The 124,551-nt window shown below is 45.9% G+C and overlaps 1 protein-coding gene across 1 annotated transcript; it reads left to right on the top strand.

Annotated features, from left to right (window-relative positions):
• Positions 1–7,359: 7,359 nt before the first annotated feature.
• On the top strand, positions 7,360–105,504 carry PAN3 (poly(A) specific ribonuclease subunit PAN3). The gene is made up of 18 exons (XM_040340473.1): positions 7,360–7,826; positions 32,769–32,887; positions 34,716–34,782; positions 42,162–42,232; positions 44,520–44,670; positions 55,549–55,796; positions 64,903–65,007; positions 75,135–75,192; positions 75,979–76,140; positions 86,286–86,402; positions 87,243–87,344; positions 88,006–88,171; positions 89,375–89,462; positions 92,150–92,289; positions 92,901–93,030; positions 93,449–93,513; positions 103,684–103,822; positions 103,917–105,504. Exons 1-18 carry the CDS (start codon positions 7,580–7,582, stop codon positions 104,055–104,057), a joined length of 2,316 nt encoding a protein of 771 aa, XP_040196407.1. The 5' UTR covers positions 7,360–7,579; the 3' UTR covers positions 104,058–105,504.
• The last annotated feature ends 19,047 nt before the right edge of the window (positions 105,505–124,551 follow it).

Here is a 124,551-nt window from a genome sequence, read left to right as displayed (position 1 = left end):
CGTGCTGAAGCTTGACCACGTAGCCGATCTGCTCCGGGGTGGCACCAGCTCTTTCTGCCCATGAGGCTGCAAGCGCTCGCGTTGACTGAGCACAGATCCCTTCTGGCGGGACCACACCTGCATGCAAGTAGGCCTCCCGAATAGCTAACTTCAGGCATCTAGCCAAGGTACCCTTTGAGGCTGGGCTTCTTTTTTTGTTACCTCCAATCAAAACAAAAAATAGTCTGTACGTCTGAAGCACTTTGTTATTTCAAGGTAGCATAACAAAGCCCTTCTCACATCTAGCATGTGAAAAAAGTCTCTTTTTCCCCTGAGGGATTTGCACAAAAAGTAGGTAGCACGATATCCTGAGAGCGATTGACCGCTGAAGCTACCTTAGGCAAAAACTTTGGGTCTGTTCTAAGCACAACCCTATCTGAAAATAAAGATAAGTAAGTTTCCCTTATTGACAGGGCATGTAATTCGCTAATCCTGCGCGCTGAGGTTATGGCGACCAGGAATAAAACCTTCAAAGTAACATCTCTGGGAGATGCCTCCTTTAAGGGCTCAAAGGGCTTTCCAGCCAAAGACTTTAACACCACTGAGAGATCCCATTTCGGGAATCCCCTAACCTGGGACTGCCTAGCCCTCGAGAGGGCTCTGAAAAACCTAGTTCCCAAAGGTTCTGAGGCTACGGACCTCTCTAGGAAGACTGCCAAGGCAGATACTTGCACTTTTAAAGTGCTGACCGCCAATTCCCTATCTGCTCTGTCCTGCAAAAACTCCAAAATGGCTTTAAGGTCGTTGGGGTCCAGGGCCGAGGAGTTACACAAGGTCGTATACACCCTCCAGACCTTTGCGTAAATGGCTCTTGTTACTTTCTTCCTGCTGATTAACAGGGTAGACACTAAACGGTCCGAAAAACCTTTTTCTTTTAAGAGCCGCCTTTCAGATACCAGGCTGTAAGGGAGAGACTGGACATGTTCGGATGAAACACCGGGCCCTGCCTCAGAAGGTCTAATCTGGGAGGTAGATGCCAACATGGTCTGGCAGCCATACCTAGGACCGTCGAGAACCACGCTCTCTTGGGCCAGTATGGAGTGATCAGAATGACCGGAACCCTTTCCCTTTGAATCTTCCTCAGAACTAAGGGAATCAACTGGAACGAGGGGGAACGCGAAGCACAGGCAAAATCTCCAGGGATGCGCCAGAGCATCTATTCCTAGGGACCCGTTCAGTCTGAGTTATCTCCCGAGGCAAACAGGTCCACCTCTGGTAGACCCCACCTGTTGGAGATTTCTAGAAAAAAAAACCGGGTTCAGAGACCATTCCGACTCCCGTACTTGGTGTCTGCTCAGGAAATCTGCCACCCCGTTCAGGGATCCCTTCAGATGCAACGCTGAAAGGGATCGCAGAAAGAAAGAATCTGCAGAGGTCTGCTTCTTGTGCCCCCTTGCCTGTTTAGGTATGCTACAGCCATAGCATTGTCCGTCAACACCTGAACGTGATGGTTTAGAAGATCCGGAGCAAACCTCCTTAGAGCTAAAGCTATCGCCTTTAACTCTCTCCAGTTTGAGGACCGTTCTGACTCCCCCTTTATCCAGAACCCCTGGATAAAGTCCCTTTCCAAGTGGGCTCCCCACGCACTGGCGTCTGCAGTCAGTCTTTTCCCCACTGGAAAAGACCATTCCAGACCTTTCGAAAGAACCTGCTGGTCTTTCCACCAATAGAGGGATCTTTTTAACCGTGACGGGATCTTTACGTGAGTATCCAGGGAGCTGAGACTGTGATCCCATGACCTCAGGAGAAAGGTTTGAAGGCACCTGAAATGCAGTCTCGCCCACTGAATAGCCGGCATGGTCGAAGTCAAAACTCCCAATCCCGACATCACTTGCCTTATAGTTATAGGCTGGTTGGATTGGAGCCGCAACACGGCCTCCTGGACCCTGACCTTTTTCTCCTGGGGTAGAAAAATTCTTTGGTTTAGCGAATCCACCTGGTAACCCAAGAAACGAATCTCCTGAGCAGGCACTAGGGACGACTTCTGAAGATTCAGAATCCAGCCCAGTGACTCCAGGTGGACTCGCACTCTGGACAGGAACTCCAAAAAACGTTTCTTCGAAGGGGCAAAGAACAAAAGGTCGTCTAGGTAGGGTATGACCGCCACCCCCTGTAGACGAATCGAAGCTTAGGCCCTGTACACACGAGGGGATATCCGCTGGAAACAGTCCGCCGGACCGTTTCCAGCGGACATTCCTCCTCCGGATTTTGATCTGATGGCTTGTACACACCATCGGATCAAAATCCGCGCGGAAAACATCCGCGGTGACGTGTCGCCGCGACGATTTCTTCCTATCTGCAGTCCTGTCTAGGATACTATCCAGTTCAGGCCCAAAAAGGAGGTCCCCAGAGAAAGGAATCCCACAAAGTTTGTTCTTTGATGTCGCATCACCAGGCCAGGTCTTTAACCACAATGCCCTTCTTGCAGAATTAGCCAAGGCTACAGACCTTGCCAACATCTTAATTGCTTCCGCCGAAGCATCTGCTATATAGGCCACTGTCGAGGACAAAGTGGAGAAAATATGGGATTTTAACTGATTAGTCCAAAATTCCAGATTCCGGGCAACACATGTTGTGACCATGGCAGGTTTTAAATTGTTCATGATCGATTGCCATGACCTTTTGAGGGTTTTTTCTCTGGATCCTGACATTCTTTAACTATGGCCTCAGAAATTACTGAGTGGACCGGACAGGTTCGCCCCTTGGTCTCGCTTAGACCAGCATACATGCGGTCATGCAAACTTAAATCCCTCTTTTCCTCGTTCAGGCCTAATGTGACATAGATGGCCCTGAGTAAGCCCTCCACCTCTTCCAAGGATAACTTAAATTTTGAAGGGGATACTGCAGACTCCTCTGACCCCTCGCTGGAGGGTACATGGGAGCAACTTTCCCTGGACACCGGCTCTTCAGCTAAGGAAACCAGAGCTGGTAACGTCACCGAATCCTGAGAGGTGGAGGCCTGAGTTGTGGAAGGGGAAACTAGTGAGTCACGAAGGGTCTGGATCGTGGCAAACAGTTCTTTCTTTGCAGAGGTAATCAACTCTTCCCGCATAGAGGCTGATTCCTCTTGAACCAAAAAAGAAATACATGCATTGCATAGTGCCTTCTTCCAACTTTCGCTCATCTTAGATCTACATGTGTCAGAAGTCTTGACCTGGAGGAAAAGCAGAAGAAAGCAGGGGAATCCCTAGTGAGAACCTTGTCCCCACATGTGGCCCCCTAACTAGGTGCACTAGGAAAGAAAGAGTGCCATTCCCGTGCCCAGACAGGCCCCCAAGCCACTAGAGGGGAAAAAAGGAAAGGAGACCAGCCCTCCACCTAAAAAAAAATTGTAGAATCCCATTAGCGAAAAAAAGACTAACAGTGCTGCCTCCCGCTGGGGTCTTGCTGGTGCCTGTGCCCGTCCCCACCGCTAGGTTTTCTGCTACCTCCATCGCAGAGTGCCAGCGCTTTACTGTGGCTTTGCAACCGGACTCCTATAGCGCCGCTGCGCCGGACCGGAAATAGACACCAGCCTCCGCCCTGCCCCCTGCAGATGCGCCGGAAATGACGCATTAACCCGGCGACCGTGTGCATCCTGGGTATACCCAAAATGGTGTGAATCGCGCACGCCGGACGCTTCCACCTGGCTCTCACCGGGCACAACGGAGGGGAAGGAGAGCACAGCCACTACCGCCACCAAACGGGTAGCACCGGAGGGCGGACGGTCTCGCAGGCTTATCGCCAACAGAAAGAAAAAAAAAAGAGGTAAGAGGGAAGCCGTCCTCCAGGCTCACCTGGAATATAGACTCCCCCCATAGAAGATGTTCCCTCCGGGTCGGAGGAAACACAAAAAATTAGTGTTCTGGGGAGGGGGCCTCCCTTTAAAGAATTGGGAAGAAGGTGTTTCCTGAAGGAGAGGGAGGAGTCGCTATCTCTCAAGGTGCTGTGCTGAAAGACGCCTTGGGAAAAATGTTTTTTTTTAATTAAAAACCTCTATAAACAAAACGCTGCTAAACGCGATTTGCTGCGTTTGGCGCTTCAACTGCCTCTAAACAAAGCTTCTGAATGCATTTTTTGGGGTTCAAGAAAAAGCCTCTAAACACAACTGCCTAGAAACAACTATAAACGATCATGTGTACATGTACTGATAAGATAACATAGAGGAAAGTTCAGGAGCAGTTGAAAAAAATGCCTAACTGCTCCTAAGGCCCCATGCACACGAGACGCTGCTAAACTCGAGTTCAGAGGCATTTGGGCATTTTTTTCAACTGCCCCTGAACACATTTAATGTTATCCTATGTGTCCATGCACACAATCACGTTTTTTGGCGTTTCAAAGCAGTTGGGTTTAGGGACGTTTTTCCAAACCCCAAATTTTGGGTTCAGACGCTTTCAGCTTTCGCATTTTAGACGCAAATCGCGGCAAAACGCGGTACCGGCGTTTTGCCGCGATTTCGTTTATAGCCGTTTTTAAAGGTGACCTATTTTTTTACATTAGAAATCTCAAAAATGATGGCAAATGATGAAAAACCATAAAAAAGTAATTGCTTGCATTGCATTGTGGACAATCCACAACTTGTGGCAGGTGACATGGCCAGGTGACGTGGCAAGTGGACAATCCACAACTTGTGGTAGGTGACGTGGCCAGTGGACAATCCACAACTTGTGGCAGGTAACATGGCCAGGTGACGTGGCAAGTGTACAATCCACAACTTGTGGTAGGTGATGTGGCAGGTGATGTGGCCAGGTGACGTGGCAGGTGACGTAGCCAGGTGACATGGCAAGTGGACAATCCACAACTTGTGGCAGGTAACGTGGCCAGGTGACATGGCAGGTGACGTGGCCAGTGGACAATCCACAACTTGTGGCAGGTGACGTGGCCAGTGGACAATCCACAACTTGTGGCAGGTGACATGGCAAGTGGACAAACCACAACTTGCGGCAGGTGACGTGGCCAGTGGACAATTCACAACTTGTGGCAGGTGGGGTGGCCAGGTGACATGGCAGGTGACGTGGCAAGTGGACAATCCACAACTTGTGGTAGGTGACGTGGCCAGGTGACGTGGCCAGTGGACAATCCACAACTTGTGGCAGGTGACGTGGCCAGTTGACGTGGCAGGTGGCGTGGCCAGTGGACAATCCACAACTTGTGGCAGGTGACGTGGACAATCCACAACTTGTGGCAGGTGACGTGGCAAGTGGACAATTCACAACTGCTCTCTCAGCTGCTCTGGTCTCACAAAATAGCTGAAATGGTTAAATAATACTGTTTTTTGAGCTTAGGGAGGGTCTTATGATGTTTCTTAACCAAATGCTTATAAACGCAACCGCGGTAAAACGCCGCGAAATTTGCGGCAAAAACGGGCGTTTTAAACGCCGGTTTTTGCGTTTGAAAACTTGTGTTTATATGAGTTTGCATTTGCTTCTCGTGTGCATGGGGCCTAAATGTCCATTTACCAGCAGCAGTGTACATGAGGCTTAACCCCTTACCCAAACAAAAAAATAATAAGTGAATGATAATTAACCACTTCCCGTCTGGCCTCTAGCAGATTGACAGACGGGAAGTGGTTCTGTTATCCTGACTGGGCGTCATATGACCTCCAGCAGGATAACATGCTGGCGCGCAGCGCGGCAATCGCTAGTGCGGCGTGTCCGATCCTCTGACAGAGGCTTCTTACCATGTGATCAGCTGTGACAAATCACAGCTGATCATCGCGTGAACCAGGAAGTGCCGGTGAACGGCATTTCTCGGTTCGCGCTGACAGGGAGAGCCGATCGGCGGTTCCCCCTGTCAGAGGGGGGTCTGTGCTGATAATTAGCACAGCTCCATCAGATGTGCCCATCAGCTGCTAAAAAGTGCCCATAAGCCGCCAGTCATAGGGTGACCAGACATCCCCGGTTTCAGGGGACAGTCCCCGGATTGAGGACACTGTCCCCGGACCAAGTCTGTCCCCAGATTGGATTTGGGGGGCTGGGGCAATTTCAAAGACAGTCAGTGCAAAATTAATAAAAAAAATCTGAATTACACACCCCCGCTCCTACTAGCTTAGGGGGGGGGGGGGGGTCTATTTTTTTTCCATTATCCGAGACCCTTTTTGATGATCATGCGCTGGTCGGAGCGGAGGGAAAATTCTTCAGTTTCGGGTGCATGCCCATTCAGCTCCGCTCTCATGTTCTTCTGCCTTGGCTCAAGTCCCAGCCAGCCACCTGCCTGCTTATCTCCTTGCCTACCCTGGTAGAGTGATCTTCCTCCGCTCCCCACTGAGTAGTAGCCGGGGCCAGGAGAGTGAGACTTGAGAGGCTCTGAGGCAGGCGGCGGCGAAAGGCGGAGAGTCACTGATTCCCGCCATTACTAGTAAAAAAAAATATGTCCCCGGATTTCATATTATAAATCTGGTCACCTTAGCCAGTCAGTGCCTCATAAAAAAGTCTGACAGTGCCCATATCAGTGCTAATTAGTGCCCACCAGTAAAACCAGTCAGTATGTCATCATCAGTGCCAATCAGTACTGCCCATCATAGCCACCAGTCAGTGCCACCTACCAGTTCTGCATATCAGTACCACCTATTGGTGCCCATCAGTGCTGCATATCAGTGCCCATCAATTCTACATATCAGTGCCCATCCTCCTCAGTGCCCATTAGTGCTGCCAGTGAAGGAGAAAACATTTTTTTTTAACTGAAACAAAGAAAAACTGTTGTTCTTTTTTAGTTTGTTTAGCAAAAAAATAAAAACCGCAGAGGTGATGAAATACCACCAAAAGAAAGCTATATTTATGTAAACAAAATGCAAAAAAAAATGGTTTGGGTGCAGTGTAGCATGACCGCGCAATTGTCATTCAAAGTGTGACAGCTGAGAGCTGAAAATTGTCCTGGGCGGGAAAGTGCCTGGCATTAAAGTGGTTAAAAAAAAAAGAAGAAAGAACTAAAAGCTGATGGAAAAGCTGAAAAACCTAGCAACAAATGATATTTTTTCTATTGACTAATAAAAAAAAAAGGCAAAGCTCAAAGACGCATAAAATCGCTCGGAGACGCTGTACTCAGGTGTGGACGTCGCCTCAGTGCACTAGGCGTGTTATACCAGACGTGTGAATGAGGCCTATCGATGTGCACACCTATGAGAACCATGAGGGGGGGGGGGGGTTAACCCTCTCCATCCCGAACTAGAATCATTTCTGTCAGCGCAGAGAGTGAAAGGCAGGTGGACGTCTCGGTGGGCCCCTCGGAGCTCCTCCCCTCCTCCCCGGGCCCAGGTGAGGGGAAGGCCCCCCGCACACACACCGGCCATGATAAATGAGGCTCCGTCAGGCGGGCGGGTACTGACAGGCCTCTCTCCGTCATTTCCCAGCTTGCACCGGGCCGCGCATGCGCAGAAGTCAGCGGGCTCAGGAAGAGGAAAATAGGAAAACAGCCGAGAGAGAAAAATAAGAAGACGGAGGAGGAGAGGAGGGGGCGGGGAGGATTCCTCATCACCCCCATAGTCCGGCCTGAGGCCCCGGGCCTTCTTTCCTACCACACGGGGCCCCCCGTTCTTCCCCTCCATGGTGTACTGGCCCGGGCCATGAACAGCGGACTGAGCCCGGCCCCCTCGGCGTTGGGGGTTCCCGGGGTGAAGCTGAAGTTCTGCCGCTACTACGCCAAGGATAAGACGTGCTTCTACGGGGACGAGTGCCAGTTCTTGCATGAGGAGCCCCTGGGACTCCATGGCAACAGTCTGGTCGCCTACCCCCCTCCAGTTGTCCTCACCCCTGGGGCCAAGAAGGTGGAGCTTGGGGCCCTGGACGGAGCGAGAATGACTGCTGACTACGGTGAGTCAGGCCTACCCCGTGTGTGAGACGGGGACACCTACCTCCTACTAGGAGGCCTAGTGGGCCAGAGTGACTGCAAGTCCCAGCCTGCCTGCTGCTTAGAGGACTGCAAGGCCTATTGGGTCCAAGAGAGAGCACCTGCAGGTCCCAGCCTACTTGCTGGTGGTCAGAGGGAAGAGGGGACTGCAGGTCCCAGCCTGCCTGCTGGCGGTCAGAGGGAGGCGGGGGGACTGCAGGTCCCAGCCTGCCTGCTGGCGGTCAGAGGGAGGCGGGGGGACTGCAGGTCCCAGCCTGCTGCTGGTGGTCAGAGGGAGGGGGAAGTGCAGGTCCCAGCCTGCCTGCTGCTGGCGGTCAGAGGGAGGGGGGGACTGCAGGTCCCAGCCTGCCTGCTGCTGCTGGTGGTCGGAGAGGGGGGGGGACTGCAGGTCCCAGCCTGCCTGCTGCTAGCGGTCAGAGGGGGGGTACTGCAGGTCCCAGCCTGCCTGCTGCTGGCAGTCAGAGGGAGGGGGGGGGGGGACTGCAGGTCCCAGCCTGCCTGCTGCTGGCGGTCAGAGGGAGGGGGGGACTGCAGGTCCCAGCCTGCCTGCTGCTGGCGGTCGGAGAGGGGGGGGGCACTGCAGGTGCCTGCTGCTGGTGGTCGGAGAGGGGGGGGGACTGCAGGTCCCAGCCTGCCTGCTGCTAGCGGTCAGAGGGGGGGTACTGCAGGTCCCAGCCTGCCTGCTGCTGGCGGTCAGAGGGAGGGGGGGGGGGGACTGCAGGTCCCAGCCTGCCTGCTGCTGGTGGTCAGAGGGAGGGGGGGGACTGCAGGTCCCAGCCTGCCTGCCGCTGGTGGTGGTGGTGGTGGTCAGAGAGAGAGGGGGGGGGGGACTGCAGGTCCCAGCCTGCCTGCTGCTAGCGGTCAGAGGGGGGGTACTGCAGGTCCCAGCCTGCCTGCTGCTGGCGGTCAGAGGGAGGGACTGCAGGTCCCAGCCTGCCTGCTGCTGGTGGTCAGAGGGAGGGGGGGGGACTGCAGGTCCCAGCCTGCCTGCCTGCTGCTGGTGGTGGTGGTGGTCAGAGAGAGAGGGGGGGGGGACTGCAGGTCCCAGCCTGCCTGCTGCTGGCGGTCAGAGGGGGGGGCGGGGTCCCTGCCTGCTGGCGGTCTGAGGACGAGGGGCCTGTAAGGCCCAGCCGGTCAGAGGGTAGTGAGAAAAGCAGAGCTGGCCCTGCCCCCTCATGGGAAGAAGGTTGCCCATCCACCGTTTCCATTTACTGGTGTATTGGCGTTTTGCTTGCTGCTCATGGAGGACGAAGAATTCCACCATAACCTGTATCTCTACAATAGTTCCTGTTTCCTGTAGGTGTTCCCAGGCCATGAAGAGATCTTTGCAGTAAATGACAGTCAGGGCATCTTGTGTGTTTGGATCCCAGCTGGTTTGCCATTTTAAAGCAGAACTAAACCCCCCGTTGCTTTACAGCCAAGGAAGCTGCCATCTTGGCCTCTGTTTGCTCTGTAGTTGCCGTGGTGTACATAGTCGGTTAGAACACCATATGATGGCGTGACAGTTCAGTTGGAAGCCAATGCAGCTCTGACAGTTATTCTTGGCATGCCGGGAATGTAACTGTTTTTGAGAGTGGCGTAAACGATGAGTTTAATTTCAAAGTTGAACTAAACCCACCGATTTAACTGTTCTCTAAAACCGTAACATTTTAGGGCACTTTCACACTGAGGCGCGGGGGCCTAGGCTGTAACACTTTTTTATTTTATTTTTTGCGGTGTTTACCATTTTAGAGGCGCTTTTCTGGTTCAAAGCATTGCTTTCAATGGGCAGGGGTGCTTTAGGAGTGGTGTACACACTGCTCCTAAAGTGCTCCAAAGATGCTGCTTGCAGGACTTTTTATCGTCTCGCAAGCGCACTGCTCCAGGATGAAAGCCTGAGAGCTTTCACCCTAGAGTGACAGGAGAGGTGCCATTTTTAGCGTTGTCGCGCCTATAAAGCGCCTCGGTGTGAAAGTAGCCTCAGGGCTCGTTCACACCATACGTGCATGGAAACTGATGAGGAAAACCAACATCAGGTTTCATGCATGTCCGTTATGTGTCCTATTCACACCAATGTTGCTGTCATGTCAGTTTTTTTTGTTTTTCCCCCATGGAGAAAAAAAAATCTTCACTTGATACCAGTGGTGTGAACAGGGCATGTAGAGAACTGTTTTTATTTTTTTTGTGACCTTGCAGAGTGCAGAAAAACTGACGTCTCTGCACAATGGTGTGAACAAGGCCTAAAAGTGTAACAAAACAAAACTCTCCTTCCTGTGATGGAGAACGGCCGCTCATTTGTCTCCTCCCCCCTCCAGACTCCAGTGCCACATTAGCACCTTTTGGGGGGGAGCAGATGCCTGTCTTTGCTTGCGTCCCAGCTTGGCTCCCTCCTCCTTCTCGGCCCAGTAGGAGAGCGCAGCGGTGCCTCGTGTGTGCGCAGTAGGAACCGGCGTGAATCCGTAATGCTACACTGCTGGGTTATCTTGATGGAAACGGCTGTGTTGCTGACATTGCTGGACTCCAGGACAGGTACAGTGCCTTGCGAAAGTATTCGGCCCCCTTGAACTTTGCGACCTTTTGCCACATTTCAGGCTTCAAACATAAAGATATAAAACTGTAATTTTCTTTGAAGAATCAACAACAAGTGGGACACAATCATGAAGTGGAACGAAATTTTTTGGATATTTCAAACTTTAACTAATAAAAAACGGAAAAATTGGGCGTGCAAAATTATTCAGCCCCCTTAATTTAATACTTTGTAGCGCCACCTTTTGCTGCGATTACAGCTGTAAGTCGCTTGGGGTATGTCTCTATCAGTTTTGCACATCGAGAGACTGAAATTTTTGCCCATTCCTCCTTGCAAAACCGCTCGAGCTCAGTGAGGTTGGATGGAGAGCGTTTGTGAACAGCAGTTTTCAGTACTTTCCACAGATTCTCGATTGGATTCAGGTCTGGACTTTGACTTGGCCATTCTAACACCTGGATATGTTTATTTGTGAACCATTCCATTGTAGATTTTGCTTTATGTTTTGGATCATTGTCTTGTTGGAAGACAAATCTCCGTCCCAGTCTCAGGTCTTTTGCAGACTCCATCAGGTTTTCTTCCAGAATTGTCCTGTATTTGGCTCCATCCATCTTCCCATCAATTTTAACCATCTTCCCTGTCCCTGCTGAAAAAAAGCAGGCCCAAATCATGATTCTGCCACCACCATGTTTCACAGTGGGGATGGTGTGTTCAGGGTGATGAGCTGTGTTGCTTTTAGGCCAAACATAACATTTTGCATTGTTGCCAAAAAGTTTGATTTTGGTTTCATCTGACCAGAGCACCTTCTTCCACATGTTTGGTCTGTCTCCCAGGTGGCTTGTGGCAAACTTTAAACGACACTTTTTATGGATATCTTTTAAGAAATGGCTTTCTTCTTGCCACTCTTCCATAAAGGCCAGATTTGTGTAGTATACGACTGATTGTTGTCCTATGGACAGAGTCTCCCACCTCAGCTGTAGATCTCTGCAGTTCATCCAGAGTGATCATGGGCCTCTTGGCTGCATCTCTGATCAGTCTTCTCTTAGTATGAGCTGAAAGTTTAGAGGGACGGCCAGGTCTTCGTAGATTTGCAGTGGTCTGATACTCCTTCCATTTCAATATTATCGCTTGCACAGTGCTCCTTGGGATGTTTAAAGCTTGGGAAATCTTTTTGTATCCAAATCCGGCTTTAAACTTCTCCACAACAGTATCTCGGACCTGCCTGGTGTGTTCCTTGTTCTTCATGATGCTCTCTGCGCTTTAAACGGACCTCTGAGACTATCACGGTGCTGGTGCATTTATACGGAGACTTGATTACACACCGGTGGATTCTATTTATCATCATTAGTCATTTAGGTCAACATTGGATCATTAAGAGATCCTCACTAAACTTCTGGAGAAAGTTTGCTGCACTGAAAGTAAAGGGGCTGAATAATTTTGCACGCCCAATTTTTCAATTTTTTATTTGTTAAAGTTTGAAATCCAATAAATTTCGTTCCACTTCATGATTGTGTCCCACTTGTTGATTCTTCAAAAAAAAAATAGTTTTATATCTTTATGTTTAAGCCTGCAATGTGGCAAAAGGTCGCAAAGTTCAAGGGGGCCGAATACTTTCGCAAGGCACTGTAAGTGTCCCATTAAGTCAGCAGCTGCAGTACGTGTAGCTGATGGCTTCTAATTTTAGCCGTGGTGGGCAATACCGTCTCTTTAAAGTGGTTGTAAACCCTTCCATATGCCCAGTGAAGTTGCCAGCCTCCGGTGATACACAGATGAAACCAATCCTCTAGCAGTAGTTGGACAACTACATCTGCAGTCTTTTCTCCACATCCAAAGTCCAGAATTTATAAAACTTATCTGAGCGGTTTGTAAAACGGGATGGAGAGATGAAATTACACACTGCAGAGCTCAGTTAGGAGAGCTCTGACAGCTGATTGGAGGGAAGGGACACACCCTTTCACACAGGAACAATGCTGAGGCTGTCAATCAGCTGGAGATCCCTCCCCTGTCACTTTTTTTTTTTCTGTCATGAAAACCTGTCAGAAGTGACTTGTGCTGATGGAAGGGGAAGGAAGCAGCAGACAGAAATTGCACATAGTGCTCATAATTGCGGCAAGTACACACTATAGAGGGATATGCGTTGTTCATATTTAACCAGGTCAATACAGGGCATTTTCACCCCCTTCCTGCCCAGGCCAATTTTTTATTTTTTTTTGTTTTCAGCGATGTTGCACTTTGACAATTGCACGGTCATGTAACACTGTACCCAAATAAAATTGTGACATAAAGTGATGTTTTCCCCACAAATAGAGCTTTCTTTTGGTGGCATTTGATCACCTCTGTGGTTCTTGTTTTTTTTTTTTGCGCTATTAACAAGAGTGAAAAACGATTTTTAACTTTTTCCAATAATATCCCAGTTTAAAAAAACAACAATTTTTTTTTTTTTTTTTTTTCCCCCTCCGTTTAGGCCGATATGTATCTTGCATATATTTGGTAAAAAGTCGTAATAAGCATATATTGGTTTGTGCAAAAGTTATAGCGTCTGCAAAAAAGGGGGTAAATTTATGGACTTTTTTTTTTTTTTGACTGACATTGCGGCGGACACTTTTGACACGTTTTTGGGACCATTCATTTATACTGCGATCAGTGCTATAAAATGCACTGATTGCTGTGTAAGTGTTACCTAGGGAGTGATTCTAACTGTAGGGGGAGGGGACTCGCAAAGGGAGGAGACGATCAGTGTTCCTCTGTACTGGGCACACACCATCGTCTCCTCCTCTGACAGTACTTCGATCTGTGTGTGTTTACACAGATCCACGGTTCTGCTGTGTTTAACATGCAATCACGGGAGCCCCGCAGCCGGCAGGCACGCGCACCGACTTCCAAGCACCCCCTTGACAGCTGGGAAGCCCAGGACGTCATATGACGCCCGCCCAGGACGTCATATGACGCCCGCCCAGGATTGGAGATCTCTCCTTTAGTCGTCATATGACTATGGGTGGGATGGGAAGTGGGTTAAAGTCTGAGGTTTACAATCGCTTTAAAGCAGAGTTCCAGACTTTGTCTTTGTTTTTTTTGTTTTTTTTTTAGGTTTATTAAGTCATCAGCTACAAAGTGTAGCTGCTGACTTAGACACTTACCTGCTCCACGGTCCAGTGATGCCTCCGCCAGGAGCGTCGCTCCTCTCCCCTCCCCACCCCCGCCAGTGCCACCATTCACTCTGTGGGCACCCAGCTGTGACAGCTTCTGGCTTTACGGCGGGGCACGCACTGCGCATGCGTGAGCTGCGCTCCTTGAGTGGACAGGCTTGGGTTCTGTCGCGTGTCCCAGGAGATCGGCTAGAGGGTTGGGCCACCTAAAGCGAGAGGAGCAGTGCTTGAAGCGGAAGTTCCACTTTTGGGTGGAATTGTGCTTTAAATCCCTGTTTTGGACTGTTGATTGGCCAATGGTGGAATGTCGTCATCGCACACTTGCTTGGAAGTCTGTTATGCACAGCCAGAGAGTGCTGGACATGCATGCTTAGCTGCTTGTGTGCATTCAGTAGATAACTGTGCAGGTAGGTGCTTCTTATTGAAGGTCTCCTCCTCAATAAGTGGTTTACTCAGTTCTGATTACTTTTTAGTTCTGCTTTAAGGCATGCCATGAATTGACTGCCATGGGAGCTTGTGTTCTCATCCGCATAGTCATCGAGTGGCTAATGTCCTAACTGAATACATTTGAAGCACCATGGCGACTGCAGATAAAACAGAAGCAAAGATGGCGGCTTCCTTGGCTGTAAGACCCCTTTCACACTGGGACGGTTTTCAGGCGCTTTAGCGCTGGAAATAGCCTCTGCTTAGCGCTTTAAAATTGCCACCTATTCATTAAAGTGATTTTTCACACTGGGTGGGGCACTTGCGGGACATTCCAAAAAGTCCTGCAAGAAGCATCTTTGGGAGCACTACCGTATTTTCCGGCGTATAAGACGACCCCCCCCCCAGTGCAATCACTGCAAACGGTGCCATCACTCTCACTTTTTTTCTGGATAGACTTCAGGCGAGGCGGTGCGGTGACAGTCTCCGTGCTGCGCGTCAATGATTTAAAAGACGCGCCTTCTCCTCAGACTGTCCTGTGTTAGGCGGAACACAAAATTTCCCAGCAGCGCCTCTGTTCTGTGTTCCGCCTATCTCGGATGTCTTCTCATCTCGTCCCAGGATGAGAAAGCATCTGTGATAGGAGGAACACAGAACAGAGGCGCTGCTGGGAAGATTTGTGTTCCACCTATCACAGAACACACTGAGGAGAAGGAGCGTCTTTTAAATCATTGGCGCTCGCAGCAGCACGGAGACCGTACCCGGCGTATAAGACGACCCCCGACTTTGGATGCATTTTTTTTGCATCCAGAATGTCGTCTTATACGCCGGAAAATACGGTATATTTTAAAATGAATGGGCAGCGATTCAGAAACGCTGGAACAGTTTAACCCCTTTAGGGTGTAAAGTGACGCTTTAGCACTGATGTGGCCGTGGCCCCAGTGTGAAAGGGGTCTTAAGCATGGGGGGGGGAGGGGGGTTCTGATTTAACAAAGAAATTTACCCTATTTTAGCTTGTATAGGTTCTTCTGTATAATGCTTACATTGATGTACATTTTTAAAGCCACTTCTCCCAGAATTTCTTTTAGATTTGACCAGCTGCACCATACCATAAACTATCCTCCTGTATGTTAGAATGTTAGAAACAAATCTCACAATAAAAATGGGTACACCTGCTCAGCGGCAGCAGCTGTGCAATGCACACTGTAATCCTTGTGATGACCGTGGGATTGTCATTCGTGCTCGAGGGGAAGGGGCCCTTTGGGTTGCCCATGCCTGTCTTGCCATGTACCTTTTTCCCTGCACTGGTTCCCTCTGCTTCATACATGTGGACAGAATGTTTGAGGCCTGTGAGCATTGCCCTGCCCATATACACTGGAAAGATTTGAGTATTGTAGTTCGAAAATTGTCTGAGTTGTTCTGCTTTATTTATCCACTTCAGCTTTCATACCAGTTAGGGTTGTCCCGATACCACTTTTTTGAGACCGAGTACAAGTACCGATACTTTTTTCAAGTACTCGCCAATACCGATACTTTTTTTAATGTCATGTGACAGTGGCGTTTTTTTATTTTATTTTACCTAATTTTTATTTATTTTTTTAGTGTGTGTGTTGCAATTTTTTTTTTTTTTTTTTTTTTTCATTTAGCCCTGTTGGGGGAGGCTTTGGTGAGATATCGGGGGTCTTAACAGACCTCTGATATCTCCCCTTTGAGACTGAGAAAGGGACTAAGGACAATCCCTTTCTCAGCTGCACTGAAAATGAATGGAGAGAAGACAGAGGATCCTATCCATTCATAAACTGAAACATTGTAAACACAGGTTACGATGTTTCAGTGGCTGATGAACTGACTCTGTTCATTCGGAAAAGGTAGGAGCCGGGTTCAGCGGCTCCTACCGCCGCTCTCCATCCTGACAGAGGGGATGGAGGTTGACAGTGGGGGACAGCAGCGGCACGGAATGGGACAGCAGCGGCACGGAGGGGGAGAGGAGTGGCACGGAAAGGGTGACAGCAGCGGGACAGTGGGGGACAACAGTGGCACGGAATGGGACAGCAGAGGGACGGAGGGGGGGCATGGAGGGGGAGCGCAGAGCCAAGGAGGATAGCAGCGGTACAGAAGGGGGGACACTAAGCATGGTGGGGGAGAGCAGAACCCAGGAGGATAGCAGTGGCATGGAGGGGGGACACGGAGCGTGGAGAGGGAGAGCAGAACAGATGGGGGGAACTGGAGGAGGATACAGGGAAAGTCAGGTATCGGGTGAAGTATCGGAGCATTTTCCCCGAGTACACGTACTCGGGGGGGGGGGGGGGGGGGTGAATTCTTAGTATCGGTACCGATGCTCGTATCGGTATCGGGACAACCCTAATACCAGTATACTTCTTTATAGACCAGAGCAATGTCTACGTTTACACTGTGGGCTTGTGGTGTTTGTTCTTATTAATTGCAGAAGAGACATGCAATGGATTTTCTAGTACTCTGCTGATTGTATGGCAGCGTCTGCCCATTCTGGATTATGGGTCTGTCTGCACAGTGCTGATTGGTGCTGTGCCAGTCACATGACATAACAGGCTTTCAGAATAGAGACTCAAAATAAATTGTAACAATAAATAGTTTTAAAGCTTAAAGGGTCACTAAAGGAATTTTTTTATTTTTTTTGCTGAAATTACTGTTTACAGGGTATAGAGACATAATAGTTAACGGATTCCTTTTAAAAATAGATAAAAACCAATCATATAATGTACCTACAGTTTAGTTTCGTTTTTGCTGTTTCCTGGTTCTCTGATGTACAGAGCCAGAGAGCCAATAGAGGGCAGTGATGGATTGTAAAACGAAACTGGATTGCTGCTGAGGGGTTTTAGAGACGCACAGTATTCACACCTCCTTGATTAGTCACCACAGTGAGAAATCTCCCAGTACTGTGGTGATCAGGAAACAGACAACCAGGAAGTGTCCAGAACGGAGAGGAATTACAGCAACATCAAAGCAAAAACGATCAATGAGGACATGAAACCAGGACTGCAGTAAGGTTAAGGAAGCTATTAAGCTAAAAAAAAAAAATTCCTTTAGTGACCCTTTAACCACTTTAAGAAAGGCCTTTTTCTGACGTTTGTTGTAAAATCAGTATCAATTTTTTTTTTTTTTTTGCTAGATAACTTGGAACCCCCAAACATTATATAAATATAAATGGCCACTAAATCAGACAGCACTAGTTACCCAACTGCCCCACACAGTGGCAGTGCGTTCATAAAGGGTGCACGGGCACAGCCCCCTCTCTCCTGCCACCTCTCACCCTAGATAGATTCATGAATTGCTTGAATCTATGGTTGCTGCTGCCGCCACACCCTATTCAGGTGTCCAGCCCCTTGTCGGGAACCTGAATTATAGCAGCAAGGTATTTTTTGGAAGAGCCTGATTAGAGCCATAGGCTCTAATAGGCATCCAAAATGGTGAACAGCGGGTGCCATGCTGGGTGTTCGCTGTTCACTCAGCCTATCAGGCGTCCAATCATAGAGGGTGGGCAGGAGAAGACATGGAGGACAACACTCGCTGCCTGCTGCTGCCCACCCAAGACAGGGTAAGTGCCAGCGTTTGATTTTTATTTTTTTAAAGAATATTTGCGTATTAACCACTTAAAGACCCCTTCATGCCGATATACGTTGGCAGAATGGCACGGCTGGGCACATCACGTACCTGGCCCTTTAACCAGCCGTGGGGTCGCGTGTGCACGCGACCCGGTCCGTAGCTCCGTGACCACGGGACCCGATCTCCGCCGGTGTCCTGCGATCGGTCCTCCGGAGCTGAAGAAAGGTATGTTTATGTGTGTGTATATGTATCATACATACACAGGGTTTGACAAATTTGCTTGGAGTCTAGGAGCCAGCTAAAAAAGTTAGGAGCCAAAAAACGTGCCCCGTCAAGCTCACGCGTAGAAGCGAGCACCTGTGGACCCCTTTACATTGCACAGCACCTGTGGACCCCTTTACATTACACAGCGCTTGTACCTATGGACCCTTTACATTACACTGCACCTCTAGACCCCTTTGCATTTTACAGCACCCTGCACCTCTGGGCCCCTTTACATTACACAGCACCCTGCACCTCTGGACCCCTCCTCAGTGCAAACCCCCTCTCGGTGCAACCCTCAGTGGAACCCCCCCCCCCCCATTCAGTACCTCAGATCAGCGCAGTGACTGTCACGGCACATGAACAGAAGGTCCCCTCCCCCTCTGTGTACACACACACACACACACACACACACACACACAGGATAGAGGCGGCAGCGGCTTCACTCGGCTGTGCCCGTGGCCGTGAGAGGAAGGGATGGATGGTGTCACCTCGCAACCCCCCCTCTTGTACCACGGCGCTCAGCGCTGTCATCGCTCCAGTCTCAGGGGGGGGGGCTGGCCTTGCACCCCGGTGCGGCCCGGCCCCCAATTAGTACGCCTCTGCTGAAGTGGCTTTGCAGGGGGAGGGTTAATGCCGCACCTGAGCCAGACCCGGGACCCGGCGCCATGATCCCATTCTCTCCATGGTCGCGCAGACTCTTGGCTCTGATCAGTCTCGGCAGCTGCTGTCATAGCCGAGCAGAGAGTGAAGCCGCCCCCCCCTCCTCCTGCATGCACAGCACTGTGTAGACATAACGGAGGAGGGGAGGCGGCTTCACTCTGCTCGGCTATGAAAGCCACTGCAGAGACTGATCAGAGCCGCGACCACGGAGAGGACAGTATGTGATGGTTGCGCCGGGTCCTGGGTGTGCAGACTGGCACGGGTGCAGCTCGCAATACCCTCCGCAAAGCCACTACCTCGGACTCTACAGGTACAGGACGTGACCGATCCGTGCTGCCTAAACCCGCCTGTCTTCTGTTGCGGACAGGGGCGCCGCCGGCCTGACACCCCCCCCCCCCCAGTGGGTGTCACCCGGGGGCGGCCCGCCCCCCCCGCTCGCTCCAGTCCCCTAGGAAGCATAGGCCGCAAAGCCGCGGCCTCAATTAGCAGCAGGGGGGGCGTCTGACGCGCACAGGATGCAACGGCAACCTGGCGCCCGGAATTTGTCGAACCCTGTGTATATGTATATAACACCTTCCCCGTTCTTCACAGTGGTAGTGTCATTGATCGTCTGTTCCCTGATATAGGGAAACGTGATCAATGACGTCACAAGTCCAGACCCACCCCCTACAGTTAGAAACACATATGAGGTCACACTTAACCCCTTCAGCGCCCCCTAGTGGTTAACTCCCAAACTGCAATTGTTTATTCACAGTAAACAATGCATTTTTATAGCATTTTTTGCTGTGAAAATGGTCCCAAAAATTTGTCAAAATTGTCCGATGTGTCCGCCATAATATCGCAGTCACGAAAAAAAATCGCTGATCGCCGCCATTGGTAGTAAAAAAAAAAAATTATTAATAAAAATGCAATAAAACTATCCCCTATTTTGTAATCGCTATACATTTTGCGCAAACCAATCGATAAAACGTTTTTTTTTTTTCTTTTTTGGGGGTATTTATTATAGCAAAAATAAAAAAAATATTGATATTTTTTTTTTTTTTTCAAAAATTGTCGCTCTATTTTTGTTTATAGCGCAAAAAATAAAAAACGCAGAGGTGATCAAATACCACCAAAAGGAAGCTCTATTTGTGGGGGGAAAAAAAGGACGCCAATTTTGTTTGGGAGCCACATTGCACGACCGCGCAATTGACAGTTAAAGAGACGCAGTGCCGAATCGCAAAAACTGGCCAGGTCCTTTACCTGCATAATTGTCTGGGTCTTAAGTGGTTAAACTTTTGTGGTATGCCTCTACTTGTGTAAATAACCTTTTATATAGTGGGACTGCTTTGTGTTGTCAAGAGCCTTCCATGCTAATGTAGTCGGAAGGGTAGACTTTTTCCATGAAAGCACTATTGGTTTCCTAGCAGAATAAAGTAGAACTGTTAAAGTGTGGGTCACTCTTTTCAGGGGGTAGAGCATCAACTAGTCCCAAATGACACACCTCCACTGTTGGCTGTATATGAATAGCAGTAACCTTCTCATTGCACTCAGTGACCCTTCCAAAACCATTGAATAGCCATACAGTTCCAGAATGCATGTAAAAATTCTGCAGTGGAAGTTCAAAACCAGCAACAGGGTGTCTGAGTAGGGAACCCTCTCGCCAATCTGGCTGGGGTAAGATGTAAACATTTAAAATGGCTCAGCTGATCCCTGGTTGACACCAATCTGATAAAGTTAATGTCCCAAATGTTTTTACACCCCCCCCCCCCCCCATCCATCTGAACACCTCCTCTCATGCCGCTCTACATTGTGAAAGAGGCTCACCAGTTGTAAACTGTTTGTATATAGTAGATAGGACCTTATCCAGATTGTCCTCTGAGTAAGGATTCCATATCACTCATTTGCAGACCAAGACTGGTATCGCCAAATTGGCCATTATGCGCATGACTCGGATGCAAATGATTGAACAAGTTGAGTATTGGAAAGATGAAGTTTAGTTTTTAGAGTATTGAACTGAAGGAGTTTCTCGCCACTCAATACAGGCATACCCCACTTTAAGTACACTCACTTTACATACACTCGCGAGTAAGGACATACCTGCGAGTGTATGTAAAGTGCCTTACAAGTACTGTACAGACATTTTGCAGTCGCAGTAGAAGGAGCTAAAGCTCAGAGAGCATAGCCCGCCCTGTGCCAGTGTGCCCCTGACACCTCCACTACAGCCCCTGAGACCTCAACTACAGCTCCTGACACCCCCACTGCAGTCCCTGACCCCCCACTACACCCTAGAAGTGAAAAAATGTATTGTTTCACTTTAAGTACATTTTCGTTTTACATACATGCTCTGGTCCCATTGTGTACTTAAAAGTGGGGTATGCCTGTATATCCTTCAGTATCCTAATGCCCTATTTAGTCCAAATGACTGGATCAGGATCCTCAGTGTATCAGCTTGGGTGTTTCTCCATAGCGGCGTGTGAGGGGAAGTTGCAGTAGCACTATTCATCTTGTTGGTCCCTACCCATGCCCTACCAGTTGCACGCATGGATACTGCAACATTTTCTGGAGCCCTAGTGCCATAAAGCAACAGATGCCAATGCTAAGAGCAGACAATAGCCGCCGCCGCCTTAAGGGCATCTGCAGCATCATCCTCTAGGACACTAAACCACCTATGGGCGATAACAGCTGACCGGCTAGGAAGTATCTATGAAATTCAGGAACCGCCAGACCCCCCCCCCATTGTTTCCATGGCAATTGTATTACCCCAAGCAACCATGACGCCCTTGCCAAAGGAAATTGTCACCAGCTGATCCATTTTCTTGAACATGTATTTCAGTCAGGGTGGATTTGATTTTTAATAAAGTTGATTTAATTTGCAAGTAAAAAGGCTTTATTTAAATGGACTCTATTTAAATCCTTTTTAAAGGGCAACTGTCATCGCTGCCCTGCAGCGGCTCCTCCTCTGACCCGCTGTTGACTCATTGACCATCCTATTCACTTTAATGTATAATGGCACAACAAGTTGAAGGACTTGGTGGCAGCAGGTGAGTGGATGCCCACTAACAGGCACTGCCATGATAGATCTGAAATGATAGGTGCTCTTTAAATGTAAGGACTTATTCTTGCTGGTAGCTAGAATCTTTAATATTTGCAAACAAAATAAGGGTTTCCTATTTGGAACAGGTATTTGCACCCACTTCTGGGAATACTCTGCGGGCACCTGTGGGCAGTATGCCACTTCCTGCTATCCCTCCCCACTGTTGTGTTCTGGGAAACACACGGCTCCCAGAACACAGCGGGGAACAGTGAGGATGGCGCAGTGCAACATGCGCAGTAGGGAACCGGACAGTGAAGCTGCAACGCTTCACTTCCTGATTCCCTCAGAGGATGGCGGTGGGGGCAGCCGAGAGACAAGCAATCGCTCGTCTTCTGCTGCCGACGTTGCTGGACTCCAGGACAGGTGAGTGTCCTAATATTAAAAGTCAGCAGCTGCAGTATTTGTAGCTGCTGGCTTTTAATTTTTTTACGGCGGAGCTCCGCTTTAAGCTGTCGGGTTAGTAAAACGGCGCTATCAGAACTGCTTCAATCATACAGTTTGTAGTGTACAGAATTGCAAAATAATGGGATAAACAAATTTTCCTGAACCTTTGTTTTATCTTATGGTTACTGTGACATTGTGTGAATGCATCCGTGCATGTTATCTCTGCTTGCAGAGCTTGGTTTCATTGAATGAATTTGCCAAAAAAATTAACTATTGTAGAATATACAGCCTCATTCTACATAACTGAAGCTCCTCTTCATGCCGAATAAACAATTATTATTGTATCCTAAATCAGGGTTTGACAAATTTGCTTGGAATCTAGGAGCCAGCTAAAAAAAGTTAGGAGCCAGAAAACGCGCCGCGTCCCGACGAGCTTGCGCTCAGAAGCGAACACATACATGAGCAGCGCCCGCATATGTAAACGATGTTCAAACCACACATGTGAGGTATTGCTGCGATTGGTAGAGCGAGGGCAATAATTCTAGCTCTAGACCTCCTCTGTAACCCAAAACATGCAACCTGTAGAATTTTTTTTTAAACGTTGCCTATGGAGATTTAAAGGGTAAATGTTTGTCGCCATTCCACAAGTGGACGTAATTTTGAAGCATGACATGTTGGGTATCAATTTACTCGGCGTAACATTATCTGTCATAATATTAAAAAAAAAATGGGGATAACTTTACTGTTGTCTTATTTTTTTAATTAAAAAGTGTAATTTTTTTCCCCAAAAAAGTGCGCTTGTAAGACCGCTGCGCAAATACGGCGTGACAAAGTATTGCAACGATCGCCATTTTATTCTCTAGGGTGTTAGGATAAAAAATATATATAATGTTTGGGGGTTCTAATTAGAGGGAAGAAGATGGCAGTGAAAATAGTGAAAAATTACATTAGAATTGCTGTTTAATTAGTAATGCTTAACTTGTAATACCAAGGGCTCACCACCAGATGGCACCAGCAATCTAGGCATTAAGGTGAAAAAACATTGGATGCTGCCGCCCCCCCCCCCCCCCCCAGTCCCCGTTTATACTTACCTGACCCCTCGAAAGTCCCGCGCTCGGTCCCGAGATCCTCTTCGCCGCTCAGCCTGGCCGCTGATTGGCTAGAGCGGATCGATTGAGAGCAGCGCAGCCTTCCCTCACTCTGGGAAGGTTTTCCACAATTTGAAATGGTTCCCATGTGATTTTTTTTTTTTTTTTTTTGTAGTGAGTCTGTGGGAATTTTTACCGATTTGGACAATTTGTGAGGTTTTGGTATTAATGTTGGCTAAAATACGCCTGGCTTGCAGGCAGGATTTAAAGCGGAGTTACACCCATTTAAAAGTCATCAGCTACAAAAGTGTAGCTGCTTACTTTTAATAATAAGACACTTGCATGTCCCACGGTTGTGGGTGCATTAAGTTGCTCCTCTGCACCGGCATTCCAGCTGTGGCTTCACAGCCAAATGCGCACTGCGCATGCGTGAGCCGCGCTGTGACTTTCTGCCTAGCAATAACGAGATTCTCGTACAGGGGACGTGCACGGCTGAATGACTCCTCATTTCTCAGGAGCATTAGCTCTGTTAGGAGCCGAGGTAGCTGACGTCAATATCCTAGGTGGATAGGAAGGCAGATTTTGTGGGACCGCATAGCAACAGGCATTTCAAGGTGGGTAAAATTTTTTTAATTTTTTTAATTTTTATTGATGGAACCTCCACTTTTAAGTGGAAGTTGTATTTTTGGGTTGAACTCCGCTTTGTTTATCCTGAAGATGTTGGTGCCCCATCAATCAGGGGGGGGGGGGAGTTCCCTGAGGGCTAGATGAAGGTTGCATCTGGCCCTTGGCCTGCAGTTTGGAGACCACTGCCTTAAAGCAAGTTACTGGCAGGATCACCAGATAAGGGAAAAGGTCAAACAAAGCCATCACATCTATAGACTTGTAATTTTTGTTGAGTTTAGCTTTAGCAGCAGCTTTTTCATCTGCTGTAGACGGTCCTGTTGTGATTCAGTTCAGGTCACATGCTAAGCAGTGAGTATGTTGGAACACATAACCTGCAGCAGTTCATCGGTGGCAACATTAGAAAAATATTTATGATGTCTGAGCACCATAAACATTTAGCATATATAGGTTCTGTCACCCTGCCCTCTATATTGCCTTACTGTGCGATTAAAAAAAAAAAAAAAAAAGGCCTAACTTTATGGGGTATATTTATTTTTTATTTTCTCCCTACACATGTCCTTAAGCCCCCATTCATACTAATTGTGGCTTTGAAAGTGCATGATTTCAAAACCGCAGGTCAGTTTGACTTTCCTGACATCTGTGCAACTTCATACATGGATGTAGGGTTGTCCCGATACTAGTATCTGTACCGAGCATTTGCCTGAGTACTTGTACTCGGGCAAATGCTCTGATGCCTAATCCGACACTTTGTCAGTGGCGCTTCTGTCCCCCGCCGTCCTCCGCTCCCCTCTGTGTCCGCTCTGGTCCTCTGCTCCCCCCTCTGTCCCCGATCTGTCAGGATGGAGAGCCGAGGAAGGAGCCCTTTTCCGAATGAACAGTCGGTCTATTTTTTGTCAGTGATCACTGACTGTCCATTCATAACTGAGCATAATAACTGTTACAATGTCTGTTTATGAATGGAGAGGAGCCGCTGTCTCCTTTACATTCATCTACAGTGCAGTTGAGCCTACAGAGAAAGGGACTGGGGAATCTGTGTCCTCAGTCCCTTTCTCTGTCTCAAAGAGGAGATATCAGCGGTCTTTTAAGACCCCCCCAATATCTCACCAAAGCCCCCCCCCCCCCCCCAACAGGGCTGATAAAAAAAAAAAAAAAAAAATGTAAAATAAAGTTAAAAAGACACCGCCCCCCTAAAAGAAACCATTGTAGTAAAAAAAAAAATAGATATAGATAGATAGATATAGATAGATAGATAGATATAGATAGATAGATAGATAGATAGATAGATAGATATAGATAGATAGATAGATAGATATAGATAGATAGATAGATAGATATAGATAGATATAGATAGATAGATATAGATAGATAGATAGAGATAGATAGATAGAGATAGATAGATAGAGATAGATAGATAGAGATAGATAGATAGATAGATAGATAGATAGATAGATAGATAGATAGATAGATAGATAGATAGAGATAGATAGATAGAGATAGATAGATAGATAGAGATAGATAGAGATAGATAGAGATAGATAGAGATAGATAGAGATAGATAGATAGAGATAGATAGATAGAGATAGATAGAGATAGATAGAGATAGATAGATAGAGATAGATAGATAGAGATAGATAGAGATAGAGATAGATAGATAGAGATAGATAGATAGATAGATAGAGATAGATATAGATAGATAGATATAGATAGATAGATATAGATAGATAGATATAGATAGATAGATATAGATAGATAGATAGATAGATATAGATAGATAGATATAGATAGATATATATCTATCTATCTATTTGCCACTGTTTAAAAAAAAAAAAAAAAAAGTACTTGTACTCGGTCTAAAAAAAAAAGTGGTATCGGGACAACCCTACATGGATGTCTATGCAAGTTGCACTTAAAATTACATATCGGTAGCACCACAAAGTTGATGTTGCAGTTCATTGCTGACAAAAGGGTGCGATTTGGACCTGTCAAATCTCATGACAAGTTGCACTGGTCTGAATGGGAGCTTAGGCTCGGTTCACACTGGCACGACTTGGGCTATGACTTGTGAGATCCAACTCTTGCATGACATGTGAAATCCCATGTTGGTCAATGTGAGCTGTCTTGTGACTAAAGTCGCTCTGACTTTAGAAAAGTTTCCTTTGCGACTTTTATCCACAGCGTCTTCCCGCAGGGATGTAGTCCCAAGGGAGGGGGCGACAACGCTGACTAACCCCTAGATAGAATGGCTTGGATGGGGGCAAGCTTACTGAGGAGGAACAGGAAGTGAGAAATTTAAAGGGGGGGGGGGGGGAGTTTAGAAGGGAAAAGGTAAGTGAACCAACAATGCACTAGCTTAAAGTGGATGTAAACCACTGATGTCACAATGTAGAGAATAAGATTTCCTATCATCTGTGCCCAGTCTTGCCACACAGTTAATCCAGCTCTGAGCAATCCTCTTTTATTGTTCAGTGAAAATTAACAGACTTCCAGATAAAAACCTGTCTAACTAAAAAGTCCTTTCCGTCCCCTTGCTTCGAGTGACATACATTACCTCACAATGAACTGTGGATCACCCCCCATATTATGATAAACATCCAGGAATGTGCATGTGTCCAAGCTAGTGCACGAGATATGTAAAAACCCTGTCACTCCAAGCAAGGGGACGGGAAGGACTTTTTATTTAGATGGGTTTTTATCTGGAAGTCTGTTCATTTTTACTGAACAATAAAAGTGGATTGCTCAGAGCTGGATGAAAGAGAGGTTCCCCAGTAGGACTTTTAGGCAGCGGGGGTCAAAAAATAGATTAATAAGTTGCATTATAAAAGATGGTATTACTGATAATATCGGATGTCACAGTGAATAATGATGGAAAATATACAAATAAAGTGTAATAAAAAGTGAATATCACAATCCTAGTTGCAGTAGACATGGATACATATCATCATAGTGTTTTCGGTTATTATACAATGTAGATCCCCCAATGTTGGTCCCAACGCGTTTTGACCATTTAATCGGTCTCTTCAGGGGGACAAGGGTTTTAGAATATTGGAAAGTTTCAAAATTAGAAAAGGAAAATATGTCAACATACATCACATAGAGCAGGGATATGCAATTAGCGGACCTCCAGATGTTGCAGAACTACAATTCCCATGAGGCATAGCAAGAGTCTGACAGCCACAAGCATGAACCCAGAGGCATGATGGGACTTGTAGTTTTGCAACAGCTGGAGGTCCTCTAATTGCTTATCCCTGACAGTCTACCATGGTGATATATTTACCGCTATAACAAGGAATCGGTGATATTGGGAGCCGCTGGATAGTCCGGAGGAGCTTGTGGCTGTCCCCATCTCCCCCCAAAAAGGGCGAAAAGCCCGTCCCGGAGGGCTTGCAAGGAGCCAAAACGTGGACACCCTCTGGTGGAGGAGCTGGCGCCTGCAAAGAGCACCCACAGAGTGGTGATTAGTTAGGGAGAATTTAAATTAATTCAACGCATAGCTGCCAAAGTGACAGACTGTATAGTAGTATGCGGACTGAAGGCAGGTACTAATTGCCAATATAAGTAATGAATGTCAGGGCAACCTAAAAGGTCCATTAGGGTAGGTTTAATAAGTATAGGATATGAATAAGTAATTGGAGTAGGGTAATAGTGAACTAGGTGATATGTGAATAAATTGGTGGTGTAGGTGATATAAAAGTAAAGATGAGTGACTGCCAATTAGGCAGTCCAGTAATAGAAGTGTGGGAGTGATAATTGAATACAAAGCTTGGTAAAGGTGAAGGGAAAATAAGGGAATACCTAGTGTATCCCACTTAAAGCGGGGGTTCACCCTTAGAGGGCACTTTTCCCCCTTAGATTCCTGCTCGTTATTACTAGGGGAATCGGCTATTTATTTTAAAATATGTGCAGTACTTACCCGTTTACGAGACGCATCCTCTCCGTCGCTTCCGGGTATGGGCTTCGGGAATGGGCGTTCCTTCTTGATTGACAGGCTTCCGAGAGGCTTCCGACGGTCGCATCCATCGCGTCACGATTTTCCGAAAGAAGCCGAACGTCGGTGCGCAGGCGCAGTATAGAGCCGCACCGACGTTCGGCTTCTTTCGGCTACGGATGACGCGATGGATGCGACCGTCGGAAGCCTCTCGGAAGAATGTCAATCAAGAAGGAACGCCCGCTCCCGAAGACCCATACCCGGAAGCGACGGAAGAAGATGCAGCTCGAAAACGGGTAAGTACTGCACATATTTTAATATAAATAGCCGATTCCCCTAGACCGAACGAGCAGGAAGCTAAGGGGAGATTTATTTTTTTTTTTTAAATGGGTGAACTCCCGCTTTAAGTATGCAGGTAGTGACACGAGTAGAATGGTGAATTGCTCAGAGCTGGATTAACTCTGTGTGGCAAGACTGGGCACAGATGATAGGAAATCTTCTTCTCTACATTGTGAGATAAAAAAAAAAAATGTTTTTTTTTTTTGGTTTGCATCCACTTTAAAGGAACCTATTTAGAAATTCCACGTTGGCTATTTCCGAATGGCGTGACGCGCTATCCAAGCCCGTCAATCAACTGCGCTTGATTTAGGAACGCCTACTCCCCGAAGGATTTCCCGCTCGGAGCCGGAGAAGAAATACGGCTAAAACGATAAGTACAAAAAAAAAAATCCAGCATACTGCAGATGTCAGCAGTATGCTGGATCTAGTGACAGAAAGTTGATTTTTGGGTGAACCTCCGCTTTAACCGGTTCCTGACTGGCTCATGCTGATATTCTGTGGCAGAATGGCTTTTCTGGCCGGCGTGTGTGCGTTAGAGGAGCCAAGACAGATTGTGTTGCTATAAAGTAGGAACAGTGATCTGTCATCTCTCCTAGTCGCTCCCCTTCCTACACAGTGGGGGAACACACATTGAACCCCTTAATCACCCCTAGTGTTAACCCCCTTCCCCGCCAGTGACCTTTATACAGTAAGCAGTGCATTTTTATTGCACTGATCGCTCTATAAATGCCAAAAATGTGTCAAGTCTCTGATCTGTCTGTCGCAGTACCGCCATTACTAGTAAAAATAAATGCCATAAATCTTTCCCATAGTTTGTCAACGCTACAACTTTTTTGCGTAAACCAATTAATATATGCTTGTGATATTTGGGGGGGGGGGGGGGGGGGGGAGAGAATGTATAATACATACTGGCCTAAACTGATTAAGACATTTTTGTTAACGATTTTTGGGGATATCGTAGTAAAAAACAAATGTTTTAAAATTGTCACTCTTGTTATATAGTGCAAAAATAAACCGCAGAGGTGATCAAATGGCACCAAAAGATGGCTTTATTTGAACATCAATTTTTATTTGGGTACAACATCGCACGACCGCCTAATTGTCAGTTAAAGCGATGCAGTGCCAAATTGTAAAGTGCTCTGGTCAGGAAGGGATCAAATCTTCCGGGCTGGTGGTTAAAGCAGAGTTCCACCTGGTTCTGTGTTTTTTTTTTTTTTTTTTTTTTTCTTCTTCGCTAACTAGAGCTACACTATTCTGGCTAAAATGAGAATCACAATTTTTATTTTTTTGCTTTGAAGATCACGATTCTCACGGCGTAACATCTTTCACATTAAAACAAAACCAAAAAATAAATTGGGCTAACTTAACTTTTTTTTTTCTCAAATAGCTTTTGAAAGACTACTGTGCAAATACAGTGTGACATAAAATATTGCAGCAATTGCCATTTTATTCCCTAGTAATTTTCTAGCAAAAATTTATTTTAACTTAATCGTCAAAAGATTTACACACAGAAGTTTGATCCAAGAAGGAAGTTTGTTACAATGTTTTGTGTTGGACTTCCCGATTTTTTTATTTTTAGTTTATCCCTTTGATCTAAGAAGGAAGCATTAGTTACAATGTTTCCTGTTAACTTGGCAGATGTTTTCTTTTGACATCTGAGTGAGCAGATAGTCTTCACTTTGTATGAAAGAATCTGCAAACTCTACATTGGAGATGTGGGGGGGGTTGAATCAAGATCACAATTTTTTAACTAGTAATCGTGCAACTCTACTGCTGACTTAACACTCTCACCTGTCCCACGGGCCAGCAATGCAGACACCTGAAGCCTTGCTCCTATCCATGGTGTCTGCATTGCTACTGTGGACACCCGACTGATGGCTTGTGGCTTCACAGCCGGGTGCGCACTGCGCATGCATGAGTCGCACTGCACAACGTGAATGGCCATGCAATTTTCTGTGATGTGTCCCAGAAGATTGCAGGGAGGGAGTGGCTGTCTAGGGGGAGATTGGTCTCGAAGTAGCCCAAAGTGGCAGCTGGGTACTTGTCTAAACCAGGTACCCTCCATAAAGACATGCCAAATGTATCATGTCACATTTTATCATTTGAAATGATGTAAAGTGCATTGCATAAAAACGAGCAGCGAGCTCGGGAAGTGACGCAACAAGGTGCCGAGCTCGCTGCTCGTTTTTACATCATTTGAAATGTGAGTACCTTTTACCTAAATAAACTGTGAATTTTTAAAAATGCCAAACGTACTACACCAAGAGGCTCTGTATTCTTATTTCTCCATCCATACTCGCGCCCCATCCCGCATCCATACAATACTGGAAACTCTGGAGAAGGGAGGAACCCCCTCCCCCTCCTCGATCGACCATTCCACCATGTCTTTTAATGCTGCTTACCTTACAGCAGTAAGGTAAGAAGGTAGTACACCTACGGGTGTTGCCTACACTAAAGAGCCACCTCTCACAGAAGTCACAGTGCCACCTGTTATTGTTACAGAGCACCAGAAACACCACACTCTGCACCCTGGATCCAGAGGAATTGTTTTTTCTCCTTCTGAGATTCGCCAGCACTTTAGCTCCTTTTGCTACACTCACAATGGACTTCATCTCCATTTGTTTTAATCTTGCACTCATTGGTTTTATTATATATTTTTTGAACACTCATTGTTGAATATCATTGCACTTGATTATCATTGCACTCGTAGTCACTTGTTTACAGCACAGCAGCACTTTATATATTTATATATCTAGGTTTATAATTTGTGGGAGCGCAACACCGCTTTTTTAATTTTTTTTTTCAGAAGTACATACTAATCTTCAATGATGTAACCTGGTTGTGAACCTACCTTGTACTGTGCCTGGACTCTGAAGTAGTATAAGCTTGTGCTTTTCATTCCTGTAAGTACAGGTGAAACTCGAAAAAATTTGAATATTGCGCAAAAGTTAATTTATTTCACTAATGCAACTTAAAAGGTGAAACTAATGAGATGCACTCATTGCATGCAAAGCAAGATGGTTCAAGCTGTGATTTGTCATAATTGTTTGCCTCAATTACTGCCTCAATGTGGCATGAAAGCGATCAGCCTGTGGCACTGCTGAGGTGTTATGGAAGACCAGGATGCTTCAATAGCGGCCTTCAGCTCTTCTGCATTGTTCGGTCTCATGCCTCTCATCTTTATCTTGGCAATGACCCATAGATTCTCTATGGGGTTCAGGTCAGGCGAGTTTGCTGGCCAATCAAGCACAGTATTCCATTGAACCAGGTTTTGGTGTGTTTGGCAGTGTGGGCAGGTGCCAAATCCTGCTGGAAAATGAAGTCGGCATCCACATAAAGCTCGTCTGCGGAAAGAAGCATGAAGTGCTCCAAAATCTCCTGGTAGACGGCTGCGGTGACCCTGAACTTAAAGCGGGGTTCACCCTAAAAAAAAAAAAATGTTTTTTTTGTCTACCATGCCATCCAGCATACTAGCGTCAGCTACAGTATGCCTTTATTTTTATTTTTTTTCGCTGTACTCAGTTTAATCCATTAGTTAAGTTTCAGACTCCCGCATGGAGTAGGCTTTCCTATGAAGAGGGGAACATGATTGACGGCCGGCTATGGCGCGTCACGCTTCCCGAAAATAGCCGAAATAGGACTTGGCTCTTCACGGCGCCTGTACAGTCAGATCCTAGTCTGTGCGCAGGCGCCGTATAGCGCCGTGAAGAGCCAAGTCCTACTCCGGCTATTTTCGGGAAGCGTCACGCGCCATAGCCGGCCGTCAATCATGTTCCCCTCTTCATTGGAACGCCTACTCCCCGCGGGAGTCTGAAACGAAACTAATGGATTAAACTGTGAGTACAGCGCAAAAAATAAAAATAAAGGCATACTGTCGCTGACGCTAGTATGCTGGATGGCATGGTAGAAAGTTGTTTTTCAGGGTGAACCTCCGCTTTAGTAAAACAATGGACCAACTCCAGCAGATGGGGTGTGTGTGTGTGTGTGTGTGTGTGTGTGTGTGTCTTGATGGGGGGAAAGTCCCCCAACACTTTTGAATGGCCTTTTCCTGACCATCCTCTCCAGGCTGCCGTCATCCCTGCTGCTTGTGAACCTTTTTCTTCCACACTTTTACCTTCCACATAACTTTCTATTAATGTGCTTTGATACAGCACTTTGGGAACATCCAACTTTTGCAATTACCTTTTGAGGCTCTCACTCCTTAGAGGGTGTCAATGATGGTTTTCTGCACAACTGTCGGGTCAGCAGTCTTTCCCATGATTGTGATTCCTACTGAACCAGACTGAGAGACCATATAAAGGCTCAGGAACCCTTTGCAGGTGTTATGGCTTAAATGGCTGATTAGAGTGGGACACTTTGAGTCTAGAATATTGCACCTTTTCACAATATTCTAATTTTCTGAAATTGTGGATTTGGGGTTTTCATGAGCTGTAAGCCATAATCACCACAATTATGACAAATCACGGCTTGAACTATCTCGTATATTAGTTTCATCTTTTAAGTTGCATTAGTGAAATTTAACTTTTGCACGATATTCTAATTTTTTGAGCATCACCTGTATGTTCATACTCTGATGCAACAAAACCCTCCCTGGCATCTACTCTTGCTGCTGTGCAGAGGATTAGAGAACGCTGTTAACACACATTCAGGCACTGCTTTTCTGTGTTCAAATACATTTTAATGATTGCATAACTAAATCAAATGGTGTTTAAGTTGTGTTTGTCTCCATGCATTGGTCCTTTATTTGTAGATAAAGTCCCATTTAAAACTCAATTGGTCCTCTTCTCTGCAGCATACAGTGCATGTTCATTTCTGTTATATACATTTTTTCTATAATATGCTATTTTATTTTATTTTTTTTCCATTCTCTCATCAATGTGTTATGCAGTTTCTGGAATTGATGGCTCTTTATCAGATACCAGTCTGACAGATTCCTACTTCAGCACCAGCTTTATCGGAATGAATGGGTTTGGAAGCCCTGCAGAAGCAAATTACCCACGAATGCAGGTAGTAAACAAAAGCTGATCTTGTGTAATCCAGAGATTTAAGCTCATCTTTGAGCAAAGGAGACCTTCTCCCTTTCAGTAGAGCTGGCACCACACTACAAGGGTCAAACAATTTGTTAGGTGTAGGGACTGCAAATGGCATTTTTTTTTCCTGCCTGATGCCTGCTCCACTGGCAGCCAGTGCTCTTCTTTCTCCATGCTACAGCAGTGGACTTTTCTATGGCGTCCTTGTGTACAATTTAGGGTTATGGACCCTGCACTTGATGACATTAGAGGACCTGCAACCACTGGAGATGAGGCTGAAACAAGACTAGCAGTGTGAAGGGGCCTGCAAGAGTGGGATTTCAGATGTGTAAAACTGATTTTTATTCCCTGCAGTACCAGGATAGCACCACTTCAAGGGAGCATTTTTCCCTTCCCTGGCATAAAGTTTTAACTATGGCAAATTTTCATTTGCTTCAACCTTTGTTACCAAGATAATATAGGAAAATCTAAAATTCTACTTCATCGAATGGTTGTTTTTTTGTTTTTTTTTGTATTTTGATTATATTGCCTAAGGGAAATGGTGTTTTTAAAAACTCCATAAATTTTTTTTAATTATTTGTGCCGCCCTCTGAGCCTGAGGAAGGAGGGAGCATAGAGCCGCTGCTCTTGTGCATCTCACTGGTCCAAAATGGGGCTCAGGTAAGTATAAAGAGGACTGGAGGGGGCAGCTGCTCATCGTGTGTTTTTTTTTTTTTTTTTTTACATCTTCAGAGAACTCCATTACGGTCAAACCTTTAGCCTATAGAACCAATTTTTACTCGTTCTAACCACTTTAGTACTGTGCTATAGCCAAGACTACAGCGCAGTACTATAGTTCTGGGAGGTCATCCATAGACATCGGGTGTGCTCTGTGGCCTTCAGACACAGCTGATCACAGATCAGCGTAAAGGGCCAAACTGTTTCCCTTTACCATGTGATCAGCTGTTTCCAATCACAACTCATCACATGTAAACAGGCAGCACTGTCTGTGAGGGAACGAGTGCTAATAACTGGCAAGGCTGTCTGCAATTTGTTTACACTGATCATCGGTGAAGAAAAATCACTGATTTGCAAGAATTTGATGTTTTTATTGACCACCTTCTGGAAATGCTAGTTACCAGTCACTCTGATCCTCTTACTAATTTTGTAACCATTTTAAATCATTCCTTATTGCTAATTCTTTTTTTTTTTTTTTTATCCAACAAAAAAGCTTTTATTGATGAAAAGGTGGTATACAGTGTAAGGCATTCAACATTTCACAGCCTTATTGCTAATTCTGACATGGCACTGCACATGTTGACACATTACCTCTGTGGCTAAGAACACTATGTAAAACTACATATCCCACAATCCCTGGGACTCGGTCTGGTGCCGATGCACGTGAGAACCATTACCAGGGGTTGGCATGCTGGAAAAGGGGTTTCATAAAATTGGCACTCGCACATTTGTGATGAAGTGGTTATGGCCAGGAATGCATGTGATCCAGAATAAGAAGCTGCTTGTCATGTTGATGAATAGGGACAATGTATGTAGATGAGGTAATAGATCAGTCACAGCATGGGAGCTCATTACAAGGTAACAGGGATTATAACTACACTAATACCTAATTAAATGACACATTTGACAGTGTGTAATGTCTTTAAATGCAAAGCCAATTAAAATGAACTTGCATAAGTCTGACATTTAGAAGCTAAATTCCGATTTATTGCTACTGGTTATTCTTGTATGTGATGGTTTTTTTTTTTTTTTTTTTTAGTAATTGTACTTCATTTGTTTTGTCTGCGTTTGTTTTTCTTTTTTTGTAGCGAATGACAAACAGCAGCAGTTCGCCAAGCCTTCTCAATGACAGTGCCAAGCCATACACGGGTCATGGTAAGAAAAGTTTTCTAATGTGGGTATTGCTTTATAATTGCAGCATAGTTTAGTAGGGGAATATTAATTCTTTTATAGTACCACATTGAAATATACTTGCATTTTCTCCCAATTCTTCAAATTCCAGGGAAAATTCTCAATTTAAAAGTTTAACCCCCCCCCCCCCCCACCTAAAATAACTAAGACGTTACTGCTTCTCTGCTCTGTGCCTGTGCTTGTATGGGGAGAGAGCCAGGGCAGTCCTAAAACCTTTTTGTGTATAACGCAAGGGTAGAACTGCACGATTAATCATTAAGAATCGAAAGCACAATCTTTTCCCCCTCGTCAATGGCATGTCATGGTTTTTTTTTCTCACAGCTGGAAAAACAAAATACAGGCAGTCTGCTAAGTTTTATTACAACATGCGAATAAGTAGAAACAAAGCATCTTTTTGTTCTTTTATCAAAGGAAAAACTCTGCATGTAGATGAAGTTTAACCATTTAAAGCTGTAGTAAACCCTCTCTGACCTGTTTTATCTACAGGTAAGCCTAGATTAAGGCTTACCTGCAGGTGTTTTCAATATCTCCTAAACCTACATGGTTTAGGAGATAATTGCCACAAAGAATGCACCGATGTTTGGAATACCCAAACGTGATTTTACTTTCTAAGCAGAGACCCTAGAGAATAAAATGGTGGTTGTTGTAATATATTATGTCACACTGTATTTGCGCAGTGGATTTTCAAACGCAATTTTTTTTATACACTTTAATGAATAAAAAACTAAACCGTAATTTGGCCCAAATAATTTTTTATTTTTTTGTATAGTGTGGAAGATGTTGCACCTTGAGAATCGCGAGAGAACAATGATCTTTATTCTAAGCAAAAAAAGATTCTCATTTTAGCCAGTCAGGCAGCTCTACGCAGGGCATTAAAGTGGAGTTCCACCCAAAACTGGTATTTTGTTCCAACTTCTGGGAGTCGAGGCTGTTGTCACTGCTTGGCTTCCTCCTCCCCTTGCTGCCAAGCTAGTAGGAGAGGGGCGCAGAGTAAATGCGCAGTAGGTTTTCTGGTGTGAAGCCATAAGACTACACTGCCAGGTTCCCTTACACGCAATGGTGGCTGTATGCACCTGACAACTGATGCGGCGCTGTCTTCGCTGGACTCCAGGACAGGTAAGTGTCCTATTAAAAGTCAGCGGCTGCAATATGTGTTGCTGTAGACTTTTCACTTTTGCAGCGGTGGGCGGACCTCCACTTTTAAAGTGGATGTAAACTCTCCATACCCCCAGTGAAGTGAACAGCCTCGGATGATACAGATTAACAAAATATCCCTACCTAGGTTCTATATGTATATCTGCTGTGTTCACACTTCTATACTTAGAAAGTTCAGATTTTGTTAATTTGTTTTTCTTCCTGGTTAACAGAGTGATGTCTGGGCATACAGCCAAGATAGCTAAAATTGCTGATTGGAGGAAAGGTGCACATACCCCCTATCCTCATAGGCAGACTCCCAAAGCTGTTTTGTAATAGGAGCTGCCCTCTGCTAATCTATTTTAGCAACCTCCTTTGACTAGATTCAGGCTGCTTTTGTCTAAAACCGGAGTTAGACTTACCGGTAACTTTTTCTAGGAGTCGTCCAGGACAGCCTCTGAGATGTATGGCTCCTCCCTCCGGGACAGGAAACACGTATACCAATAGGTCCTCCAGGCCTCCTCTTCAGTTTAACCAAGAACTCCTGAAAGGCTCTGAAAAGACATAACGTACTAGCACAACGTCAGTACAAACATCCAACTCCAGTTAATAATATTAACACCGGGTGGGAAACCAGGCTGGTGCTGGAAGACTCCTAGAAAGAGTTACCGGTACGTCTAACTACGGTTTTCTCCTTTTGTCTTCCAGGACAGCCTCTGAGATAAACAAGGAACTTGCTTTGTCAGGGCAGGACCAATACCTGGAGGACTTTTCGTCCAAATGTCTGTTCTTTCTCAGACAATAGATCCAGACGATGTTTGGCAAATGTGGAGTTACTGGACCATGTCGCTGCCTTGCAGATCTCCTCCGGAGATGCGCCGGCCCTCTCTGCCCATGAACTAGACTGCCCTGGTTGAATGTGCCTTGATTAATGGGGCTTGCACCCCTTCTAACTTCTAAGCTTCTATAAGTGCCATTCTAATCCACCTGGCAATGGAAGATTTGGAGGCCTTACAACCTTTGCGGGCCCCCGTAAAATTAACAAATATAGTCTGATTTTCTGAAGCTACTGGTAATTTCTAAATAAACTAAAAGGCACCTTTTAACATCAAACTTGGATCTGTTTCTGAGGTAGAACTAAAAGTCGGAAGGACTGTGTCCTATGAAAAGTAGACGCTACCTTTTAATAAAAAAAAAAAAAAAAAAAAAACTGGGTCTGTCTTGAGTACAACCCTGTCTAACAACAAAAAAGGCTCCCTAATCGATAGCGCTTGCAAATTACTCGCCTGTCTGGCTGATGTGATCGCTACCAAAAAACTGATTTCAGTACTACCCATTTTAAGAGGGATTCCTCCAAGGGTACGAAGGGGCTACCTGTAAGGGCTTATAGAACTAAGGAGAGATCCCAGGTTGGACAGGTCGCCACCCTCACCGGCCTAGACCTTGCCAGGAAAAAATTCCTTATTGATTCTGCTGCAGAGAGGTCTGAAGGAACACGCTTAATGCTGACACTTGTACCTTTAGATTACTAGGCGAAAGACCCAACTCTACCCCTGCCTGCAGAAAATTCAGGATAGCTGGAATCCCTGGATGATCAAGGCCCTGCTCCGCCAACCAAGAATTACATTTTTTTATTTTTTTTTCCCATCTTAACATAAATTGCCCTGGTTACTGGCTTACGGCACTCCAGACGAGTTTTTATCACTCTGAAAAGCCTTGAGACTTCAGCAGCTGCTCCTCAGATACAAAGCTGTTAAACTTGGCTCCTCTATCTGAGGATGCAGGATAGGGCCCTGCGAAATCAAGTCTTTCCTGATCGGAAGATGAAAAGGTGTTATCAAGATGAGGTCCATCGCTTCTGTCAAACTTTTTGAAGGACCACTGAAATCAATCTCACTGGAGGGAAGGCATAACAGAGACTGAACTGCCAAGGGTTGGCGAAGGCATCTATCCCTTTTGCCTGATCCCATGGATGAATCGAGGAAAAACTGAGCTGCCTTCTTGTTCTTCTCCGAGGTAAAGAGGCCCACCTCCAGCTGTCCCCATTTTTGTACGATCTCTTCGAACACCTCTTCGTTGAGAGCCCACTCGTCCTGCCTTACCTGCTGACGACTCAGAAAATCTGCCAGCGAGTTTTGTGCACCTTTTTTTAGATGGACGACTGACGGAGGACAGGTTCGCCTCTGCCCAGGACAAGATCTTGTTGGCTATGTTTTGTAGAGCAGGACTTCTGGTCCCCCCCTTGCTTGTTCAGATATGCGACATCCCCGCGTTGTCTGTGCGAACCTGCAGATGCTGTCCCTCTATCCTTGCATGGAATGTCTCTATCGTTCTCAGGATTGCCAGAAGTTCCCTCTGGTTTGAAGACACTTGCCTCTACTGGTGACCATGCCCCCTGGGCCATGGTTTCTTCCAGATGAGTGCCCCACCCCCAGGCACGTGTGTCGGTAGTCACCACTGTGGCCGTAGGTTGGGTCCAAGCTAAACCCTTGTCTAGGTTGTGATGGGCCCACCACCACCACAGAGTCCTCTTGACCCTGGATAAAGAGGCATCTGGAGGTCTAGGTCCTGTCTCCTGCCCCTCCAATAACGGAGCATGATACCCTGTAAAGGACGCTGATGGAACCTCGCCCAAGGTACCGCTGGGAAACATGCTGTCGTCAGACCCAGCACCCTCATTACCTCTCTGATTGTGGCTACCTGATTGGATTGCAGCTGGGCTACTCCCTGATCCACTTTCATAATTTTTTTTTCCTTGGGGAGAAAGATCTTGCTCTCCACTGAAGAAACCTTGTACCCCAGATACAGGACTTCCTGAGATGGGATCAATTGGGATTTGTCCTTGTTGATTAGCCACCCGAGCAAAAAGGAAGCTCTCTGCCTCTCAAGTCTTGCTCCAGTTGCTGAGCTGATTTGGCCACAAACGGGAGGTCGTCCAAATATGGAATTACCGTGATAGCCCTGACTCTTAACGGGGCTAGGGCTTCTGCCAGAACTTTCGTGAAACTTCTTGGCGATGAGGACAGACCAAATGGAAGAGCTCGGAACTGGAAGTGCAGTATCTTTGAATGTACTCTGAGTGCCAACCTGAGGTGTTTTTGGAATTCCTGATGAATTGGAATGTGTAAATGGGTATCCCTGAGATCTATAGTAGCCATGTGACAACCTGGGAACAGTAGCTTTGATACTGTAAAGATCAACTCCATCCTGAACCGTTTGTATTTCACAAACTTGTTCAGGGGGCGCAGGTTCAGGATTAGCCTGAACTTTCCCGATGGCTTTACCACAAGCAACGGAGTACATTCTCTGTCCGTGCTCCTTCTGGGGCACCTGAATCTGAACTTTCTGATCCACCAAGTCCCCCAGTAACAGACTTGGGGCCTCTGCTTTCTCTCTGTCCCTGGGTGTAACCTGAAAATTTGAGGGGGGGCATTGACTCAAACTCCAATTTGTACCCGTTTTTATGATGTCCAATATGAACAGGCTTGAAGTCGACGTGGTCCATTGTGGGAGGAACTTCCCTAGTCTTCCTCCCACCGGGACGCAAGAGTCACTGAGGTTTTGTGGTGGTTTGAGCAGGATTAAATAAGATTCCTCCCCTTCCATGCCCCTTGTGGCCCGCCCAATGTTTTTTGGGCTGACCCTCCTTCTGCTGTATCTGTTGCCTGGGCCCTCAAAAAAACGTTTCCCTTTCCGGTTTTTTTTTTTTTTTTTTTTCTTGGGAAATGCCTTTTTTTTTTTTCTCTATCTTGAGTCCTTTCAAGTGCCTCCTGGAGGCCAGGCCCAAACAGCTGGTCACCTGAAAATGGTAACCCACAAAGTTTTAGTTTTAAGGGGGCGTCACCTGTCCAGGTTTTTAGCCACACAGCCCTTCTAGCAGCATTCGCCAAAGCAGCTGATCTGACTACCAGTTTTAAGGATTCCTCTGAAGCGTCTGCCAGAAACCTGACTGCTTTGAACATTAGAAAAAACTATTTTAAAAGTTCCTGTCTAGGAGTGCCAGCTGAAATGTGAGCCTGTAGTTGTGTAAGCCAACACTCTAAATTTCTGGCCACACAAGTCGCTGCAAGTGCTGGTTTCAAACCTATAGAAGAGGCATCCCAAGCTCTCTTTAGCAGCAAGTCCCCTCTCTTATCCATAGGATCTTTTAAGAGACCCTAGATCATCAAAGGCCAAATCCATTTTCTTCATTATTTTGGTTAAGGGTGCATCTAATTTGCAAACTTCAAACGGAAATCTCTGCTTGAGGCTACCTGTGAACGGGAAAAACCCGGGTCCAACTTGCACTAGACCCCTGGTACATCAGGTCGTGCTTTAGAGAGTTGAACCTGTTCCTCACGGATCTCTAGTGTGTCATAAATTGCTTTTAGTAGATCCCCCCCCCCCCCACACATAATCCAGAGAATTTATATCTGGGCACCTTGGAGGAATCTTCCTCCCCCCTCCAAATCGGATGCTGAATCCGCTTGAGGAGGCCACTGATCTGGGAGTCCTATCCCTATCTTCCTCTTCTTGCCCCTGTGGCAAGGACAGCATACTGGCTGCTCTTCATAATGGTAGAGGGACCTTGCATCCTATCCATTAATCCCTTAAAAGACTGGAATGTGGATGCAAGCTCGTCCACAGATGACAGTATCTTGTGACAGGCTGTCACTGAATCATCTTTTACAAGACTGCTGACACGCTTGGAACATAGTGGCTTTTCCCAATTGGCACCAAACTTGGTCCCACATACTGCACTTTTTTTTTTTTTTTCTAGGCAGCTGCTTCTTGTCCTGGGCTTTAACCTAAAAACCAAACACATTAACAATCCCATTAGTTCACAGCCTTGCTATCCACCACCACTGTGTGCTGTTAGCCTAGTCGGTGCTTCACCCATCTCCACCCAGGAAGGGGATATACAGGGCCTAAAAACCCTAGCCTCCCAGAGTAAGACATGGCCTGCCCCCACCACACTTACCTGAGAGGCGCCGAGCCTGTAGAACCAGAGTCTGAATGTGCCACTGCACTCTCCATGCTCTTGGGTGTAGACTCGGTCTCTGAGCGTTTTCTCCCTTGCTTCGACTCCCTGTGAGACACCGCCACACTAAGGAGATCGGAACGACCTCTTGCGGCGCCCCCTGATGACGCGGTTCCGTCGAAGTACCTGCAAACGATCGTCTGAAAACGGCATCTCTCACTCACCAGCCGTCGGATGCATCTGCCATTCAAGGTAACCAAACAAATAAAAGGGACGCATTCTGCCATCACCCGGGGTCCTGCTCTCTGAGCATATTTGGCAGCGGTGTCTTTAGCAACCCTTAACTCCCCAGATTGGCCGAATGGGTGCTAACAGGCCTAAGGATGGTTAATACCAGAGTGCTCTCCCAGTACAGTTCTGAGATAAGGAGCTTCCCTATGGTTCCTTTACGTGCTCCTTCCCTTCCGGCAGGAAACGCAAAAAACTGAAGCGGCCTGGAGAACCGCCTTTTAACTATTGGTATACGTGTTTCCTGTCCCCGAGGGAGGAGCCATACATCTCAGAGGCTGTCCTGGAAGACGAAAGGAGAAAGTCAAATATGTCGGGAGTTCTCAGGCTGATAAACAAGATAATGCTCATTGAAAAGGGATAACAAAATACTGCAGATATGTGCCCAGCTCAAATTTCATGAATCAGGTTTACATCCACTTTAAGGTCAAACTTTAGCTTTAGGACCACTTTAAGGGCTATTGCACGTGGCTGTAATAAACCATACTCCCCATATTTGTGTAATACCACTATACAGAGTAGGCCAGAACTTTTAAGTTGGGTTGGGTTAAAAAAATCTATCCTTTTCTAGAACCACACATGATCGGAAAGTTTTTCTTCAGCAGGTGTTAAACAACTTTCTCCTTATATCTGCACTTTATTTGTTGCGCAGCCTTATAACAAAAAAAGTGTGGAAATGTATAATTGCACAGTAAATTGGCCAGGTACAGAGTCTCCTAATAAACACAACTTGAGTATAATGTGGGCTTGATTTACTAAATGCATATAGACTACTCTTTGCATTCTGCAAGTGCAGTTGCTCCCAGAGCTTAAGTGTGGTAAATGCCCAATCATGTGCAGGGAATTAAAAAAAAAAAAAAAAGTTTTGCTTGCACATGATTGGATGCTCTTTAGTAAATCCACTCTTGTGTTAAAAAAAAAATGCGCTCCATTGTGTTAACCATATCATTCTGTTTTTTAGATCCTTTAGGCTCTCCAGCTTCCTCACTGTTTAATGACTTTGCTGGTCTCAGCATTTCTCAAAGACGTAAGGTAGGTTATATTTTTGTTTTCATATTGACCTTTTCTTGTTTTCTTTTTTCTTTTACACCTCTTGCTAGCTGTTTTGTTCATTTGGTGCATCTAGTTTGGAAATATTCTAGAACCTTGCTACCAACCTATGTCTAGTTATTGGTTTAGCATACTTTTGGAACAGAGTGGGCTCTGTGCAAAACATTCAGAACCGTGATGGCTTGCTATATCAGCAAAGTGATGGTATTCTGCAACCAGTAGAGATGGGCTTGGCTGTGTGATCCTGAACACTACTAAGCTCATTCCTGGCGTTTTTTTTTACCTTGATGCCTTATCTGCATGAAGGTAAAAAAAAAATGCCTAATTTCAGATTATGAAAGATGTAGTTGGCATTGAAGAAGGCATAAGATTAATTCTACTGCCTAAGGGAGCTGTCAAGGCCTGACAAGCCATGTAAAGCTTTCTAAAATGGTCTGGCTGCTGTGGCCTGACTCTTACATTTTGGGTTATTCAGTCACCCAATCGATGGTAACCTACTGCATTTTGATAGACTGCAAGACCTTTTATTAAAGGAAATCACTTTTAAGAAATGTTTGCCACTGCTAGCCTTGGCTTCTGAAATTGGTAGTTGTCTGTCATGTTGATCCAGCATCCTCCATATGGAGTCCCTGACCAGAAGTGTCTAGATTGGGAATTCTGACTTCAGTCTTTGTAGTCTGAATGCTTATTCTGGGTCAGTGACTCAGTAAATGGGCGGAGGTAATGCAGGTAGTTGGACATCAGTGGCAGCCATGCCATTTCTCTCGGTACAGATTGCCTCTGATATAGTACAGTTGCCCCTTGTAACATTTGTCAAGTTTCATATGAAAGATTCTATACAGGAATCTCTGTTGGCTTCTGCTCATCCTTCCCCCTTTTAGCTGCTTGATATACTTTGGTCTGCTTGTTGCAGAGATGTCCTTATCTATGACAATAATACCACCTCCAACAAACAGAATTGACTATTGCAGGGCACTTGTGCACGATCTGCTGGTCTATACCCATCAGGCTGAGGGAGATGGATTTTTATCAAACAAAACCTAAAAATTGTGCTATTTAGTAATTAACATATACATCTCCTGAGATATAGCACAGTCCCAAGTCAGAAATTCATAAACGATTGCGCAAAAAAATATTGCATCAGACACCAGTGGTAAATGTATAGTCCCAATTTGGTAAAAGTTATTTAGCATCTTCCAACCTTTAGTTAAGTTATCCAGTGACATTCACATCCACCATAAACAAAATGTTCGCTTACCAGATTGCACGGACCTATCTCAGAAGGTCAGTGACACTTGTGGCTCCAAACCCAGCCAGGGCCCTAAAATGTCCCAGAAACCTCCCTTGGGCATGTAGAATCCCTATCCAGGTAGCAAGATAGCAGATAATCCCCAAAATATAAGACCCCTTAAACCTTTATTATCGGCATAAAATATAGCACTTTGTCATAAAAGGACGTTGTCTGTGTCCCTGACATCTTATGACGGAACTCGTAGGGTGGAGCGACATGCTGATGCCACTGTGTTTCTTGGATCCTGGAAGGACGGGTAGCTGCGACTAGCCGGTCAGCTCATTTTGTTTTGAATGCAATTAAGTGTTCATGCTGTAAGTGCAATATTTGTTATGCCTAAAATAGAGTATAAAATGGCAAGCCTTTTTATATTTTGAGACCACCAGTGATATCGCTACCTGGATGGGGATTCTTCATGCCCCTAGGAAGTTTCTGGGATGTTTTAAAGGCCCTGGCTGGGTTTGGAGCCACTGACCTTTTGTGATGGAAGGTCCGTGTAATCTGCTAAGCAAACCTTTTTTGCCTATGGTGTAGATGGCTTTTTATGCCGATACTGAAATAACATTTTACTGGTTGTCAACTTGTCTGGCTCACAGTACTCCAGTTCTGTGACCATGGCTGTCAATTGGCCTTCATGCGGATGTACTTGTTACTGGATGTAGTAATGGTATTCAGCTTTTACTTTTTAATACATTTTTTTTTTTTAAATGCAGATCAATCTCTTCCACAACAAAGGTGCCAGGGGTTGGGGTGGGTAACCGCATGGTTACTTTCTCGCAGGTGTTAAAATGTAGTATCTTCTTAGCAAACATGCTTGGGCTGACTTGTATTGACAGAGGGGATGCTTGGATCCAGTACATGTTCAGTTCTTGTGTATACCTTGGAAGCATTATAGCTGAAAAAAGTGGATGTCTGCTTGCATCTTTTTATGTTTTGGCATTAACACTTCTAATGTGATAGCTAAAACCTCTTTTGCAGACTCCTAATCCTACTGCCAGCGAGTTTATTCCCAAAGGAGGATCAACGTCGCGATTGAGTAACATGTCCCAGTCCAACATGTCTGCCTTCTCCCAAGCGCTGTTCTCCCACCCCTCTATGGGAGGTCCTACATCAGCTGCTCTCGCTCCAGGTAAAAATACTAGTTTATAAGAATCTGGCTTAAAGTGGTGTTATGCCAACCTATCTATTCCTGATATGTCTGTTGTACCATGTACTTGTATGGAAAGTATCCTGTATGTGTGTAATACCTGGTGTTCCTGCCAGTCCCTCTGCTTTCCTTTTTAAAAACTGACCACGCTAAGCAAGAGCACACTACCATGGTCGGTTCTCTAGCTATGTAGGAAAATGGGCCTGCTCTCCTCCAATGATTGCCATGACATGCCCCACTTGCACAACCTTTCACTTTGAAGATCAAGATCAGTGTGATGCTGTTTTTCCTCCACGCTCGACCCTTTGCTTGCCCCTGATGCCCTGGGGGGAGGAGACTGATTGTTCCTAAGCCTTAGGAACAACTGATCAGTCTCCTCACCCCTGACATAATGGAGATCTATTTACATTGACAGACTTTCGTTCTGTCTGTGTGGAGTGATTGCGGGTGCCCAGCACGTGATCACCAAGCAAGCGCATCGGCACAGTCGTCGGCCTCCGGTGGCACACATGCGCCCCTTGGTGGTCTTACAGGTGCCATACAGCTACGATGGCTCGCCCAGGGAGCCAACCTGCCGCAGTATAATGGTGGCGGCTGGCCGGGAAACAGTTAATCGGCATTCTAGGTATGAACTGAGAAGCAAATTTTCTGGGGCAGCTGCAGCACAGATCTTTCACCTTCATGCATGGTGAAAACCTTGTTTACAATCCCTTTAATTTTTAAATTGACTTGACTGCACAGAGCAGGTAAGTATAACATGTTTGTTGTGTTTAAAGGAAAAAATACTTTAGAATCATGTTAACCACTTTGCGCCCAGGCCAATTCTGACACTTCGCTCCTACATGTAAAAATCATCCTTTTGCTAGAAAATTACATAAAACCCCCCAAACGCTGTTATTTTAGAAGAGACCCTAGAGCAGGGATATGCAATTGGCGGACCTATAGCTGTTGCCAAACTACAAGTCCCATGAGGCATAGCGAGACTCATCAAGCATCACCCAGAGGCATGATGGGACTTGTAGTTTGGCAACAGCTGGAGGTCCGCTAATTGCATATCCCTGCCCTAGAGAATACAGTGGCGGTCATTGCAACTTTTTATCTCACACGGTATTTGCGCAGCAATTTTTCAAACTTGTTTTTTAAAGCATGAAACCATTCCCCCCCCCCCCCAAAAAAAACGCATCAGTTAGCCCAATTTCTTTGCATAATGTGAAAGATGAAGTTATGCCGAGTAAATGGAAACCAAACATGTCGCGCTTCAAAATTGCCCACGCTTGTGGAATGGCACCAAACTTTGGTACTTAAAAATCCCCGTAGGTGACACTTTACATTTTTTATCTTTTTTACTGGTTGCATGTTTTGAGTTTGAGGTCTAGGGCTAGAATTATTGCTCTCGCTCCAACGTTTGCGGTGACACCTCACATGTGGTTTTGAACATCGTTTTTTATATGTGGGTGGGAATTGCATATGCGTTCGCTTCTGTGTGCGAGCAAATGGGGACAGGGGCTTTTAAAATTGTATATAGATTTTACTTTACCAGCTGAAACTGTGTGTGTTTGTGTTTTTTTTTTTTTAATGCAGAGGCCAGGCGTGATGTGATAACATCGCGCCTGACCTCCGAACGATCATAGACTCCAGCGACCATCTGGTCCGCTGGAAATCTCTGTTAGGAACACAAGGCCAGCGGATCTGTTCTGACTCACCGGTGAGTCGGTAGAAGCACTGGTGGGGGGACGTCCCCTCTCGCCGCCTGTAAAAACAGCCGCTTTGCTCGTCCTTGCGTGCACAAAATTGCCAGCTCTAAAAACGATCTGAATGATGCCTGTAGCTGCAGGTATCATTTTATATATACCACCACAAAGCCCAGGATGTCATATGACGTCCTCTGGGTGGAAAGTGGTTAATGCATTAAAGCGGAGCTCCACCCTAAAGCGGAACTTCCGTTGTTAATCAGAACACCCTGCCAAATCCCGCCCCCTCCGTTGTGACTTTTGACAGCTTTCAGGGGGTGTAGATACCCAGTATTTGCACCCATGTCCGGGAGTCCTCACTGCCCCTGCCCATTGTGTTCTGGGAAACACTCGGCTCTCAGAACACAGCGGGGACCAGCAAGGACGGCGCTGCGCATGTGCCGTAGGGAATCGGGCAGTGAAGCCGGAGCGCTTCACTTCCTGGTTCTCTTACCGAGGATGGCGGTGGGGGCAGCAGTTATACGAGCGATTGCTCGTCTTCTGCTGCTGCAGACGTTGCTGGACTCCAGGACAGGTAAGTGTCATAATAAGTCAGCAGCTGCAGTTTTTGTAGCTGCTGGCTTTTAAATTTTAAACGGTGGCGATCCGCTTTTAAGATAAAAACCTTCTGCCTTTACAAAAACTTTAACCGTACTTTGCTGACTCGATGCTCCAGGTTTCCCTGGCACTTAAATTGGTTTGGTCTAGCTTGGACCAAACTAAATTTGCATGCTAGGATAGCCTAGCCACTGCTCAGTCTAGAATATATAGTAGCAGCTTGTGGGAATCCTCCCTTCAAGCCACTTGTTGCTTTTGATCTCTTTAGAGGGTCATTCCCCCCCTAAGAGGTGATATTTTAGTTTTTTTTTAGTTTTTTTTGTGCCAACTGGGCAATCTCCTTGATGTGATTCCTGTACCTAGTTGCCTTCTGTATAATACTCAAAGTTTTGGAGCCCTGGCTACAGTAGGTTTGCAGACCCAAAAACACCAATACAAATTCTCCAAATGATATGAAGTATTGTGCACAATGTTCTCACTTCAAGGTTATTTTGAGATTTGGAAAAAAATCGCACCTGAACATCTTGTTTTCATGTTTGTTTTTACGCGAGCTAAACCCTCACTTCTCCTTTTTTTGGTCTTGCTGTGACATTCGGTAAATGAAAGTGGTTTAAGAAGTGAAAGCTATGCTGTGTTTTGGTGATATTGGCCAGTCTGTGGAAGCTTAAGGGGCTTTTTGAGCCTCTGTCATAGCTTGGGGGTTTCATTCTAATTTCAAAGTGATTTATGATCAATATACTATTTTTGAGTATGCACGTCTGCACTCAAGCAATATAAACACCCCCCCCCCCCAAAAAAAAGAGTGGCTTTCCCTCTGGCTGTTTTTTTTTTCTTCTTTGTTTTGAAGTGTTAGCCTGGGTTCACATTTTTTGCTGTGAATGAAAGTGGTTGTAAACACTTATGTCTACTGAAGTGACTGACCTTAAATCGGTGAAACAGATCTTCTTACAGAAGTTGTACCTATGTATCTGCAGCAATTTTTCCCATGAAGCCTTCTACAAAACCAGATCAAGGGACTCTTCTTAGCTGTGGGGGGTGGCATGGATATGACATTACACACTACAGGGAGCTTCGTACTAGCTCTACAATCTGATAGCGGAGGGGAGGGACGTACAGATTTGTAGAAACCGTCCTCATTTCTGTGTTGAAGGGGCGCTCGGTCTCCCAGGAAGCCGCTTGTCTTGGAGTTCTGTCAGTGACTCATGCTGATAGCCGCAATGGGAGGGTTTAAAGAATAACCACTCTTGGTGCTTTGGATTTACACTAGTACCCACTACAGAAGGATGTACTTTGTTTTTTGTAATTGGGATTTTCAATCACTTTAACACTTGTTTAGCCCTGGTTCACACTGGGTACGATTTGAGATGCGATTTGACATGTAAAATCGCATCTCAAATCGGCGGCAATTGTCGGCAATGGCACTGTCCTAATCAGTGCGACGCCGCATCTGCGATTTCAAAAAGTAGTTCCTGTACTACTTTTTGCGATTTCGGGCCGCGATTTACATTAAATTGCGGCCGAAATCGCGGTAAAATTGCGCATTTTACCGCGATTTTGAATTCGCAGCAGTGTGAACCTAGGCTCAAGGGTCATTCTTATCTCGGGATTTGGGATCATAAACAGAATCGCTGAAGTTCTGCCCCAGATCGTGACAGAGATGCATGCGTATGACACTTTTGAGTACTGTACTTTAATGGCACTCCAAACACGATTATGCTGCCATAGTTGTGTGGCAAAACGTCATTTTTAAAACTCACTATGCTTGTCACCCGACTAGGCGCATGAGCTTCTTTTCAGTGCGACCTACGAAATTGCGTGCGACTCGTGAGTGGAAACTCTTGTTCCTGCTACGCAGAAGTGAATGCCACCTATAGTATATTCAGTAGTTCCTCAATGTCGGGTCTATTCTGTTCTTGGTGCAGCATTTACAGGGTAAAATGGGAAGTGACCACTTGTCAAATGCCTCCAAAAGTGGATTTCTTTTCAGAGGCATGGCAGTGTAGATACCAGTCTAATCTTGGCTTAAATCTGATTTTCAACTTCAGAGAAATTGATATTGCCGGACGAAAAAAAAGCAAACCGCGAGCTGAACAAAAAATCTGATTCAAGAACATTCGATGTGGATGGGGGGGGGGGGGGGGAATCCTTCCCTCTGTGGTATTGTATCCTGACAGGAGGGAAACTTCCCCACACTGATCAGTCTTTCTTCTATAGCTGGTGGCGCTGATCATTCGTAAAAAACCTACAGGCTGGTTTGTACACAACTTGATTGACGTGTACGACCAGCCTGCTCATACATGGATAGAAATTCAGGAAAAAAAGGTGAACTAGCCAAATTTTTGATCCATGTATGCCTGGTTTTGGCATCCAATCCTGGGAATTTTGGTGCAGGCAGCAACAGAGGTAGGAACAGAAAATGAACACCAGCATAATGCGGGTTGGCTGGTGTCTAAAGAAAAATATCCCCCCTTGCTATTATGCTTACTATTTTTGTTGCATTTCCTTTGTCGTTCTGCAAAGAGTGGGAGATGGGACTTTGTGCCGTTTAACACATTGACGCATGTGACACTAACACTATTCCTGCAAGCTGGCAAAATCTTGTCTTGTGCAAAAAAAACCCTGTTGGTTAAAGCAAGAGCCATAAAAGGAGTATAAATACAACAGTTTTATGACTTGCAGCACTAATCTGTTAATGTCCATCTTTACTAAAAGTTATGTTTCTGCTCCTTCGTGCTTGCAAGCAAATTGATGCCAAACTTTTTTTTTTTGTACTAACTTGTTTGCTGTCCCATATTTGCATTATCGCATTACATGGCCCTAGGTGTTTTTTAGTGCAATATGGAGAAGTACTAAAACATTCTGCCTTAAAGGGGTTGTAAAGGTATTTTTTTATTTATTTATTGTTTTCCCCCTAAAAGGCTTCCTTTACCTTAGTGCAGTCCTCCTTCACTTACCTCATCCTTCGATTTTTGCTTTTAAATGTCCTTATTTCTTCTGAGAAATCCTCACTTCCTGTTCTGTCTGTAACTCCACACAGTAATGCAAGGCTTTCTCCCTGGTGTGGAGTGTCGTGCTCACCCCCTCCCTTGGACTACAGGAGAGTCAGGACGATCTCTACATTGCAGAGAAAGGAGCTGTGTGTTAGTGGGCGTCCTGACTCTCCCGTAGTCCAAGGGAAGGGGCGAGCACGACTCCACACCAGGGAGAAAGCCTCACATTATTGTGTGGAGTTACAGACAGAAGAACGGGAAGTGAGGATTTCTCAGAAGAAATGAGGACATTTTAAAAGCAAAATGGAAGGATGAGGTAAGTGAATGAGGACTGCACTAAGGTAAAGGAAGCTATTTATGGAAAAAGAATTGTCACTTTTTTGTTTATAGCGCAAAAAGTAAAAACCGTAGAGGTGATCAAATGCCACCAACAGCTCTATTTGTGGGGGGAAAAAGGGCGTCAATTTTGTTTGGGAGCCACGTCGCACGACTGCGCAATTGTCATTCAAAGTGCGACAGCGCTGAAAACTAAAAATTGGTCTGGGCAGGAAGGGGGTGAAAATGCCCTGTATTGAAGTGGTTAAGCGGACCATAGATTGCTTGAAAGGGTCACTAAAGGAAAATATTTTTTTTTGCTGAAATGACTGTTTATTGGGTATAGAGACATAAAAGTTAACTGATTCCTTTTAAAAATTATAAAAAATTGAATTTAATCTATCATATAATGTGCCTCTAGTTTCACTTTCGGCTTGAAAGGTACATACATGAAGTTCCGGGTGAGAGGTGAGTCGGGAAGACTCACAGAACAAAAACAAACAAATCCAGGGCAGTGTTTTGTTTTTAAAATTAATCTGATTGGTTCTGAGGAGTTTTAGACACACAGTAATGACAGCTTAGACCACCGTGAGAAAGCTCCCAGTATGATGGTTATAAGGAAACAGGCAACCAGGAAGTGTGGATATCACAGCAGAATTACAGCTACGTCAAAGCAAAAACGAACAATGAGGACATGAAACCAGTACTGCAGTAAGGTAAAGGAAGCTATTTAGCTAAAAAAAAAAATTCCTTTAGTGACCCTTTAATTTGTTCAAAATCAGAAGAGGAAATAGAACAGTCAGGGTATTTAAGTATATATGCGTCAAATGAGAGAAGGCGACCTTTCTCAAAAAAGGATTCTGCCCTAACAGATTCATACAAGTGTGAACAAGAGCTGCGAAGCCTAAAACATTTTATAGGGATGTCAGGATTATGGTTGAGTGGAGTTAAAGGGCCAGGAATAGAGGCAATATTAAAATTTTTACATAAGGACCTAAAAATTTGTTGGGTTGGTCAGAGGATGAGTGGTGATGATGCGGGGTATCCTGCGGGAGCTAATCCAAGGCAAGTGACGTAAAGGTAGCGGAGAAAATTATCCTTCTAGTTTAACCCATGCCTTAGTCTTAATATGCAAGTGCCAGTCAATAATACGTGTTAAGTGGCAAGCCCAATAATACTTTCAGACGTCTGGTAAACCGATTCCACCCAATTGCTCTTTATGGAGCGATGGATGTAAATGGACATGTCTGTTGAACCCACCAAAATCTGATCCCATCTGCTAAAAACACAGGGGATCGGTTTCCCATCAGTCTGGTGGATCAGATCACAATGGGATGTAAACGGTGCAGGCGGTTCATTTGCATCCGACAGCCCATAGAGGAAAGCTGGCTTTGCAATGCATCAGCAGAGTGGACACAAACCTGTCTGCCTGCTCAGCGGATAGATCCCTTGCTGAACAAGCGGACCTGCTGGAAGAGCCTGCCAATGTGAAAGTGCACATGGATTTGTTCCAAGTGATCTTGCACTCCAGGTGTTTGTGTGTTTCTTCATACAAATATTGATTGTAGTTCTCCTTTCAATAAGACCTAATTCTTGCAGTGAAATTACATTTTCTTGTGTGGCCAATTTATATAACACACTTTGTCAAAATATGTGGAAATCTGATCACGCTTTTGGGGGGGGGGGGTTTGCACATGACGGAGCTAGATCAGGGGTCTCCAAACTTTTCAAAGCAAGGGTCAGTTTATTGTCCTCCGGATTGTGGCCAGTGAGGGTATAATTTGTCCTAATAAATATGGCCTTAAGGTTTGTGGTCAGTAGGAGTAGTAGTGCCCCTATTAGTAATAAGAATAGTATCCCATCATTGGTATCAGTGGAAGAAATGGCGCCCCCTTGTTGGTGTCAGTGGAAGGAATAGTACCCCAAAGGGCCGAATATAGGTTAGCAAAGGGCCACATCCGCAGTTTGGACACCCCTGAACTAGATAGTCATGATTATTGGGTTATGCTACTTTCAGGTGAATGGACACTGGCCAATGTTTTGTTTTCTAGACCTATCCTCTCCCAGCTAAGCTTTTTGTGCAAGTGTACTTGGGTGATGGGATGCTCCCCTGTCATTCTGAAGGTCGTTTTCATGGACTTTGTTCCTCTATCTGGGCTTTTCAACACCACCTGATGTGGATTCAGAGAAGGTCTTTCAACGCCAAAGCATTTTTCTCCTAAGCAACCCCATGGAGGAATGGGGAATCCTACAAGAAATTAAACAGGGCTTTCAATCTGTATTAAAGCTAAACTTCAGGTAGAAACCCTTTTCCCCCATTGCTGGTGCTTTACTATTGTCGTCTAGCAGAGCCTGGATGACAGGATCGTGGTGTCTAAGACCCTTTATGGTCCTGGTGGATGAGGGCCCATTCTTTCAAGATGCCATGAATAAGAGGTTGGAGGCCCTTTTCAAGGCATCCTTCTCTCAGGATGGGGAGTGGGGATGGCTCTGCAGCCTGCAGTAGGAGTTTGCCAAGCCCTTAAAATCTAGACAAAGCATACCAGAAAATTGGATCTGGAATAGAGCCTTGCTTTTTGGTTCAGTTGAAAGGCTCCCTAAGGCAGCTTTCATGGGTGAGCACCATGTCTGTCCACATCCTGCAGTGGCTGGCAGAACTTCTTTGCAAGAAGCAAAATAAGAGGTTGGCCTTTGAAGGCGAAGGGTTATTTGGACCATCCTTGGCCATCTTCACCCAGACTAGGGGAGGCAAAGGTGATACTTTAAAATTCAAGGAGTAATTTTCTTTAACTTCAAGCTCCCATTCATGTTTTTATAAAACCCCATGCTGCTAGCATTCCTAAACGGATAGGAAAGTGAATCATGTTTAATATATCGCTATATCCTCGGCACACGTTGCATGCCAAAGTAGAGTCGGTTAAGGCGATCCAACTTCAATGATATGCAATGGGCTAAAGTAGGATTAAAGCAGTGCAGGAACTTTTTTCTAAGTTGGACCAGTTAAGACGGCTCTCATGGGGAACTATTGGTTTGCACATGTCATGTCGGAGTGTTTGTCTTGCAAGCGTGAACCTGGCCACAGCCAGTCATTGGCAGGTGTTTTTTCAAACACAAACCTTTACAACCCCTTTAAGGCTTTAGTCCTTTCCTACCGAAGGTGGTTTCTTGGAATTTGATGATCACCCGTCCAATCCCAGGATGAGTGACTTGTATCAAAGTTCCTCGGCCAGGGGGCGGGGCTGTATGTCGCCATGCGGCGGGGAATTGAAATGAAAGCTGTTCCAGTGATGGCGCTCTTGGCCAGCAATGCTCTTCCTCTCCTGCTCTTCTGCTCTGGTGGACATGAGTGAGGCTGCATTGATCACGGATAAAGTTGCTTAATTATGCATAAAACATTTTAAGTGTAATTTCGAGAGATGAGGGTGTTTTTAGGGGTTGGGCAGGGCAACTGGTGGCGAGTAACCCTTGAGGCCTGGCTAGTAGCTCAAAACTTTAAATTTGGAGTCCTGTTTTAGCATATTCTGTCCCAGGAGACTGAGGAGTGCAGAGAAGGGGGGGCTGTGTACTATGTGGGGGTCTGTGTGTACCATGCAGGGGGCTGTGGAAAGGGTGTGTGTGTGTGTGTGTGTGTGTGTGTGTGTGTGTGTGTTTTTTCTTCCCCTGAAACTTCCCCCCTTAAAGTGTCACTAAAGGAAAAAAAAAATAATTAAAAATAACAAATGTAAAACTTGCCTCCACTGTGCAGTTCGTTTTGCACAGAGTGGCCCCGATCCACGTCTTCTGGGTCCCTCGGCGGCTGTCTCTGGTTCTCCCCGCAATTACTCGCCAGCCATGCGAGAGCTCGCATGGTGGTCAGTAATTGCAGGGCCATAGCCGCTCGCCATATCACTCGGCCCCACCCCTCGGCGTGCCGCGTCACTGGATGTGATTGACAGCAGCGCTAGGCAATGGCTGTGCTGCTCTCAATCCATCTGCTCTAGCCAATTAGCGGCCAGGCTGAGCGGCGAAGAGGATATCGGGGCCGCGCGGGACTTTCGAGGGGTCAGGTAGGTCACCTGGTGCCTCTGCTCTAGGGTGTCACTGCCACTGGTTCAAGTGCAATGGATAAGCAGCACCCACTGCATAGTTTGCCACATTATTGCTCCGCCATTCTATAGAAAAGCATTCCAGAGCGCCACAACTGTTGCTTAACATGGCAACAGTAGCTGAAGCGTTGCTCTGTAATGCCTTTCTATAGGGAGGAGCAGAGGGATTCATTGCTGGTGCGCTTCTGCGGTCTCCCCATTTTCTTCTCCAGTATTTGGAAAGCTATGGAGCAGGCACTGCCAGTCCATTACACTTGATTAGGTGGCAGAGGTTTCCAGTGCGGGTGGATGCATCCTTGCTGGACCAGGAGTTGACTGCAGAAGCTATTTGGGTTGCGTTTTTTTTTTTTTTTTTTTTATTATTATAATTTGATCTGAGTTTTCAGCTCTAAAGGTCCCGAAACCTCTTCGAAGATGTTTGTAGGGCCTAGTTTACATAACAATTTGTATTCAGAGAGTGTGTGTGTGTGTGTGTGTGTGTGTGTGTGTGTGTGTGTGTGTGTGTGTGTGTGTGTGTGTGTGTGTGTGTGTGTTTTTTATTTATTTTTATTTTTTATTTTTTTTATCACGCTTTTGACAGGTTTGTCATGGTCAGCTGCTAGCTACTTTACCGCATGTTCACAATTTATCTGGAATAGCTTAAAATCAATATCTGCTTGTGCACCAAAATACCAATCGGTCTAAGGCCAGCTTTACATATAAATGTAATTGTTAATTTCCATGTTTGTTCAGCTTTAAAGGATATGCTATAAGTCTGGCCAGATGTGCCGGCAAACCCAGCTGTGTCAGTCCCATGAGAGCTATTTCTATAAGCGTTTTTGCACATAGCAGTTATGGCAGGATTTGTGTCGTGCCCTAAAACTGTCCTTTCGGTTCCATCTAATGTCAAGTACTGGAAGTTTCCACTAGTGAGTGAAATGGTTTTCATTTTTTTTTCTATATTTGTGCAAATTATGACGGTAGTATGTGTTTTTTGTATTTTCTGGCCACTTCAACTTTTACATGCATACAACTTATTTTCATGTAATGCACTTTTGAAAACACTCTGAACCACACTAGAATATTTTAGATAAAAAAAAAATTTAACAGTCCTAGGTTTCATCGTTGAATGCATTTAAAACCCAAAAGCCTACAGTAGGCCTATATGTATGCTTGTTAATCACTTTTTTTTTTTTTTTTTAGGGATGTCGCTGTCTGCTGGGTCTTCCCCTCTCCATTCCCCTAAAATCACACCGCACACTTCTCCTGCCCCACGGCGACGAAGTCACACACCCAACCCAGCTACTTACATGGTGCCGACTAGTGCCTCAACACCAGTTACAAACTCCGTTTCCCAGCCCCCATCTGCAGGACAGGTTATCCAGAAGGAGACTGTTGGGGGAACCACCTATTTCTACACAGACACCACTCCAGCACCACTCACCGGAATGGTATGTGCAAAAGAATTACTTCAGATACATATCTTATTTCGTCTTTAAATGGTAGGAACATTTTGCTCTAAGTTTGCGTGTCCGTAAGGGCCGGTTCACACCAGAACGCGTCACCGCGTGCAGCTTTTTTTTGTGATTCTCAATGTGAACTGAATCCTTTAAAAATAACATGTCGTACATACTTGATCTGTGCAGTGGTTTTGCACCGAGTGGCCCGTATGCTCCTCTTCTTGGGACCCTCTTTGGCTCTCCTCGCCCCTCCCTGTTGAATGCCCCCACAGCAAGCAGCTTGCTGTGGGGGCACCTGAGCTACAGCTCTATGTCCATTAAGCCCCTCATTGGCTCACTGACTTTGATGGCAGCTGGAGCCAATGGTGCTTCGCTGCATCTCTGCCAATGATGCAGTCTCCGGACAGCTGAGTCTCTCTTGCAACATCGCTGGATTGAGATGGCTTGGGTAAGTATTAGAGGGCTGATGGACAGATTGCTTTTTATCTTGATGCATTAAGATAAAAAACCTTCTGCCTTTACAATCTTATGTTGAAACAAGAAGCAATGGGGCCTCAAACTCTTTTTTTTTTTTTTTTAGGTTCAGTGTAAAACCATTAACTACCCAAGTTCTTTCATTTTTTTTCCTGGTGTTGTAATACATTGGCTGATCTGAATTTTGTAAACCAATTTGAACAGTATTGTGTTCAAATGCAAAAGGCACTGTTAAAGCCCATATACACAAGCCCTTGAGGATCCTGACAGGCAAATCTCACTCCATCACCTGCAGGCCACAGCTGCAGTAACTTGTGTAAGTCTAGGTTCACATCTGTGGGTTTTGCATTTTAAACCTGCATTTTTTCTTTCTGTATATAGCTGGTTGCTAAGGAGGGGACCGGGAAGCCGTGGGCTTCCCTGCTGAATATACTAAAGATGGCAAAATTGCGGGGAAAACTGCTGCATACCCTCAACGTGGGGGTGGGTGCTTTGGGGCAATGGAGGGCTCTGCACCCCACGCCCCAAAGCACCTTTCCCCATGTTGAGGACAAAAGCTTTTTCTGACAACCCTGGCAGGTGGTTGTCTGTGGGCAGGGGGCTTATCGGAATCGGGAATTAACAGGGGGGGGGGGGGGGGATACCACCCCCTAATGTTAATGGGTACCCATTCACCAAAAATGTTAAACTATAAAAGTAGAAAGGAAAAAAGTGCGCTTACCAATAAAAACAAATAGTGAACAAGCTGCTAACTCAAAAATGTTATACTAACATAAAATCTGATACAAAAAAATGGAGTAGCGCTGAATATAATGGAATGAAGGCCTTCAAAGGACAGAAGGCTGTGTGAAAAAACAATGTCAATCAAAATAGTGTGATATACATGAGTGAAGACAATTATTAATAGTCCAAGTGAAAATCAGGTTCGGAGCATAACACCCCAATGTGAATCAGGATAAGTGAAGTCTGGCTCCAATATAGAAAAGACGACTTGCTGACCCTTACCACAAAGAAAGATCCTAGCGGACCTAGTCAAGCTGGATTCGCTGGGTATGCTGGAGTAGATCTTATCTGTATATACAATCCCTCCAGGGGTCACCAATCGATCAATGAAGCAACCAAAAAAAAGAAAAACTCATATAGTGTAAATCCGTGTATGATGAACACATAAGTGCATCCCCCAGTGACTGGCAACAGACAGTGTGAACATGAACAAACCACCACCAGTACACACACTGACCCTTACCAGAGCCTATGATCCATCAGGATCAGTCAGAGCATAGGGGATAAACACAGTAGGCAGCGGTGGAACGTCTCAGCCAATGGTGGAACGGGAGATGCAGCAGGTATGGTATGTGAGAGGAGGAAAAAAAACTCACATAGCGTAATAACGTAAGAATATTTAATAAAAAAAGTAGTAACACTTACAATTGGATAAAAAATAACAGCAGAGTATGAGAAACTAAACTATAAAAGCCAGTTTCTCTTCCGTTCATGGATGGACACGGCAGCAATTGACCTTAGGGTTATCTACCTTCCTTTCAGGAGAAGACTAGGCAGAAAAAAACCAGCACTTCAAGTGTTAAAACACTTCTCAGTATAGCACCTCCCAGCGGGCGGGTCCCCCAGGTACATCCCTCTCTGCATCATGCAGCCCCAAATTTTTTCTGCCTAGCGTGAGGAGAAGACATGGCTCCTCTGGGCTCATGTGCTCTGGAGTTTCTTTGAGATTTTTTTTTTTCGCTTTTTTATTTTTCTCCTGCATTTTTGGATCCTGGGATCTTCAATCAACTGCCGACTGGGTGGCAGGCTGGATCCTTGTAGTCCCCCCATGTTCGGCCATCGAGCATGTGCCGGCCTTTAGCTATGTGCTGGGCCGTCCACGACATGCCCCTTTGCTCCAGGGGTGGCCGGCGAGCTATAAGCTCACATATGGCCGGTCTCTATGGCCGAGTTACAGTGTGCCGGGCCGACAGCCATGCCGTAACTACTGCGGACGTTGGGTCTGCCTGGAATGCCTCCAGCCGGTGGACGCAGGATGGGTAAGTAGTTTCCCCTTGCCTTGGAATGGTGGTTCGGCTGGTGCATTCCCGGGGAGGTCGATTCGAGGGTCTGCGCTGCTTTCCTCTCTCCTTTCCCTCCTTCCCCGCATTCTGGTTGGCGGCCGTAAGGTTGGGGGCTCCGTCCTACCTGGGGCTGCGGCTGCTGTGGGGTGCTGTATACCTTTTTGTGATGCAGTGTGTGCAGGGGGGGACCTGCAGGGTCTGGTACGTTTGCCGTGTTTTTGCTGCTTTATGTCACTGTTTTAAAAAACGTGTTTGGCCGCCATTTTGCCGGTGACAGGCGCTCTTGACGATCGGCCATTTTCTTGTAACCCGCATGCTGTTTTTTGCATGTCGGCGGCCATCTTGGAAGGTTTTTCGGCCTCTAGTGACAAGAAGAACGGCGCAAAAGCTCCCAGCACACTTCCTAAAGGGACGGCACAGCACGGGCAGCGTTTCTAGCTTCTCGGCATCACTACAGCCTGGTCGGGTGGTGAGTCCTCTGGGGGGTCCCCTGCTCCGTTGCGGCCATGAAGGTGGCCTGTGGGTCTTGCCTTGCAGGAAGGGTGGCATTTACAGTGGGTCAGCATGGCGTCTGAACCGGAGGCTTCTACCCCAAGCATGCCAGAGTTGACCCTTAGTGCCCCTGTTCCTGCGGCCTCAGTGGATGCTATGACGGCAGTCCTTGAGGCGTTTGTTGCCAGGATTGAAGCGGCGAGTGGCCAGAAGGGGGGTAAAAAGCGCCCCCTCCCTCTGCCTTCTTCTGGGGATGTCTCTGACACATAATCAGGCCCTGCTACTGCGTCTGGCCTTGGTTCCGTTATGTCTGAAGATGCAGGCCTAGCCCACACGGACAGGGAGGATGACTCTTCTTCAGAGTCAGCACATGATGATAAGGCTCTTATCACTGCGTTGCGGGATACTCAAACTTGAGGATCCGGCAGAGACATCAGATAGGCCGGTACCTTTTGGGTTCCGCAAGCCGCCCCGCGAAAGTGTTTCCTTGTGTTCCTTATCTGGACAAATTGTTGTACAAGGAATGGGATCGGCCGCAGAAAGTTTTTGCTGTTCCAAAATACTTTGCGGTCCGTTACCCGTTTGAGGAGGATTTCCTAAAGAAGTGGGTATCTCCTCCGTCAGTAGACCCCCCCTGTGTCCAGGCTGAACAAGGCTACCACATTGCCTGTGGAAGGGTCTCCTGCTTTTAAGGACCCCGCAGATAGGAGAACTGAGGCTGTGGCCCGCTCCATGTTCAGTGGTGGGGTCGGCGGTGAGAATGGTCTTGGCCGGGGCTCTGGTGTCAGACACTTACCGAACGGGCAAAGTCCTTGCTGGAGGCGCAGAATGCTCCTGAGCTCTGTGTGGAACTGGCCGACCAGCTGGTGCAGGGCCTAAAGTTTGTCTGTGAGTCGGCCCTGGATACGCTTCCCTTGCTCTCCAGGGCCTCCGCCTACGCAGTGGTGCGGTGCCGCATTGTGTGGCTGAAGTGTTGGTCTGTGGACCAGTCTTCTAAAAAGTTTAAAGAAAAAGTGCAGCGCCAAAAGAAAAAATTAAAATCGAGGGATCCACCTTAGAGGGTGGGTCTCCAGTGTGGTGTAATCACAAAAAAGACATGTATCTCACATCTATTTCCCAGTGATTCCAAACAAAGTGCCGAAAGTCATATATTGCTCAAGCAACTATATGAATGCAAAATATTGTATATTCAAAACAATATAATAAAACAAAATCTAAGTGAATCCGTAATCAAACAGATATGTGAAGTGTATAGTCCCATGTACATATAAAGGTGGTCCTTAGATTCTCATGGATGCATACAGATACATTGTCCCCTCTGTCAGATAACATCACATCTCCAGGCAGATAATCCTTGGCATACAAATAGATTGAATACGCTTACCAGCTGTAGTAGACTCACAACTCACCGTACGGTGGGTCCTAAAGGCTTGTATGGGCCGAACGCCCTCCTTGGTCACCGTCACAGATGTGAATCCTTGTATTGATGTTCCAAGTGAAGTCCAAGCAGAAGCTGGTAGGGGTAGCCACAGGGATTTCCAATGTGATAGTGTAATGCTCCAAAAATATCCGAACTACAAGTAGGAAGTGTCCGGCTTTCAATGGCTGAGTGACGGCTTCTCCAGCAAACGGTGGCTTCTGTACAGTGATTTCCAGACTCTCACTGTGGGCTTCAATAAAATGGAGGCTCCAACACCCAATCAGATACGGCAACCCCGGTAAGCGGCTCTTCTCCTCAGTCTTCTCCTTTCCACTCTCAGACCTCCTAAAAAGGCCATGGTGGATTTACCCTTTAAGGGTGAACGGCTTTTTGGGGCGTCTCTGGATGACATCATAAAAGATGCCACTGGAGGTAAGGGCACTCTGCTCCCACAATCTGGAAAGGGTAAGGAGCCTCACCATAAGCAAGGGCCCTCCTTTACTACCCCCCCAAGAGTTTTTTTTCGCCCCCCCAGGTGCGGCAGGAAAAAGTTTCCAGGGTGCTAGGGCGCCCGCTGAAGGACAAAAGCACACCTGGTACCGCAAGCCTGCTTCTGCATGAAGGTCTGCCCCGCCCGTATCTCGGGTGGGGGGGGGTGGCTTCACAAATTTGCAGCTCGGTGGAGGTCTCTTCTTTCCGACCGATGGGTTTGCGAAGTAGTTTCCTCCGGGTACAAGATAGTTTCTCTCTTGTCCACCAAACAGTTTTTTTTTTTCCTTCCAACCTCCAGCTTCCTCTAACGCCGGGTGGCCCTGTCAGGGGCTGTTCAGGACATGCTGGTCAGGGGAGTGATTGTACCGGTTCCCTCAGCGGAACGGTTCCAGGGGTTTTTCTCCAATCTGTTTGTATTCCCCAAGAAGGAAGGGGTCCGTCCAATCCTGGACCTCAAGGCCCTAAATTGTTTTGTCAAAGTGCAAAAGTTCAGGAGGGAGTCTATTTCGCTCGGTAGTGGTGGCGCTCCATCAGTTGGATTTTCTGGCGTTCATGGATATCAAGGACGCGTATCTGCATATCCCCATATGCCCAAAATGCCAGAGATTTCTGTGTTTTGCAGTCGGAGACGACCACTTTCAATTTGTTGCCCTCCCGTTCGGCCTGACCTCGGCACCACGGGTTTTCACCAAGGTGTTCGCTCTGATTCTGGCCCTGCTGAGGCAGCGCGGGATCGCTATTGTGGGATACCTGGATGACCTTCTGAGAGCTTCCTCAAGCTCAGAGTTAGAAGAGGACATGTCTATCACCTGTCAGGCCCTCCGAGTTCGGTTGGCTATTGAATGTCCAGAAGTCGGTTCTGGTACCGCTTCAGCGGTTGGAATACCTGGGGTTGGTCCTGGATTCCTCAGGCAAGGGTTTTTCTCCCAATGGAGAAATTACAGATGCTAAAAATCTGCGGTCCAGCGGTTGGCGACCCAGGAGTGGTCGTCGCTTTGCTTTTGCATGCGAGTTCTGGGTCTGATGGTGGCCTCGTTTGAGGCAGTTCCGTATGTTCAATTCCACACTCGAGTGTTACAGAAAGAGATTTTGTCACATTGGGACAAGCTCCCCTCGTTTCTGAATTACCATATTTGGGTGAGTCGCCCGGGCAGGTACTCCCTAGTGTGGTGGCTGACATCCCTGGTACTTCGGACCGGAAAATCGTTTCTGCCGTGCCATTGGACAGTGGTCACGATGGGGGGGTGTCTGGGGTGTCCAGTCAGCCCAGGGGCGCTGGACACGGGAGGATTCCCGCCTGCCGATCAATGTTCTGGAGCTCCGGGCGATCAAGCTGTGCCTCTCCAAGTGGCCTCTGGGTCTGCAGGACCGACCGGTCAGGATCCAGTCCGACAACAAAATGGCCCTGGCTTATGTCAATCATCAGGGGGGCACACGGAAGTCGCGCACATTCTCCCGTGGGCCGAAAGATGCGTTCCGGCTCTGTCGGCCGTGTACATTCCAGGGGTGCAGAACTGGCAGGCCGACTACCTGAGTCGCTAGACCAAGGAGAATGGTCGCTACACCCGGAAGTGTTTCAGAGTCTGTGCCAAAAATGGGGCACTCCAGACTTGGACCTTCTGGCGTCCCGTCTCAATCGGAAGGTGTCACGGTTCGTGGCCAGGTCAAGAGACTAGTGGGCAGACGCGTTGGTGGCGCCATGGGGTTACTATCGCCTAATCTACGCCTTCCATCCTCTGAAGCTTCTTCCCCGCCTGCTGTGCAGAGTGGAAGCCGAGGGGATATCAACAATCCTGATCGCCCCAGATTGGCCGCGTCGTCCCTGGTACACGGACCTAGTGCGTCTGGTGGCAGACGTCCCTTGGCGTCTACCCCTGAGAGAAGATCTTCTGTCGCAGGGTCCTATTTTTCACCCTGCTTTACAGTCGCTGACTTTAAGAGCGTGGCTGTTGAGAGCCAGGTGCTGAAGGATCGAGGTCTGTCGGACTCAGTGATTTCTACCATGTTGCGTGCACGGAAGTCTACTTCACGGAAGATTTACCATCGTACGTGGAAGGCCTACATCTCCATGTGTGAGGAGATGAGTTGGCACCCCCGTACATATGTGATGTCCCGGATTCTGCTGTTCTTACAGCGTGGAGTGGATCAGGCCCTCGCCTTAAGTACAGTTAAGGGTCACATTTCAGCCATGGCTGTTTACTTTCAGCGACCATTGGCGGCGCACTCCCTGCTGCGTACGTTTGTACAGGGGGTTCGGCATGTGGCCCCTCCTATGCGTCCTCCACTGCCTCCATAGGACTTGAACTTGGTCCTCTCGGTGCTTCAAGAGTCTCCGTTTGAGAACATTCGAAAGATTCCCTTGACTCGTTCCCAGAAGGTGTTTTTTCTGGTGGCAATTACTTCGGTCAGACGGGTTTCTGAACTGGCGGCCTTGTCTTGCAAGGCTCCTTTTTTGGTCATCCACAAGGACAAGGTGGTGCTGCGTCCGCAGCCGTCATTCCTTCCAATGGTTGTTTCGGCTTTTCACATTAATGAGGACATTGTTCTTCCATCCTTATGTCCTCGACCGAAGGAAGCCACGTTGCATTCCTTGGACGTGGTTCGAGCCCTACGGGTGTACTTGTCTGCTACGGATCCGTTTCGGAGGTCAGATTCACTGTTCGTGTCGGTGACTGGTCCAAAGAAGGGTCTGGCGGTCTCGTCGGCCACCATTTCTAGGTGGATCTGACAGGTCGTACTTCAGGCCTATGCCCTAAAGGGGCGGGCATCCCCCTTTCAGGTTATGGCGCATTCGACCAGGGCGATTGGTGCCTCTTGGGCTTTCCGCCATCAAGCGTCTGTTTTACAGGTGTGTAAGGCAGCGACCTGGTCGTCAATCCGAACCATCTCAAAGTTTTACAAGGTGGATGCGAGTGCATCTTCGGATGCCTCCTTTGGCCGCAAGGTTTTACAGGCGGCTGTTTAAGGTTCAAGTTCCTCCGTTAAGGAACTCTGGTTTGTTTGGGGTGAAGCTTGGTTTGCTGTGTTTTTCCCACCCCTCAATTTTTTGACACTGCTTGGGGACGTCCCTAAGGTCAATTGCTGCTGTGTCTGTCCATGAACGGAAGAGAAATTTTTTGTACTCACCGTAAAATCCATTTCTGAGTTCATGGACGGACACGGCACCCTCCCCTGCATGTTAGGAACTGGGGCTGCATGATGCAGAGAGAGGGATGTACCCGGGGGACCTGCCCCCTGGGAGGTGCTATACTGAGTTTTAACACTTGAAGTGCTATTTTGTTTTCTGCCTAGTCTTCTCCTGAAAGGAAGGTAGATAACCCTAAGGTCTATTGCTGCTGTGTCCGTCCATGAACTCAGAGAAACGGATTTTACGGTGAGTAAGTCTTTAAAAAAAAAAAAAAAAAAAAAGCCCGGAGCCGTCATCTCTTGGTGCCATCTTCTTCTTTCGGTGCCACCATTCCACAGCAGCCACCCAAAAACAAAACTTGAGGCCTCTGCACCCTCTAATAGAAAAGAATGACTACTCTCCAGGGCTCTGAGCTAGTGGCACCACTACTGTTTTTCTTTGGGGGTGCCATGGTTTTATTTTGCTTGCTGCAATGTTGGTACATCGCTGTCTGGACTTGGTGGCCAGCAGAAAGAACCACGGACTAGTGGAGGGCTCTTTGATGCACCCCGAAGTGACGATAGCCAAGGTCAGTATTTATCCTTTTTGCATTGTGCAACTGCCTGATGTGCATTTAAATGCAAGTCAGGAAGCAATCCAAGCTCTTTATAAGAAATTACCAGTATGCACACGTGGTACTATACAATGCACGTAATTGTGGTCAGATTCAGTTGAGGGGCAGCTGCACACATGTGGTGTGTAATTCTGCATTCACCTCTTGATCCAGAACGGCTGGCTCTGTGTGGCCCCAGAGCACAAACTAAAAGGTGCAATTTGGGTATTCAAAAATTATGCAAAGGAATAATCTAAATCTGTTTTAATTTTGGACTTGTTCATATGTGTTGCAGTTTATTTCTCTGTGGTTTTCTGTAACAGAAGGAAACCATTTTAGTCTCGGGTCAAAATTTTTTTTTTTTTTTATTTTTTTTTAAAAGGTTGTTGTTATGTTTCCAGCATTAATGCATTTCTTTGTTCCCTTACAAAAAGGTGTTCCCAAATTTCCACATTTACCCTCCTGCTGCTCCTCATGTGGCTTACATGCAGCCAAAAGCAAATGCACCTTCCTTCTTCATGGCCGATGAACTCAGGCAGGTATGTTCAAAGACCTTATCTTCTCGTGATTTTTTATTTATTTTTTCTTTTAAGTGATGGTAATGTTCCTTCACCCCCTTTCGCTCACCCGGGCTATTTGCTGCAATAGGGGAAAATGAATATATAGAAAGACTTGCTGTGTACCAAGAAATAAAATTTTGCCACTTCTGATAAAGATTTGCTACTGCTTAAACTGCAGGGGTCTTCAAACTACGGCCCTCCAGCTGTTCAGGAACTACAATTCCCATCATGCCTAGTCATGTCTGTGAATGTCAGAGGTTTACAATGCCTCATGGGATGTGTAGTTCAGCAACAGCTGGAGGGCCGTAGTTTGAGGATCCCTGGCTTAAAGGAATGAAGATGAAAATTATTGCATTAACCACTTAACGACCGCCGCCTGTAGATATAGGTCCACAGAATGGCACGGCTGGGCAGATGGACGTACCGGCATATCCTGTACATCTACCCAGCCGTGGGTCACGGGCCCGCGACCCGGTCCGAAGCTGTGGGACCCGTTCGCTGCTGGGTCCCGCGATCGGTCCCCGAAACTGAAGATGGAGGAGAGCCGCGTGTAAACACGGCTTCCCCGTGCTTCACTGTGGCGGCTGCATTGATCGTGTCATCCCCTTTATAGGGACACACAATCGATAACGTCACTCCTACAGCCACACCCCCCTACAGTTGTAAATACACACTAGGTGAAACATAACTCCTTCAGCGCCCCCTGTGGTTAACTCCCAAACTGCAACTGTCATTTCCACAATAAACAATGCATTTTAAATGCATTTTTCTCAAGTCGTCTTCCAGGACGGCACCTTGAGAGTAGACTGGCTCCACCTGACAGGAAACACAATCAGAAAGAGGTTTAAAAGCCCCGCCCCTCCCCGTGCACCTCAGTTATTGATTGTGTTTCCCACCAGCGAAACAGTTTGTTATTTTTTATCAGACCTAAGGCCTGGGGCTGGTGGTCCCCCTCCGGGTACTGAGCAGTGGGTCCTGGGGGCCGTCCCTGCCTCAGCTTAAAGGTGTAATGCCTGTCCCGGGGGGTTTTCCCCGTGTGATAGGGGGGGGGGAGGAAGATTGCAAACAATACCCCCCTTCTTTCCTTTCTGTAGGAATCCCTGGGATAGTGGCTATTCCAGTACTCCTATGTGGCCATGTTCCCTCTCCTCCAGGACCCCTTACCTGCTGGGCGGGTGTGAGGGCTTCCTCAGCGTGGCTCCGGTGTACTGTCCTCCCGGGGACATTTTCGAATGGAGCCAGCAGTCGACGCCGCGTCACAGGCGGCGCGCGGTGATGACGAAGTTCCGCTTCCGGTCTTCACCAAAATGGCGGCCGCCAGCGGCGTCGGCTCCTCGCTGTTCTCACTGCAGCAAGGAGGAGAGTGGCGCCTACACGACTTCGCTATGGAGCGCGAGGATCGTTCGCTAGCAGCCGCTGCCGAGGACACCACCAAGGGTGAGTCTGCCTCAGAATGTCAGGGGGGCATATTGGACTGGGTCCTCTCCCTAAATGGCGGCCGCCAGCGGCGTCGGCTCCTCGCTGTTCTCACTGCAGCAAGGAGGAGAGTGGCGCCTACACGACTTCGCTATGGAGCGCGAGGATCGTTCGCTAGCAGCCGCTGCCGAGGACACCACCAAGGGTGAGTCTGCCTCAGAATGTCAGGGGGGCATATTGGACTGGGTCCTCTCCCCCCCCCCCCCCCCTCTCCTCTCCTCTCACACTTGATGTTTGAACTGTGATATATTTTTTCTCTCCCCTTACAGGGGAGGAGGTTTCTGCCCAGGGGGAAGCTGCTATTCTCTCCCTAAAACACACTTCCAAAACCAAGAGGTGTGGTAACTGTAGCATTAAGCTGGCTGCAGATTACTCCAAACTTCTTTGTGCCAAATGCATACAAAAATTGACAGCAAAGGAAACTTCCCTGATTATGAAAGAATTCCTAGCTGTCCAATCCCAAATGCTCTCCACATTAAAGGAATTTAAGGACACCTTAAAAAATAGGGATCCTGAGCCCATAGCAGCCGGCCCCTCTTCTCAAGAGAGCTCATCCACCCCAGTGCCACGAGTTTCCAGGGCTAGGGAGTCTCTCCTATCTGACACCGAAGATTCAGAGGCTCCAGAAGATGGGGTAGTTGATAGTCATTCTGAGGATGAGGATGAGGATGCCAGATCAGGCAAATATATTTTTTCTACAGATGACATGGGGGGTCTGCTGTCTGCTGTCTATGCCTCTGAGGGGATCCAGCAGCCAGCAGAGCTGGTGTCACCTCAGGACAGAATGTACCAGGGTTTAGCTAAACCCCAGCCAAAGGTTATCCCAGTCCATCAGTCACTTAAAGATATAGTTCTGAGGGAATGGGCTGAGCCTGAAAAGAAACTACTAAGGTACAAGACCTGGAAGAGGCGCTGTCCCTTTAAGGAGGAGTTAGAAAATACTTTGTTTAAAACTCCTAAACTAGATGCATCTCTAGCCCAACTCTCCAGGCAGTCTGACCTCTCGTTTGAAGATGCAGGAAACTTAAAGGATTCCTTAGACAGGCGGGCAGACACCTCCCTTCGCAGGGCCTGGGAGGCTAATACGGCCGCCCTTGGACCCGCTTTAGCCTCTTCCTGCATCGCTAGGAATGCAGATACCTGGTTAACCAGACTTCTGGAGCATGTACCTCAGACCTCCAAGTTTAAAGAAATTAGAGATTCTCTTACAGTCATAGGCAGTGCGGTTGCCTATCTTGCAGACGCATCGATTGAAACAGTCCGATCCTCTGCTAAGACGGGTGCTCTCGTCAACGCCGCCAGAAGGGCGGTATGGCTCAAGACGTGGGAAGGTGATCTTGCTTCCAAGACCCATCTATGTGCCCTGCCCTTTGAAGGTACTCTTCTCTTTGGGGCAGGACTTGATCAAGCTCTAACTAGGGCCTCAGAAAAGGGGAAACGGTTCCCCCCAAAACCTAGACCTAACAGGAGAAGATTTTTTCGAGGCCCCCAGAATAAAAACCGACCTTCTGACCGAAGATCGGCCTTTAATAAGCGTTGGATCGCGGGAAAGGATAAGCCAAAAGGGGGTATCCTTTTCCCCGATCCCAAACCCGCAGGTAAGGACTCCAAGTGACTTAAGAGTCGGGGGAAGACTCTCCCAATTTTTTCCAGCCTGGGAGAGTATAACACGGAGTCCTCACATTCTGCAAATAGTGAGGGAGGGTTACAGATTGGAATTCCGACAACTTCCCCCCCCCAATATTTCTCCTCACTCATCTACCCCAAGATCCCCTCAAGGCAGCTGCCCTTCTGGGAAGTGTCACAGATCTAGCTCAGCAGGCAGTCATAATCCCAGTTCCGCCAGGACAACAGGGTCAGGGGGTGTACTCACATATTTTCATGGTGCCCAAACCTTCGGGGAAATTCCGATTGATCATAAATTTAAAACTTTTAAATACCTTTCTCCTCTACAAGAAATTCCGCATGGAAAACATTTACAGTCTCAAGGGACTGTTGTTAGAAGGAGTCTTTATGGTAACCATAGACTTGAGGGACGCCTACCTCCATGTCCCAGTCTTCAGGGACCATCAAAGGTTCCTCCGATTTGCCATTGCCTCCCCTCAGGGGATTCAGCACTGGCAGTTCACCGCACTCCCCTTTGGTCTGGCCTCCAGCCCAAGGGTTTTCACGAAGGTCCTGGCAGAGGTGGTCGCCTTTCTACATCTGAAAGGGATCTCCCTTGTCCCCTACCTGGACGACCTACTGCTTTTCAACCCCAGCCGAGAACTCCTTCTCTCGGATCTGGCCACCGTCCTGACTACTCTGGAATCTTTGGGATGGATTGTAAACAGAGAAAAATCTTCTCTCCTCCCAGAACAGAGAAAAATGTATCTGGGATTCCTGATAGATTCCATAGAGAAAAAGCTGGTTCTTCCAGAGGACAAGATCCAGAGACTCGGGTCAGTGGTCAGGTCCGTCATGGGGTCAATAGAAATTTCCCTCAGACAGATCATGAGGTTACTGGGACTGATGACCTCATGCATCCCAGCGGTCCCATGGGCCCAGCTTCATTACAGATCCCTGCAGGCCTTCCTGCTCTCCTCCTGGGACGGGAAGGACTCATCCCTAGACTCCAGGGTCAGCATCCCGGAGTCAGTAAAATGCACACTGGGGTGGTGGCTCATTCCTCAGAATTTGGAGGAAGGCCTCCCATGGAACCAGACAAATCCTCTCAGGATAACCACGGATGCCAGCTCCTGGGGGTGGGGAGCCCACATGTCGGGTCTCCAGGCCCAGGGGTGCTGGGATCGACAACAGAGCAGGTCCTCTTCCAACTTCCGCGAATTATTAGCGGTCGGGAAGGCCTTGGAGGCGTTCGAGGAGAGAGTCATAAACCAAGAAATACAGATTCTCTCCGACAACGCAACCACGGTGGCGTTCATAAATCACCAGGGAGGCACCAGGTCCCGTTCCCTCCTAAGGCTGTCCTTAGAAATTCTGAGTTGGGCAGAACAGAGAGTCCTCTCCCTTTCAGCAATCCACATCAGGGGAGTCCTAAACTTAGAAGCGGACTTTCTAAGCCGCCAACCCATCCTCCAGGGGGAGTGGGAATTAAATCGAGAAGTCTTCGACTGAGTTCGACATCGTTTCGGCAACCCAGAGATAGACCTCTTCGCGAACAGGAAGAACAGGAAGGTAGAAAGGTTCTTCTCCCTCTCCCGGGATCAGGGATCGGAGGGTGTGGATGCGTTGGCCCAGGCCTGGACATTTCAGCTGGCCTATGCTTTCCCTCCCCTGAGTCTGATCCCAAGGGTCCTACAGAAACTGAGTCGCTCACGGGGGAAGCTGATCCTGATCGCTCCCCAGTGGCCCAAAAGAGCTTGGTTCCCAATGTTAGAACGTTGGTCAGTTCTTCCTCCCCTTCCTCTCCCGGTCCGAGTGGACCTTCTGCGGCAGGGACCGATCTTTCACCCAGAGCCCGACTTTTTCAGTCTGACGGCCTGGTACTTGAGAGGTGGAACCTGCAGCGGAGAGGTTGTTCGGAGAAGGTAATAAATACCCTTTTGGCTAGTCATAAGGAGGTCACTAGGAAAATCTATGCTAAGACCTGGGGGGTTTTTTCACGCTGGTGTGCAGCCAGGCAAGCCCCACTACCTGAAATATCTGTCATCCTGGAATTTCTCCAGGAAGGAGTTGATCTAGGACTAGCCACAAGAACCTTAAGAGTACAGGTAGCCGCCTTGTCCTACTTTTTAGACAAGAGGCTGGCCCTGGATCCGCTGATCAAGCGATTCCTGTCGGCTAGGGATAGGTTATCCCCTATTCAAATCTCCAGGGTTCCCCCCTGGGACCTCACCTTGGTTCTAGACCATCTATCCAAACCTCCGTTTGAACCGATAGACAGCATTCCGGTTAGGCTGTTGACATTTAAATTCTCCTTTCTTCTGGCTATTACTACGGCCAAAAGAATAGGAGACATGCAGGCGCTCTCAATCAAAGAGCCTTATTTTCGTCTTTTTGAAGACAGGGTAGTCCTAAGTCAGGATCCCCTGTACCTACCTAAGGTGGCAACGAAATTTCATAGGTCACAAGAAATTATTCTTCCTTCATTTTGCGCAAATCCACAGAACGAAAGGGAAGAGACCTTCCACTGTTTGGATGTAAGACGCTGTTTGTTAAGTTATTTGGAAAGGGTGAGCGAGTTCAGACGCTCATCTCACTTGCTAATTAATTTTTCAGGACAGAAAAAGGGTTGCCAAGCATCTAGAGCCTCTATATCTAGGTGGATAAGACAGGCAATTTCATTAGCATACATTAAAGCTGGCAAAACAGTACCTAAAGTCAAGGCACATTCCACGAGATCTATAGCAACCTCCTGGGCAGAGAGAGCAGGAGTTTCAGTGGAACAAATCTGTAGATCAGCAACGTGGTCAAGCCAGAACACCTTTCTCAAACACTACCGAGTGGAACTTCTGTCACCCCAAGACTTGACGTTTGGCAGAAGAATCCTGCAGGCAGTTGTCCCGCCCTAAGGTAGGCCTGAGGGTTACTTGCTTATCTCTCAAGGTGCCGTCCTGGAAGACGACTTGAGAAAATACCAGTTACACTTACGGTAGCTGTTTTTTCTGTAAGTCTTACAGGACGGCAGGCCTATTTCCCACCCTGAGGAATTTATATGGTTTGTATTTTTATATACTGGTTCCCGTGCTCTTATGGTGGTTACTTTATCACTAACTGAGGTGCACGGGGAGGGGCGGGGCTTTTAAACCTCTTTCTGATTGTGTTTCCTGTCAGGTGGAGCCAGTCTACTCTCAAGGTGCCGTCCTGTAAGACTTATAGAAAAACAGCTACCGTAAGTGTAACTGGTATTTTTGCTGTGAAAATGACAATGGTCCCAAAATGTGTCAAAATTATGCAAAGTGTCCGCCATAATGTCGCAGTCACGAAAAAAATCGCTGATCGCCGCCATTAGTAGTAAAAAAAATAAAATTGATAAAAATGCAATACAACTAGCCCCTATTTTGTAAACGCTATATATATTTTTTTTTTTTTCACCAAAAATATGTAGAAGAATACGTATCGGCCTGAACTGAGGGGAAAAATATATATATTTTTTTTTTATATATTTTTGGGGTATATTTATTATAGCAAAGTAAAATTGTCGCTCTATTTTTGTTTATAACACAAAAAATAAAAACCGCAGAGGTGATCAAATACCACCAAAAGAAAGCTCTATTTGTGAGGGAAAAGACGCTAATTTTGTTTGGGAGCCATGTCGCACGACCGCACAATTGTCAGTTAAAGCGACGTAGTCCCGAATCGCAAAAAGGGCCTGGTCCTTTACCTGCATTTTGGTCCGGGGCTTAAGTGGTTAAAGCCACAATTGCAGCTCAGGACATGCAGAGTTTACTAGGCCTGTCTAGTTTTTAGCACATTTTAGGGAAAGTGGGATGGTTGGGGGGGTCTGAGTCCTAATTTGGACTTTAAGATCCTTTTGAGAAATATGGGAGCTGGCTGTGTCAACTTGTGAATCGGAGCCAACACAAGCAACTTGTTGAAGCACTTTTTTTTTTTTTTTTTTCTCATTTTTACTGCCCTAACTGTAAAGAACCCCCTTGCACTGAATATTGAACGGTTTCCTCCCAGTTTCATTGTGTGGCCCCATAGTCTGCTGGCCTTGCTTGCTGCAGCTTGGCATTGCATACAATTGGCTTGTCATCTACTAGAACCCCCATATCATCTTTATCCATTCTATGTTCCCCTGAGGCTCTCCTCTTGGCATGTAACTTGCATCTATATTTTAAGCTCCCGACTGCATTATACATTTTTGTACATTGGACCTCCTCTGCCATATCGCTCTCCACCACTTGGTTTTAACTGGGCTTTCTTGCAAAGTTGGTATATCCTGCTGTGAAGTCTATTGCCCTGCTTGGTCTTGTATAATCTGCAGACACTGAGATTGAAATATTTAGTCCAACCTCCTGTATAGTTTATGAACAAGTGAAGTAGAATTGGTCCCAGGACAGAGCCCTGGGGCACATCAGAAAATGCCATTGATAACCACCCTCTGGACACACTCCTGCAAGCACTTTTCAGTTCAGGAACCTACACTTTCCATGCCAGAAGACCTTTTCTTTGTAAATTGATTGTTTTTGGGGTACTATATAAAATGGGTTCAGTTTAACCCTTTTATTGCAGCCAAGGGTTTACATTTTGGTTTTCTCCTGGCCTTCCTCTTTGTAGAAGTGATTGGCTTAGCCAATCACACCTGTTTCCCAGAAGTGCCTGCCACTCCCCCCCAACAATTCGTAGGCTCATTTGAGTTGCCTGTGAGTCAGGTGTACAAAATCACCTTTCATGTTGGAGTGGTGAGAGTTTGAACATCCATTCACCAATTTCCCCTGTGATGTATGGGCCTGTCCTATCTATCCTAGGAAAGGATAGAATCAGAAATGTGCTCTGCTTTGGTTGTGGCCCCTAATATCGCCCCAATTTATTACTATCGGTACTGAGGACTTGACAGCCATGTTATAAGTTTGGTGTGTAAATAATAAAAGTTGAAAAATAAACTTTCTTGATTACAAATCCCAGAACATCTTCATATTTATTACAATGGGTTATGCTGCAACTTTCAGTTGACTTGGCACAACAGGAAATCTCTCCCCAGGCTTAACCCCTCTCAACTAGGCTTGGCCTCAAACTTTTATTTATTTTCCTTGTGTCTTGGGTGATGTTTCTGTAGTCTCTGTGCAAATTTTCTTCTAGCTGATTTTTCTCAACTTTTATCTGCGAATAGACTACCTTATCCAGATCTGTTGCCTGAGGCTTTCTGTCAAGAGAAATGGTTTCCAGGACCCTGTAAGGTCCACCTGTGATGTTGCCATTTGGTGCCGCACCCTGTTAATTTGTATGTTGACAGGGTGGATGCAGATGAAAATTTTCAAAGCAGAGCCTACGGGTAGATCCAGCACTTTACTATCTTAAGACCCTCATGATTCTGGCAGACAATATACCTGTGTTTATTAAAGGGGTTGTAAAGCTTTGTTTTTTTATTTTGTGAACGTTCACAGCGTCTTTTCGCAGTGATGTAATCCCAAGGGAGGGGGTGAGCACGCTGACAAACCCCCAGCCAGAACAGCTCAGATGATGGGGGCAAGTTTACGGAGGAGGAACAGAAAGTGAGAAATTCAGACAGGATTTTTTTTTTTTTTTAGAGGGGAATTTGAAGGAAAATGTAAATAACCAACAATGCACTAGCCTAAAGGAACCTAATTTGAAAATAAACAAACCTTTACAACCCCTTTTTAAGGATACTTCAGAAAAACATTTTGAAGGCCTTATTTAAAGCTTTCTTTTGCTCTAATGGGGGCGGCCTTGCAATCTGCAGTTGTGACTGTAGGCGCACATCGAGCCCTCAAGGTTTGGGCTTGTTGGGATGAGTAGTGGAGATCCTGACTAGATAGAAAGGCCTGGAAAGAAATTGGATAACTTGGAAGAATATTAAACTTCCCCAGAAAGTGTCAATGTTTTCACAATCGTAAAGAATATACAGTATCTCACAAATGAGTACACCCCTCCCATTTTTGTAAATTTTTCGGCATCATATGCAGAGGTTGTCTTTGGGAAATGTATTAGTGCTGCCAGCATTGCTGCAGAGGTTGAAGGGGTGGGGGCTCAGCCTGTTGCTGCTCAGACCAATACGCCACACACTGTATCAAATTGGTCTGCATGGCTGTCATCTCAGAAGGAAGCCTCTTCTAAAGATGATGCACAAAGCCTGCAGACTAAGGACCTGGATTACTGAAACCATGTGCTGTGGTCTGAAACCAAGATTAACTTATTTGGTTCAGGTGGCATCAAGCGTGCGTGCCTACAGTCCAGTATGGTGGTGGGAGTGTCATTGTCTGGGGCTGCATGAGTGCTGCCGGCACTGGGGAGCTACAGTTCATTGAGAGAACCATAAATGCCAACATGTACTGTGACGTACTGATAAAGAGCATGATCCCCCCCCCCCCCCCCCATATCCTTTGGAGACTGGGCAGCAGGGCAGTATTCCAACATGACTCCGACTACCACTGCCTTGCTAAAGAAGCTGAGGGTAAAGGTGATGGACTGGCCAATCGGGTCTCCAGACCTGAGCCCTATTGAGCATCTGTGGGGCATCCTCAAACAGAAGGCGGAGACCAAAGTCTCTAACATCCACCAGCTCTGTGATGTCGTCATGGAGGAGTGGTAGGGAACTCCAGTGGCAACCTGTGAAACTGGTGAACTCCATGTCTAAGAGGGTTAAGGCAATGCTGGAAAATGGTGGCCACACAAAATATTGGCACTTTGGACTATATAGTTATAAAATGGGGTGTACTCACTTGTGTGATACTCTATATGACCTAGCAATCAAACTATAACCTGAAGACCTTAATGCGAGATTTCTAAGACTTGGTCCTAAATTTATTGCAAGTTCTCTCGGCTGAAGACAAGCAAACCCTGGAATAAACATTTGATGTTGGCGGGTCATCGCCTTTCAGAAAAAATATTGAGCATATTGAAAACATTTTAGCATGTTTTGTAGAAAATAAGAAATTGTGGAGCCAGTGTTACATGGAGTTTTTTTTTTTCTTTTTTTTTTTTTTTTTTTTTTCCTTTTTTAGGAGTTGGTTAATCGTCACTTAATAACAATGGCTCAGATTGATCAAGCCGATATGCCAGGTAAGTGTTTCTTGTATTTTTCGTCATGCATTACGGGCATTTTCTAGAGGTGCTGCTGCTTTTTAGTGTGTGTGTGTGTGTGTGTTTTTTCCCCTGCCAGGTGGTGTTTGAAGAGTCTGGCAAACACCCAGTGTGCATGAGGCCTTCATCATGAGGATTTTAATTTTGTATTGATTCTTTTGAAAATTGTAAGCCTCAAAGCAATTTGATCTGTTGCGCGTGTTGCATTCTCAGATTCAATTAAATGATTGCAATGCGTTAGGACTTCCTTCACCTGGTGTTTCTGTAACGTGACACCGCACACAATCTACGTTTTGCTGCGCATTTCATAAATGCCCGTTGATATTGATGGCACGCCAAGTGCGGTAGTAGATGTTTGGCAAACGCAGTGAAAAACTCACTCCGCTTAAAAAAAAAAAGGCTATAGTGTCTTTTGGTGCATTTGTCGCATGTAGGGCAGCCCATTTCAAGTGAATGGACTATGAGCAATAAGCAAACGCTGGAACGTGAGTTGCGCCCAAGTTGGCATATAGCCTAAAGTGTTTCTGGGCCAAAAAAATCCACATTTACTACTTCTCTGCAATATTGGCCCTTTATTTTTTGTTATTTTATTTTTTTAATTAGTCCTTGGTTTTTCTGTTTTGGATCCTTACTCTGTGGAAACCAAAGTTTATTTGAAAAAGTCAAAATTATGGAGAAATATAAACGGTTTATTGCAGTGATGTGTGTGTTTGTTTTTTTGTTTTTTGTTTTTTTGACATTTGTGTTTTTTTTTTTTATTATTAGGTGTACCTGCAGAGGTTGACAGCTACCACAGCCTTTTTCCACTGGAACCGCTGCCCCCTCCTAACCGAATACATAAGTCAAGCAACTTTGGATACATTACATCATGCTACAAAGCCGTAAACAACAAGGATGACCTGACCTACTGTCTAAGAAGAGTTCATGGTGAGAATGTGTGCAATTTTGCTATTAACTGTAAATTTATGCAACCCATTTTGCTGCTGTTGCAAAGCCTGGTGGAATTGCCAATGCACCAATCATGGCTCGTCCCACTGTTCATTTGTAATTAAACAAAACATGTCACCTAGACGCCAAATCCAATTGGTTGCCACACGGTGTGAGGCAGTGACTTTCCTGCCTTGTGCTGCACTGCATTCAGTACTTTTTTTTTTTTTTTTTTTTCCAATGCATACAACCGCAACAGTGCTGTGAACTGGGCACAGAAAAGTTTGTCCCAGAGGCGGTGGGGCTGCAGTGGACAGCTATTCCAGTTCAGTCCCATGTTCATTGGTGTGAACGAAGACAAAGGGCCCCTTCACATAGGTGATCCATACAGGTCCACCGGTCTGCTTTTTGGGGGTGGGTGGGGGACTTGATTCTTGATTGGAAGGTCCATTAATTAATATTGACCGTCAGATGTAGACAGGCTTGTGTCGTTTACACCTCCCTACCTTTTGGGTCCAATCGCGTCTGATAAAGGGGTCTGCATCCTCTTTTTCGTTTGGGTGGACTGCCTAGGAGGCATGGGTGTAAACCGACAGTGTAGTCGGTTTACACCTGGCCACCCAAAAAGCAGAGCAGGGTCTGTCTGCTCTGCAGATACTGAGGGGACATGGACCAGTCCACCACTCTAAGCAGACAGCTCAACCTAGCTTATATTTAATTTAATTAACTGGTTTGCTTTATTGTACTGGATGCAGGTCTTCTAGTAATGCATGGAAATATGCTGAACCATAGAATGCACTATCACATACTCAGAGCTTTTACACGCCCTCATATAACCATTTCCACCATGTAAGCTTCAGTGTTTTTTTGCAAGTGTCTTTGGGTGAAGGGTGTATCTTTCTGTATGAGTGACTGTTGGTAGTTTAGGGAGCAGGGAAATCTCAAACCTGAAGGCTGTACCAGGCCACTGGCAGAGGGTGTCTGCATGGAGCAGAGTGACCCTGATCCAGAAAGCTAAGATGGCAGTGGGACAGGCCTGTAAGGTTGCAACAGGCATGCAGGCAACACTGGGGGGGGGGGGGGTGTATATGCCACCTCCTGGGTGCTTCACAGGGTTAGGGCTGTGGTTCACCTGCCTACCAGTTCTTAAGGACCCCACCCTCTAACCGAGGAAGGAGAGGTGCTTGACCAACTTGGTTTGTACTGGGAATATGGCCTGGGGTGTGGAGAGTCAGATGCTGGATGGTTTGTACTGGAGCTTGTGGATTGGGGTTGCTGACCCTTTAAGCCATCTCGGTGGTGCCAAGCATACAGGAATGCATCCCATTGGGGCTGGTTAAAATGTGACTGGCCAGGCCCTTAGGATGCTGTGCTCTTCCTGATCTAGATTCATGAGCACACATGTGTAGGCACCATATTCATCCAATAGTAGCATGGATTCATGAAAGACCAAATTTATCAAACAAATTTTTTTTCTTTTTATGAGGAAGTAAGCCAAAGCTTCAATAAAGGAGTGGCTGTGTATATGGTTTTGCAAAAGTGTTTGATACAGTTAACATGGCTAATGGAAGTAAGGCCTTTCAGTATAATTTCATATAAAGCACTTTTTAGACCAAGTATAGCAAATCTTGGATAAAAATATCACAAATCATTAAAGCCCTTTTGGGGTGTTTTTCAGGCGTTTTGGCATTTAAAAAAAAAAAAAAAGTGCCTGAAGGGGCGCTTTAGGAGCGGTGTATTCACCACTCCTAAAGTGCTGCAAAGAAGCTGCTTGCATGACTTTTTGATGCCCTGCCAGTGCAGCGCCTCAGTGTGAAAGCACCCGGGCTTTCACATTGGGATTGCAGATGAGGCTTCTTTCAGGTGCTCTTTTTTTTTTTAACCACTTAACGCCCGCCGCACGACTATTTACGTCCACAGAATGGCATGTACAGGCAGATGGGCGTATATATACGTCCCTGCCTTCTAGCGGGTCGGGGGTCCGATCGGGAACCACTCCGCGGCGGGCGGCTTACCTCCGGGAGTGATCCGACTCGAGGGGACGGGTGTTCGTTTCTGTCCGCCCCCTCGTGATCGCTTCAGCCAATCCTGTGCGCCGCCGCCGTGTCACTTCCTCTGCCTGTAAAATGTAAACATAGGCAGAGGAAGTGATGCAGCTCTCATCTCGGCGGTATTTTCAAACAGCCGAGATGTGAGAAGAGTCAGAGTAAGTCGCACCTAACACTACACTGACACCACACACATAGGCACATTTAAACCCTTCCGATCACCACCTGTCACACTGTCACTGAATGCAGTGATCATATATGTACTGATCACTGCATTTAGTGTCAGTGTGACAGGCAGTTAGTGTTAGGTCCAGGGTAGCCCCGTACCCCCCCCAATAAAGTTTTAACCCCTTGATCACCGCCCTAGTTAACCTTTTCACTCCCTATTGCCAGTGTCACTAAGCGATCATTTTTCTGATCGCTGTATTAGTGTCACTGTTGCTGCTAGGAAGCTAATTTTTTTTTTTTTTTTTTTTTTTTTTTACTAAAGACATGTGGCTGAATACATTTTGGCCTAAATGTTTGACTAAAATTTAGTTCAATTTTTCTTATAACAATAAGTAAAAAATATAGATTTTTTTCAAAAATGTCGCTATATTTTTGTTTATAGCGCAAAAAATAAAAATCACAGGGGCAATCAAATACCATTAAAAAAAAGCTCTATTTGTGGGAAGAAAAGGACGTAAATTTTGTTTGGGAGCCATGTCGCACGACCGCACAATTGTCTGTTAAAGCGACGCAGTGCCAAATTGTAAAAACACCTCTGGGCATTAAGCTGCATATTGGTCCGGGGCTTAAGTGGTTGAACACTAAAAAAACACCCGAAAAACACCACAGTGTTAAAGGGGTCTTGGGATGAACAGAGCCAGTGAAGGAATGGCAACCTTTGGACCTGGTGCACTGCAATAAAAAAATCGCATGAGCCAATTGTGCAAACTCGAACTACAATGCTTGCATACTCTACAGCTGTTTTTTTTACATAACCATGGTAACAAATCCCAAGACTAACAGACAGTTGAAATATGGCAGTACTTTGTAGTTTATGGTCTTTAGATGCTAAAAAAAAAATATCAAACACTTATGCCTCTACCCAATGTTGAATGAGTGTCGCATATTTCTCACCTCGTCTTTCAGGACAGCACCTGGAGAGAGAGCGCAGCTCCACCCACTTCCCCGGAAACACTGCAGTCAATGCTATAACTTCCGCCCCCTTCCACCATGGCCTCAGTTGTAGTGTTTCCTCCGGCCATGGTGGAAGCGCTGCAGGGAACCAGGGGTGTGCTGTTCTCTCCCCAGGCGGGGAAGGTGGTTTTTGTTTGAGCATACCGGTGTTTTAGGTTTTAGGAGGTGATCCTCCTAGGAGGCTGACTCGACTTCTCCCCTGACGCGCGGGTGAAGGTCGGGTACTTCTCCTCTTCGGTCCGGCGAGGACAGAGGCTGCTGGAGGTCCCGCTCCCTTAGTCTGGGCATCGTAGCTTGCGGGGGGGCGGTCAGGTGCCGTTCTTCCGGCATTCGAGGCTCCGGAGCGGAGGGCGTAGTGACGTCCTTTCCGGGTGGAGGCGGGACTTCCGGCGGTGCGTGGCGGCTTCCGGTTCCGGCCGCCTGGAACGCAGGAGGAGGAGTGAGCCTCGGCGGTGCCATTTCCGGGTCTCGCAGCGGCGAGAGGAACCCAGGAAATTTAAAAAGCTGTCGCACGCCCGCAGCGTTCTGGGACCATGGAGCCAGAAGACGCAGCGGAGGTGGCGGGAGCAGGAGCCACAAGCACCAGCCCGGCCCAGGTAGGAGACCCAGCGGTGGTCAATGTACCTGGGTGTTATGTCCCTCTTTTCTGCCCCTTCGGGGGAGGGGAGCCTGCCTCACTCACCCTAGTCACTTCTGTGGGTGTGTGTAGTTTTCTGGTACAGCGGTGATGGGTTCTGGTTTTTTATTTGTTCACTAGCTGTGTGCACTTGGTGATTTGCTGGTCTGGCACACAAAGGTTAAACATAGCGTTGTTGTCCTTTGTGTCGTTTCAGAAAGTTAAAGAAAAACTTAAAGTGGTAGAACCTCCTCCTTCCAAGAAGCGGTGTGCTACTTGTAAAGCTTCCCTTAAAGGGAACTGGACCAAACCTTTATGCAAAACTTGTATTGCGGAGATTGTCAGGGGGGAAGCCTCTACTAGTTCGGCCTCTGAGCAGCCCACCGTCAAGGGAACGGGGGAGTTGCTCTCTTCATTTAGGGAGGAGTTGCACCAGACTTTCCAGTCTTTTCGCTCCTTCCTGGACAAGGGTCCGACTAAGGGATCTAAGGCCAGGGCCAGTACCCCCTCCACATCTAGAAGGTTAGACAGCGAGTCCGAGGAGGAGGAACCTGAAAATGTTGTTTCAGGATCAGAGGCGGAGGATGAAGAAGAAAGGGATACTTCTTCCTCACGCTATAAACTGTCCTTAGAGGAGGTTGATGACCTATTAAGGACAATTCATTCTACCCTAAACATTAAGGAAGATGCAACTCAGCTGTCCTTGCATGACAGGATGTACCAGGGTTTGGATGAGGTAAAACATCGTACCTTCCCGGTACATAAAGTATTGTCCGAAACAATTAAGAGAGAATGGAAGGACCCGGAGAAGGCACCCTTCTTTTCTAAATCTCTGAAAAGGAGATTTCCTTTCGATGAGGATCCAACGCAGGCCTGGAATAAAAGGCCTAAGCTGGATGCAGCATTCTCAAAAGTTTCTCGCAATACGGACCTAGCTTTTGAGGATACAGGTGCCCTTAAGGATCCCCTGGATAAGAGCAGATGGCCTGCTCAAAAAAGCCTGGGATACCTCCTTAATTAATCTCAAGCCAGCTATGGCATCCACTGTGGTGGCCAGAAACCTTGAACATTGGCTAGATCAGCTTAAGGGTCACATCGAGGCTGGTACCTCTCGTAGAGAGCTTTTGGAGTCCTTTCCAGTCCTTATGAAAGCGGTAGGCTATATAGCGGATGCTTCTGCTGAATCCGTGAAGCTCTCCGCCAGATCCTCGGCGTTGATAAATTCAACCAGAAGGGCCTTATGGGTTAAGACCTGGCAGGGGGACACAGCCTCTAAGCTGAAACTGTGTGGTTTACCGTTTGAAGGAGACTTGGTGTTTGGCACAGGGCTAGACACCGTCCTGGATAGGACGGCGGATAGAAAGAAGGCTCTTCCTTTAAAAAAGGTAGATTCGGGGCCCAAGAAAAATTTTCGTCCTTTTTTCCAAACCAAGGGTCCTAAGGAGGCGCAAAGAGGCCAGGGTGGTAGACCCTGGCGGTCCCAGAGGGGTCGCGGGAAGCCTGGGGTGTTATTTCGCTCCCCCAGCCAGCCCGCTAAGCCCCAGTGACGGTCTCCCAGCTGTGGGAGGTCGGCTCCAAGCCTTCCTTCCACAGTGGGTAGAGGCGACGTCCAGTCCGTATGTCCTCAAACTGATTGCAGAGGGATACGCACTGGAGTTCTCGGGAAAACCACCGTCGTGGTTTTATGTGACCCAATTGCCCAGGGAGCAAGAGAAGTCTCGGGCTATGCTGGCATTAGTGGAGGATTTTCTCCAACAGAGGGTGATTACGCCAGTACCCCAGAGAGAACAGGGGGAGGGCTGTTATTCCCATATTTTTCTAGTAAGGAAGCCGTCGGGCAAATTCAGGTTAATTTTAAACCTAAAAGTCCTGAATCTAGCTATCCGGTACAAGAGATTCCGCATGGATTCTATATACTCGGTGAGAAAGCTTCTTCCCTTGGGGTGCTTTCTAGCATCAATAGATTTAAGGGATGCATATTTGCACGTCCCGATCAGGACTTCCTCCCAGCGCTATCTGCGCCTAGCCATCAGAACAGAGAGCGGAGTGAGACATTTTCAATTCAGAGCCCTAGCATTCGGCCTTTCCTCCTCTCCCAGAGTCTTTTCAAAGGTGGTGGCAGAGGCCTTAGCACCCCTAAGGCTCAGGGGGATTTCTATAATTCCATACTTGGACGACCTCCTGGTGTTCGCCAAGTCGGAGGAGCAGCTTCTCCTGGACCTGAGGAGGACCCAGGCTCATTTGGAAGGGCTCGGTTGGATCCTGAACCAAGAAAAATCAAATCTAGTGCCCTCCCAGAGGATAGTCTTTCTAGGATACGCTATAGACTCTGTTCAGGGGAAGATCTTTCTACCAGAAGAAAAGATAGAGAAGGTTCAGGCTGCGGTGAAGACAATTCAGACGAATGTGACGATTTCTGTGCGCTCAGCCATATCCACAATGGGCTTACTCACGGCCGCCATTCCGGCGGTGCAGTGGGCTCGTCTCCATTCAAGGGACCTACAACAGGTGATCCTTCAGAATTGGACCCATGGGGAATCCCTAGAGAAGAGATTCAGAGTTCCGTCTTTAGTGAAGAGGAAACTTTGGTGGTGGAGAGGCCAGGCAAATCTGCGCCTAGGTCTGTCTTGGTCCTTCCCCACTACAAGGGTCCTAACTACGGACGCGAGTTCGTGGGGATGGGGTGCTCACCTGAGCGGGCAGATGGCACAGGGATCTTGGACAAGGGAAGAGTCCAGAAGGTCCTCCAATTGGAGGGAACTCAGGGCCATTTGGTTAGGGCTAAGGGCCTTCCAGGAGCTGATTCTGAACCAACATGTCCAGATTCTGTCAGACAACGCCACAGCGGTGGCGTATGTTTCCAGACAGGGGGGCACGAGAAGCCAGGTACTCCTCAATCTGGCCTTACAGACTCTGTCCTGGGCAGAGGTGAACTTGGCTTCCCTATCGGCAGTACACCTAAAAGGCAGCCTAAACCTGCTGGCAGACTTTTTAAGTCGGACGAGGGTTCTGGAATCGGAATGGTGTTTATGCCCGGAGGTCTTCCAAGAGCTAATAAACAGGTGGGGAACCCCTCAGACCTGTTCGCGGCCCAGTCCAATGCCAAGGTTCCGGCTTATTTTTCTCTAAACAGAATGGACCAGGCAGAGGGTCTAGATGCGTTAGTGCAACGCTGGGCCTTCCGCCTGTGCTATGCCTTCCCCCCAGTTCAGATCATTCCCTTAGTGTTACGGAAGCTTCAGGAGGAGAAGACTACTCTGATCCTGATAGCCCCGTACTGGCCCAAGAGGCCTTGGTTTTCGAGTCTGTTGGAACTGACAGTAGAAGATCCCTGGGTTCTGCCAGTCAGAAGAGATTTACTTTTTCAGGGCCCTCTACTTCATCCAGACGTGAGTCGGTTAAGACTCACGGCCTGGTTACTGAAGAGCTAATTCTTAGCAGGAAGGGTTTGTCCAAACGGTTGGTAGATACGCTACTTAGTAGCAGGAAAGAGGTCACAAGGGCCATCTATTTCAAGACTTGGAAGGTTTTCAATTCTTGGTGTGAAGGTAAAAATTATTCTCCTTTGAATACTTGTTCCGTCTTGGAGTTTTTACAAGACGGTATGGATAAGGGTCTGGCAGCCAGCACCTTGAAGGCGCAGGTGGCGGCTTTGTCAGTGTTTCTAGAGAGACGTTTATCTCTAGAGCCCTACGTCATCAGATTTTTTAAGGCCTTAGCCAGGGCTAGGCCTTCCCCGTTTAAATTTTTCCCTAAGTGGGATTTATCAGTGGTCCTGGGGGGTTTGACTAAAAAACCCTTCGAAACACTGGTAGACGCCTCTATAAAGTTTCTGACTTTAAAATTGGTGCTTTTGGTAGCGGTCACCTCAGCGAGGAGGGTTGGCGAGCTTCAGGCGCTTTCCGTTTTGGAGCCTTTTTTGTCAATCTTCCCTGATAGGGTAGTATTAAGAACTGATCCGAGTTTTCTTCCGAAGGTAGTGTCAGTATTTCATAGGACGCAGGAAATAGTGTTACCTACCTTTTTGTCCAACTCCTTCTTGTCAGAAGGAGAGGGAATTCCATTCCTTAGATGTCAGGAGATGCATTAGACGCTATCTAGAGGTCTCTAGCGAGTTCAGAAAGGCGAATTCGCTTTTCGTTTTGTTTTCAGGATCCCGCAAGGGGCATGTGGCTTCCAAAAGTACTCTGGCTAGATGGTTACGCATGGCTATCCATGAGGCATACAAAGCTAAAGGTTTGGATCCCCCTCCGGGAGTAATGGCCCATTCTACTAGGGCGGTGGCAACTTCCTGGGCAGAACGGGCTGGAGCTTCACCAGAACACATCTGTAAAGCGGCAACGTGGACGAGCTTTTCCACCTTTGCTCGTCATTATAGGATGGATTTGCTCTCGGTGTCAGAGCAGTCTTTTGGCAGGAAGGTCCTGCAAGCGGTGGTCCCACCCTAGAGTAAGTACTCGGTTATCATCTCCAGGTGCTGTCCTGAAAGACGAGGTGAGAAAACCTTAGTAAGACTTACCGGTAACGGTATTTCTATGAGTCTTTCAGGACAGCACCGATAACCCGCCCTTTTATTATTAAAGATAATATATATATGCTAATGTGTGTAGTTTCTATGTTCTGCTTATCTAATTTCAGCGTGGCCGGAGGTACTCGTGAACAACTGAGGCCATGGTGGAAGGGGGCGGAAGTTGTAGCATTGACTGCAGTGTTTCCTGGGAAGTGGGTGGAGCTGCGCTCTCTCTCCAGGTGCTGTCCTGAAAGACTCATAGAAATACTGTTACCGGTAAGTCTAACTAAGGTTTTCAATACTGCGTTATCATTGACCTAAATTTCATCTACAGTATATGCAATTTCCTAACTTCATAATCCTTTGTTTTGGTGTTGGCATAGATCAAGCTTAAAGCAGAGCTCCATCCTAAAATGGAACTCCCGCTGATCGGAACACCCGAGCGATCGCTCGTCCTCTGCTGCGGGCGGCGCTGGACTCCAGGACATGTAATTGTCCTAATATTAAAAGTCAGCAGCTGCAGTATTTGTAGCTGCTGGCTTTTAATAATTTTTTTTTTTTCAGCGGACATCCGCTTTAATGTCACTTTTTTCACACATTCATTTGCATAATTTTTTTAATGTAGAACTCTTCAAACTAAAGATCAGTGTTGTGTCGGCACACCAAATTTTACTTTCCAAATAGTCTTCATTTACAGCCAGTTCACACCACAAAAATGCACTCTGCATATGTTCCAGATCTGTTTTTGATACCATTTGCCATGTTCCCAAGCTGCTTTTTTTTTTTTTTTTTTTTTTTTTCTGCACAGAACTACTGGGTGTTTTTTTATTTTATTTTTTTCTGGCAACTGACCACACTGGTGTGAACTAGAGCCAGTGGAAAACACTTGCATGCATTTTTAGTGCAGAAAGACACAGGACTGCATCTGGTGTGAACTAGCACTTAAAGCAATTTCCCCAGATAAAGTGAAGTTCTGTCTACCTAAGGCAAGCCATAGATCGTTTTTTCTTGGTCCCTGCAATCCGGCTGAATGTCGCTCCATGTATGGCTGGCTTAAGCGTGTGACAATTAGGCCTCATGCACACTGGCCGTTTTTTACAGCTTTTTTTTTTTTTTTCCTGCAGCCAGTTAACTCCCCAGCAGGTTATCCTGTGTGTCCAAGTACACGCATACTGTTAACAGTGTTTTTGGCAGTGGCATTTTCTGGTTGGGAAAAACCCAAAAGTGGAGTTTTTGTGTGTGTGTTGGTGTTTTTGTGTGTGTGTGTGTACACTGCAATTACCTGCAGTTGTGTGCAGATAGCTGCAATAAATCATTCCTGGACGCAGTAAAAAATTTTTTTCTAACCGCACCAAACCCCATGTAACTAAACCGTTTCTTAACGCATTGTGTGAATGGGGCCATAGGAAAGCATCGACTTTAGCTGCGGTAGAGAATTTGATCTATCCGCAGCTAAAGGCTGAATTCTATCCGCCCATGTTCATGAGCGGCTAAACGCAGCCGCTCCTTAACACTGTGCCAAGATTCTCTGAACCTTCACAATAACATGCTTTTAACTGGTAGAACAGCCACCCGTGTGAAAGGGGCCTAAGGCTGTCTGTTTCCGATATTTTTCATCTGTATACTGGCAGAATGTATTGTACTTTTAAAGAGGGCATAGTGGGAAAGAGACTAGAACAGATTTTCTTACTGTCGCTGTTCCTATTGCCAAGATATTCCTTATTTCCTAATACAGTATTAAACCTTTCCTATACTGTCCAATGCTGAAAATGTATTTTCTTTTTCTTAGGCTTTCGTCTGGTGAACACAAAATGCATGTCTTTAGTCGATACATGGAAAAAAGTCCAACATTCAAATATCGTTTCCTTACGAGAAATGTTTACAACCAAAGCATTTGGAGAACATTGTAAGTGTCACTACTGAAAATGATTGCACTGGGAACTTTTATGTAAACCCCCACTTTGTAGAACAACTTGCTCAGTTTAAAATTAGAAATGAAGGCAAAACATTTTGTGCGACAATATAAAACGCTGCCCCACACAGATGCATTGCCCCCACTGCGTCTAACTGCATTGCCATTTTTCTTCAGGGCTTCCCGATGACGCTGCACTGGCCCTGTCCACATGACTTAAAGCTGAGTTCCACCCAAAAGTGGAACTCTCACTTATACGCTTACTTCCCCTCCGGTGCCACATTTGGCACCTTTGGGGGGGTGGGCGGTATTGATCTGTGTTTTTTGACAGGTCCGCCTTCCGGAGATGGGCCATTTAAAAAGTGGGGAACCCGCTGAGAAGCTGAAGGCCTTCACTTACCGGTCATCCCTTTCTGGGAATGGTGGCGGCAGCACCCGGGAGTCATTCCTGAAATCGGCTAGGGTGCCCACATCACGGGCTCCCTGCACAAGTGACCTAATGTCAGCAGCTACAGTATTTATAGCTTTTTTTTTTCTTCTTCTTCACCCAGAAGAAAGGCTGGACCTCTGTAAGAGAACTCTGAGCTTTGCATTCAGAGCTCCTTGTTCCACACCCTTTAAAGGATGCTAGAATGTTGCATCATACTGGCACATGCGCAATGGTGACATCACAAGCTCTTAAAAAAATGCATGTTACATTTTTGTTTTATTTGCTCTTGATCATGCTAAAATAGTTTTAAACAAAATATTTTGTGTTCTGCTTACTGAATAAAGTTGTTAATCGGTGGTTGCATAATCTTCTTTTTTTTTTTTTTTTTTTCTTCTCTCCTCAAGCCTTGGTTTTTGCATATGACTTCCATGCTGGAGCAGAGACCATGATGAGCAGGCATTTTAACGATCCCAGTGCAGATGGCTATTTTACCAAGAGAAAATGGGGTAATGTCAATATAGTTTAATCTACCCAAATCACATTTACCATCTTCTTTTTATTTTTTTACCATTATGCAGATTATATTTGTTGCAGCATATCTAGCTGTACTGTTTAGGAAGCAAGCTAGCAAAAGCTCTCAAAGTTTCACTAAATGAAAGTGATTTTATGTGGCCATTTGTATGAGCAGCTTTTTATCTGTTAAGAAAAAACCTTGCCATTTCTTTTTATTACATGTAACATCTTTTAAATGCTAACATGCAACAGTTTTTCGTGTTATCCAATCATTCCTGCGTAGGATTAGCATGCACATAAATGCAGCGGGGAGACATTCTAGGAGCACCCTCAATTATGCCATATTTAGAGCTGGATGAATATTAAACCAGAACTGTGGAGATGTGGTGCTTGTTACATAGATGTGTAAATGGGATGGGACACAAATATTTCAGGCCCACAAAATTCTAGTTGGGGAAAGATATTTACATGGCCATCTCGTGACACCAGTAATCTGCTACCCAATTTGCTGGTTTGTTTAAAGACACAGCAGCATGGCATTGGTGGCGCTATGGTTTTGCACGTTTCAGTTGTGTCATAAAGATGTGTGCATAGTGTAGATTAAGTTACAATAGCATGTACATGATTTTCATGTAGCTTTTAAAATTTCTATAGGCCAACATGATGGTCCATTGCCTCGTCAACATGCTGGATTGTTGCCAGAGTCCCTCATTTGGGCATATATCGTCCAGTTGAGTTCGGCGTTGCGAACTATTCACACAGCAGGACTTGCATGTCGTGTTATGGATCCAACCAAAATTCTCATCACTGGGAAAACCAGGTACGTATGTTGTGACTGACATTTTGTATTTATAGAATTTTTCATCCAAAAAGTTCAGCAGCCATTCAGTATCTTCTGCTCACTTTCCAGCTCGCCTCTATGCTGGTATCATGCAGAGGTAGCTGGTGAGGAGCTAGCACTTGAGTAACACTAGATTAAGGATTCTGCAAATTGCAGGAAAAGCTTTATTCCTAGCAGCGTCACTGAGTTTATTTGGAAATGCCATAGATCGTGAGAATTTCTCTGATCCCTTCAATGCTGCATCTCCATGCTTAAAGTGAACCTTTCCAGAGAAACATTGGGCTGCCATTACTGACCTAAATATGAGGGGCTCTAGTTGTGTTGGCTACTATGCTCCCGTCCTTGCCCAGCACTCACTCCAGTGAACACTGGAGCGGAAGAGCACAGAACTGCTTGGTGGACCCAGGAACTGAGCGATCGTTTGTCTTTAATTTATCAGTGTTGGGACAGATGCTGCATTTACCTAAGCGATTATGTAGGTTTATTTTGTTGACATCCCACTTTTGCTTGACTCAAAAAAAAAAAAAAAAAAAAAAAAAAATTTTTTAGATCAGGCAAGTTGGAATGAAATCTGAGCTTTTATCTGCATGCTTATTCTGGGTTTGGTGTCAAAGCATAGAAGCCAGATGGTCAATGATGGCCAGGTTACTTTTATCTGCAGAATAAGAAGTCTGCAGTGGCAGTTTCCATGTTTCTCCTAGGAAGGGTTTACTGTAAATATCACAAGAGACATATCAATTCTGCTATTGCTTTCCTCTTGTGAAAATGTTTAAATTGCCGTTTTTATACTGAGTCACTGGTCTGGACCAAGTGTACACATTGCAGATAAGGTTTGACTTTTCTCCAGCCTTCCCAAACTTGTTCTGATAAGACATTTGAAGTATTTGTAGATCTTTCGCTGAGAGGGTTGCTGTCATGCATTGTTTTGTGACCGACCATTGTGCATATTAACTTGTCTTTTTAGGGTAACCCTACTTGGGGGGGGGGGGGGGGGTGCAATTGCTACACAAGCGATTATTAAATCTTGTTAAATGTACCTTTCCTGCAGCGCTGTCATTTCCTAAACAAATGCAAAAGTGGAATTATTCCAGAATTGGCGCCAGCAGTTTGCGCAGAGCTTACTTTTTAAATGCAATAGTTTTTTTGTTTTTTTTTTATTTTATTTTTTTTCCCCCTTCTAAGGTTACATGTCAACTGTGCTGGAATCTTTGATGTTTTGAACTATGATGGCAGTCAGAGTAATCCTGTTGCTCTGATGCCTCAGTATCAGGTAATTCCTTTAAAACTGCCTTGCTAGTTGCTATAACATTCTGTATCTAATTCTATATTTTCAACAGCTTTTGCTTATACTAGGGGTGCCGAAATTAATTGCTGCATTGTGATTTGGGTGTCCTTCATGTGGCATCAATGCATGCGACCGGGAAAATCTATTTCCGGGAGACTTGCCCCTCCCGGGAGAGCGCTCCAAGCCGCTAACCCCTTGGCTGAGCGTATGCAGCCTCGGCTTTAGGTGGTTTTACCGGGAAGATGCCCGCTGCTGCAGGTATCATCCGGTACTGTTTTTAGAGCGGGTGGTCTGCTTTCCAGGCACAACTGATGTGACTAAAAGCCCCTCCGCCACTCTTGTCTGGCCTACCAGGAGACCCGATCCACGAGTTGCTACTTCCGGCGGCTTGAGACAGACTAAGGAAGCGTCGGCTTTGTTCCAGTCTGTATGTAAACACGGAAGCAACGTCACTTCCGGTTACCTGGCTGCCAATGGCACCATTTTATAAAAAAAGACTGTATTCAGTTTTTAGCGATCTGAATACTTTGAAGTGCAAAGGAGGGATTTGGGGATTTGGACCCCCGATCCCTCCATAAAGAGTACCTGTCACCACCTATTGCTGTCACAAGGGATGTTTACATTCCTTGTGACAGCAATAAGTGATCAAACATTTTATTTTTAAAACTCCATGTAAAAAAAAAAGTGTTGTTTGTTTGTTTGTTTGTTTGTTTTTTTATTTTATTTTTTTTTTAGCGTCCCCGTGCAGCAAAGAGAACGCATATGTAAACGGTGTTGAAATCACACATGTGATGCATCGCCGCGATTGTCAGAGCGAGATAAATAATTCTAGCACTAGACCTCCTCTAACTCTAACCTGGTAACCGTTTATTGTTTTTAAAGTGTCGCCTGTGGAGATTTTTAGGTACCGTAGTTTGTCGCTGTTCCACAAATGCGCAAAAAGACACTCTCCTGTCCCACAATCCAGTGACTGTCGCCGCCGAACCCTCCATTCTCTCCTCCACCTGTCCATGGCGCTGGCAATACTACTGTGAGCATCCGGCTGTGACCGCTTGCAGCTTCACTGCCGGGTATGCATGTCTCGCTGCGATTTCCTGCATAGCCGGACAATCTTCTGGGACCTGTCATGTGTCCCAGAAGATTGCAGGAAGGGAGGGCCGACCAGGCGCAAGTGGGAGCTCGTCGGTAATCGTAATTCATTGCGGAACCGAATCGTTGACCAGATAATCGTAATCAAATCGTGAGACCAGTGAAGATGCACACCTCTAGCTTATACTCTAGCTTTTTTTCTCTTCTGCCATGTTTACTCTGCTGAAATGCTAGTATACTTGAAGCTGTTATAAACCCAATGGCAAATATTCATTTTGCAGCTTACCAATTCTTAGATGTGATGGCTGTGTATTGGTTTTCTTTTTTAGACTTTTCTTTTTTTTTATCTGGTGACTTGACCAGCAAGTCTATAGTTAACAGAACAAACTTTCCTACAGATGTAGCCGTTTACAAGGTCAAAACCATTTCGCTGTCAGTGGTGCTTGGTCAGCTTTTTATTCATGCAAAACTTTTATCCCAAAATGGGGGGGGGGGGGGGGGGGGGGGAACGTTGCTGGAAATTTGGCTGTAATTTGTTGGTGTATTTTAATCTGCTAGTACGTTTTGATTCTCCCCCCCTCCCCCAACTGACAAGGCTACTGTGTCCTTTCATTAAGAATGGGGACACTCTAATACAAGAGATGTTGCTGGCCAAATCACCAGGTGAAAACAAAGGGAAAGAGTGCAGTCACCACAACAGTGGGTATGGAAGGGAATCTCCCCCTCATTTTGCAGCCACCCACTCTATCCAAATTTTTGCTTTTTTATTACAGCCTTTTAGTCTGGGATAGGTCTCTAACTTTGCACATCTATTCTTTGCAATATTTGCCCACTCTTCTTTTAAATTTGGTAGCGACTGTTTGTGGACTGCAGTCCTGTGAGTCATTCCACAGATTTTCAATGGGGTTGAAGTCTGGGCTCTGACTAAGCCATGCAAGGACCTTTTAACACTGGACGTTTTTATCTGTGTGCTTTGGGTCATTGTCATGTTGAAAGGTAAACCACCTTCCCATTGACTCCTTTCTGGCAGAGGGCAGCAGATTTTCTTCAATTTGATGGAACTGTGCTCCAGTCCATAATGAGAAACTCCCCATGACAGGATATTATCATCTCCATGCTTTACTGTAGGCATGGTGTTATTTGAATGGATTTCTGCCAGTGTTGAGGCCAAATCAATTTTTAGTCTTATCTGAACATGACACCTTTTTTCCATGTGGCCTCAGAAGAATCGAATGTTTTTTTTGGCAAAAAAAAGCTAATAAACACTATTGCAAAATAGGACTTTTGTGCTCACCGTAAAACCCTTTTCTCTGAAGTTCATTGACGGACACGGCACTTTAAATCTTGACCTTAGGGTTATATTGCCACGTCTCCTGAAGGTGGCAATATAACCCTAAGGTCAAGAATTAAAGTGTCGTCAATGAACAAAACCAACGTCGACAAACTCGCTGCAAAGCTACTGGCATTTTTATAACGTTTAACATCCAGTGTGCATGAGACCTACATGTATTTAGTCACACTTAACTTATGAAAATATGGGCTGCTTTAAAAAAAAAATGCTTTTTTTTTTTTTTTTCTTTCAGCAAGCAGACCTGATCTCCTTGGGAAAAGTGGTACTAGCATTGTCCTGTAACTCTCTGGCCGGCATTCAGAGGGAGAATCTGCAGAAAGCCATGGAACTTGTGAACATCAATTATTCCTCAGACTTAAAAAATCTTATTTTGTAAGGCTTGCTTGTGGCTAGCTTTTTTTTTTCTTTTAACATAGCTGGCTTACTTTTAACAGTAAGGGTTCATTCACACCATGCCAGCCCATTCATTTAAATGGGTTTCCAATTCCCATTTAAATGTACCTGCAGGGTTTTGACAACGCAGTGCTTCGGCAGTTACCCACAGGATGCTATATGTCAACCCATGCAGTATGCATAATGTAGTATATTAAGACCAGTTTTACCATGCCAAAGTCTGCTAGAACATTTTCCAGGAGTGTCCCTTGGGGTCCACTTCAGCCTACTTGTGCTTACAATATTTGAGGAGGTTTATGCACATATTGCCTTGCCCTGGGGGAATGTGTGGTGTGATTTAAGCATTTGAAGGTTGCTACTGTATGAGATTTAGTTTTCAGACTAACATCTGATCTCTTATATTGTAGTTTAGATCTAATTTTGTATTTAGTGTATACATATTTGTTTTCCTTGGAAAATTATGAAGGAAAGTTCTAAATTTCCTTTTCTATTCTTAGTTTTATGCATTGGCTACTCTTCAATTGCCAATATAATGCCCTTATGTTTTAATGGAAATTTGACATAACTTTTGTAATTGTTTAAAACTACAGGTACTTACTGACAGATCAAAACCGTCTGCGCAGTGTAAATGACATCATGCCAATGATCGGTGCTAGGTTTTACACTCAGTTGGATGCTTCCCAAATGCGCAATGATATCATAGAGGAGGACCTGGCCAAGGTAATTTTTTTTTTTTTTTTTTCTTCCCCCAACTAGTGGGTTTAATAGGGGGGGAACCGGACCATTTCCCCATCCACACATTCGGTGTGGCTGAGGAAATCCTCCCCATTGAGTCTTTGTATTCTGAAAGCAGAGACACTTACCCACCATCGGAATACACTGACCAGTGCTGTATGCTATAGCTGGCAGCATTGATTGTACAGAAGCTGATCTGTAGGTCAACATCTATACAGCTTGCCCATAGGGATTGAAGTTTGCCACACTTGTAAATGCTGCCGGACTAGAGGATGGCAGTGGTTAGTGTGCATCCCTGCACCTTTTCTGTGTCTTGGAACAGCCAGCATGCTCGCTGAGTATACATTGACTAGACTAAATGCCTCCCCTATTTGCCTCATTAACCCTTACTTTTTCTCTTCAGGAGGTTCAAAATGGACGCTTATTCAGGCTCTTGGCGAAGTTGGGAACAATAAATGAGAGACCAGAGTAAGTCATTGTGCACATTCAAAAAGTGTCTTGAGTTTATTTCTTTTCAGAGTTGAGCATTAAAATCTTGCGAATGTACATCTTTTCGGTTAATTATAATGAGCTTAGTATAGTCTACATTTTAACGTGTTGGCTATAGACTTTAGAATGAGGTAGTGTCTGCACATCAGGCAGTGGAGACTTGAGTGCTGCAGAATTCTCCATAAAATTTGTTAATGGAGAGGAAGACTGGACCCAGTTTTTAGTTGACTTATCCTCCTGGAAAAGTCAACATTTGAAACAAGCTTTTCAAACTCTGCCAGATCATGTGATAAAACTTATGTCTGTGCAGAGTGATTTCACGTTTATAGGTCAGCCTGTGGACTGACTTGGCCACAGATGCCTTAGACTTTAAATGTATGATTACAATGTAATTGGTCCACCCAAAAGGGATTACATTTCGTTTTCATACATCATTAAACACAGGCTAATCATTACCTACTGGGTTAAGTGGCCATCTCTAAGTGAATGGACGCTGGTAGACAGAGTCTTGGACAGGAAGTGATCCCCTATATAACCCCTCCCTCCCAGGAAGTACATCAGGGTGTTTTTTTTTTTTTTTTTTAACCAGTGTCTGCAAGGTGGATGGACACATTCTGTTTGAGCTCTGAGCTCAAGGTCTCTAGTCCTGCAAACGGTTCTTAAATGAATCAAGGGATTGACCGATCGGTTCCGTTTTACACAGGCTCTAGATGCTTAGAAAATTGGTACCTGAGCCTCGCAAAGATACGAGTTCATGCAAAGTTTTGCCTATAATGCGACCTCCAGGCGATGGACCCTGCGAGGTGGAATACTGGGCGCTAAGGCATTCCTGCAGGGTGCTGTAAAGGTCTAAGTTAGTGGATGCTAAACATGAAAAGGGTTACCCAGTCCTTGAAGGTCCTCAAGTGACAGGAACTCGCAGTGAGTGAGTAACTTGTATAGCGCTACAAATGCGAACTAAATCGCCTCAAGGCGCTGTATCCGATGGTTTTCTCCCATCCGAATATCTGTAGGTAGAGCGTTCCATAACTCGTTCTCCTTTTAGATTTGTAGCGGGACTTGGGGATGTGGAGGTTCTGATTAGTTGCTCGGAGGGCCCGATTTGGGGGTGTAATGTTTTTATTTTCTCGCATAAGTATTGCGGCGCGTTTCCTTGCATGCATTTGTGGGTGAGGCAGAGGGCCTTGAATGTCACCTGATCCTTTATGGCTAGCCAGTGGAGGGTCCTCATGACTGGGGAGATTGGTTCCCACGTTTATTTACCCGTTACCAGTCTGGCTGCAGTGTTCTGCACGACTTTTAGACGAGAAATTTAGTATTTCGGTAGTCCTGGGTAGAGGGAAATTTTGCATAGTCTGGAATTGATTAGTTTTCCAACTACTACTGCTGTGTCTTCTTCCGGGATGAAGGGGACGAGTCTGCGCAGCAAGTGGAGAAGATGGTGAGATCCGCTGTCCACTGATCCTATTTGTGCGTCCATAGACATGTCTTGAGTCAAAGATAACTCCAAGGCTTTTTTACTTTAGTGCTTGGTGATGGTTTGTCCAAAGATGGTGGGAGGAGTCCATGTCGTCCTAGAATTTCTTACGGTTTGCGTGGAGAGTATGAGTGGTAGAGCAGGTCTTGTTTTCTGATGATTGTGAGGAGAGGGAGGAGGTAGATGTTGAAGAGCACAGGTGACAGGGGTGATCCTTGAGGGACTTCGCATGTGAACGGTGTCTGCTTCTGACGTGAAGGCTCCTAGTTTCACTGTCTGGGATCGATTTTTCTAGGAACGATGCGAACCAGGGTAGATCTGAGTCTGCGACTCCACCTACTTCTGTGAGACGAGTGAGTAGAATTTTGTGGTCTACTGTGTCGAAAGCTGCGCTTGGGTCCAGCAGCACCAGGAGACAAGATTCTCCTTCATCCACTGCTTCGTGAGCGTCAGCCCATATTTTGAGAAGTTTCTGTCCTGTGTTCTGGGCGGAAACCCGATTTTGTAGTGGGTCCATGAGTTTGTGGGAGTCCAGATGGAGTTGTAGCTGTTGTACTACTGCTTTCTCCATGATCTTGGAGATGGTGCGAAGGCTTGTTATCGGTCTGCGGCAGTTTGGGTCTTTGGGATCGAGGTTTGGTTTCTTTAGAAGGGTTTTGATTATGCCTTGCTTGAGAGAAATTGGAACAATGCCTTCTTTGAATGATTGCTTTGCGATGTTATGGTGGGTGTCAAGATTTCAGCACATTCTTTCAAGAGTTTTGTAGCAATGATGTAGTTTGGTGCTGTAGTGTTTTGGAGATTTTTGATGATGCTTTTGGTGGTGTCAATGGTGATTGGTAGCAGCTTGAATTGCGACGATTGAGGAATATTTATCTTGATATTTTTTTCTTGCTTTGGCTGGATGAGGTCCTTTTTTGTCAATAAAAATCAGTTCATTGCAGAATTCTTGTGTTTCGTTTGCTGGAGGCTCTAGACAGGTGGGGCTCATAGTCTGAGCGACTAGTTTGAAAAGTTTGCGGGGGTGGTTTAGGGCTTTTGAGATGGTATTGGAGAATTGGTATTTACTTATTGTAGGGTGATTATAACAATCAGTCAAGCTTGTGTGTGTGTGTTTGTTTTTTTTTTTTTTTTTTTCGTACCTTGAATGGATGGTCGCGCACAAGATGCCCCCAGTGTGCAACTTTGTTCGGGCTCACGTTTGTTCGCCAAAATGCTCAGCAGTTTGGCGGCCATGGCGCTCGGATCCTATTCTGGGCGCACAAAGATTCATGTCATGCAAATACAGCTGTACCAGTTTGCCAGGACTGCACAAGTGCGTGCGCATGCATGTGCCGGATCTTCAGTCACACAGCCAGCTTATTTAAGCTGTGTATGCCAAGCATGCGGTGCTTCCAGAAGGCAGCTGTGGGACACAGAACAGGCTCTGAACCAGGCATTTTCAACAGTTCCTTTCTCCTTACCCGGGTCACGTGAGTGTTGCTTGGCAGGCTAAGGTACTTGGCAGGCTTGTTGCATAGGGGCTTGGTGAGCCCTATTATAAAGGGTCTCCCTTCTGAGGTGTTAAAGTGAATGTAAACCCGAATATTTTTTTTTTTTTTTTTGCGGTCACAATGTAGAGTACAAGATTTACTATCATCTGTGTCCAGTCTTGCCACAGAGTTAATCCAGCTCTGAGCAATCCTTTCGTTTTTCAGTGAGATAAACAGACAAACAGGAGAAAACTTTTGTCCGTTCTTCCCCCCTTGCTGTGAATAACAGGTTATTTACATATCTCATGCACTAGCCTGAGACTAATATTATTTCTCTTCCGTTCATGGACTGACGCAGCATCTTATTCGACATTAGAGTATTGGCCTTCTTTTAGGAGAGGACCAGGCAGAAAAGCATGTCAAGTGTAAACATACATCTAAACTGTACAGTACCGCCCCGGGGGGCGGGCCCTCTAGGTACAACCCCTCTCACTGCAGCCTCCATTTTTTTTTGCCTAGCATTGGAGAATGACACGGCTCCCTTCGGGCCCATGTGGCCTGGCTGGGGGGATGTGCAGGATGCCCAAGGTCCGCTCTCTGTGGGGAGGGGGGGTTGTTCGTGCCATGGGGGGGGGCCGCGCTGAGGCCTAGCGTGTTCCTCAGAAGCGCTCAGCGGCCATTTTGGCGGCGTCTGCGCCATTTTCTTGTAATACCGCATGCTTTATATAGGGGCGGCTGGCAGTCATTTTCTTGTAGTCCCAGCTCGACTTTTGCCTTTAGTAGTGAAAATGTCCCTTCTGAGTGGCGCAAACGGCGCAGAACACCTTAGGCACTGGGATACACCGCAGCTATGCCTGTTAGGAGGCATATGGGGAGAGCGGACAGCGGCGCTGGCAGCACCTGGATCAGAGCGGTGAGTCCCCTGGGGTCCCTCACTCTGAGCAGCCAGGGTGGTGGATTTTGTTTTTGCAGTCTTGCCTGGTCCCTATGGGTGTCAAACAAGTGCGGGTTGCATGGCGTCAGAAGCTGGTGTTTTCTTTCCCTGACATCCCTGTGGTGGCAACCGGTGCCCAGTACCTGGGGTGCGTATGGACGCCTTGGGGGTGATCCTGGAGTTCCTTTATTACCAGGGTAGAAGCTGTGTGCGGATACAAGGGGGTAAAAATGCCCCCTTCCCTCACCATCTTCAGGGTAAAGTTCTGATTTAGACTTGGGCCTTGCTGTGGCAGATGTCCCCTGCTCTGACCTGTCAGAGGATGCAACCCTGGACCTTCGGACTGTGCGGAACTGCATTTTCGCTTGCTTCCGCGTCCAGGTCAGTGCTCGTTGGAGCACTTATCACTACGTGTGGGTTCCCCAATAAAATGGGGGTTACGGTGAGTGCATCTATTATGGTGTCGGTCCCTTCTGGGTCCTACAAGCTGGCCAACACCGCTGGGAGGTTTTCCCTACAAGCTTATTGGATAAGTTTACATGCTCAAAAAGAACGGCCACAGCATTTCAATAAATCGCATGGCTGTCCGTTGTCCCTTTCAGGAATGTATCCTGATGAGGGACATCTCCCCAGATGGGGCCCCCTGGTATCCAAGGCCCGGCCCTTGCTCAGGGTATGGGGGTCAGCATGGAGCCCACTGTTGACCACGACCCTGGGGTCACTGATACGTCCTTAATGGACAATATTTGCTGCACCGTGATTTGGATTGCAAATGGCTTCCCCGGTCTGCTTGATAGCAGACCAGGTGGTGCATTGCATATGTCTGCAATGCGGTCTTAGATACAGCTTTCTGGCTGTCAAGTACCATCAGTATCTGCGGTGGGGCTACGCTGTGTGGTTTGACTGGGATGCTGGTCTGCGGACCAGACGTCCAGGTTGGCTCTGGTGGAGTTGCTCTGCCGGGGTTAAAGATTTTTGGAGCCTCGCTGGATAACATTATTAAAAAATGTTTGGGGTGAGAGCACTGTGCTCTCAGACTCGGAAAACGTAAGGAGCCACGCAAGCGTTTTTTTTTCCCTTTCCGCTGGGCCCGCAGGTAAGCGTTCCCAGGCGACAGGGCTTCCGCTAAGGGACTAACAAAGGTATCCCTGTTTCTCGCAAGCAAAACATGCCTGCGATCATATCTGCAGCGACATGGAGGATTTTGCCCCCGCCCTACTATGGGGTGGGGGGTCGCCCTCATGAGCTGCAGCTCGGTGGACCTCCCTACTTCCGACCAGTGGGTCTGTGAAGTGGTTTCTTCTGGGTACAAGATGGAGTTTTTTTTCTTTTCTCCACCAACCTTTTTCCCCTCCAACCTGCATCCCCTTCTGGCTTGCCGGGCTGCCTTGTTTGGGGCAGTGCAGGACCTGCTCACGCGCAGGGGATAGTACCTGTGCCGGTGCTGGACAGGTTTTTTCAAGGAATCTACAATCTGTAGTTCCAGAGAAGGAAGAGGTTGGTCCAGTCCTGGATCTCAAGACCCTCAACAGCTTAGTGATGGCATAAAGGTTCAGGATGGCAGTTTTGTCACTTTGTGTTCACTGCACTACATCCGGGGTATTTTTTTATTTTTTTGCTGCCTTCTTGGAGATCATGGACGCTTTTTATTGCAGCCCCCAATTGTGTCAGGCATCAGTTTTCTGCGGTTTGCAGTCTGGGATGAGCACTGCTAAATGGTGGCTCTCCCCTTTTGGCCTGGTGTCGGCACCGGTGGTTTCTTTATGGGGCTTGCCCCGATCCTGGCCTTGCTAAGGCAGCAAAGGATCGCAATCATGGGCTTTTTGGTTCATCTCCATCTGAGTGCAGATTCCGTCTCGGAATTCGGGGTGGATGTGGCGTTTGCCAGTCTGAATCTTTGGGAGTTTTTGCTTTGGTACTGAACCCTGCAGAAGTCTCTTCAGGCTGTGGTACAGTGGGGGGCATCACACTGGTGGTCACTGCGCTTTTAAATGCGTGTCCTGTTTTTTTTACGGTAGCCACCTTCGAGGCCTTCCTGTGTGTTTAATTCCACTCTCGAGTCTTGCAGAACGGAGATCCTGTCGACATGGAACTTGGCTCCATTGTCCCTGGATTGTCAAAGCCGGGTAAGCAGCCTAGTCTGGGATCCCTGATCCGGTGGCTGAGGTCTCCGGCCTTTCAGTCCGGGAAGTCGTTGCCTTTTTTTGTTGGACGACACAGGGTCGCTGGATGCAGAAAGAACCCCACCTGCCGATCAGGCTGCTCCTTTGGGCGTTCAGGCGGTTCCCCTCCACTTGGTCACGGAGGCTGCGGGACCATCCAGTCAGGATCCGGCTGGACAACGCCACATCCGTGACATATGTCACCCATCGAGGGGGAATAAGTCGCTCGGCTGCTGCATGCTGTCGCTCACGTCCTGCGGGAGCGGGGCAAGGTTGTGCTGGCCCTATCACCTGCATACAGTCTGGGCGTAGAGCTCTGGCAGGCAGACTCCCTGAGTTGGCAGTTGCTGGGCCATGGACTATGGTCTCTACACCCGGAGGGGTTTTCGACTTCTCTACCGGAGATGGGGATCGCCTTATGGGGATCTCCTGGCTTCTCGACCCAATCGGAAGGTTTTGAGGTTGTGGCCCGGATCAAAGGTTCCTGGGAGGACGCGTCTGATGCGTTCTTGTGGTCCTGTGGGGACAGTCTCGGCTATGTATGTCTTCCTCCTGAAAATACTTTTTCTCGTCTGCTCAGAGTAGTGGCCGAGGGGATCAGAGTACTCTTCTTGCCCCAGTTTGATTCCGGCATCCCTGGTATGCCGCTTGGTGGCGGATGTTTCTTGGCGGCTGCCAATGCGATGGGACCTTTTTATTGCAAGGTCATACATTTCATCCTGCTTGCAGTTGCTGGCCTTCACGACAGGGCTGTTGACAGTTGCATACTAAGTGACCGTTGCCCGTCGTTTAGGTGCTTCCACCGTGCTGAGGGCACGGAAGTCATCTTTCTGATGACTTATTGTCACACTTGAAGGGCCTACTTCTCTAGGTGTGTAGATGGAGTGGCGTTCACGTACATATTCGGCTTCCAGGATCCTGCTGTTTTTTTACAGCGTGGAGTGGTTGAAAGACTTGCTTTTCGCTCCATTGAGGGGCGGAAGTCGGCCTTGGCTGGGTTCTACCGCGATCCTTGGCGACTCATTCACTGGTGGGTACGTTGTCCAAGGGGTTCCACGTGTGGCCCCTCCGGTTCAATCACTGCTGCCTTTGTGGATTGATTCTGGTACCCTGGGTGTTTTCAGAAACCACCTTTAAGGTACATTGAGAGATTCCCCTGGTGGCACTTTCTTGGTAACTAGCTTTTGGGTGGATGTTGCCTCTACCAGGGAGTCTTTGAGTGGCGGCCTTGTCTTGCAAGTCTCCCTACTTGCTCTTCCTAAAGGATAAGGCGGTGCTGTGTTCGCAGCCTTTGTCTCTACCTGAGGTTTGTTTCGGCCTTTTTATCAAAATGTGGATATTATGCTTCATCCTTGTGTCCTCGGCCGTTGCATTCCAAGAGGGTGCTTGCTTTCCTTGGACTTGGTACAAGCTCTGCGGCTGTCTCTGTCTGCTACGACTTCGTTTTCGGAGGTCGGACTCACTGTGTCGGTGACTGGCCCATAGGAAGACCAGAATGCGCCTGCGGATGCTTGCTTTGGCCGCAAGGGTTTGCAGGCGGTTGTTTACGGTTGCAACTCCTCGGTTGAGGAGCTCTTTGGGGTGATGTTGGTTTAATTGCTGTTCCCACCCCTCGTTTTTTACACAGCTTGGGGACGTCCCTAATGTCAAGAATAAGATGCTGTATCCGTCCATGAACGGAAGAGAAAATGGGATTTTTGTACTCGCCGTAAAATCCTTTTCGGAGTTCATGGACGGACACAGCACCCACCCCTTCTTTTTTATGTTTGTACTGCTTTTTGACGAACTGAGGCTGCATGATGCAGGGAGAGGGGTTGTACCTAGAGGGACCGCCCCCCAGGGGGTACTGTACAGTTTAGATGTATGTTTACACTTGACATGCTTTTCTTCCTAGTCCTCTCCTAATAGAAGGCTAATTAATACCCTAATGTCAAGAATAAGATGCTGTGTCCGTCCATGAACTCAGAGAAAAGTATTTTACGGTGAGTACAAAAATCCAATTTTAATTCCCACCCCTTTTCTGAAGTCATGTGGTTACTTTTCTGGATTTTGACTGGATGTTGATCATAGCAGAATTAAGTGTAAGGAATACATAAAAGAAAATGCTAACAAGGGAAGTGTAGAGGTGGGTGGGGAGTCTACTGACATGACTCCACCCACCAAACTCCTGACCCACCCACAGAATCTGCAGTTTTTCAGTTCTTATAACAGAGGGGAGACATTTGACAGGTAAGGATACATGCAGGAGGCATGTCTATCCTTATAGATCAGCACTATGGCAGTAGTTTAGAAAAGATGAGTCCTCTGTCCTAGCTGGGTTGCAACACAGGATTGCTGGCAAGGTGGCAAGAAGTTGGACAGATTCCCTCCCCAGAGCCTCCTAGCTTGAAGCAGGAATGGGTTGAAGGGGAAGAGCTTTAAAGCTTAGGATTCTGTGGAGGGCCTGGCAGGCGAGTCTGCTTTTGAGCAATCTCGACAAGAAGATATTCAGTTGGTGTCTGTCTCTCAGTTGCAGAGGCTTTTGATCTTACCGAGATGGTTTGGTCTGCCTTTAAGTTGCCTCAGGTTTCTAAGTTCCAATGTTCCCTCAGATTCTCAAAAAAACTTGCTGTTTCGGGCACTACATCATTTAGTGCATAAAGTTGTAATTGTACAGGTTCCTGTATCCGAAAGGGGTGCAGAGTTTTATTAAAACCTGTTTACCGTTCAAAAACCAAAAGGGGACATAAGGCCTGTTTTGGATCTAAGATCCCTGAACCAGTATCTACTAATCCAGTCCTTTCAGATGGAGTCTGTCTGCTCATTTGTTTAAAGGATGCGTATTTTACATGTACCTAGCTTTCAGCATCATCGGAGGTTCATGTAATTTGCAGTAGAGGAACGTCATTTTCAGTTTGTGGCTCTACCCTTTGTTCTTGCCACGGCTCCCCAGGTTTTTACAAAGGTCCTAGCACCAGTACTGGGTCTTTTTAATGGCCCAAGGGATCTTGGTGCTTGGGTATCTGGATGACCTCCTGCTCAGATCACTTGCTACAGGCTCTAGAACCTGCACAGTGCAGTATTTGGAAAGCTTGGGGCTGGATCATAAAATACCAAAGTCGGCCTTGAGAACAAGCTCAGTCTGAAGTATTTAGGTCTGAACCTAGATACAGTCCAAGCAAGGGCTTTCACACTGACTGCAGGGCAGGAGTTTTTCAGGTGTTGGGTGCTATTTTTAGCAGTAAACCGCCTGAAAAACTCAGTGTGAAAAAATACATTTTATATTTTTTATGGCTGGTTGGTTTCATTCACTTCTAGGTGGCAGAATCTCTGCAGATTTTAGGCTAGGTCTTTACACTCACCCAATATTTGAAAAGTTCTTCAGTGCCGTGAAACTTCTTGCTTGACATGTATGTAACATGTGCCAAAGGCAGAGCCAGGATCATAAAGATCTGGTCACTCACTGGACCTTTAAAGCTGGGTTCACACTGGAGAATGCAGCAGCTCACAGGAGTCCAGTGCGTCTCCATTCACTGTTCCAGGTCTGATTTTTCAGCCTGAATTTTGGGCTGATTTCAGACCTGAAACGGACCAAAAGACACACATGAGATGTGAACCGTCTCCATAGAGCCGGTCACAATCTCCTGCTATGCGAATTGAATGGGGGAAACCTGCATCAATTCGTAACCGTGTGAACCCAATCTCAAAGGGGAACTGTGGCAAGGCTCTGGACATCACTCACTGACTTCTGTAGACGTGTAGGTACTGTGAGGAAATTCCTCCTCAATTTACTATGGGTGCAATGAAGGTGTCAAGAAGTGGCTTGGCACTTTGCTCTTCACTTTGTCCTGTCTTTACATTACAAATTGGAAGGCTGTCGATCTACCAACTCGCTGCTGATTATGAAAGCCTCTTGTAAGCTTTTGAGGATTAATTGCTCCACAACTCTGTAGTTCAGCAGGGGATTGTTTTTAAAGCTTGTTTACTGCTCTTTAAAAGTCTGTAAATATGATTTTTATCAATGTATAGATAACATGTTTAAATATTTGTTCTTAATTGCAGCACTTCCTGTTGGTGTCTTTGTGGGGGGTGTGTTGTCTCAATTTTTTTTTTTTTGTTTTTCAGATTTCAGAAAGATCCAGCATGGTCAGAAACGGGGGACAGATACTTGCTGAAACTCTTTAGGGATCATCTTTTCCATCAGGTGACAGAAGCGGGGACTCCCTGGATTGACCTTAGTCATATTGTATCTTGTCTTAATAAGGTAAAAGCATGCATGTTGGCTTCTGTGGCTGGATGTATAAGATTTTGCTGTCAGAGTGCAAATTATAGCACCCCCCCCCCCTTTTGTTTTTTAGTTGGACGCTGGCGTGCCAGAAAAAATAAGTCTAATTTCCAGGGATGAGAAGAGTGCACTTGTGGTAACTTACAGTGATCTAAAACGCTGCTTTGAAAATACGTTTCAGGAACTGGTGGCAGCCGCAAACGGACAGTTGTAGTACTTGCCTAACGCATGCAGAACATTGAGGAACTAAACCAATAGCAAATTGCACTACAGCTGAATTGTCCTCGTCATCTCATTTCACTATTGGGAATCAAACCGGAGATGAGCAAAAGCTGCTTGCACTTGTCAGGTACACTGTTACTTGAAAAGAAGGCTGTTTGAGTTAACCATGTGCTACGGCTGCCAACGGAGGCTTTATCTGTGAAGATGTTTCTTTTTAAACCCAGGAACAGCATCAGGTGCATGACGTTCCTATTTTTTTATTTTCCACTTGTATGCACTACTTTTAATTTGAAGACTCTGACATTGAAGGGAAAAGCTGTTTGTTTGTTTGTTTTTTTTTTCTTTTTCTCCTTGTTCTTACAAACCTAAATTCAGGGGCACAGTGTGATCTTCACTCATATAGAGAAATATGCTTCGTTTTTTTTGTCCATCATATCATAAATGGACCAGGTGGTGCAACAATTCCATAAGCCCTTTTGTGTTAACCTTTTTTGTAGAAATATGCTGTGCAGACCTCATCCTTTTAAGAGACTGATCTGGATAGCATAGGATCAACTCCTTGTTCTCAGATCGTTGAAGCATAATCTGCGTTTAACACCAAGCACCATCAAAACACCTTCAAGGAGCTGCATTTTGTCTTGTCTCTAGAAACACAACCAGCGCCTTTTGCAAGATGATGTACATAGGTCTCCTGCTTGTCCTACACATTTATGCAATTGTTTTTGTATGTTCTGTTGCTCTGATAGCCACAATGTTTCAGGAATACATCACCGTAAATGTTTTGTCAGAACCACAGCTTTACTAGTGTTACACTGGATGCAGAGACACTGTTAATGAATGTGATGCAATGTTCTTCTGGTGACAGGTCCTCTTTGAACACAAGGGGGCATTACAGCTTGGTATCTGGTTTAGAAATTTTTGTTGGCATTCCCCAGATGAACAGTCCTAAGGGATTCCCCTTTCCTCCCTCTTGAAAGCTGTGGCACAGAGTGCATTTATAGTGTAAAAAAAAACAAAAAAAAAAATTAAGACTGCCAAATATATAGGATTTATTTCTTGGTAGAAGAGGCATAATTGTGTAACCTCTTAGCACTGAATCTATAAATACATATATTTTAATATCTTGTGCTATGCCAGAAGATGACTGAATGCAACATTGATGCTCCCAAACAATCTCAAAGACTTGGCTGTTTCAGCCTAACAGCTGACTGGAGTTTTAACAGGTTCATAAATGTGTCCATAACTTCTCCACGGTACTTTGTTTTATGCTTTAAGGTGTACCCATCAGGAACCTGCGTTGGAAAGGAGTATGAGAACTGGGCTACAAAACGCTGGAGAATGTGGAAGGGTCTTCATTCTAATAGAAAGATTACAGATAATCTGGGTGCTGTTGGCCTTTCAGCATGGAACTAAATTCCTTTTTTTTTTTTTCTCTCTCTCTCTCTAAAAACCTTAATTGCCATTGTGAGAAAATGTTACAAAATACCACAATGCTTTTCTTTAGAAAGGACTGAAATCACCATTGGGGAGTTGAACTGTTTATCCTTAGCTTCTGTATATGACAACAAAAGCAGCTGTCTTTTTATATGTTTTTTGACAAATCATATTGCAATTTTTGTACAAAACAAATACTTGTATTCTAGAAAAATATGCTTAATTTATAAGCAGACTGCATTTTTGTTTTGGGAATAGCAGGGATAAGGAAAGTGTACAAACAGGTCTTTTTTTTATCTTTTTTTTTTTTCTCCCCCCGAGTACAAGTGGATACTGGAACAATTGGCAACCATATACCGTTACAAGCTCCAGTGGTGTAGTATACAACAATTCTTAGCTATTTGGTTGCTTTTGTGTTTTTACTTGTGGGACCAAAACTAATTAACATGGCTTTTTAATGGTAATAAACCAGCATTTGCTTACTATGTTTTAGAATAACTCCTTTACATTCTGTGTTTTTTTTTTTTCCCTTCTAACGTTTTAGGCAATTACACTTCTTGGGATTTAGTATAATTTACAAAATAAAAATAAAAATTGGGTGGTTAATGCTTGCACCTTTTATGTTGCAGTCAAATTTTCAGGACTTTACAGCAAAAAGTCTTGATTTTCCCACAAGGTGTTTTTTTTTCCTTTCTTCTGTAGGGGAAGGTGTGTCAGGTTTTTATGGGTGAAATCTATTTTTCCAAGATAATGTATCCTCCCAAATTGTGCTAATTATGTAAAGACACCCAAACAAAATGTTATCATACAAGGGATGATGACCACATCCTTTTTCAGAGATAAAGCACAGAGAAAACAAATCATGCGAGTTTTGTTTTTACATTTTGTATATTTGTAATTTTTTTTTTTTTTTTCTTTTGCCTTGTAAATACTACATGAGGGTACAAATTTATGCCCTGGAGTGCATCCTGTATTGTCAAGGACTTTATAATGCACCTATATGTTAAGTTCTATTGTGTCCCCCCGATGTTGCCCATTTTTTTTTCTCCTACAGTTTTCATGTGTACAGCAGTATTTTTTAATAAAGAATACAAGAAATAATTTTGTGTGGTGGATTTTTTTTTTTTTTTTCATAAAATAACATCAGTAAGGCAGAGCAATAATGGCTCAGTAACCAAGTAAGTTTTACTGGGCTGATAGATCAAATATGGTTGCGCAGGTTTTCTTGAACTGGTCTGTATGTAACCACCTAGTACAAGGGGTTCTTGGTTTGTCAGGTGTGTGCTACAGGTTTATAATTACTTAATTTTATCATTTTCTCCATTGCAAATGACTGAAGGTGCCCTGTGTGTCTACATATATTGCTTTATAAATGATACATTGGCTGTGTGGTGGCTGGTTGAAAGTGACAAGCATTCTCATCTGCTGTTAGAGTAAAAGACTAGTTGTGATCCATAATATGAATGACCGAAATGGTGTGAACCAATATAAGTACTTGTACAGTAGCTGACCACAAGCCTGGTGATATAATTATGGCCTCCTAGATGCATCCTAGGAAGTTCCTGTTGCATATTCCAGGAGGCAGACTTTTTACTTTCTGGAACTCTGCCTAGAACTCAAGGGAGATGGCTTCATCTCACCTTATGCCATGGGCACTGTCAGAAGAAATGTAGGAAAGGGGAAATGCATGGTATGGGGGGAAGCTTGGTTATCTATCTGCTTGTAGTTTGCCATTGCTAAACTTTTCTAAAAGCTCCTTTGTTTTTATAATTGTGGAATGCGTCTTTAGGCTAGATTTACACCTGTGTGGGTGATTGCCACCCCGGGACTGCACCTGTTCCTGCAACCACCTGCACAGAAACTCTTCTGCTCTGGAGATGTATGGGGTGCCATTAATGCGATTTGTCACTTCCACTCACTAGAAACTGCAGCACAGCTTTCACACTGCACTTGCAGTTTCTGTCCAGGCAGAGTTTTACAGATGGAACAGGGGACAGAGCCAGGGCTGCTGTTAACCCTGGGGCCCAGTACATTCTGCCTGACCCGAATTACACATTTTTAAAGTTTATTTTTTTTTTTTTTTTTTTTTTTCAAATTTTTAGTGTGTTTTGAGACTGAAAAGCGAATTCTGTATACAGTGTCTTCAGTTCCTTTTTTTTTGTAGCCTTAGTTGCACTGAAGCTACAAGACAGTCCACTGGTCATTTATAAATGGAAGCATAGTAAACAGTTTGCTGTGCTCTGTTGTGAATGGACCCAGACGCAGTCCATACTGATTGCTCACTGTCTAACTCAGAAAGAAGGGGCCACACTCCATCTGCCTGTATGCCTACAGCAGCTAGTGAGAGGGAAGGCAGCAGTGCTGCAGGTGGGGCGGGCACACAGGTGGGAATCGGACATTGATGGCACAAGGAGGATTGGTGTGATGGGACAGTAGGCCAATTGCAGAACAATGCACTCTCTTCCCCTCCAGCAGCTCAAAGCTGGCAGGAGGTAGAGGGTGTGGCTTTCATATGCTGGAGTCAGGAACCGGATCCCTTTTTAGTTTAGTGTCGGTGTCCCCCAGCAATATCATTGCCTCCGTGATATAGTTGACTCTATATTTTGAATGACCAGACTCCCACCCTTATCGGCTTTTCTTATAATCACATCCTGGTTCTGTTTAAGACCATTAACCGTCATTGCCAGACTATCCGGATGTTTATCATATAGATTCTTATTGGTGGTTGGCCCATGGCGAAATTTAGTTTTGAACGACTCAAAAACCACGCCATCACTCGCAATGTGTGAGTGATGGCATTTTCCACAGACACATCTACTTCTAAAGAGGGCACCTCAACTAGCTGGTCTTCTAATGCCTTGTTTCCACTGAGCGGATGGGTTCGGTTCGGTAAGCTATTTTAGGTGTTTCCATTATGAAAGCGTGCCATAAAAGCGAACCGTACCGGACCATTCTGGTTCCTGCTTCAGATGTGGGGCCATAGAAATGGAACGGTTCCATTAGGGCGGACCTACAAATACATCTCACTGATTGGTGGACGCACTAGGCATTTTTCCTAAATCCTGTATGGTCCCGACGTTCCGATTTGTAGTGGAAACACTCACAAGAATAGACCAGTCCATTCTAAACTGTTCCAAACATACTGACCCGAACCGTTCCGTTCAGTGGAAACAAGGCATAAGTAGAGTTCCTCTAATATTTTGAGAGCTATATCATCATCCACACTAGTCACTATGGATGATGAAGATGCAGAAAGACTCAACTTCACTAGTCGTCGTGGTATCTTTGCCATTTTCTTTTAAAATGAAATACCGTTGAATAGTAAGTTTCCTAATATATTTATTAAGATCTATAAACAATTTAAATAAATTGGGTACACTAGGTGGAGCATAGTTGAGGCCTTTTCTTGGAAGATCAAGCTCGGTGTCGGTGAACACGGAGCTAGATAAATTATAGATTTTGATGGTGGAATTGGAATTCTCTATACCCTGCCTCTTTTTGTGTCCCTTTCCTCCTCTTTCCTCGTCTGGTTCCTCTCCTTTTTTTTGGCTTCTTCAATAACGGAGTGATCACCAGAGGGTCCACTTTCACACTCTCCGTCACATCTCCCCCTACTGATGCGACTTCCGTTCCTAAAAAAAATTAAAGGGGGTGTGATGTTGGCTTGAGGTTCGAGGTCCCTGGTTCGAGGTCTTCTCACTGCAGCTTATGTTGATTAAGCCTTACTGTGATTCTTTCTACTACACTTGTGAGTAGGCCCTGTATATACATTTTAATCTATTAAAATCTTTTAACAGTAATGCACTAGGCTGGTGCACCTTCGTTTTCTTTTCTCGGATCTACAGTGACTGATCTTCCAAGTGCACTTGTAGTGCAAAGTGGATTTGCCTTTCATAAATAACCCCCAGTGTTAGTTATGCTGTGATCCGCTCTAAAGTGTGAGTGGGGGCAGACTGATGCCAGTTTAAGGCCCATTTGGTAGTGAAAATCTTCCTGTAAGATGTAGAGAAATGTTTTCAGAGTGAGGCTGTGTCCGCCAGCGAGGGGCCCCTGTGCAATGCACAAATGATCGTCTAGGGGGGAGAGAAAATGTGTTCACTCTGCAAACACATTATTGGTTATGAGTTGGAGGTATGCTTGTGTCTTTCTGTGTGTCTGATCAGCACATAGAGGGACCATGACATGCCCCTGCAGATAATCTCCCATCCACAGGAATGGTAGAATAATCTGGGTATGCATTGTTCTCTGAATAATGCAGAATAAGTATTCATGCCAATGGTAAAAACGGGAGTCTTTGGCGTTATTTACTTAAGGCAAATCCACTTTGCACTACAAGTGCACTTGGAATTGCAGTCACTGTAGATCTGAGGGGAAGATCTGAAATAAGGGAGAGCTCTTCTGACAAGCTAAAATGCTGTTTTTTTTTCCCCCTTGCATGTCCCTCTCAGATCTACAGCGACTGCACTCCCAAGTGCACTTGTAGTGCAAAGTTGATTTTCTTTTAGTAAATAACCCCCATTGTGTCTGTCGAGCAGTGTTCATGATTTCTGATGTGCCAATCTCACTAAATGTGGCATTCTTTGTCTATCTGGAGAGCACAGCTTACATGTACAAAGGGCAGGCAACCATACACACTGCCTCTGCACAGACATGCCCATACACTCCTCTAGTCATTGTTCATTGGTTGAGATTTGTATAGCTCCTCCTGTTTGAAGGAATGCCTGAGCTTGGTTGTCCGATTGTGAAGCCATCAAGCTCCATTGTTATCACTATTCAAAGTAATATAAATAAACTTCACTCCCATTGTCAGGGAGGACTGTCTATGGAACTTTGCAATGTGATTACAGCGGCTATGTCTGTTTTCTTTGGGAATCACAGAAGATGCATTATACCAAGAGCTGAAAAGTGTGCTTATCGCTGGAGACATTGATTACGCATAGCGTATATAGAAATCTCCACGTCAAGACTGCCCCATTTCCTGCACTGTTACACTGTCAATCACCCCAATTCCTGCACCATCACCTCTTAGTTCAATCCCCCCCCCCCCGTACCTAATTCCTGAACCTTCACACCTGAGATTGCCCCAATTCCCATCTGCATCTTCACACCTCATATGGCTCATGCAGAGCTCTCACTCTCATGAGAGTTTGCCAGGAAGGGACAGGAGATTAGTCATAAGTGGGCAAATGAGAGCTGGAGGTGTGCCTCTGTGTATATGCAGGAAGTGAACAGGCAGCAGCTTCAGCTGCCCACAGTTAAAATGGGTGCAGCCAGACTTAGTGGAGGGAGATTTCTGCAGCTTTTTTGGCAAGTACAGTTTCACAGTATATATAAAATCATATGCAAAGTAGTTGGAGAGAATGGCAAATATGTTTTCATTACAAATTATGTGAGCAGACTGCAGTTCCTCTTTAATGCTACTTCTGCCTAGAGCCCCTGTAAGGTACTCTGATGCTTCCTGCTGCCATTTTGCTACAAGGAGTTGTTGCAAGACAATCTACACCTCAGTTACAGAGTACTACTGTACACACTTACCCTATACCCACACTCTATTCTGTAAGTACCACACAGGGGAATAGCCTCACTTGTAGCTATTACGGAGAACAGTAGAAAGGGATCCAACTCTAAACAGCAGGTACACATTTTCTCTGCTGAAGGTTCGCACAACACTTGGCCTAAGAGTGATGGTGTCCCTGGCACCAGAGCAGAACTCGGTCTTAAAGTGGTAGTAAAGCCATATTTCTAACTTGAACCTACAGGTAAGCCTGTAATAAGGCTTACCTGTAGGTACAGTGCATATCCCCTTAACCTGCGGTGTTTATACTATTCACACTAGATGCAGCCAGTGACATCACCAGTGCATGATGTGCTACTGCATACCACGCTGGACCAGCAGAGCGCAGTTGAGGTCTCCCATGTGTGGGAGTGACATTGTCGCAGCCCTGGCCACTCATACAGCTGGCGCCCGTGATCCCAGAAGAAAGATGGGGGGGGGGGGGGGGAAATAAAAGCCCTGTCAGAGGTGACAGTGCACCACTTGAGAGCTTGGTTCTAAGGGAAGTGTTTCATAATGTGCTAGTATGTCATTGCCTTGCAGGGGATTATTTTTATTTAAAATGCCTCGGTTTACTACTGCTTTTAGGCCCCTTTAGCACTGGGGCGTTTTTCGAGCGTTATTCAAGCGTGTGTCGAGCGTTATTCAAACGTTATTTGAGCGAAGCCTCATCTGCAATCCCAATGTGCTGGTAAAGCCCCGCTAAGACCCTAACGTTTTTGAAGTGCCTTAGGGTGAAAGGGTAAGGCGTTTTTACAGCGCTTTCAAATCATTTCAATGGAGAGGGGCGTTTTTGGAGCGTTTTTTCAGCGCCCAAAAGCTGCTCCAAAGATGCTGATTGCAGGACTCCGTGTGAAAAGGTACATTGAGATGCATGAAGAGTGTTTTATGAGCGTTTTAATAGTGCTATTTTTAATGCTAAAACGCTGTAAAAATGCTTCAGTGTGAAAGGGGTCTAACACCGGTTTCACCATCCAACTCGATTTTTTGCAAACAGGCACAGATAGCTGCGGCTTCAGACAGCCTGTCATTGCAGTGTACAGAATTGGAGGCCAATATCAGTAACGGCAGCAAAAATTTGTAGAATCATGCCACTGGGATTCACAACGTGTTACAACACCTGTGCCTTAAGCTAGATACCCATGTAGCACTACCCCCGGAGGAGCCGCTAAATGATTTGGGACCGGCCTACTAAGTTACCCTGGCAGTGTCTAAGGGTGCAATTGTGAGAATAGCAACAGTGAGTGGAGGTCCAGACATCCAATAAAGAGTTTTCAATACTTTATTGTCCAGGCCAAACACGGCCAACATCAACATACATTAGGAAGGTCAAGGTTGATGAAGGAAGAAATAGAACCATGCGGTATCAGGCCTGGATATAGAACTGAGCAATATTCTGCTCGGCATTAAACTGAATGCATACACGTCGCCACTCTGCTTGGAGTGGGTAAGGTGCCCCCGGACAGACCCCTATCACAGGCCCGGCAGCCGGAGCGTCACTTCTGAATAGTACTGGGAGGAACAGATCTACCACACAGACCTGTCTCTAGGGCCCCCGCCACAGGCCAATTTCAATAGAGAACTTAAAGAGAATCCTCCCAGTAAACTTCTTTTGCAAATGGTCCCCGGATGACAGCAAGCATACCTGTCGGTGGTCCGGACACCCGATCCCAAATTAGGATCCTTTCAATAGGCCTCGGAATCCAGTGGAGCACTGGGGTCCCTTCTCTCCTCAGGAAGAGGTTCCCTGCAGAGTTTAGCTCTGGCCAGGTGGGCGACGCCGGCGGGGTCCATGGATGCGCGTACCCTGAAGGTGGGTACCACACCTGGAACGGGACCCCGCGGAAAGTTTTCGACACATGACCTCTCTCACAGATATCCCCTCCCCCAGCATGCCCCGTGAGGGAAAACATCCTCTAATTGGCTGCTGGGAGAAGATCTGTTCTGCCAGAACCCCTCTAGTGCCAGCTGCCAGCCAGGGGTGGCACTGCACTCCCTGACCACAGTCTGACCCAGTGGAACTTCCAGAATGACAGAGATCATCAAATTTGGTTAAACATTGAATGGGAGCAAGGTAACTCTCCCGTTCCCCACTACATTAAAGTGTAGTGCCCATGCTGAAAGCAAGGGGGCGCTACACACACTATACAATTTTCTGTATATTTTTTTTCTTCAGAGTTACCAAAACCATATAATATGAGGTCAAGCCTCAAAAGTTTAAATTTGTATGCAATTGGGCAAGCCCTTGCACTACATGGTTTTGGTAAATCTAAAGGAACTCAGACAACAAAGGGGGTTATTTACGAAAGGCAAATCCACTTTGCACTGAAAGTGCACTTGGAAGAGCAGTCACTGTAGATCTGAGGGGAAGCTCTGCTGATTTTATCATCAAATCATGTGCAAGCTAAAATGCTTTTTTTTTTTTTTTTTTCTTGCATGTCCCCCTCAGATCTACAGTGACTGCATTTCCAAGTGCACTTGTAGTGCAAAGTGGATTTGCCTTCGGTAATAACCCCCAATGTGTATTCGGTCTAAGATAAGCCTCAGCCATGCCTTTTCATGTCGCTATCTTAAAACTCCCATAATTGGGAGTCTGCTGTCTCTTCTTTATTTGCACAGTTGAACCCCTGATTATTATTATTATTACTTTAGGTACTTATATAGCACCGTCAATTTACGCAGCACTTTACATATACATTGTACATTCACATCACTGGTGATGCGCCCTTGATTTTACACATGTGCAGACATTCCACTGGGTCTCAAATAACAAGAAGCTTGGGTGTGTCTGGACTAGGATTGTGATTAACGTGTTTTAAATAAATCAATGCTGCAGAGAACTGCACTGATGTCATAAACAAACATCAGAACTGCTCTCTGCATCGAGGATTGCCCATTCCTGGAGGTTGGCCCTTTGTGCCATCTGAAAAGGAATGCGTTCAAAATAGGTGTTTGCCAGCTAAAAGACTAAAATGGTAATATTGTCTAATTATATCGGTGTGTAGTACTGTATTTTTGTCTGCAGCTGGCACTGCTGTAACTTTAGTGAAGTTGTAACGCTTGGTGAATTCTATACTGCACCGAGAGCTGTAACTACAGAACCATTTAAATCACCTTGCTTATAACCATCAGGGCTAATTGTTAAATCTATAATATGCATCCCAAATATTTTAACATAGACAATTATAAAGCTGAACTCCATCCCGAGCACTATCATTTTAGAAGGGTTGGTAGTCGTTTTAGCCTTTGCCATTTAATAAAGTATTTATTTTCTTTTTGAATAATCAATGCTTATTAATGTTTTACAAAGCAAAATATAAAACTGTACAAAAAGGTCTATAAAAAAAAACAAAATAGCAAACCATTTGGGAACCTTTTTTCCCATTGCTCCATATTTGCTTGTACTGTTGTAACATTTGTCTTAAAGGGGTTGTAAAGGTAAAAATGTTTTTTTCCTAAATAGCTTCCTTTACCATAGTGCAGTCCTCCTTCACTTACCTCATCCGTCGATTTTGCTTTTAAATGTCCTTATTTCTTCTGAGAAATCCTCACTTCCTGTTCTTCTGTCTGTAACTCCACACAGCAAGGCTTTCTCCCTGGTGTGGAGTGTCATGCTCGCCCTCTCCCTTGGACTACAGGAGTGTCAGGACAATCTCCACGTTGCAGATAGAGAAACGAGCTGTGTGTTAGTGGGCGTCCTGACTCTCCTGTTGTCCAAGAGAGGGGGCGAGTATGACACTCCACACTAGGGAGAAAGCCTTGCATTACTGTGTGGAGTTACAGACAGAAAAACAGGAAGTGAGGATTTCTCAGAAGAAATAAGGACATTTAAAAGCAAAATCGAAGGATGAGGTAAGTGAAGGAGGACTGCACTATTTAGGATTTTTTTTTTTTTTTTTTTTACCTTTACAACCCCTTTAACCTTCCTGGCGGTATGATTATTTCAGAAAAAAGGTGCTGAAAGCAGTACCATTATTTGCAAGGAAATTTGGTGTTTTATACTGTAGGCCTGTAATTCTTAGGAATAACTCATTTAAATCTGACCAAACAAGAGTCTAGTAGGCATCCCGGGTATGACATTTTTTTAAAAACAAAATTATAAATTATAATATAATAAATAATTATAAATAATTATAACAAATAATATAATTATAATAAAAATTATTCAATAATATAATCAACTCAAAATCACTGAAATTTGCTCAGTTGCAGAATTGTCGCTGTCATTACTTTTATTTTTTTATGACGAATTTCCCCACAAATCGCTATCGCACAATTCTGCAAGTGATTATAATTTATTATCGCTGTTTTCTAGCTGCTCTAAAACCATTTTTGACATAAAGGGACACTTTTGGTTGCTATGGACAATCTACAGTTTGCAGGGAGAAAGAACAGTTTTTATTATATAAAAGTACATGTAGGACACTGGGGAGACCACTAGGGACAAGGGGGTGTGTATTTTTTTTTTACATACAGTACTGTAATCTATAAGATTACAGTATACTGTATGTATTGTGTTTGTTTACCTTTTTGAATTTGGCGCCGTTCTCTGCTCCCGTGCGTCGTAACGTCGCAGGGAACGGAGATCGGCGGCACAGGAGGACACTGTGAATCGAGCGAGGTCCCGGGACAAGGTAAGTAAACCAAGCCTGTGGATTCAGCGAGGCGAGCCCGAGTCTGACTCGGGGTTACCGATCGTAGCCAAAAAATCTCACCCCGAGTCAGACTCGGGATCACACCGCCAGGGGGGTTAAGACAAATGTTACAACAGTACAAGCAAATGAGGAGCAATGGGAAAAAAGGTTCCCAAATACAAACCATTACATCATGAGAACTTGTTATCAAACAACATACAGAAGTTAGAACTTTGCATAACCACAAGCATAAATAGGCATGAACGGGTAAGACTTGTCTGTATACAACACTGCGGTTAACACCCATTTCTCTAAATAAGCATATCTAGGACTACATAATAATGAGGTCCTGTATCCAGGATGGGAGGCCAAGCCGCTAACCAGTCAGACAAATTGTGTCTATACTAGAATATTTCTCTTTGACACTTGGAGTTCACTGTGCCTGCTATAAACTGATGTAAAGTTCACAATAGCATAAGTGATCTAAAACGCAGCCGTAAGGGTCGAAAAAGGAGATTATTGCCCCCGTCTGTGTTACAGAACATATTCATGACCAGACATGAGGTACCATTGGGATAGATATGGTTAAACAAGTTTGTCAATCTCTAATGAGTAATACATCCAACCAAGCCAGATGTCAAGGAACTGTTGCTGTCTGCGTATACTGATATAGACCCAACTTTCTGATTCCATGATCTTCTCTACTTCTCTCTGCCAATCTTTAAGAGTGGGACCAGGCCCGGATTTACTCCCTTTGCCACCCCAAGGCCAGGTCCTTCAATGCCGCCCCCGCCTGCGCAGTACAGGGGGGGACATTATTCGCCAGGGGACTTTTTCGGCAGGACACTGGGAAGCCAAAAATGACATTGATCATTGGGGGGGGGGGGGGGGGGTGCTGCTGCCGAAAATTACATTGAAAACCATCTCACCTCCTCTTCCCTCGTTCCCCTTGTTTTCTTTCCTCTCACCATCCGTGACATGACAGGGGGGAATATAAAGTGTCCTCTCCTGTCAGCTGCAGTGCCGCCCCTGCACCCACTGCCGCCCCAAGGCCTGGCCTTGTTGGCCTTGTCTGGAATCCGGCCCTGAGTGGGACAGCGCCGTTGCTTCCAATTTCTAGGGATGAAACTTTTGGCTGCGTTCAAAAGATGCGTGGGAAATGAAAACTATCAACCTACAGAAGGCTGAATTCAAAGACACCCCGAAAATCAAAGTACAAAAATGATGCAAATTTCATTGCAGCAACTCAAAATGGTCCCCAGTAGTAGGGATGAGCCGAACACCCCCCCCCCCCCTTTCGGTTCACAGCAGAACATAGTGACACACACATCTGTGGCAGTACATGTGATTCGTTTCAAGTCACTATTATTTACTGCATATTTACACTCCCATGTGGTTGATGGACTTTTTATCAATTTACGTGTATAGAATATTTGGGTATTAATGTTAATAGTGCGGCTTCATTATAACTTTTTTCACCTAGATAAGCATGAATGGGCAAAAAAAAAAAAGAAACATACTTCTCTTTTAATATTACAATAATGGTATACATAATTTTTTTTTAATTAAGTATTTGACTCTATTGTTTATATTTTATTGTATGTTATTTTGATATGCTCAAAGTCCAGGGTCCACTTGCCATTGTAGTTCCACGGTCGCTGTCAGCAACCTCCTTGGTGCAACAGGGCAGTAAAATGAACTGTGAGCTCTGAGTACATGGCCAGCCATCCTCCTGTACTCTTTATGATCTGGATGACATCTTTTCATCCTGTGTGGTCCATGCAGCGCACGCCAAGACTTCCTGTCACGTCCTGTGTCCCAGCTCTCTCCTCCTCAGCCATCTGGACCCCTGGATCATTTGATTTCTCCCTAAGTCTGGCACTGCTGCACTTTTTTTTTCTACTGCTAGGTGGCTGGTACCTGGTGGCATTAGATACGGGAAGGGCAATGCAACGTCAGATTGTGGGTATATGGGGTGTCTCAGTCAATGGACAATGGTTTTCTTGGATCCCTTGGCCTGCTGGGAGAACCTATATGTTTGGGTGGAGTCAGGTGATCAGTGTTTTGTGCCGCCTGGATGGGTGGATGTGTTGTGTTGCCTGCGCTGCTAGGCCAGAGATCATCTGGCTGCTAGGCTGTCTGAGGGCCTATCCAGAAGCAAAAGAGCAGCGCAGGGTTGGGACTGCGGCTTGCAGTCCAACCAGAAGTGATGGTTCTGCCGGCCGGAGAACCTGTCATGGTCAGAGGTAGAGGGGAAGCTGTCGCCACTAAGGGATCAACCACCATATTAACTGGGACCACAGTGAGCAGCTGAAGCAAGTACCGGAGCAGTATTCTCACCAACCGGGGACGGTAAAGAATCGGGAAACTTCGGTGGGTATCAAGCCAGGGACCCAGCCAGCGGAGGTGACGCTTGCAGAGCAGCCTTGTGTGTCAAGCCAGGGACCAAGCAGGCCATTGGGGTGAAGCTTGAGAGGTATCTTGCGTGCCAAGCTAGAGACCCAGCAGAGAAGCGGATGTGGCGCTTAAGGAAGATATTAAGATTGAAGGAGCTCAAGGGATTCAGTGGCAGTGAATCATCTAGTCTAGTGAGAGATTGGGAGCTCAGTGGGCTGAAGAACTGCAAGAAGTGACTGTAGTGGAAGTGAAGAAACTGTTACAACTTGTGGTAGGAACTGTTAAAGACTGTTGCCATAGGAGACATTTCTACACGTGCAGATGTCTTTCCCTGCATGGCTGTCCTCCTGTTGAAGTCTCAGAATCTGCCAATTAATCTTGAAACTGCCTAAGGGTCTCCTGGCCCCAACCCTCTTCCCCAAAGTTCTGTTAAAGCGGAGGTTCACCCTAAATATGAACTTCGTCTGACTCATAGCAGCAGCATAAATATATGTGCAATCCATCGTTTTTTTTTCTCAAAGGTCAAAGTTTACCTTTATAATCGTGCATTCAATGTGGCTTCCGGGTTTCATTCCCCGCGGGAGTGGGCGTGTCGTTTGATTTCCCCTGCCGTGCGCAATGTCTCCTGGGAGTGATGTGTTGAGACTCCCAGGAGACGATCTATACTGTAATCACGCGTTATCTCGCGGGTCACGTGACTCGGCAATCGGTCATGTGACGAGGGCGGATACTAATTCGCCATTTTAAGTAAGGGAACACAGGTGAAAATCGCCATTACACACCTGTACTCATCATCACAGGAAGGAAGCGATTGAACGGGACCTTTTCTATCAGCTGCTCAGTGCACGTTCTGAGCTATTGTTGATAGAAAAGATGCTGTGTATGTCGTCACACGGGGCGTGACCTTCTCAGTACGCCGACCGTTGTGATGGCAACTGTGTAGTGTTGACGGCGCCGCTCGCCGTCAACACTGCACATGCACGGGATAGAGCGGTGAATGCTGGGACATCAGCATTCACCATATCCCGTAAGGATTTGCTTGTGGGCTTCAGAGTGCCCACAAGCAAGATGGAAGCGTCCATCTAAGATTTTTATAAATAATCTTTTGCAGCAGAATGACGATGCTGGCGGCTATAATATTAGGACACGTGAGTACCAGATTAACTTTGGTAACAGCGCAAGAAGCATCTAAAAAAAAACGAATTCCCGCGGAACCCCCGCTTTAAGAGAAATAAAATCTCTTTTGCCTTCAAGAAGTGTCTGGTGCCCAATGAAATTAACTGCTTTGCAATCACCATGCCTCACAACCCACCATATACAGAAGGATGTCAGCTATCTCTGGCCCTGGAAGTTCTCATTAGGCCAAAGGAGGCCTGGGACCTTGCTACATGTACATACAAAGGTAGATTTGTCTGTGATTAGATTTTGGTTTTGGTATTTCTTTCCTAAACAGTACATTCAAAAAGAAGAAGATGGTGATGTGATTTAAATTTAGAGATTTGACTTGGAATTTTTGGAATACATGGGAGAAAGTGGAAGCAGGCAGGAGCAGCCAGTATTGCCCTTAGTACATGTCTTGTGTCATGATCAATCTAGAGCCTAATTAAAGCACGGCTACATGAATCACTCAGAAAACAAAGTCTGTCTGAATCCAGTTAGTTTTGTGTATAGCATCACATGCATCCAACTGTGAATGAACCTTCCTGCCACAGCAGGAATCCTACATTACAAATATTTCTCATGACTTCATAAAGCTTCCGATCCCACAAGATGATCCAGAAAATGCAATAACCCTTGGAGATCTTTAAAGCAGAAATTGTCCAAATATAACTGTTTAGACTGTCCTATACATTTCCTTTATCAGCAAATATAATTGTCTTATGAAGTTATCCAGCTTAGGTCATGGACACTTCACTTGAACCAACACAATTTGTCCTCATTAACAGCAGCGTTTTGTCATGACATCACTGGAGTGCTATGTACTGATAATACTTCTTGCACGTCTTCACATTGCAAGTATTAATTGTGCCTTCAATGTAAATAGAATAAAAAGTGAAATCATTCCATTCCTCAGTCTTTGAACTTGCGTGTGACTACTGAGATTATTAGAAAGAATAGCCATCAGCTAACCTTTCTCCTTTCTCCTTTACATAGTTTATATATTTTATATTTGAGGTATACTGAACACTATTTATTGTGCACCTGTGTTAAAGCTATGGCCAATAACATGTTTACATGTTCTAAACAAGCCAACCCTGATCTCTCTAGCTTAAAGCGGGGGTTCACCCGTACATAACGCTTTTTACCCTTAGCTTCATGCTCATTTTGTCTAGGGGAATCGGCTAGTTTTTTTAAAATATTAGCTGTACTTACCGTTTACGAGATGCATCTTCTCCGCCGCTTCCGGGTATGGGCTGCGGGAGTGGGCGTTCCTATTTTGATTGACAGTTTTCCGAGAGGCTTCCGACGGTCGCATCCATCGCGTCACGATTTTCCGAAAGAAGCCGAACGTCGGTGCGCAGTATAGAGCCGCACCGACGTTCGGCTTCTTTCGGCTACTAGTGACGCGATGGATGCGACCGTCGGAAGCCTCTCGGAAGACTGTCAATCAAGAAGGAACGCCCGCTCCCGCAGCCCATACCCGGAAGCGACGGAGAAGATGCATCTCGAAAACGGTAAGTACGGCTCATATTTTAAAACAAATAGCCGATTCCCCTAGACAAAATGAGCATCCATCTAAGGGGATTGTTTGAAAAAATTGTTTTATGGGTGAACTCCCGCTTTAAGGTAACCAGTGAAATCTGGGGACATTTTTCTTTTTTTTACTAGTAATAGCGGCAATCAGCGACTCTCTGCCCGTCGCCGCTTGCCTCACAACCCATCAAGTCTCACTCTCCTGGCCCTGGTTACTACTGGGTGGGGAGCGGAGGAAGATCACTCCGCCAAGGAAGGCAAGGAGATAAGCAGGCAGGCGGCTGGCTGGGACTTGAGCCAAGGCAGAAGAACATGCGAGCGGAGCTGAATGGGCATGCACCCGAAACTGAACAAATATTTCCTCCACTCCGAAGAGCACGTGATCATTAGAAAGGGGCACAGGCAATGGAAAAAAATACACCCCCTAAGCTAGTAGCTAGTTTTTTTTTATTCTGCACTGACTGTCTTTGAAATTGCCCCAGCCCCTGTTAAAATCAAATCCGGGGACAAAACCGGGGACAGACTTGGTCTGGGGACAGTGTCCTCAATCTGAGGACTGAAACCGGGGATGTCTGGTCACCCTACTCTAGCTGCTTGTAATGTCAAGTAATTAAAGCAAAACTTAACTCCCTACTGATTCCCCCCCATTTAATCCCTCCTACCAGCATGAATGGGCAAAAAAAAAAGAAAAAGAAACATACTTCTCTCTTTAATATTACAATAATGGTATACATCATTTTTAAATTAAGTATTTGACTCTATTGTTTATATTTTATTGTATGTTATTTTGATATGCTCAAACCCCCCTCCTGTCCAGGCCAATTTTCAGCTTTCAGCACTGTTGCACTTTGAATGACAATTACGCAGTCATGCAACAATATACCCAAACAAAACTCTTTTTTACACAAATAGAGCTTTATTTTGGTGGTATTTAATCACCATTGGGTTTTCTATTTTTTGCTAAAGAAACAAAAAAAAAGACTGAATTATTTTTATTTCATAGTTATAAAATTTTTCAAACAGGTAATTTTTCTCCTTTCTTGATACGCGCTGATGAGGCTACACTGATGGGAACTGATAAGCTGCACTGATGGGCACTGATAGGCACTGATGAGGCGGCACTGATGGGCTCTAATGTGGTGGCACTGGTGGGCGCTGATAGGCAGCACTAATAGGCGGCACTGATGAGCACTGATATGTGGCACTGACACTGATGAGGCACTAATGGGCACTGATTGGCACTGAAATGTGGCACTGGTGGACACTGATTGGCAGTAAAAGGTGGCACTGGTGGGCACTAATAGATGGCACTCATGGGCACTGATTAGCAGCACAGATCGGGACCGATGTCCCTGTAACAGAAGCCGGTTACCAGCTTTATTCTTTCTCCTCATGCTGATCGCGTGGAGAAAAAAAGCCGGTAACCGGCTTCTGTTTACTTCCTGATCAGCTGTCATTAGATGACATGTGGTTAATACCAGAGAAGAAGGGGGAAGACCTCAGGATGATAACACAGACGATATTCAATTCACTACTGGAAAGATCGGCGGATAATCCAGTTATGACTGAAAGGGTGCATCGAGTAGGAAACCCGAAAAGAATGTCCTCGGAGCGACCCAGAGATGTTATAATAGGGTTTAGATTCTTTGTAGACAGGGAAGAAATCTGGAAGAAGCTCAGGGGACAACCCCCGATAGTTTTTGAAGGGGTGAACCTCCAGATTTTCACCGATGTTGCCCCAGAAACTCTGTCCAGGAGATGGCTGTTAAAACCTCTCCTAAAACAGATGACGGATTTGAATATCAAATACACCTGGGGGTTCCCGGCCTGCTTGATCGGGACAAGAGAGGGAAGATCTGCAACATTGAGATTCCCCGAGGACTTAAACGAGTTCTGCAGGAAACTGGACATTCGGGTGCCGGATCTGCCGGGCTGGAGTTAGGGGGGGGAGGGGAGTACGAGAGGGGGGCTCTATCTGGAGACCCCCCATCCTCTCCTTCCCTCTCTGGCCGGACCGGTCTGTAGGCACACCATGTCTTTTTCAGATCACCTCTCCTTATTCCTTTATTTTTTTATTTTTTATTTTTTTTACTCTCTTTTTTCTCCTTTTTCTTTTTTTTCTTTCTCCCTCCCCCCGTCCGCCTTTGGGACCCGAGAGGGCCCCACGGTGGACAGGGGGGGAGATGAGTGCAATTTGCCCCCCACCTCCTCTGTCCAAAAGATAGGGGAGGGGGAGGAAAATCCCAAACCTCACCCAGTGAGATCTGGACCAAGATATGGTAGTTGGTTCAGGGATCTTTAGGAGGCCAATCGGGAGGGGGGGAGGAGGGGGGAAAGGGGGGGTTAGAGGGAGGGAGGGCCGATACCCTGTCTCATTGGGGAAGGGGGGGAGGGTCAGAGGTGGGGAGGGAGGGGAGGGTCGAAACCCTGTCTCACCCAGACAACCAGAAGAGAGCGTAGCTAGTAGAAGGGAAAACTGCAGACCCCGATTTAGCGACGATGGAAGGGAGCATATTAAAAAAAAAAAAAAACGAAGATGCCAGTAATTAAATGTCTCTCATATAACGTAAAGGGTCTAAACAGCCCATACAAGAGACATAAGGTGCTAAAGGAATTGAAATACTATAGGGCAGATATCGCCTTCCTACAAGAGACCCATCTGACAATAGGATCAAATGTAAGGATATACTCGCCAGACTTCCCTACTTGGTACTACGGAGACACCATCTCCAAGAGGGCCAGAGGGGTAGCAATTGGGATAGCTAGGGGAACTAGGTTTGTGCTTACGGACAGACTAACGGACCCAGAAGGGAGATTCCTCTTTTTGAGAGGAAAATTGGAGGAGGAAGAGTATACCCTTGTAAACGTATATGCACCTAACACCTCCCCGATGAAATACATATTGGGAATTCTAGGGAAATTAAAAGACTTTAGTAGGGGAAAGATAATATTAGGAGGAGACCTAAATTTTTGTATGGACCCGAAAGTAGATAAGTCACACCGGACATTAGAAACTCAGGATACACAATTAAGAAAGGCCAAAGCTGGCTTACATAGAAGTCAACTAGTGGATACATGGAGGATTTTTAATCCTAGTCATCGAGATTATACTTTTTTTTTCCCAGGTACATGGTAGTTATTCTCGGATCGATCACATCTTTGTAGATCATAGAATGTTGGAGGATGTGGTCGAGACGAGAATAGAGCCCATGACGATCTCTGACCATGCGCCCATTAGCATATCTATAAAAATCTCAGGTAATCAGAGGCCCTATTACAGCTGGAGACTAAATGAGGAACTACTGATCGAGGAGAACAGCCTAACAAGGGTTAAAAAAGAACTAGAAGAATATTTTAAGATCAATGAGACAGAGGAAATCTCGGCGGCAACCCTATGGGATGCCCACAAGGCAGTGATAAGAGGGGTTCTGATTTCGGAAGGAGCAAGGAGAAAAAAGGAAGCGATTGGTAAAAAAGTAAAACTAATAGACGAGATCTTCAGCTTAGAACAAAAACACAAAAAAGAAGGAAAGCAACAAGATGTATACCTAACACTTGTTAACAAACGAAATAAACTTAAAGATCTCATGGATCAGGAAACAAGAAAAGAATTTAACTCAATAGCAAGGGAAAGATATAGGTGGGGAAATAAAACAAGCAAACATCTGGCACGGCTGGTGCAAAAAAAGAAATCAAGGAATTATATCGATAAAATTAAAAACGAAAAAGGAGGGGTTTCCCATACTACAAAAGAAATAGCTGAAACATTTAGA

This window comes from Rana temporaria, chromosome 2, assembly GCF_905171775.1.
Source record: "Rana temporaria chromosome 2, aRanTem1.1, whole genome shotgun sequence".
Taxonomy (NCBI): Eukaryota; Metazoa; Chordata; class Amphibia; order Anura; family Ranidae; genus Rana; species Rana temporaria.
Note: the sequence above shows the minus strand (reverse complement) of the source record. Positions and strands in the feature narration are given on the sequence as shown.

Excerpts from the sequence above, each read along its gene's own strand:
- PAN3 (XM_040340473.1), top strand. The coding sequence starts at position 7,580 with ATGAACAGCGGACTGAGCCCGGCCCCCTCGGCGTTGGGGGTTCCCGGG. Across the intron at positions 32,888-34,715 it reads CAAATTACCCACGAATGCAG|CGAATGACAAACAGCAGCAG; the intron begins GTAGTAAACAAA and ends CTTTTTTTGTAG. Across the intron at positions 34,783-42,161 it reads CAAGCCATACACGGGTCATG|ATCCTTTAGGCTCTCCAGCT; the intron begins GTAAGAAAAGTT and ends TCTGTTTTTTAG.